Source organism: Chiloscyllium plagiosum, unplaced genomic scaffold, assembly GCF_037043375.1.
Source record: "Chiloscyllium plagiosum isolate Xiang-an unplaced genomic scaffold, Cpla_swu_hap1 HiC_scaffold_6, whole genome shotgun sequence".
Taxonomy (NCBI): Eukaryota; Metazoa; Chordata; class Chondrichthyes; order Orectolobiformes; family Hemiscylliidae; genus Chiloscyllium; species Chiloscyllium plagiosum.
This window is the reverse complement of record NW_028270144.1, coordinates 79,651,555-79,795,733: the sequence shown is the minus strand read 5'-3', so window position 1 is coordinate 79,795,733 and position 144,179 is coordinate 79,651,555. Positions and strand designations below refer to the sequence as shown.

General features: G+C 42.2%; 1 pseudogene; it reads left to right on the top strand.

The window, feature by feature from the left end:
• The first annotated feature begins 65,659 nt into the window (after positions 1 to 65,659).
• On the top strand, positions 65,660 to 121,639 carry LOC148149791 (uncharacterized; annotated as a pseudogene).
• Positions 121,640 to 144,179: the final 22,540 nt, after the last annotated feature.

Sequence of the window (144,179 nt, the reverse complement as noted above, 5' to 3'; positions counted from 1 at the left end):
CATGAATTGTGACAGGAGATCTTGGCTTTTTGGCAGTCCTGTCACAGTCCTAGGACATTGGTACCTACCCGATAGAGATTTTGGGAAGTCAAAATGAGCTTTTATATTGGCACTGCAATGTGATTCTTTGAAGGTATGGAATTTGTAATCCATTGTACTTTGTGAAGTGGTTTCATATTGGTTGTAACATCGAGTACCACTTGCTCAGGTATATGTCCTTCAGGCTGTGCAATGGTCATGTGTTGGAATTAGCTCATGTGTTGATTTTCTTAATTGTTGTTTTGCTTTTTTAAGACATATCACAATTATGGTTTCGAAAGCTTCTGGTCATCTTATACAGCAGCATGGTATGGAAGGTTAACAATATGGAAGGCATGATCATCCTCTGAAATTTAGCCAACACTTAGTTGACTCCAAACCACATTACTCATTGTTACTTTTGTGTTGTGCATCATCTGGAGATCTTCACTGCTGTGTGCTCTTATGATCCCAACTGTTGTTACTACAAGTTCCGAGGAGATTTACAAGGATGTTGTCAGGGTTGGAGGTTTTGAGCTTTAAGGAGAGGCTGAATGGGCTGGGGCTATTTTTTTGGAACATTGGAGGCTGAGGGGTGACCTTATAGAGGCCTATAACATCATGAGGGGCATGGATAGGGTAAATAGACAAGGTATTTTCCCCTGGATGGGGGAGTCCAGAACTAGTGGGTATATGTTTAATGTGAGAAGGGAAAGGTTTAAAAGGGACCTTTTAAATGTGCAGCATTTTCACACAGGGAGTGGTGTGTGTATGGAATGAGCTGCCAGAGGAAGTGGTGGAGGTTGGTACAATTACAACATTTAAAAAGCATCAGGATGGGTCCATGAATAGGAAGGGTTTAGAGGGATATGGGCCAAGTGCTGGCAAATGGGACTAGATTGGGTTGGGATATCTGGTCGACATGGACAAGTTGGACCAGAGGGTCACTTTCTGTGCTGTACATCTCTATGACTCTATGACTTTATGACTCTAGGTCCATTCAGATCCCAGTATGAAATCTGACTTGGTATGTCATATTATCTTTTCTTCTAATTTAAAATATAAAATATAAAAAGGCCAGGCTGCAGATTTGATTTGAATAATAAAGCAGAACTTCACAACACAAAAGGAATAAAAATAACTTCAACCAAGTTACTTAACCATAAGACAGTTTAAAATATTTCACATACCCAGTCAAAACAAAATCTACTCCTCAACATCATCACTTTACAGTTCATCAAAGTCCAGAAAAGAATTCCTTCCTGATCAAATCTGTAGCTTGACTTAATTACTTATTTTTAATTCCTGTGAGCTGCGAAAAACTTTCCTTGAATCCACACAGTAGACTTTCTTGACTCTCTGCTGTGCTCTTCCAGCACCACTGATCCAGAATCTGGTTTCTAGCATCTGCAGTCATTGTTTTTACCTCTCAATAACTAATGTAGATTTCTAACCAAAATCTCCTGATCTGGATACTTTGCACAAACTGAAATCTTTACATCAAGGTAACTTATTATTAGTCTCTCTGGACAAACTCCTTTTTCTAAGAGAAATTATTCTTGCAGATAACTTCAATCAGGTCTCTTTCAAACTGAAATCAGAAGCTAGTAATGAAATTTTTGAAAACTTTCTTGTCCTTTCTGCCGATCAGTTAAAGGTTTATTATTTTCTATCTTGTCATAAGCCCTACACTTTCATGTAAGTTTCAGTAACACTCCAGAAGGCCTTCAGTTATTTGTTTTTTGATACATACTGGTTCAAAATCATAGTTCTCAAAAAAACTGACCCAGTTAATTATTGATCCCTTTACACAAAGAGATGAAACCTATATGCCACTGGTTTAAAATCCAAACTCAGAAAAAGATCTTCATAAAATAGATATGATTATATCATATACCATTTATCACACATTTTTGTGACTTTGTAACATCTTGTTGATAATAATCTATGGCTTGTTCTGCAACTTGGTTTGTTCTTTGGAACCAAATTGGGCATGCATATGCAGGCAAAGTCCTTTTATGTTGCATGCTTTATCGATAATAAGAAAACCTGGAGGGCTTTCAGGTCAATGTAATAAGCTATATCTGTTACAAAGTGTATTTGTTTGGTGTGCTTTGCTGGCTGTATCTAAAATATGTCATCATTGTTGGCCTGTTGCTACGGTTTCATTCCACTGTCCATCTTTCAATAAATGTGTCAATGATACAGCCCTTCTTTTGTCTAAAGATACTTCCTGAAGGTTTAATTGGTGTGGAGGTGATGTCTAACTCAATGAGCGGCTCTGACTTTGTCTTCAGAAAAGACAACTCGTTTGTGGCGTTTTTTGGCAACCTCAAAAATGACTTGTATGATTGCTGTCTGTATGACATGAATCTCCTAATCTTGAACTTAATTCTTTTCATGAGCTGGTTTTTGATTGCCTTCCTGATCTTTTGGGATCTTTGTGATTACCTATGAAAAGACTGGATGTGTTGATTCTCAATTGTATTTTCTACCTGACACCCTGTTATCTTGATTTTTTATCTCCTTTTCCATCCAGAAATCTCGAGATTTGTTTGCCCTATCTTTCTCTTTTGAATGAATATCACCTTCACGGTTTTTGTATGATCTTTTCAGTGGAGATAACCCATTGTTCAACTACTGTTTTCTCTGCTGTCCTTTGATTCCAGTCTATGGATTAAGGGGGACAGGACAGTGTCAAGGTATGCAGAGATGAGTTTAGTGGGACAGGAGCAGGCTGAGGCAATGAGTTGACCGGGGAAGTCAGGTTTGTGAATCATCAGTAGGAGGTAGAATCAGGCAGTGCAGGGTTTGCTCAATTTCATGGTCTGCGAACCCTGCACTGCCCAAATTTTACCTCCTACCAAAGATTCACAAACCTGACTTCCCCGGTTGATCCATTGTCTCAGCCTGCTCCTGTCCCACAGAACTAATCTCTGTATACCTTGACACTGTCCTGTCCCCCTTAGTCTAGGAACTCCCCACCTATGTTTGGTATACCAACCATGCCCTTCACCTCCTCGAAGACTTTTGTTTCCCAGGTTTCCCCAGGTTTCCCACGCCACATATTCACCATGACATCTAGTCCCTGTACACATTTATCCACTGTGTTGAAGGCCTCCAAGCCCTCCATTGCTTCCTCTCACACCATTCCAACCAGTACCTTTCCACTGATATCCTCATCTGCCTGGCTGAACTGGCCCTCACCCTTAACAACTTCTCCTTCCAATCCTCCCACTTCCTTCAAACCAAAGGGATAGCCATGGGCACCTGCATGGGACCCAGTTATGCCTGCCTTTTTGTTGGGTATGTGGCACAGTCCATCTTCCGCAGCTAAAGTGGCACCATCCCCCAACTATTCCTCCGCTACATCGATGACTGCATTGGCGCCACCTCGTGCTCCCTCGAGGAGGTTGAACAGTTCATCAACTTCACTCACATCTTTCACTCCGACCTCAAGTTCACCTGGACCATCTTGGACACCTCTCTAACCTTTCTGGACCTCTACATCTCCATCTCCAGTGACCAAATAATCATGGCCACCTACTACAAACTCACTGACTCCCACAGCTACCTGGACTACACCTCCTCCCATTCTGCCTCCTGTAAAAGCACCAGTTCTTATTCCCAATTCCTCCGCCTCTGCCGCATCTATTCCTAGGATGACCATATCCATTCTTAGAAAATCGCAAATGGTCTCCTTCTCCAAAGATTGCAATTCCCCTCCTACGTGGTCGACGATGTCAGATCCATGCCCACCCCACCAGCCCACCCCCAACTCCCGGCACCTTTCTCTGCCACCATAGGAAGTGCAAAACCTGCACCCACACCTCCCCCCTCAGCTCCATCCAAGACCCCAAAAGGTCCTTCCACATCTGACAGAAATTTACCTGTACCTCCACCAATGTCATCTACTGTATCTGTTGCACCCGGTGTGGTCTCCTGTACATTGGGGAGACAGGACGCCAACTTGCAGATCGTATCAGAGAACATCTCAGGGACACCCTCACCAACCAACCCCACCACCCCGTGGCTGAGCACTTCAACTTGCCCCCCCCCACTCCACCAAGGATATGCAGGTCCTGGGCTTCCTCCACTGCCAAACCTTAACCACCCGACGCCTGGAGGAAGAATGCCTCATCTTCTGCCTTGAGACCCTCCAACCACACTGAATTAATGTAGATTTCACCATTTTCCTCATTTCCCCTCTTCCCACCTTATCCCAGTCCCAATCTTCTGACTTGACATACCCTCTTGACCTGTCCATTGCCTTTCCCATCTATCCGCTCCATCTTCCTCTCCGGCCTATCACCTTCTCCCTCACCTTCATCTACCTATCATATTCCCAGTGGCCTTCACCCCAGCCCTACCGCCTTTCTGACTTGAAACTATGTAGTTGTTTCTTCACTATCACTGGTTCAAACCTGAAACTTCTTTCCTAACAGCGCTAGGATGTAGCTGCAGCATATGGCCTGCAGTGGTTTAAGAAGGCAGTTGACCATTGCTCCCTTAGTGGCAACTAGCAATCGGTAATAAATGTTGGTCCAGCCAGTGATATCCACATTCCCAAGAGGGAAATAAAATAAAATTAGCAGGCGACAGCTGATGTCAGTTACTACTGAAAAATTATAATCTGGACAATGGTGACATAGAAACTGCTTAGCTTATAGGTTCTAATTCATATCTTTCATTTTCTGCAAATGACCCATGGGAATTGTTGCGAGAAGAAATGGAATTGGCCCTGCAAGAGATCATTCAGACTAAGGAAGCATCACCACTTAACCTTTGCATACTTGCCACTGGTTCAAATCGACACATTGCTTCATCATGCAGCAATCGTCATCAATGAGCAGGAGTTAGAATAGGGACAGCAGTGGAGAGCAGCTGAGTGCACATGACCTCCAAAGCTCTGCTCAGCTCTATACTGATGCTGTGCCTGAGGATTATTTGATGAAGAAGATTACTCTTGAGAAGGTGAGAGCACGTGTCATCCTATGCAAAGGCATTGCACACTGCTGCAGAGAAATTCAAGGAATCCATTTTCAGAATGGGTGCCATGTGTCACAGTTTTTACAATAATATCAAAATCCATGCAAAGTATAGTAAACTGTATGGAGCTTTCACTGCTTTCCCTGTGAGCAGACCTCAGTTGAAGCACCCTTGCAGCCTTCTGTCCTGAAGGTCATGTCTGCTGTGGCCAAGTGCATGTGAGTTGCTTTTGACTCTACAGCTTAAAGGACTTTGGCCGCAGGCACCTAACCAGCCAGCAGGGGAATGAGCAGCTTAGAGTAATGGAGTCACACAGCATGAAAACAGACCCTTCAGTGCAACTGCTCCACACCAACCACATTCCCAATTTAAACTAGTCCCTCTGCCTGGATTTGGCCCGTATCCCTCCAAACCTTTCCTCTTCATGTACTTATCCACATGTCCTTTAAACATTGTAACTATACCTGCTTCCATCACTTCCTATGGCAGTTCATTCCACACATTAACCACTCTTTGTGTAAAAAAAGTTGCCCTTAATATTCTTTTTAAATCTTCCTCCTCTCACTCAACACATGCTCCCTAATTTTGAATTTCCCACTGTAGGGAAGAGACCTTTGCAGTTCATCTTATCTATGCCCCTCATGATTTTATAAACTTCTGTAAGATCACCCCTGAATATCCTAGTTTCCAGTGAAAAAAGATTCCAGCCGATCCAGCCTATTTTTAGAACTCAAACCCTCCAGTCCTAACAACAGCCTGGTAAACCTTTCCTGAACCCTCTACAATTTAATAATATTCTTCCTATAACAGCGCAACTAAAACTGTATACAGTACTTCAGAAGAGGCCTCACCAACATCCTGTACAACCTCAATAACTCCAATACTCAAAGCTCTAAGCAATGAAGACTTGTGTGCTAAACACTTTCTTAACCACCCTGTCTACCTGTGATGCAAATTTCAAAGAATTATGTACCTGAACCCCGAGGTTTCTCTATTCTATAACATTACCTCGGGCCCTACCATTAATTGTATAAGTTGTGCCCTTTTACCAAAATGCAATACCTCACATTTATCCAAAGTAAACTCCATCTGCGACTCCTCAGCCCATTGACCCAATTATCAAGATCTCTTGCCCATGATACCACCAATTTGGTGTCATCTGCAAACTAACTAACCATGCCTCCTATACTCTCATCCAAAACATTTCTATAATTAACAAATAACGGTGGATGTCATATTGATCCTTGCCACATACCGCTGGTCATAGGCCTCCAGTCCGAAAAGCAACCCTCCACCACCACTCTCTGTCTCCTACCATTAAGCCAATTTTGTATTCAATTGGCAAGCTCACCCTGATCTAACTTGACTAATTAGTCTACCATGTGGAATCTTATCAAGGGCTTTATTAAAATTTGCCTCTAACTTTAGTGAAACCAAACGGAAAGAGGATGAAGTAGAGGGATTTGTGGTTGGATAAATCAATTGAGTATTTGACACTTTGTTTTGTTGCTTTTATTTTTAATATTTATGAACCATGGAACGTCAAAGATCCAAGGTCTCATCCTTCTCGTTGCTGCCTTCAAGGTAGCTATTAACTTTGAGGAGAATAGTATGAGAAGCATAGAAGCCAGGTAATAGGTGTTCGTGAGAGGGATGGATTGTAATTCATGAATCGCTTCTGCTGAGGACTGAGGAAGCAGTATTTTTAATATTCAAGTGAAAGTGGACCCAAATGCTGACAGTGGCTGGTATGGAATCAGTCACCAGGGAGGGGCACGTGCCCATTGTATGCTGTGAAATTCCACGTATATCATCAGCTGACCCCTGGAAAAAGAGAGAGGGGAAGAAATGCAGGACCTTTGTGACCTTGACCACCAGTAGTAATCTGTGCCACTCGGCAGGAACTCCAGGAAGCTGAAACTGTCAGCAATCAACTGACAGGAAGCCTCACGAGACACTAGTGTTCAATTGAATCCAGAAAGCTCATCCTCTGCCAAGGATATCACTTCAGTGAGCTATGGAGTGACAGGTAGTTCAGGAGAAAGCTGTTGCTGCTACTGCTGGTATTGCTTGTGATTTTCCTTCCGCTCCTTATCAGAAAGATACGGTACAATTGCAGAAATTGATTCCACACTGCTGAGCAACCAATAGCTGGGAAGTGTAGATCAAAAGCAAAAATTGCCAAGGTTGCTGCAATAACTTCAAAAATATTGAAGGTCACCTCCAAACAAGTGAAAGTACACTTTTAGCACCTCTCCTGCGGGCAGAAACTTTAGTTAGGCAAGTTGTTTATATCTCAATAGTTGAAGACGTTGCAGTTTGTTATTTGATCAGCCCTGTTAATATCAGCCATGTCTTCATCTTGTTTTATGCAGAAAACCCATGCATTTCGAGTGATTCTAGGGTTACAACCACAATTAACTAGATTCATGTCAGCCTTCCTGTCTCACTGAGATTTTCTCCATGCCAATACATTCAAGGTTAATGAAGGCAGCATTTTGGCTCAGTGGTTAGCACTGTTGCTTCACAGCACCAGGGACGGGGTTTGATTCCACCCTCAGGCAACTGTTTGTGTATAGATTGCAAATTCTCCCCGTGTCTGCGTGAGTTTCCTCCAGGTGCTTTAGTTTCCTCCCACAGTCCAAAGATGTGCAGGTTGGGTGGATTGGATTTGCTAAATTGCCGATAGTGTCCAGGGATTGCAGGCTTGCTGGGGTAGCGTTGGGAAATGCGGGGTTACTGGGATAGGGTAAGGGGGTAGATCTGGATAGGATGCTCTTCGAAGGTCAGTGTGGACTCGATGGGTCAAATGGCCTGCTTCCATACTGTAGTGATTCTATTCTATGCGTTTGGAATGTCAGTAAATCCCTAAGTTTATGTCTCTCTGTAAAAAACATGAATGTTTTTTTTCCAAGGAATGTGGGCATTACTGTAGAGCCCAGAATTTGTTGCCTGTCTCTAACTGCTCTTGAGTGACTGGGCAGCATGTTGGTCTTACTAAGAGGGCATTTATAAGTCAATCACGTGCAGGCCAGACCAAGTAAGGATGGTAGACTTTCTTCTCTAAAGGCCATTAGTTAATCAGATGGGTTTTTACAATTGATGATGATTTCATGGTCAACATTACTGAAACTAGCTTCTAATTTAAGATTTTTTAAAATGAATTTAATTTAGATTATTCTAGCTGCCATGGTGAGTTGTGAACTCATGTCTCCTGAGCATCTGGATGACCAGCCTGGTGACAATACCACTACACCGCCCTCCCCCACCTATCTGTGTTACTCTTAATTACAAAAAAATTCACTGAGGTCCACTACATGTAAAGTGCTGGTTGAAAGTGGAAACACTTGACAGTCTGTTCGAGATTCAATGTCAATAATTTGACAGTCAGCCAAACCGTTTCACCTTGGTGAGTTTGGCTGTTGTGTCCTAATCTGCCTGGCTACATAATAGTAGCAAAATATTTCATAAAGTTTATTTAAATTGGTAATAATCGCTGTCATTAACTGCTAGAGGAAGATACATTTCATACAGTCAAAACTGTTCTCACTAAAGTCGAATTTTGAACCCCGAAAAAGTATATATTGATTTATAATTATATTAGAATAATCTAAGCACCCCAGTATTAATGTACCAAAATGGCTCTTTAAAATATCTATTGTCATAAAGGTTGAAAAGGTTAAAGAGGTGTTAACATAATGTATCAGTTTGAATGATGATGATGTAAAGTTCAACACATAAGCACGTCAAAGCTCTATTAGATAATGTCCTTGAGTACTGAGGGTCATTATGTTTGACTGTTGTAAATTAGAAACAATTTAAAGCTGTTAGCCCTTAGCTTCTAATAACTGTGACAACTCAAACAAATTAGCCTTGTTAGGAAATAGCCTAAAATAAACTGGGAATTAGAAGGAATTTTATTGTCTCGAGTGAGAACCTCAATGCCTATGAAACATTCTATTTTGTTGAGGAAGGCACTATTTGAAGAGATAAGTGCATTCATCGATAAAAGGTGATTTGCTAATTTTGGTCATAACTCCTAAATTTCTCAGAATTTCAGTCACTCCAATATTGTCACCTCAGTGGGACTGCTATGGAAAGCCTATTCCCAAAATGTGATAGGAATTGAGTGCAGGAAAAAAATCAAGATTTGGGGAAGGTTATCAGAAGAGGGAAGCTGAGATGAAGATGGAGTTAAATATCAGAAGAGGAGTGAATGGGGTGGCTTTAACATGAAAGGATGCTTTTCTATCGTTGATGGTTTGTGTCGGGCATTAAATAAGGAATGATACTCATTCCCTTCTCATCTGGTCTGCATGGTCCCACCATACTAAAAAGGATACTTGCGTGGGCCTGGAAATATCAGGAGTAGTTATTTCACACATGTGGTGGAAAGCAGGACCATGCATGTTCAGTCTATACATGTTCTAATTACATGCAGCTCCCTGTGTGCCCAGTTGCACTGGGAACCCTCACTAGTACAATTGAAAAGGCATGCAATTTTCAGCTGAGGTTCTTTCAATCACTTCTGCTGTGGCTATATATATGGTAGCACTATGGCTGGTTTTGTTTTGGAGGTCTTTCTGTGAATTGGTGAATCTCCTGACAAGAGGATTTGCTCAGCTGTTGACAACAAAAGTCGACAAGAGGACTAAGCGTTTCATTTTCACTATTTCAGTGTCAGCAAGCTGAGTGAGAAATGGAGCAAAGTTGTAGAGGGGAAGCTCTGAAAAGACAGAAGGGGACTGTCCACTGAAAGCCTATCCAGTAATGGTACCCATTACTCATACCTCTAACTCATTTAGGAGCAATGCCAGAGGTCACTCACATTCAAATCAAATTAGTCACGGAATTGTACCACTTCTTTCAAGACGATCTGGAATCACAAGTCAAGGAAAGGAATGGTATTAATTGAGTTAATAGAGGTCACAATCATGTAAAGCTTCTATATATATGGATCATGCAAGCTCTGAGTGGTCAACCCAAGGACATCTATTGCATGATCATTCACTACATGTGTGAGGTGACATAGTCCTTAAGTGTAAGGAGAGGTGGTTCATCATGTTCATCTCTGCAGAGGAGAAGGACTAGCAGGCACATGGATTTGCTAGCATGGCAGAATTCCCAACAGTGCAAGGAACAAAAACTGCAAGCATATGGTTCTGCAGACTTTGTGTGTTAACAGAAGAAGTACATTTACAATAAGAGCCAACACTCCACAAATTTGGTGTGTGACTATGAGCAACAGTCATGGAGTGAATAGGTGATATTCTGGCAAATTCTACAATGCCACCAGCCTGAGGCTCTCTCTCACTCCCATTGTCTTTAGACCTCCAAGAACAACCAGAAGGTGATTGCTTAGTTCCAAATTTAATCTTTTATACTTCGCTGGGGAGCCACTCTAGTACCTGAACAGATGTATGTAATGGGAAACCTGCTGCTGCCAGCAACATCATGGAGCAGACCACTGAATTCCCAAGCGATAGCTCAGTGACCTCAGCAGAGTGTAACACCAAGATCACAAGTTTGATCTGCTCATTCCTTCACAAAATTTCCATTGTAAGGGTGTAGCCATTAGTCTTGGAAAGGGGAGCAGATGGAAAAAGATGAATGAGGAGGAAAGGCAAGATAAAAAGGCTGGGACGATGCCGTCAGACTCCCTCCTTTATCCTGTCTCTTTGTCCTGTGGTCACTGATAAGCCAGACAGTGGTGCTTGGGTACCAGAAAGAAGTAAATCAAAGTGAGAAGGTTGAACTGAGTTAAGGGATGGAGTGGAAAGCAAGATGTTTGTGGTTCATTATTATGGAGAGCAGAATGAGGCTGCACTAGGTGATGAGGAGGGGAATAAGGCAGACATTTATCATCACTCCCAATACTCTCAATAGTGCTGAATGTAATGAAGACTTTTGTAGCCAGCCACATGGTGTGGAGCATCTTCTCCTTTTCACGAACTAAGGATACAGATATGCCTGTCCTCAGTACTTTAGCTCTTCCCCTTTCCATTGTGTGCCAACTTGCCCTACGAAAATGAAAAATTACTTGTGAGAATGTTGCATGGTGTTCAGAAGATGTTTATACAGCAGCTGAACAGCTAGAGATATGTGGAGGCAGTGCAAGGTGGGAGCGTTGAGTAAGTATATGAAGATGACAGGTCTGGAAACTGTTCACTATGGAATGAAAGGTGAGTGATGGGGATGTGGTGGCTGTGAGATGTCATGTGAAAATCTATCTGCTGACCCTGACAACTCAGGTGACGTAATTGAACACTTATTAGGACAACTACAAGGTAATCAACATCAGTCACCTTGCATTGACCTTTTGAGTCTCTTGTGGACTATCTCTCTGCTGACCTTCTTGACTAATTATTTTACTGTGGAATCTATGAATGTGGGAGCCTCTGTATCTGGGCACTCTACATACTTGACTTCCAATGGTCGTCAGCAGCAATTTCCTTTCAACCAGGGCAGTTCCCCTTTAAAAGCGACAGATTGTCTTTAAGAACTGCTGGCTAGCTGAAACAAGTGTGATTCTTGCATTTTGCTAGACTTTATTAAGCATTCAGTCAGCTACAGTGTGGGTTGCACTCAACTGAATGCTACAATCAGGAGCATGAGGAAACAGCATGAGGTCTGGTGTTGGAACTGGGAAGGGGCAGATTGCGATTTGTGAATTCATGTGCCCATACCCACCAAGATTGCAAAGTAAAATTAATGAGAGCTTATGAAAATGATAAACATTGTACTGCTTTTCTCTGTTAAATTCCTGCACCATCTTAAAATAACAATCATAAGCAAATTATTAATGGATTTCAGAAACAAAAGTATAGACATTTTGATTTGATAAACATTGAACCACAAAGGAAATACATTATTTAAACATTTCTAAGCGATATCATAAAATCATATCACAACTATCTTTTTCGGAGAAATAAATACTTGTCTTGTGACAATATAAATCTTGCTTATGAAGCTGCATTTTTGTTACTCATGCTGATGAGGTCTTGTGCTGTGCATGCAGGTCTCAGTCTGGGTGGGTGATGTCACTCAATTGCTGATTCTGGGGCTTCTGACCTGTTGTCTTGTTTGACCTTGGCACATCAGCGACTTATAATTTGGAGCAGCTTGAGGTGCACCCACACAGATCATCAGTGGTCTGGAGATTGTGAACTGAGAGGCACAGAGTCCTGATCTGTTAGGAGAATGTTTTGGATATTCACGATGAATGATTCATCAGTAATTAAAGGAAACTAGCAAACATATCCCTCTCCCTAGCAGTATGAATCTTTATGGAGCATAAAGAATTATCTATCACAAAAGTGATAGCACAATAAGGCACTAGGAGCCAGCAGATTAAAGGGTTCATTTGGGTATTTACAGGGATATTCTGGCGTTAGGAGAGACAGTGCTATATTCCCAATTTGGCTGCTCCAATTATGATTGTTTGTTACGCCACGCATGACACTTACATCCAACACAGATGAGCTTGGAATCACTGATGGTTGCAGTTTACTGAGACCACTGTTTGAAGCGAGGGCAGATCTAATGGTTCCTAAAAAGATCACGAAAGGTAAAGGAGTATCTCATGTAACCCAGTCTGCATCAACACCTAAAATCAAAGCAAAATACAGGGATTGATGAAATTCTGCAACAAACATGGAGAAAGCTGAAGAAACTCGGCAGGTTTGGCAGCTGGTCTAGGATGGTAAAAGATTGGAGTTGTAAGGGACTGAACATACCAATGGCTGGTGAGCAGTATTCCGAACACAAATTCCAGATTGAAGAACTGCAGGGCTTTCTGTTTCCGAAGTGCTGTTCAGCTTAGATGGCAGCATTCCTAATCTTGTCAGACCGTTGAATTCCTTATTGATTTGGTTTGTTTAGCTGAGAGGAAAACAGGTGCTATTTGGTACCACTTTCACCTTTTTCTCCATAAGTCTGGTGTTGCCAGGAATGTTTTCCTGCGTATTCCCATCTGTTCCATCAACACCTCCAGGTCAGTATCAGAGAAAGTGTGAGCTCTATGCTGTACACCAGGAATTTGGCTAGGGATGTTCACACATTTGCTAAGGAAGCTGCCATGTAATCACTCAGGAATTAAAAAAATCTGTTGTCTCTTCGAAATATCATCTTGCAGAAGAACAAAACAAAATTTAGGCAAACATTTCCTGCAGTTAGATTATTGGCACATACTAGAAGAAAAATCACTTTCCCACTAACTTCCAAGAAACTGCTACCATTTTAAAAAATATATATATTTTAAGATTGCATTTTAGTTTGACAATTATATATTTTAACATTAACCATCAGGGCCACTACCACAACTCCACAGACAAAGCAAGTTCCATCTTACTGGTGTTATGAATCTCCCATAGTCATTGGGAAAATCAGGAGTCTATCAGTTTAAACTTGGATTGTGCAGATTTGCCAGGGCAAATTGGAGAATGGGAATAGTCTCTGCGACAAAATGGGAAATCCCAAGACACAAACACTTGGGTAACCGTTTTATAGGAGGAGACCCCAAAGCCACCTTAGTCATCTAGGGCAAGAATTGTAGATGTACCTAATCCTGGATGAGTAGATGAACACAACACAATCAGATGAAGCAACACCATGTTTATCTCGAGAGACCTTACTTAGTCTTTGATGAAGATGTGTTGCTGGAAAAGTGCAGCAGGTCAGGCAGCATCCAAGAAGCAGGAGAATCGACGTTTCGGGCATGAGCCCTTCTTCAGGAATGAGGAAAGTGTGCCAAGCAGGCTAAGATAAAAGGTAGGGAGGAGGGACTTGGGGGAGGGGTGTTGGAAATGCGGTAGGTGGAAGGAGGTTAAGGTGAGGGTGATAGGCCGGAGTGGGGGTGGGAGTGGAGAGGTCACGAAGTAGGTTGCAGGTTAGGAAGGTGGTGCTGAGTTCAGGGGGTGGGACTGAGACAAGGTGAGGGGAGGGGAAATGAGGAAACTGGAGAAGTCTGAGTTCATCCCTTGTGGTTGGAGGGTTCCTAGGCGGAAGATGAGGCGCTCTTCCTCCAGCCGTCATAAGAGCGCCTCATCTTCCGCCTAGGAACCCTCCAACCACAAGGGATGAACTCAGATTTCTCCAGTTTCCTCATTTCCCCTCCCCCCACCTTGTCTCAGTCCCAACCCTCGAACTCAGCACTACCTTCCAAACCTGCAATCTTCTTCCTGACCTCTCTGCGCCCACCCCCACTCCGTCCTATCACCCTCACCTTATCACCCTCACCTTAACCTCCTTCCACCTATCGCATTTCCAATGCCCCTCCCCCAAGTCCCTCCTCCCTACTTTTTATCTTAGCCTGCTTGGCACACTTTCCTCATTCCTGAAGAAGGGCTCATGCCCGAAACGTCGATTCTCCTGCTCCTTGGATGCTGCCTGACCTGCTGCACTTTTCCAGCAACACATTTTCAGCTCTGATCTCCAGCATCTGCAGTCCTCACTTTCTCCTAGTTTTTGGTGAATGTTGGTTCTAATAGTGCCAATGAATTACGTTTTGGTTTTATGTCCCATTGCTTTATGCATTAATTTTGAGCATACAATTCATCTTACTGTGCCAACTGCAATGTTCATACCCAGTCATCCTAATTCTGATGGATAATGAGTGTACAATTGGGATCCTCTTGGCTTTAACCATTTCTTGCCCTTAAATTGCTTTCTTTCAATGTTGCATTCTTTGCTTAAATAGAATCTTTATCATGTTTGTAAAGTTTTTGGGTGTATGAATGGTAATGAAGCAGCCATCTCTATTGCTGGACTTATTACATATTTTCTTCTGATCAGACTGGTATACTATCTCATCCCCATGCTTGGTTGCATCTATGGATTCTGTATCTTATGTCAGATCACTTCCTTTGAGAAAAGATATCTTGTTGCTTTAATTTAGTTTGTTCATCAATCACATTTCCTTTGGTGCTGAAATAGCAATGGAATTTTCCCATTACTCCCTAATGCTTTTTACCTCCATGGCTGTGTCAGGATGATTGACACAGGAATATCCTTTGCTTTCACACAGATGTGATAAATGGGTTTATTAATTTAGCTAATTTCCATCACATTTACACAAACCTTGTGTGATAAAAGATTGTTTCCAAATGATTGCCATTCCTCAGGGTTTGAAATATTGTTTGTTGCCGCAATACTCGATCTGGCATATCCAGTTTGCACAAAATCTCACTTCCAGCTTGTGAGCGATTTGGTGCTCAAATTGTTGTCAGCTTGTTTTCTTCTTAGTTGTCAACTGAGAATATTTCAACATCTTATTTTAACAGCTTCTGTTTGTATTCAATCAGTAATATTCGACTTCTGACACTGTGTAATGTTAGTAGATATTACTGACTCACACTCACTGATTGACACTGTCAACATGACATTGCAGCAAATGCCAATTTTGTTTGCAATCGATGAAGGTATAAGTACAGCTAATGGATCATGGAGAATCACATTCACATTGATGAGTGTCAGGATATTGATAGTTATCCATTTTAATCCATTGCAATAAGAAGCTAATTTCCAATTACTGGGTGATTGTCATCCTCTCTTTAGTTTTTAACTTCTCGTTAACTTGAGTGAAAGGTTCTCTTTCCTCTCTTGTCAATATTACACTGGGATCTCCTGTCATTTACTTATAAGCTCGAGGAGGGCAGCATGGTGGCTCAGTAGTTAGTACTGCTGCCTCAAAACGCCATGCACCGAGTTTCAATTCCAGCCTTGGGTGACTACCTGTGTGGAATTTGCACATTCTCCCTATGTCTGAATGTGTTTCCTCTAAGTGCTCCAAAGATGTCTATGATAGGTGGATTGGCAAAAAGAAATTGTCCATAATGTCCAGGGATATGTGGATTAGCTATGAGAAATATGGGAATAGGGTAGGGGTTGGGATGCCCATTGGAGGGTTGCGAGGGGCTGAATGGATACTGTAGGGATTCCATGAGGCTTATATACTACAAGAGCTTTTTCTTTTAATTTTGTGATAAAATTAAGACTCCTGGGCAGTCTAAGGAGGCAATTTTCAGCAACATCTTGAGGTACTAACAATTCTTCAACACCATTTAGGGTCAAAATTAAAATGCTGGTTTAGCCCCGAATAGTCAGAGGGAAATTGAGAAACAAACTTGTAAGGAGATCTCAGCAATCTGTAAGAATAATAGGGTAGTTATGGCAGGGGATTTTAACTTTCCAAACATCGACAGGGGCTGCCACAGTGTTAAAGGTTGAGATGGAGAGGAATTTCTTATGTGCGTACAAGACAATTTTCTGATTCAGTATGTGGATGTACCTAGTAGAGAAGGTGCAAAACTTGACCTACTCTTGGGAAATAAGGCAGGGCAGGTGACTGAGGTGTCAGTGGGGGAGCACTTTGGGGCCAGCGACCATAATTCTGTTCGTTTTAAAATAGTGATGGAAAAGGATAGACCAGATCTAAAAGTTGAAGTTCTAAATTGGAGAAAGGCCAATTTTGACGGTATTAGGCAAGAACGTTCGAAAGCTGATTGGAGGCAGATGTTCGCAGGTAAAGGGACGGCTGGAAAATGGGAAGCCTTCAGAAATGAGATAACAAGAATCCAGAGAAAGTATATTCCTGTCAGGGTGAAAGGGAAGGCTGGTAGGTACAGGGAATGCTGGATGACTAAAGAAATTGAGAGTTTGGTTAAGAAAAAAAAGGAAGCATATGTCAGGTATAGACAGGATAGATCGAGTGAATCCTCAGAAGAGTATAAAGGAAGTAAAAGTATACTTAAGAGGGAAATCAGGAGGGCAAAACGGGGACATGAGATAGTGTTGGCAAATAGAATTAAGGAGAAATCAAAGAGTTTTTACAAATATATTAAGGACAAAAGGGTAACTACGGAGAGAATAGGGCCCCTCAAAGATCAGCAAGGCGGCCTTTGTATGGAGCCACAGAAAATGGGGACATACTAAATGAATATTTTGCATCAGTATTTACTGTGGAAAAGGATATGGAAGATATAGACTGTAGGGAAATAGATGGTGACATCTTGCGAAATGTCCAGATTACAGAGGAGGAAGTGCTGGATGTCTTGAAACGGTTAAAGGTGGATAAATCCCCAGGACCTGATCAGGTGTACCCGAGAACTCTGTGGGAAGCTAGAGAAGTGATTGCTGGGCCTCTTGCTGAGATATTTCTATCATTGATAGTCACAGGTGAAGTGCTGGAAGACTGGAGGCTGGCAAATGTGGTGCCACTGTTTAAGAAGGTCGGTAAAGACAAGTCGGGGAACTATAGACCAGTGAGCCTGACCTCAGTGGTGGGCAAGATGTTGGAGGGAACCCTGAGGGACAGGATGTACATGTATTTGGAAAGGCAAGGACTGTTTAGGGATAGTCAACATGGCTTTGTGCATGGGAAATCTTGTCTCACAAACTTGATTGAGTTTTTTGAAGAAGTAACAAAGAAGATTGATGAGGGCAGAGCAGTAGATGTGATCTATATGGACTTCAGTAAGGCATTCGACAAGGTTCCCCATGGGAGACTGATTAGCAAGGTTAGATCTCATGGAATAAAGGGAGAACTAGCCATTTGGATACAGAACTGGCTCAAAGGTAGAAGACAGAGGGTGGTGGTGGAGGGTTGTTTTTCAGACTGGAGGCTTGTGACCAGTGAAGTGCCACAAGGATCAGTGCTGGGCCCTCTACTTTTTGTCATTTACATAAATGGTTTGGATGCGAGCATAAGAAGTACAGTTAGTAAGTTTGCAGATGACACCAAAATTGAAGGTGTAGTGGACAGCGAAGAGGGTTATCTCAGATTACAATAGAATCTGGACCAGATGGGCCAATGGGCTGAGAGGTGGCAGATGGAGTTTAATTCCGATAAACGCGAGGTGCTGCATTTTGGGAAAGCAAATCTTAGCAGGACTTATACGCTTAATGGTAAGGTCCTAGGGAGTGTTGCTGAACAAAGAGACCTTGGAGTGCAGGTTCATAGCTCCTTGAAAGTGGAGTCGCAGGTAGATAGGATAATGAAGAAGGTGTTTGGTATGCTTTCCTTTATTGGTCAGAGTATTGAGTACAGGAGTTGGTTAGGCCACTGTTGGAATATTGCATGCAATTCTGGTCGACTTCCTATCGGAAAGATGTTGTGAAACTTGAAAGGGTTCAGAAAAGATTGACAAGGATGTTGCCAGGGTTGGAGGATTTGAGCTACAGGGAGAGGCTGAACAGGCTGGGGCTGTTTTCCCTGGAGCGTTGGAGGCTGAGGGTGACCTTATAGAGCTTTACAAAATTATGAGGGGCATGGATAGGATAAATAGACAAAGTCTTTTCCCTGGGGTCAGGGAGTCCAGAACTAGAGGGCATAGTTTTAGGGTGAGAGGGGAAAGATATAAAAGAGACTTAAGGGGCAATGTTTTCACGCAGAGGGTGGTACGTGTATGGAATGAGCTGCCAGAGGATGTGGTGGAGGCTGGTACAATTGCAACATTTAAGAGGCATTTGGATGGGTATATGAATAGGAAGGGTTTGGAGGGATATGGGCCGGGTGCTGGCAGGTCGGACTAGATTAGGTTGGGATATCTGGTCGGTGTGGACAGGTTGGACCTAAAGTTCTGTTTCCATGCTGTACATCTCTATGACTCTATGTTTAGTACATGGGGCTGTTTAGTAAACAGATTGACATTTGTGTTAGGAACAACAGTTCAGAGGTTCATTAACAGGCTGATTGCCACCTAAAACGTCTATTGGTAGTCAATAAAGAGTCCTCACGGCATTCTAGTATTCAGTGCTCATCCTAACACTCTTCCAAATGTATACTCACTATTTCATAGTCAAGTGCTATGAACTTTGCTAAGCTGTGAAGAAGATCTGAAATTATGAGGACTCTTTCTGGGACACAAATCTAATAAGATTAAATGCTGTGCTACTCCACATTATAGGAGTCACCAGGGAGAAAGAGGGTAGTTGGCCATGGATATTTTCCTAATGGTACCACTTGGTCTGGATGAGGAATGGGAGAAGAGGTTGAGGCCAGGAACAGCAACACTTGCTGCTGCAGGAGAGAGGGGCAAGAGGAACAAGGAACAAGGAGGATGTGATGAAATGCATTGATGAAGGTAGAGCAATGGATTTTTAGCAAGGCGTTTGATAAAGTTCCCCAAGACAGGCTCATTCAGAAAGTAAGGAAGCATGGGATATAGGGAAAACTGGCCAACTGGCTACAGAATTGGCTGGCCCATAGAAGACAGAGAGTGGTGGCATATGGAAAGTATTCAGTCTGAAGCATAGTGACCAGTGGTGTTCTGCAGGGATCTGTTCTGGGACCTTTGCTCTTTGTAATTTTTCTAAATGACTTGGATGAGGAAGTGGAAGGGTGTGTTATTAAGTTTGCCAATGACACAAAGATTGGTGGAGTTGTGGATAGTTTGGAGGGCTGTTGTAGGTTGCAAAAAGACATTGACAGGATGCAGAGTTAATGAAGATCTTATGCTCAAACTATCGATTCTCTTGCTCCTCAGATACTGCCTGACTGGCTGTACTTTTCCAGCACCCCACTCTTCGACTCTGATCTCTAGCATCTGCAGTGTTCACTTTCTCCTGGGATGCAGAACTGGATTAATAAGTGATAGATGGAGTTCAGCTTGGTAAAAGTATGAAGTGATTCACTTTGGAAGGTCAAATTTGAATGCAGAATACAGGGTTAAAGGCAGGATTCTTGACAGTATGGAGCAACAGAGGGATCTTTTGGTCCATGTTCATAGATCCTCAAAGTTGCCACCCAAGTTGATGGGGTTGTTAAGAAGGGGTTTGGTTGTTGGCTTTCATTAGCAGGGGGATTGAGTTTATGAGCCACGAGGTTATGCTGAAGCCCTATAGAGCTCAGGTTCGACCACACTTCGAATACTGTGTTCAGTTCTGGTTGCCTCATTATAGGAAGGATGTGAAAGCTTTAGAGAAGGTCAGAGGAGACTGACCAGGATGTTGCCTGGACTAGAGGGCATTTCTTATGATGAAAAGTTGAGGGTACCAGGCCTTTTCTCATTGTAGTGAAGAAGGATGAGAGGTGACTTGATATAAGTGTACAAGATGATGAGAGGCATAGATAGATTGGATAGCCAGAGACTTGTTCCCAGGACAGGAATGCCTATCATGAAGGACCCTAATTTTAAGCTGATTGGAGGAAGGCTTAGGTGAGATGTCAGAGATCGGCTCTTTACACAGAGAATAGTGGTTATGTGCAATGCACTGCCAGCAGTGGTAGTAGTGTCAGAGATATTAGGGATGTTTAAGTGACTCTTGGATAGACATATATATGATAGGGTGTTAGGTTAGCCTGATCTTAGATTAGATTAGATTAGATTAGATTAGATTACAGTGTGGAAACAGGCTCTTCGGCCCACCAAGTCCACACCGACCCGCCGAAGCGAAACCCACCCATACCCCTACATTTACTCCTTACCTAACACTACGGGCAATTTAGTATGGCCAATTCACCTGACCCTGCACATCTTTGGACTGTGGGAGGAAACCGGAGCACCCGGAGGAAACCCACGCAGACACGGGGAGAACGTGCAAACTCCACACAGTCAGTCGCCTGAGGCGGGAATTGAACCCGGGTCTCTGGCGCTGTGAGGCAGCAGTGCTAACCACTGTGCCACCATGCCGCCCATTAGGAGAAAAGGTTGGCACAACAGCAAGGGCTGAAGGGCCTGTGCTTTGCTCTATTGTTCTATGTTCTATGTTCTATGTCATCACTTCTGGACCTGCTCCACCAGGCCATTCATTGCTGCTCAAGAGAATTGAACACCCTTTCACTTGTTCCTCACGCCTTTGTGCAACATCCTGCTGTGAAGCGGCTGCTGTGCCCTGAAAGCTACTCCTAATCAGTGTTTGCGTGATAAATCTAAAGATATTTGGCTTAACAGCTCCAACAAAATTTGAATTATAGCAATCAGTGACGAGGATTGAAATTAGGTGTTAAATCAGGATGTTATAAAAATAGGTATGTCTTATTAGCACAGTACCCATTTAAATCTGTTTATACCCATTTGTTTAAAATAACATCTACTTTAATTCATTATTTTCCAGAATTCATTCAGTATGTAGAATTGAGGGAAAATGCTGGCATGGATAGAGAACTGGTTAGTGGACTGAAAATGAAGATTAGGAGGAGAGGGTCATTTTCAGGTTGGCAAGCTGTGATTATTGGAGTATCACAAGGATTACTACCTTAGCCCCACTTATTCACAATCCAGGGCAATTAAAAGCAATGGACCAGATTTTCCAAGGAGTGGCAATCACACTTAGATCGTGTAGGGTAGTCGGAGGGAGGCAAAGCTTGCCCATTTCCCAGTAGGGTCAGTTGTCGTTTTCTGCATTTTAAATATCCAACAACACAGCCAGCCATTAGGACAGCTCCTGTGAAAGGATGGACGCTTAAGGTGAATGTAACATAATGGTGGTGGGAGGGCAGGTTGTCAGTGTGCCAGATAGGTAGAGTGCTAAGCGGGTATGGGGATATGGTGTGAGGTAAGTAGGGTACAAGATAATTAAGATTCAAGGCAACTGGGATGCCAGGTGGGTGGGGGTAGGAGGTCGGGGTGCCAGGTAATAGGAGATGGGATGCCAGGGTGCCAAGTAGGTAGGGTATCAGGTCACATGGTGGGAAAGGGAGTTGATAGAATGTTTAGAGTGTGGCTGGGTGGATCGAAAAAAATTGTCCAGTTGGGGTCAGGTAACAAGCACAAGAAAGTTGTTGTCAGATCCCCAGGGGGGTGAGAGGATCTGTTGGGAATCTGGTGCCACCTTGGGTCCCACAAGTATGGCAAGTCTGGCAGTGGGGAGGGGTGTAATATGTCAGGCAGAGGGATTGGGTCTAGCAATGGGGAAGAAGTTTTTGGGCCTCAGGGAGGTGTTGCTCCGGTAGTAGGAAGAGTTTGCCCCACAGGAGATCAGCTATCAGATCAGCATCAGATGTAAAGGGGGTGGATGAGGTGTATTTCTGGGTGTTTATGGTAATTTGGAGGAGATCTGTTTATTTATTCAGGAACTAAACTGGGTCTTTAATCGTCCAACTTCCCCTGAGTGATTAATTAACTAACTGCAATAGAACATTCCAAATTCTCCAATTAAACTGGCTACAATTGGAGAGATCCAGGTGCAGGAAAGTTACTAAGAGGAACGTTCAGTTTGAGAGATAAGGCTCTCAGAATCTGCTATGTTGGGGATTCAGCTAGGTCCTGACTCGCAATTCCTGTATTCCTGCAGAATCGACTATTTGGTCATTAAAAAATCCAGATTAATACTTCCAAATTTACACAAAACTAGGGAGAAATGAGAGTCATGAGTAAGGTACAAAGATACATCCAGAGGATTTGTGAGGGTGCGTGAATGGACGAAACATTTGGCAGTGGAATATGATGTGGAAGAAAGAAGAGGTCATCCACTTTGGTCAGATAAACAAAAATACAGTTTTTGCTTCAAATGGCAGAAAGTGGGGTTGTGTTGATTTTCAAAGGGACTTGGGTATTCCTGTTCATGAATCACTGAAAATTAACACATGCAGGTACAGCAACAATTAAAACAAGTGAAAAGTTGTCCTTTGTTTTGAGTGACAGCATGGGAATAAAGATGATATACTTCAATTATATCAAACCTCAATGAGACCTTACCTGGAGTTTGATGTGCAGGTTTAGTCTCTTTACCTGTAGAATGAGGCCAGAGAGGGAGTGCAACAAAGGTTCTCCAGTCCTAGAATAGAGGGACTGTTCTGTGAGGAAAAATTAAATAGACTGGGCCTGTGTTCTCTGGAAGCGAGGAAAATGAGTGGTGATCTAATTGAAGCACACAAAATTCCTACAAGGATTGCTTGGGTCGATGCAAGAAAGTTATTCCTCTGGCTGGGTGGTCTGGAGCCAGGAAACAGTCTCAGAAAAAGGGTGTACTATTTAGGTGTAAAATGAGGAGCAATTTCTTCACTTAGAGGGTGGTTTGGAATTCTCTGCCCCAGAGGGCTGTGGACACTCAGTCATTCAATGTGCTACAGACTGAAATAGATAAATCCAACTTATTAAAAGTATCAGGGGATTATGGTGAGCATGCTGGAAAATGGGTTGATGTGGAAGATTGATCGTGATCTCAGTAAGTGACAGAGCAGTCTCGAGGGACTGAACGGTCTACTCATGCTTCTAGTTTTTTGTGCTTTTATACCTCTTCCTGCCTTTCTGTTCTCGAAATATCTTCAACTTTTTGTGACAAAAGGTGAGTGTGACTTAACAATGGTTTTCAAATTTATCTTGTTTTTTTTCTTTTAATTCTTTCATTCATGGTGTCTTCCTGCAGTGTGAACTTTAGCTCTTAGTTTTGGTTTCTCAATGGAACAAGGCAGTAAAGCTTGAAGTTCTTAACACTATGATAGAAAATGTTTGGCTATTTTAATTCTGGGTATCCCTTCCTTGACATTATACCTGTGAAACATTAACCATGCAGTGAGGAAAACCAGTTCACAAAGGCTGCAGTTGAGCTTCATGAAAACAAAAATAATGAAAGGTTTATTTTCACACTCAGCCTTTTCCTTTCTGATACAATCAAGATGCAGGAAACTCTCATTCTACTTTTCTACAGTTACTATCAGGATGATTCTGCTATCATTAGTCAGGGTTTCATGACTGTTGAGATACAGCTGGTAACTAATATATGTTTCCAAAAGATGGCATATGTCCAAAAATCTTCAGAAGCAGTTGCGCAGCCCAAATGTATCATGCCGAGGCTGGCGTTTTCACCTTCAGTCAAAATAACCATGTACGAGAAAGCTCCACAAAGTCCAGTACCCCATCACCCTTTATTTACATGTGGAGAGTCCTTGACACTGATGAGCTTTCTCAGATCCAGCTCTCAGAACTTCTGACACTCCTGTTTATACCCTTCAGCCAGGGCTCCCTGATTGGACCAAATTAACAGCCCCAGTCAGGAACTCATATTCTGAGTTCCACCCGGCTGATCTCATTACAATCACTACAATGTGTAACAACTGTAAGGGAATCAATTCTCTCAGTCTGAAACATGAAGACTGTTTAAGGAGCAGTTGTTGTGAGTGATGCACAAATTTGTTCCTCTGAGACAGGCAAGAACGGGTAAGGTTAAGGAGCATTGGATGATGAGAACAGAGGAGCTTCTCATCAAAAGGAAGAAGGCAGCTTATGTAAGGTGGAGGAGGCAAGGATCTAGCACAGCTTCAGAGGATTACAGGCTTACTAGAGAGGAGCTCAGAAATGGACAGAGGAGAGCCAGGAGGAGGCATGACAAAGGCTTGGCAGGAAGAATTAGGGAGAACCCAAAGGCATTTTACTCATACATGAGGGACAAGAGAATGATCAGAGAAAGTAGGGCCAGTCAGGGATAGCATAAGGAACTTGTGTGTGGAGTCTGAGCAGATAGGGGAGCCTTAAATGTGTTTTTTGCTTTGGTTTTTACTAAGCAAAGGGACCTTGTTGTGAATGAGAACTTTGAGGAGCTGGGAAACAGACTTGAACACATCAAGATTGATGAAGTTGATATGCTGGAAATTTTGGAAAACATTAAGATTGATAAGTCCCCAGGGCCAGACCAGATTTATCCTAGATTGCTCCAGGAAGCAAGAAAGGAGGTTGCTAAGCCGTTGGCGAAGATCTTTGCTTCCTTACTCTCCACAGGACTCGTACCGGAGGATTGGAGGGAGGCGAATATTGTTCCTCTTTCCAAGAAGGGGAATGGGGAAATTCCTGGCAATTATAGACCAGTCTTACATCTGTGGTCAGCAAAGTTTTAGAAAGAATTCTGAGAGCTAGGATTTATGTCTATTTGGAAAAGCATAGCATGATTAAAGGCAGTCAGCATGGCTTTGTGAGGGGCGAGTCATGCTTCACAAATCTTATTGAGTTCTTTGAGGAGCTGACGAGACAGGTCGTCAAAGGTTGAGCAGTGGATGTGGTGGCTATGGACTTCAGCAAGGCATTTGATAAGGTTCCCCATGGTAGGCTCATTCATAATGTCAGGAGGTATGGGATACAGGGAGATTTGGCTATTTGGATTCAGAATTAGTTGGCTGACAAAAGGCAGAGAATGGTTGCAGATGGAAAGTATTCTGCCTGGAGGTCAGTGGTGAGTGGGATACTGCAGAGCTCTGTTTTTGGTCCTCCTCTCTTTGTAGATTTTATAAATGATTTGGATGAGGAGGTTGAGGTAAATTTGCCGATAACTCACAGATTGGAGGTACCATTGATTGTATCGAGGGCTATTGCAGACTGCAGTGCAACATAGACAGGATGCAAAGCTGGGCTGAGAAATGACATATGGAGTTCAACCTGGATAAATGCGAAGTAATGCATTTTGAAAAGTCGAACTTGAATGCTGAATATGGAATTAAAGACAGGATTCTTGACAGTGTGGAGAAACAGAGGGATCTTGGTGTTCAAGTGCATAGATCCCTCAAAGTTGCCACCCAAGTGGATAGGGTTGTAGAGAAAGCATATGGTGTTTTGGTTTTCATTATTAGGGGAATAGAGTTTAAGAGCTTTGAGATTTTGCTGCAGCACTACAAGTCCCTGGTGAGGCCACACTTGGAATATTGTGTCCAGTTCTGGTCGCCCTACTATAGGAAAAATACAGAGGCTTTGGAGAGGGTGCAAAGAATGTTTACCAGGATGCTGCCTGGACTGGAGGGCTTATCTTATGAAGAGAGGTTGACTAAGCTCAGACTTTTCTCTCTGGAGAGAAGGAGGAAGAGAGGACACATGATCGAGGTACAAAGGTAAAGAGAGGCATGAATAGACTCAATAGCCAGAGACTTTTCCCGAGGGCAGGATTGACTGGAACAAGGGGTCATAGTTTTAAGATATTAGGAGGAAGGTATAGAGGAGACATCAGAGGTAGGTTCTTTATGCAGAGAGTTGGTGAATGCATGAAATGCGTTGCCAGCAGTGGTGGTGGAAGCACAGTCATTAGGGATATTTAAATGACTGCTGGACATGCACACGACTTTGAGTGCGAGCAGCAGCTGAGTTTAAACGAACCCGGAAGGCTACAGCTAAGCGGGCAGCGGTGGGTTTTTTTCTCTTCACAGAAAGAGTGGGAGCAGCAGGGGGAAGTGACGACGACCAGAGGGGCAGCCGGGAAGGAAAGCAGTGAGTATATAAATCAGGAAGGCGGCTAAACCCGATACTCTACAAGCGTAGTGTCTCCCACCTGCCCTCCTCCTCTAACCCCCTTACTAAGTACTGTTTATCTATTAATTGGTTTTTTTTAAAAAAAAGACTATAGCAGAGAGGTATCAGGAAGTATTTTAACTCAAACCTGTACAAAGTAATAAAGTAATTAACTAAGCAGAGATGGCTGGGCAGGTGGTGTGCTGTAGCAGTATGATGTGGGAGATGGCTGATCACATTGTGAACGGCAGTGACCACATCTGCAGCAAGTGTTGGTTGCTGAAAGAATTCCGGATCAGAGTTGATGATCTGGAATCTGAGCTTCAAACACTGCGGCGCATCCGGGAGGGGGAGAGTTACCTGGACGCTTTGTTTCAGGAGGCAGTCATACCTAGGAGATTAAGTAATTCACATTCAGTTAGTGATCAGGGACATCAGAATGTGACTGTAAGTGAGGCAGGTAGGGGGAACCTGAGTTCAGGAGTGCAGGAGTCTCAGCCCTTGACTTTGTCCAACAGGTATGAGATTCTTGCTCCCTGTACGGATGAGGAAAAGGGCTCTGGACAGGATGAGCCAGCTGACCACGGCACCATGGTGCAGAAGGCCATTCAAGAGAGGGGAGCAAAAAGACAAGTAGTTGTTATAGGGGATTCTATAATTAGGGGGACAGATAGTATCCTTTGCAAGCCGGATCAGGAGTCTCGCATGGTGTGTTGCCTGCCCGGTGCCAGGGTGTGGGACATCTCTGACCAGCTTGAAAGGATATTGGAGCGGGAGGGGGAGGATCCAGTTGTTGTGGTCCACGTTGGGACTAACAACATAAGCAAAGCTAGGGTGGAGGACCTGTTTGGGGATTATCGAGCACTAGGAAGGAAATTGAAGTACAGGTCCTCAAGGGTCATAATCTCCGGATTACTGCCCGAGCCACGTGCCAATTGGCATAGGGATAAGAAAATTAGGGAAGTAAACACGTGGCTAAGGGATTGGTGTGGGAAAGAGGGATTCCACTTCATGGGGCATTGGCATCAGTTTTGGGGGGATCTGTACCGTTGGAACGGTCTCCACCTGAACTGATCAGGTACCAATGTTCTAGCGAAGAGGATAAATAGGGTGGTCAGTAGGACTTTAAACTTCTAAGTTGGGGGGAAGGGAAAGTGAAAGCGACAGGGAGCATGGAGTTAAATGGAAAGATAAGCGGCAGGATAGCATATGTGCAGGCAGATTTAAACTTGAGACAGACTGGGAATGCAGCAAAAAGGAAGGATAACTTAGGACATCTTATGACTTCCAATATCTCTAATGATAAGAAAGTTAACATTAAAGCACTTTACCTGAATGCTCGTAGCATTCATAACAAAGCAGACGAACTAATGGCACAGATCATCGTGAATGATATGATTATGATGTGGTAGGCATCACAGAGACGTGGTTACAGGGGGGTCAGGACTGGCAGTTAAACATCCAAGGGTTTTCAACTTATCGAAAAGACAGGGAGGTGGGCAGAGGGGACGGGGTTGCCTTGTTAGTTAAGAACAAAATTAAATCTATGGTGCTGAATGACATAGTGTTGGATGATGTGGAGTCTGTGTGGGTGGAATTGAGGAACCACAAAGGCAAAAAAACCATAGTGGGAGATATGTACAGACCTCCTAACAGTGGTCAGGACCAGGGGCGCAACATGTACCGGGAAATAGAAAAGGCATGTCAGAAAGGCAAGGTCACAGTGATCATGGGAGACTTCAATATGCAGGTGGACTGGGTAAATAATGTTGCCAGTGGATCCAAAGAAAGGGAATTCATGAAATGCTTACAGGATGGCTTTTTGGAACAGCTTGTCATGGAGCCCATAAGGGAGCAGGCTCTTCTGGACCTAGTGCTATGTAATGAACCAGACTTCATAAAAAATCTTAAAGTAAGGGAACACTTAGGAAGCAGCGATCATAATATGGTAGAGTTCAGTCTGCAGTTTGAAAGAGAGAGGCAAAATCGGATGTAATGGTGTTACAGTTAAATAAAGGTAATTATGAGGGCATGAGAGAGGAACTGACGAAAATAGACTGGAAGCCGAGCCTAGCAGGGAAGACAGTAGAGCAAAAATGGCCAGAGTTTGTGGGTAAAATTGAGGACACTGTACAGAAGTTCATTCCCAAGAAGAGAAAGATTATCCGGGGAGGAATTAGACAGCCATGGCTGACAAAGGAAGTCAGGAAATCTATCAAAGAAAAAGCGAGAGCCTATAAAGTGGCCAAGAGCACTGGGAAATCAGAAGATTTGGAAGGCTACAAAAACAAACAGAGCATAACAAAGAGAGAAATAAGGAAGGAGAGGATCAAATATGAAGGTAGGCTAGCCAGTAATATTAGAAATGATAGTAAAAGTTTCTTTTAATACATAAGAAACAAATGACAGACAAGAGTAGACATTGGGCCACTTCAAACTGATGCTGGAAGCCTAGTGATGGGAGATAAGGAAATAGCAGGAGAACTTAATAAGTACTTTGCGTCAGTCTTCACAGTGGAAGACATGAGTAATATCCCAACAATTAAAGGGAGTCAGGGGGCTGAGTTGAGTATGGTTGCCATTACAAAAGAGAAAGTGCTAGAAAAGCTAAAAGGTCTTAAAATTGATAAATCTCCTGGCCCTGATGGGTTACATCCTAGATTTCTGAGGGAGGTGGCTGAGGAAATAGCAGAAACGTTGGTTGAGATCTTTCAAAAGTCACTGGAGTCAGGGAAAGTCCCAGATGATTAGAAGATCGCTGTTGTAACCCCTTGTTCAAGAAAGGGTCAAAGCAAAAGATGGAAAATTATAGGCCAATTAGTCTAACCTCGGTTGTTGGTAAAATTCTAGAATCCATCATTAAGGATGAGGTTTCTAAATTCTTGGAAGAGCAGGGTCGGATTAGAACAAGTTAACATGGATTTAGTAAGGGGAGGTCGTGCCTGACAAACCTGTTGGAGTTCTTTGAAGAGGTGACAAGTAGGTTAGACCGGGGAAACCCAGTGGATGTGGTCTACCTAGACTTCCAAAAGGCCTTTGATAACGTGCCACATGGGAGGCTGCTGAGCAAGGTGAGGGCCCATGGTGTTCGAGGTGAGCTACTGGTATGGATTGAGGATTGGCTGTCTGACAGGAGGCAGAGAGTTGGGATAAAAGGTTCTTTTTCAGAATGGCAGCCGGTGACAAGCAGTGTCCCGCAGGGGTCAGTGTTGGGGCCGCAGCTGTTCACATTATATATTAATGATCTGGGTGAAGGGACTGGGGGCATTCTAGTGAATCTTACCGATGATACAAAGTTAGGTGGACAGGCAGGTAGTACTGAGGAAGTGGGGAGGCTGCAGAAGGATCCAGACAGTTTGGAGGAGTGGTCCAGGAAATGGTTGATGGAATTCAATGTGAGCAAATGTGAGGTCTTGCACTTTGGGAAAAAAAATAGAAGCATAGATTACTTTCTAAACAGTGAGAAAATTCGTAAAGCCAAAGTACAGAGGGATCTGGGAGTGCTAGTTGAGGATTGTCTAAAGGTAAACATGCAGGTTGAGTCCGTGATTAAGAAAGCGAATGCAATGTTGTCAATTATCTCAAGGGAGTTGGAATATAAAAGCACTGTTGTGCTACTGAGACTTTATAAAGCTCTGGTTAGGCCCCATTTGGAGTACTGTGTCCAGTTTTGGTCCCCACACCTCAGGAGGGACATACTGGCACTGGAGTGTGTCCAGCGGAGATTCACACGGATGATCCCTGGAATGGTAGGTCTAACATACGAGGAACGGCTGAGGATCCTGGGATTGTATTAATTGGAGTTTAGAAGATTAAGGGGAGATCTAATAGAAACTTACAAGATAATACATGGCTTGGAAAAGGTGGATGCTAGGAAATTGTTTCCGTTAGGCGAGGAGACTAGGACCCGTGGACACAGCCTTAGAATTAGAGGGGCTAAATTCAGAACAGAAATGCGGAGACATTTCTTCAGCCAGAGAGTGGTGGGCCTGTGGAATTCATTGCCACAGAGTGCAGTGGAGGCTGGGACGCTAAATGTCTTCAAGGCAGAAATTGATAAACTCTTGATGTCACAAGGAATTAAGGGCTACGGGGAGAATGCGGGTAAGTGGAGTTGAAATGCCCATCAGCCATGATTGAATGGTGGAGTGGACTCGATGGGCCGAATGGCCTTACTTCCGCTCCTATGTCTTATGGTCTTATGGTCTTATGAATAGCAGTGAATTGAAGGGTGCGCAGGTAAGGTTATTTTATTTTAGATTAGGAATAATCCTCGGCACAACATCGTGGGCCGAAGGGCGTGCTCTGTCCTGTACTTTTCTATGTTCTATGAATGCAGTGAAAAATATTTTCCTGCTGAGCACTTTCTTAAGGTTGACATATAATTCATTCATTAAATAGTGGAAAAACACTCTGTGCTATTAGAGTAAGATGACTTATTGCAAGACTTGCTTTTAGTAGACTATATGTCCCCACTGATATTACAGCTAAAAATAGCTGCCTAGATTTGCATCAGTCTGAAATTAGACACAGGAATTGATTCCTAGATTGAAATGGAGAGACACAAGGCACACCTGATATTCAACATCGGGCTTCAATTAATTCAAGGAGAATTTCTCAATCTGTGGTGTTACTTCATCAGCTTTTTGCAGGAAGGAAATAAGGAGGTGCTTAGAATTGAAGGGAACTTGAGAAGTAGGTGCTGTGGTTCTGTTCGCCGAGCTAGAAGTTTTTGTTGCAAACGTTTCGTCCCCTGTCTAGGTGACATCCTCAGTGATTGGGAGCCTCCTGTGAAGCGCTTCTGTGGTCTTTCCTCCAGCATTTATAGTGGCCTGTCCCTGCCGCTTCCGGTTGTCAGTTTCAGCTATCCGCTATAGTGGGCGGTATATTGGGTCCAGGTCTATGTGTTTGTTGATGGAGTTTGTGGATGAGCGCCAAGCTTCTAGGAATTCCCTGGCTGTTCTTTGTTTCGCTTGCCCTATAATGGTAGTGTTGTCCCAGTCAAATTCATGTTGCTTGTCGTCTGCGTGTGTGGCTACTAGGGATAGCTGGTCGTGTCGTTTCGTGGCTAGTTGATGTTCGTGGATGCGGATCGTTAGCTGTCTTCCTGTTTGTCCTATATAGTGTTTTGTGCAGTCCTTGCATGGGATTTTGTACACTACGTTAGTTTTGCTCATGAGTACACGTAGTGTACAAAATCCCATGCAAGGACTGCACAAAACACTATATAGGACAAACAGGAAGACAGCTAACGATCCGCATCCACGAACAGCAACTAGCCACGAAACGACACGACCAGCTATCCCTAGTAGCCACACACGCAGACGACAAGCAACATGAATTTGACTGGGACAACACTACCATTATAGGGCAAGCGAAACAAAGAACAGCCAGGGAATTCCTAGAAGCTTGGCACTCATCCACAAACTCCATCAACAAACACATAGACCTGGACCCAATATACCGGCCACTACAGCGGACAGCTGAAACTGACAACCGGAAGCGGCAGGGACAGGCCACTATAAATGCCGGAGGAAACACCACAGAAGCGCTTCACAGGAGGCTCCCAATCACTGAGGATGTCACCTAGACAGGGGACGAAACGTTTGCAACAAAAACTTCCAGCTCGGCGAACAGAACCACAGCAACGAGCACCCGAGCTACAAATCTTCTCACAAACTTTGAGAAGTAGGTGTAAACAACTGGCAAGAGATGAATGAGCAGGAACTGGCAATAACCTCCATTATTGCAGATGATGTTTTGCTCCACCTGCAAATGAGTTTTTCTTTGTTTAAAAACAAACTATTTTGGAACCATTGGTATCCCAGTACATTTCTCTGAATGTAGCCGGGCTTGCAAATGGCCTAACAGCGGCAGGTTAAAACACAAAATGCAAAATGTACAAACAGGAGAGGTGATGGTCTAGTAGTATTATCGCTGGACTGTTCATCCAGATAATGTTGGGAGTTGTAGGGTGGGGGAGTGGGGGAGAGCTGGGTTTGCATCCCACCATGGCAGATGGTGGAATTTGAATTCAAAAAGATCTGCAGGACGGTGTGTAAACATGACCATGAAACCATTGTTAATTGTTGAAAAAGTCCAATTTGTTTACTAATATCCTTTAGGGAAGGAAACTGCCATCTTTATCTGGTCTGGCCCACATGTGACTCCAGACCCACAGCAATGTGGTGGACTCTTAACTGCCGTCTGGACAATTAGGGATGGGCAATAAATGCTGGCCTAGCCAGTGATGCCTGCATCATGTCAATGATTAAACAAAAATCTTGGGAACAAAAACAAAATAAGCCAAATTATGAGAGTATTATCATGCCTTATTTTACAACTGGAAGTGAATTAATGTAAGACGCAGTGTCTTTTCTAACTTTCTTTAAGTGTGTCCAATCTGTTTGTTTGAACGTGCAGTAACTTTAAACTCATATGTGGCCACTCGTACATGGCACATTCAAGGGGGAAACTTGTCAATGCTGCCTACTATGTTGTTACACGGTTGCATGCACACACAACTTACAGAGAACATTGGTAAAAAGGTTGATATTAAATTGAGAATACTTGTTTGATGATGACATGATGCCTCCAAATCTCCTGTCACCTGTAACTCCCACACATTTATTGATAAAAAGGTCAAGGATACATCCTCGGAATGAAAAACCCATTTCAATTTGTATTGATTTCTGAGACAGGCGAGCAAATTGCTTATTGTTCAAAGGCTTGGGGAAAACAATGCCAAAGCTTGGTGTGTTCACTTTTTAACTACCTTGTATCTTGGTGTCTTTTCTAATTATTGTGAACTCACTGCTATAATACGCAACAATTATTTCAAATCATTTTATTGGAAAAATGGTAAAAAGTACTCCCAGACATGACATAATTAATCCCTGAAGCAAATGAACAGGAGACCAAATTTGTACCCATCAAAAATTATTTCATTAACTTAGATTGAGTTATGAATTCTATAAATCTTTTCTTTATCGCAATCCATTTAGTTGCTTTACTGGATTAAAAAATGCAATATTATACAAAAACATAAATAGAAACTTTTATCATATTTCTTTTCAGATGTATTGTACTTGGTGACAAATCAAATTCTTCATCTTTTTCTATTGCTACAGGACAATCAGTCGAGGATATGTCAAGTGCAACGTTTGATCAAAAAATCATAGAATAGCTACATAGCAACCCCTTAGTCAATTCGTCTGCCTATCTTGTCTGAGAAATAAGAGAACACAATTATAGAATTGTTATGGTGCAGACAGAGGCCACTCGGCCCATTTTGTCTGCACTAAGCAGTTGACTGCTCAGTTTACTGGATAGCCGACAGTATACTGGTCCTGCAACATCTCTGTGCCAATGATGGCCCAACTAATATGCAACCACATGCAAATAGAAATAGACTCTTCCCTAACTATTGTGTCCAATTCCTTCAATAATTTTATCACTATAGAAATAAATGGTCATTTACTACCAAATCTAGCAAATAATATAATGACTTATAAGAAAATTCACAAATGTTTTATTGACTGCTTGATAATTAGAGTCAGAGAGATGTACAGTACAGAAACAGACCCTTCAGTCAAACTCGTCCATGTCGACCAGATACCCTAACCTAATCTAGTCCCATTTGTCAGCATTTCGCCCATATTCCTCCAAACCCTTCCTATTCATATACCCATCCAGATGCCTTTTAAATGCTGTAATTGTACCAGCCTCCATCACTTTCTCTGGCAGCTTATTCCATAATGCAGCATACTCTCTGTGAAAAAGTTGACCCTTAAGTCCCATTTATATCTTTCCCCTCTCACCCTAAACCTATGCCTTCTAGTTCTGGACTCGCCCACCCAGGGAAAAAACTTTGCCTATTTACCCTATCCATGCCCCTCATGATTTTGTAAACCTCTATAAGGTCACTTCTCAGCCTCCGATGCTCCAAGGAAAACAGTCCCAGCCTACCCAGCCTCTCCCCATAGCTCAAATCCTCCAACCCTGTCAACATCCTTGTAAATCTTTGCTGAACCGTTTCAAGTTTCACAACATCTTTCCAATAGGAAGGAGACCAGAATTCCACACAATATTCCAAAAATGGCCTAACCAATGTCCAGTAGAGCAGCAACATGATCTCTTAACTCCTATAGTCAATGTCCTGACCAATAAAGGAAAGAACCCCAAATACCTTCTACCTACTTTCAAGGAATTATGAATCTACACTCCAAGGTCTCTTTGTTCAGCAATACTCCCCAGGACCTTAACATTAAGTGTATAAGTCCTGCTCTGATTTGCTTTCCCAAAATGCAGCACCTCGTTTTTATCTAAATTAAACTCCATCTGCCACTCCTCATCCCATTGGCCCATGTGATCAAGTTCCCATTGTAATCTAAGTTAACCTTCTTCGCCATCCACTAAACCTACAGTTTTGGTGCCATCTGTAAATGTATTAACAATACCTCCTATGTTCACATCCAAATCACTTATATAAATAATGGACCCAGCACCGATCCTTGTGGCACATCACTGGTTACAGGCCTCCAGTCTGAAAAACAACCCTCCACCACCACCCTCTGTCTTCTACCTTCGAGTCATTCCTGTATCCAAATGGCTAGTTTTCCTGTATTCCATGTGACCTCACTTTGCTAACTAGTCTCCCATGAGGAACCTTGTTGAACGCCTTGCTGAAGTCCACATAGATCACGTCCACCATCCTGCCCTCATCAATCCTCTTCATTACTTCTTCAAAAAACTCAATCAAGTTCATGAGACATGATTTCCCACACCTAAAGCCATGTTGATTATCCCTAATCAGTCCTTGCCTTTCCAAATACATGTAAATCCTGTCCCTCAGGATTCCCTCCAACAATTTGCTGACCACCGATGTCAGGCTCACCGGTCAATAGTTCCATGACTTGTCCTCACCACCTTTTTTAAATAGTGGCACCACATTAGCCACCCTTCAGTCTTTAGGCTCCTCACCTGTGACTATCAATGATCCAAATATCTCAGCAAGGGGCCACCAATCACTTCCTTAGTTTCCCACAGAGTTCTTGGGTACACCTGATCAGGTCCAGGGGACTTATCCACCTTAATGCTTTTCAAGACATTCAACACCTCCTCCACTGTAATATGGACTTTTTCAAGATGTCACCATCTATTTCCCTACATTCTATATCTTCCATGTCCTTCTCCACCGTAAACACTGATGCAAAATACTTGTTCAGTATCTCCCTCATCTCCTGCGGCTTCACACATAAGGCTGCATTCTCTCCCTAGTTATCCTTTTGTCCTTAATGTATTTATAAAAACTCTTTGGATTCTCCTTAACTCTATTTGCCAAAGCTATCTCATATCCCCATTTTGCTTCCTGATTTCCCTCTTAAGTATACTCCTACTGCGTTTATACTCTTCTAAGGATTCACTTGATCTTTCCTGTCTATACCTGATATATACTTCTTTCTTTTTCTTAACCAAATCCTCTATTTCTCTAGTCATCCAGCATTCCCTCCACTGACCAGCCTTTCTTTTTACCCTGACAAGAATATGCTTTCTCTGGACTCTTGTTATCAGACTCCCCTTTTTCTAGCCATCTCTTTTCCTCCGAACATCTGCCTCCAGTCAGCTTTTGAAAGTTATTGCACAATAGCATCAAAATTGGCCTTTCTCCAATTTAGAACTTCAACTTTTCCATCACTATTTTAAAACTAATAGAATTATGGTTGCTGTCCCCAAAGTGGTCCCCCACTGACAACTCAGTCATCTGCCCTGCCTTATTTTCCAAGAGTCAGTCAGGTTTTGCACCTTCTCTCGTAGGAACATCCATATACTGAATCGGAACATTTTCTTGTACACGCTTAGCAAAGACCAACTCCATCTAGTGGGTGGCATGGTGGCTCAGTGGTTAGCACTGCTGCCTCACAGAGCCAGGGACCTAGGTTTGATTCCAGCCTTGGGTGGCTGTCTGTGTGAGTTTGCACGTTCTCCCTTGGTCTGTGTGGGTTTCCTCTGGATGCTCTGATTTCCTTCCATGATCCAAAGATGTGCAGGTTAAACTGCCCTTAGCATTCAGTGATGTTTAGGTAAGGTGCATTAGCCAACGGAAAAATCGGGTAATGGGTCTCTTTGGAGAGTTAGTGTGGACTTGCTGTGTCGAAGGGCTTGTTTCCACACTGTAATAATTCTAATTCTAAACACTTAATGCAGTCTCAGTCTACATTTGAAAATTAAAATCTGTTACCATAACCACTTCTATTATTCTTACAGATAACTGAAATCTCCTTACAAATTTGTTGCTCAATTTCCCGCTGACAATTAGGAGGTCTGTAATACGATCCCAATAAGGTGATCATCCCTTTCTTATTTCTCAATTCCACCCAAATTACTTCCTTGATGTATTCCCAAGAATATCCTCCGTAAGTACAGTTGTGATGCTATCCCTTATCAAAAAAGCCACTCCTCCTCCTCTCGCGCCCCCTTTCTGTCCTTCCTATAACATTTGTATCCTGGAACATTAAGCCGCCAGTCCTGTCCATCCCTGAGCCTAATTTCTGTAATTGTTATGATATCCCACTCCCATGTTCCTCAACATGCTCTGAGTTCATCTGCCTTCCCTGTTAGGCCTCTTTAGAATTAGAAACCCCACAGTGTGGAAACAGCCTCTTCGGTCCAACACGTCCACACTGACCCTCCAAAGAGTAACCCACCCAGACCCACCCCCATCTACATTTACCCCTGACCAAGGCACCTAACCTACACATCCTGCAACACTATGGGCAATTTAGCATGGCCAATTCACCGAACATGCACATCTTTGGATTGTGGGAGGAAACCCAAGTAGACACGGGAAGGATGTGCAAACTCCACACAGACAGTTGCCTGAGGCTGGAATTGAACCCAGGTCCCTGGCGCTGTGCTAACCACTGAGCCACCGTGCCGCTCTCTTGCAATGAAGTAAATGCAGTTTAATTTATCAGTCCCACCTGGTTCTCTGCTTTGTCCCTGCCTGCCCTGACTGACATGCTCCCTTTCCAAACTGTACCAGTTTCAGATTGATATCTTTCCTCACCATTTCCCTGGGTCTCACCCACCCCCACCCCCCCTGACCTTGCTTGTTTAAATCCTCCCAAGCATTTCTAGCAAATCTCCCTGCCAGTATATTAGTCCCCTTCCAATTCAGGTGCAATGCATCCTTCTTGTACAAGTCACTTCTACATCAGAAGAGATTCTAATGATCCAAAAATGTGAATCCTTCTCCCATGCACCAGCTCTTCAACCATGCATTGATTTGCTCTATCTTCCTATTCCTACCCTCACTAGCTTGTAGCACCGGGAGTAGTCCAGATAATGCTACCCTCGAGGATCTCATTTTTAAATTCCTGCCTAACTTTCTATATTCTCCCCTCAGAGTCTCATCCTCTTCCCTTCCTATGTCATTAGTTCCAATGTGTACAGTGACCTCCTGCTGGTCCTTGTTCCATTTGAGAACATTCTGCACTCTCTCTGAGATATCCTTGATCCTGACACCAGGGAGGCAACACACCATTCTGATTTTTTGCTGCTAGCTACAGAAGTATCTGTCTGTGCCTCTGACTAGAGAGTCCATATCACAATTGATTGCTTGGAACCCAATGTACCAGTTTTGATACGAGATACTTGGCTGTTCGTGCTACATTCCCCTGAGATTCCATTGGCCCCTACATTTTCCAAAACAGCATAATTGGTTGAGATGGGGATAGCCACAGGAGACTCTTGCATTAACTACCTACTCCTCCTACCATTCATGGAGATAACCCATGTATCTGACTTTTCCTGTGACTTTTCTCCCTTCCTATAACTGCTACCCATCACACTCACTAGCTCTTGTAAATGCCTCATTGCCTCTAACTGTTGCTCCAACCAATCCATGCGATTGGTTAGGATTCACAACCAAAGACACTTCCTGCAGGCATAATCATTAGTAACATGAAAACTCTTCCTAAGCTCCCACATCCAACAGGAAGAGCACATCACTCTACTAAAGGCCATCTTTGCTTCTTCAAAATCTACAAATCCAGAAAATAGCATTGTTATTTTACTCTCCAAAAACAGTGCTCCAGGCTAACTTAGTACTTACGGTTTATATTTTTGAAATTTAATCAAGAGACACTTAAAAACTTTGCACTTATCAGGTCCTGTGCTGTGAGCTCTCCCAACAGGTTCCTCCAAGGTCAGCTATGAATTTCGCTATTGGTTAATTGTTCCTAGATGCACTCTGATGTCCAGGGATACATGAACTCAAACACAAAGACAGTAACTGCGCAGATTCATTGTCGTGTCAATTAACAGTGCAAGGTTTTTTCTATCTCACCCTCACTGACCATGTGGTCGCTGCCTTTTTTCTGTCTTTCTCCATTTTAAAAGTGCTGTTGTTTTGACTTTTTTTTCCCAAAGTTCCAAAACAATGCAACAGCATATAAAACAGTAATTGCTGCCCCTGGAATCTGAGAAAAATACATCAAACAAGGAGCAGCTCTTACAACCACAATTTTTTTCTATCCTCCTTCTTGGATTACCCAGAATCCTTGACATCTTGATTTCCTTTGTCCATTATTGGTGACTGCATCTTCTGGCCCTAAGTTTGAGAATTAATTTCCTAAAATCTCTTTTTCCCTTTCTCCCCTCCTTTAGGAAACACTCCAGAGCCTGTCTTTTGGCCAAGCTTTCAGTTAGTTTTCTGACTGTTTTCTCAACATCTCCACTGTTTCTGCCTTGTCATGGTTCAGTGCTGATTAAACAAATATTAGTGTCAACTAAATATTGAGTAAGTCTGAGATAAGAAGCTAAACTCAGAGCTAAATACACTGAGAAATACACTGGGTAGCTATCTGGTTTAGCCTCAGACACTGGCTGGAAGGTGATTGGAGCCAATAATCAAGGACTGGAGTTTGTGGCAAATATTGAATACAGTGTCTTCAGTGTCCTTAATATTTATTTAGAGGAAATTTCTGTACATTCAAAAATGAATGTTCTGTGTGCGAAACTGTGGTAAGACAGAGCAGGATGTTGTCAGCATAGGTTGGAATCAAACCATTATGTTATCAGATGATGCCACTGAGGGAAAAACATGTAGGTGAGAAACTTGGGAGATTATAGTGTTAACTGGTTGAAAACAGGAATGCAAATCATTGTGGGGATTTTATGGCTAATGCTGAATGGATAAGAATGGAACCTGATGAGTTTAGTGAAGCAAAGCGGGAAAATAGAGCAACGTCAATGGAAAAGGATGATAAGGTGAACTTTTTCAAAAGCAGCAAGCAAAAAGAGTACCGTGCAAGGACTGTAACAAACAGGCAGAAAACTAGCCACCAGGATACATGAACACCAACTAGCCACAAAAAGACATGACCCTCTCTCACTAGTATCCTTACATACAGATAAGGAAGGACACCACTTCAACTGGGACAACACATCCATTCTAAGACAAGCCAAACAGAGACACACACATGAGAATTCCTAGAAGCATGGCATTCCAACCAGAACCAAATCAACAAACACATTGAATTAGACCCCATCTACCACCCACTGAGAAAAGGAACAGGAAATAACATCACCACAGGAAATGACATCACCAATCCAAAGAAACCCAAACATATAAATAGAAAGCAGGAATTTTCAGCATTGATTCGCCTGAAGCCCACTGAAGATGTTACCTAGTAGGGTAAAAAATGTCTGGAAATGAACCTTCCTGCTCAGCGAGCAAACGTACATCCAAAACCCCAACCTGAGCTACAAATCTTCTCAAAACTCGCCAAGCAGCAAGTATGTTGATGAGGATGAGCTCACAATGTACTGTCATATGGCATACCACTTGTAACTTTGATGAGTGCTGTTTCAGAACAGTGCTGAAAATGTGTTGCTGGAAAAGCGCAGCAGGTCAGACAGCATCCAAGGAGCAGAAGAATCGATGTTTCGGGCATAAGTCCTTCTTCAGGAATGGATAAGAATGGAACCTGATGAGTTTAGTTAAGCAAAGTGGGAAAATATAGCAACGTCAATGGAAAAGGATGATAAGGTGAACTTTTTCAAAAGCAGCAAGCAAATAAAAGTACCGTGCAAGGACTGTTCTGAAACAGTCCTGTTTCAGAACAGTGGCAGGAACAAACATTTCGGTCCAATCCAAGCATGGCTTTGAGACAAAGTTGGAAGTGGCCTTCCAAGATGGCAACACATTCAAGGACTTGAGAAGAAAAGCAAGCTTTTCTAGGGTCAGTAAGGAAAGCAAATGTTGCAGCACACAGAAACATTTACAAACATCACCAAAGCAATGATTGACATTTTCCAGTGCCTCTGCAAAATGTGGTAGAGTGAAATGTCAACCCCTTGTGAAAACTGGTGAATGTGGAAGATACCCCATGATCTCTTGAGTGCTAACAGTTTTTGTGGGGAAAAAGTATTAAAAAGCAAATAGTGTTTGGAGGGATCATAAAAGAGTAGTCCAGTTTCAGTGCAGGTGATGTGGGCTAAACTGTTCGTTCCCAGACAATGGCCAGAAGATTGCGTATCAAAATGTGTTAATTATTGTCAGTAATTCTGAATTGCAATTTCATAAACTAATTTTGCTGTTTGCAAATCAATCCCTCCACAATAACATCCTTTTGTTTTTCACCCTCTTCTTGTGTGCTGCATCTCCATGGCTTTCATCTACTTCAGGATGATCATTTTCAATTTGTCTAGATGTTGGATTTATGTGCAATTGTGCTTTGATTGCAGTTGGAAAGAGGTCAGCCAGGTGGACCTCATAGACCTCCCTGATTGGGACTGTTAACCTGGTTCAATCAGTGAGCCCTGGCTGACAGATATAAACAGGAGTGTCAGGGACTCTGTTCACTCTAGGAGCTGGCTCTGAGCTAGCTGGTTGCATGTTATGTATGATGCATGTGTAAATAAAAGATGACTTAATGATGGGCTACTGGCTTTTGTGGAGCTAGTTCTGCAATCTACTCTGATGTGTATTATTTCAGAATTCTTAGCTTTTAATAGCACAAATCTGCTGCATCTCCCACAGTGATCTGTTACACAAAATTAGCTACCGCAGAACCTATGCAAGAAATGGTTGTAACTTTAACTGGATGACATTGTGCTGCTTGGTCTGGCCTGAAGCTTTAATTTTAGTTTAATTATTTTACACTTATCACAGTGAATCATTAATTCATTCATCTTAGAAGGGGTATGTGGCGTAACGACTGCTATATCACATCTACTCTTGACTGAAAGGTAAAGTGACAAATGGACTGATGATTGATTGAAGAGTCTAAGTCACTTAGGATTGGTGGTGAGTGTATTTTTGGTTTTAACTCACTTTTAAAAGCACAATCATTCTTTTACATTTTCCCTGAGGTATTGTGATTGTGACTGTTAGAGATAGTCCTCACAGTACATTTTCAAAGACTTGAGCCAAATGCTTCTCTGTTTTAATGATTAACTGTGGGCAGTCATACTTGACAGATTGTTTTAATTTTAATTTTTCCAGATTACCACTGTTGATCAACATAACTGCTCATCAGTGAAAGCAGAAGCTTTATGTATTCTTAAAGAATGCTGAAAAATGTAGGAAACATAGCAGGATCCAACAAAAGCTTTGCAATCATCATCAGATCATTATTATTCTTTAGTAATGTTTATTCAAAGATAAATAGGTCACTGAGGAAAGCCCTCCTGTTCCTCTCTGAACTATTGCCATGGGATCTTTGATGCAGTTTAATGTATTTTGTGAGTCGTAATCCCCTTCAGTGTTGCATTAAGAACTGCCAGCATAGATTACGTGCTCCAGTTTTGAGAATGAGACTTGAAGCTGCAGGTTCCTGACATTGAGATGAGACTGATCAATTTACAGTTATAAATAAAGCTTCTGAGTGCCCCCATCTGACATCCATAAAATGGACTATACTTTTCCAATCCTGGTTGAGGTTAGCTAACTCAATGACAGACAGGGATGGAATTCAGAATTGTATGAGTTGGTATCACATACTGACTTGATTTCTGAGTGTTTTTTCATAAGTTTATCTTCTGAACTTCTTCGCTCCTTTTAATTAATTCATATTTTGTTCAATGCTTAAATTTTTTTGGTGAGTGAACTTCTGAACCACTTTAATCAATATGAGATATGTACACTCACAGTGTTGTTAGGAAAAGATTGTTAAAGGATCCAATAGCTGAGCTGGAACATTGGGGGCAATGATGCTATTTGTTTTCTATGCCTACCTTTGTCAATAGGCTCTGAAGATATAAAAAATAGTCCATGTTTTCCAGGATCATGCCATTGCTCCTAAGTGATAGGGTGAAATCATGTGTTGTGGATTTGATTTGAAGATGACCTTACTTTTCTGGGTGTGTTATGAAAGGGCTATTTTTTCTTATGGTTTAGAAAAGGAGTTGACAATGACCTGGAGCTCAGCATCTGAGTGAGTACATGCCCACATGTCATTGACAACTGAAGATCAATGACTGATTTTGCTTTTGGACAGAAGATAATATTGGTTAATCAGTAGCCCAACCCCCCACAACTACCTTGTGAGCTCTGGTTAAAAAAAACCTAATGATATATTTTCTCTTTATTCTGCTCTGAATCTCCAAGGTTTCAATAGACATCAAGACAACATTTCTGTATTGCAATACATCACAAACATGTCACAGTCTGCTTCTATCTTGAAGAATGATCATTTTTCTTGCATCTTCAACTGATGGAAAAGATCTGGAAAACATAGTTCAACACCATTTTCAAATTTGGCTTCAACCTCTCAACCTCATGTTACTGCTCCAAACTACACTGTTTATACTGTAAAACACAATTTCTCTCTGTCTTGTTCCTCTTTGGTGACATTTAAATTATCATGGGTCAATTTACTGCCCTTCCCATCAAGGCCTCTTGCTGAGTCTGCACCTTATGATGGGTTTGATTGGCTATTTCGCTTCTGTTTGATCCTGGTCACAGTCACATGTATATGACATGCACAGTGTTATGGGTGGCATGGTGGCACAGTGGTTAGCACTGCTGCCTCATAGCGCCAGAGACCCGGGTTCAATTCCCGCCTCAGGCGAGAAGTTTGCACATTCTCCTCGTGTCTGTGTGGATTTCCTCCGGGTGCTCCGGTTTCCTCCCACAGCCCAAAAATGTGCAGGCTAGGTGAATTGGCCATGCTAAATTGCCCATAGTGTTAGGTGCAGGGGTAAATGTAGGGGAATGGGTCTGGGTGGGGTGCTTCGGCAGGTCGGTGTGGACTTGTTGGGCCGAAGGGCCTTTTCCACACTGTAAGTAATCTAATCTAAGACTATGCAAATGTCTGACAGCAAGATATAGCCTTGGAAGGATTTAAAAATCTCCCTAGCCTAAAACCCAGAAGACAACAAATTGATACTCCTCTGAAACTTCAATATCAAATCAGAGAGAATGTGGATTCTCTGGAAGGCTGTGACTGACAAGGGAGGAGTAGGGAAATCAAAATTTAACTGAATCCTTCACTTGATCAATTGTCCACAAATTGACTGTGCCATAACCAACACCACAATCTCAACCTCATGTTACTGCTCCAGGAGACACAAGACCGCATGGCAACACCCATGCTCCAAATGTGGCACTTGCTCACTGACATTACCATTCTAGCAAGAGGCTGCAGAGGTGTTCACACAGCCCACACCATTACAGGCCTTTACAACTACTGGACCCATCACTGCCTTACTCAATCTATCATTTCCATCAATCTGCTCCTCAGATGGTAGAGGCAAACAGAAGCAATGCTGCAGGAAAATTAACCTTTAAGGCCTCAAAGATCTCATCAGGCGAGTTCTCCTCAGTTGGTAGTACACTGATAACCTCTCAACCTGTAGCCTTCAGCACCCACTGTGCATAGACCAGTTTAAAGTCCATCAAAACCTGGAAAGTGGTCTTTCGCCTCTTTACCAGGAAATATCATGACTGATTTGATGAAACTGACCAAGTTATACTGGACCTAATTGGCTGTAAGTGCAAAATTTTCATGAACCATAAATTTGTCACCCTCTTCTACTGACTCCAAATTGTGAATGTCATCAATGAAAGCACCAAAATCCCTATCTTAGTTAAGGAAACCAGGCTGCATTATACTGACAACCATTGCACAAATTCTCTTCTCCATCCTCCTCACTACGAAATTGTACTTTCCTCCTGCACCAAATTACCCACAGAGATAACCAATAGAATAGATGGTTATTGTCTGGCATTTGTTTACTGTAAAAGTCATTGTCACCTCTCAGCCCAAGCCTGAATGTTATCCAGTTCTTGTTGCACATGAATGCACTCTGCTTCAAAACCTGAGGAGTTACAAATTCTGCTGAGCACTACACAATCAACAGCAAACATTCAGACTTTTTTGAATGGAGCAAAGTTAGTTGATAATGCAGATGAGTACTTTTGGGCCTGGGACAGAATACTGATCAACTCCTCCACTGATGTCCTTCAAATGAGATGATAGGGCTCTAACAACCACGACTATCTTCTTCTGTATTAGATATGATTCTAACCACTGGGGAGTTTTCACCCTGGTTTTCAATGACTTCAGATTGGCTTGTGTTCCTTGATGGTTAAAAACTGTCTTGATGACAAGGCTAGTCACTTGAACCTCACTTTTTGTACTTAGCCATTTTATCCATGTGTGGAGTAAGGCTATTATTTGGTCAGATACCAAGTGAAGCTGAAGATCAGCAAGCAGGTTAAGGCAGTGTAAGCGTTGCTTTCTCGCTTTGCCAAAGTTAATATGGCCTGCCTTTTATCGACAGTGGATTCATAAAAAAACTTCCACAATGTTGGGCAAATGCCAGTAGCCTGGCTGTACAGGAACAGATTGACAGGCAAAAACAAAATAAATTATAATGTGGGACAATTAATGGATGCTTTGGGCAGACTTCTGCCTTTGAGAATGAAGTCATTGTTTTCCTAATGTTTGAAAGTCAGCACACACATATGGAAAATTCATCTCCAAAGTTGGAAATAGGCTGGAATTAGGGTCAGAGTCAGGTGTACTATTTCATGAAATTAGCCCAAGGTGGGAACAGAGGTAGGTGGTTGCTGGTTATGCTGGCCTGGCAGGTTCATCTCCATTCACTGGAAATTGGCCTAAGTTTTAACATTGCTTTCAGGGTCCTATCACTCAATCTTGCCACCTCCTCCCAACCCCCCAAACCAATAATCTCTGTGCCCCTCCATTCCCCCATACATCCACAATACATCCTCCTTACTTATGCCTCTTCCATACCCCCAAAGCCCTCCACCTATTCTCTAATCCCACTCATTTAGTAACCACTTTGTACAATACTCGTGAGATTTTAATAATAATGGATAGGAATAAAAAACAGCCAGTCGAATAAATTCCACTTCACAAGTTGATAAAATTGCTAATCAAACATGAAACTATTGAAACTCCTCTTGAAAAATATCTCTTCGAGTGTTAATTAACAAGTAAAGATTTGAAAAAGTCTCTTCAAAGCATTTAATACTTTTATTGTCTCACGAAACTATTAATAAACTAAAACACACAGTCCCTTCCACAGATGAGTTAACAATCCCTGCCTAGCTAAAGCCAATAATGGGGGGGTTTTAAAATCAGCCAAGCATATACAACACAAGTAATTAAATAAACTCTACAAAACCCAGTCTTTGAAATATTCTGACCAAACATTAAGTTATCTGTTTCTTTTTTTTCAAATGCCCAATGGAGTTTCAGCAAAAGAAGTCTAGCATCTGTTCGTTTTTGTTGTAAAAGTATCAGCAGATCTCAGGATTTTTCTTCAACATAAAACTCAAAGTTTGGGTGTCCAATTGCAAATTTAAATCAAACAAAATTAAACTTTTACAGGGTGTGGAAATCTGAAATCACTCTCGACATCTGTTCCACTTTCTCCTCTTCTCCTCTAAAAAATATGACTTTCCAGCCCTTTACAGTTCTAAAAAATGAGTCATACTGGACTCAACAATATTGACTGTTCCTGTCTCCAAATATGCTGCCTGACCTGTTTTTTTCTATAGCTTTTTTGTTGTTTTTATTCCCATTTAAGTCAAATTCCTACAATTCTACAATGTACTGCAGTCTCTGGATAACATACTCTAATGCACTTGAACACTTTCACAATGCTGCTTCATTTGCTGATTACTTACTTCATAAAGTCAGAGTCCTATGATTAATCACTGGATTGAGGACACAGTTAGACCACAACATTATGACAGCTGCAGTTGGTAAAACTTTTAAAACTTACTTACTTGGCATTTTTCATAGACTTTAGGAAGCCATATTTCAGCATCTGTACCTATGCCAGGGAAAACTGTATTGGAAGAAGGCATTTAAATGGCAATCCTAACACCATTTTGCATGAGTATTAGTTCACAACCCAACAGGTTTCAAACCCTTTCATAAGGAGTAGCTTGGTAAGTTGAAAACATTTACACAAATATGTTTCATGATGGTAATGCAAAGAACAAACAACAATACAGCACAGGAACAGACCCTTCAGCCCTCTAAGCCTGTGTTCACACATTTTGCCCTTCCATAATAAAACTGACTTCACTTACAGGATCCGTATCCCTCTATTTCCTTCCTATTTATGTATTTGTCCAGGTGCTTCCTGAATGCTGCTATTGTGTCTGCTTCCACCACCTCCTCTGGCAACACATTCCAGGGGTACTTACCACTCTTTGTGTGAAAAACCTGCCTCACACATCTCTGTTAGACATCTCCCCTCGCACCTTGAATCTGTGTCTCCTCGTAATTGACTCTTCCACCCTGAGGAAAAGGTCTCAACTAATACATTCACTTCCCTTTTTCCACTAAATGGATAACCAAAGTCACACCCACCATTATCATTTACAATTTACATGTATTAGCAATATTTACAATTTGATACCTTATTTGGCCATGTTATGAATACACCTTCTTTGTTTATTGAGTCCTGGAGTAGGAGTTGAAGCTGGAGCTTCGGGTTCAGAGGTAGGTTAGCTACGCACTGCATCACAACCCCGATTGAAATGTAATAAACATAATTCTACTATTCAAAAATTGAGGGAGAGAAAAAAGTAAAAAATACACCAATTATCTTGTAATTAATGGTAGAAAAATGTTGAATCTATTGTAAGAGACACACTTAGTTATTTGTCATGATTTGGATATGCCAGTGTTGGATTGGGGTGTACAAAAGTTAAAAATCACACAACATCAGGTTATAGTCCAACAGGTTTATTTGGAAGCACTAGCTTTCAGAGCACTGCTCCTTCATCAGATGGTTGTGATGAAGGAGCGGTGCTCCGAAAGGTAGTGCTTCCAATTTAACCTGTTGGACTATAACCTGATGTTGTGTGATTTTTAACTTAATTATTTGTAATTAACATCAATAATTCTGATAAGGCAATTGTAATTCATTCAAGTACGCTGATGATACGAAGATCCTAAGTTCATACAATGAAGCTGCAAAGGAATATAGACAGTTGTTTGAGTGAGTAAGAACATTACAATAGGAATACAATATGGAGAAACAAGAAATTACCCTCTTTGGAAGAAAAATATGCAGCAGTTTTCCTTTAAATGGGGAAAAACTGGGAATTATTGGTATTTAGAAGGACCTGGTTATTCTTATATATACTTTAAAGGAGGTTAACATGCAATTAGGAAAGCAAATGGTATGTTAAACTTTCTTTAAAAAGCCTTTGGCTTTAAAATAAATTAGTTTTTCCTTAACTGTTGAAATATTCTTTGGAGTAATGTGTACCATGTTAGATCTTTGTCCCCAGTGAAGGTTAAACTTATTTTGGATGGAGTGCAACAACAGCTTTCTGAACTAAGTCTGGAATGAGTGGACTGTTCTTTGAAAAAAGGCAGAAGATTGAAGGTAGATTATCTTTCCTGGAATTTAGAAGAATGAATAATTATCTCTTTGAGATTGGCTGCAATGTCTTCATGGCAAAAGTGAGGACTGCGAATGCTGGAAACCAGAGTTTAGATCAGAGTGGTGCTGAAAAAGCACAGCAGGTCAGGCAGCATCCGAGGAGCAGGAAAATCGACATTTCGGCAAAAGCACTTCATCAGGAATCTTCATTCAGAGTGTTGTGATTCTTTGTAATCACAGAAGGCTGTGTATATTTTAACTGATGTTATGCAGTGTCTTGTGTGCGTTTAATGGTAAACATACAGAAGACAAATTTTTATAGACTGTTGCACACTGAGCAAATTAATTGCCAAAAGGATAGTATTGGATGTATAATTGAGGTGGAATAATAACAATTATTGCAATAAATGGGAGAGAAGACTTGAAAATATACTTGGAACGCCTGTGATCTGCTAATCTTGAATTGTTGCAGTACAGTCTGTAATTCAATACAGTGAAGTTTGATACAACTCAGTGCTTGTCATTAAGAAGGTGATTAAGACAATAATGATGTGAGACTACAGCCATACATTGGCCCAACTGAGCAAGGATTGGAGTCGTGGGTGTGGTGCTGGAAAAGCACAGCATGTCAGGCAGGATCAGAGGAACAGGAAAACAGACATTTCCGCTAAAGGCCCTTCATCAGGAATGAGGCTGGGAGCCTTGGGGGTGGAGAGATTAATGGGAGGGGTGTGAGGCTGGGGGAAGGTAGCTGAGAGTACAATAGGTGGATGGAGGTGGGGGTAAAGGTGATAGGTCGGAAAGGAGGATGGAGCAGATAGTTGGGATGGAAGATGGACAGGTAGGACAGGACATGAGGGTGGTGTTGAGCTGGAAGGTTAGAACTGGGATAAGGGTGGGGGAAGGGAAATGAGAAAACTGGTGAAATCCATATTGATGCTGTGGGGTTGGAGGGTCCCAAGGCATTCTTCCTCCAGGCGTCGAGTAGTAAGGGAATGGCGATGGAGGAGGCCCAGGGCCTGCATGTCCTTGGTGGAGTGGATGGGGGAGTTGAAGTGTTCGGCCACAGGTCAGTGGGGTTGGTTGGTGCAGGTGTCCAGAACACCACCTCCATGACCTGTCCCACCTGTCCATCTTCCTTCCCAACTATCTGCTCCACCCTCCCCTCCGACCTATCACCATTACCCCATCTCCATTTACCTATCGCACTCTCAGCTACCTTCCCCCCAGCCCCACCCCCTTCCCATTTATCCCTCCACCCAGGAGGCTCCCAGTCTCATTCTGACAAAGAACTTTTGCCCAAAACATCGATTTTCCTGCTCCTCGGATGCCGCCTGCCTGCTGTGCTTTTCGAACACTGCACTCTTGACTCTAATCTTCAGAATCCTCACTATCAGCTGAGCAATGATTGTAGTTTTCTTCTGAAATGACATTAGTGAACCAAACAACTTCTTTTTACAACATTTGAACAGCTTAATCATCATATCTACTGATATTAGGTTTTTAACTGAAGTCAAATGTCAACAAGCCGTTGTAGGATTTAAACTGATGTCACAGCAATATTAGTCCAGACCTTTGATTTACTGATCAGTAACGTAAAAATTCCTGACTCTACCCCTTAACTATCACAATGGTGAAATCTAAAAGGATGCTCATTTGAATTTTAAAATTTAGTGGAAACATATGCTTTAAAATTGTTGGTGCTTCCACAAAATCCAGTGTATGCAATTACTTGATGTGCAAATTTAATATTAAAACAATGGGCTAAAATGTCGCATGTGGCATTCAGTGTTTGATTATTTGAGGCTGTTTACTATTGATCTTCACTGTGTTTGAGTGGTTAAGCCCTAGGGTGGTCTCTGAGAAAAGTAAACAAACTGTAGAAAGAGCAGGAAACGAGGGATGCAGTATGAAGCAGACATATGAAAGAACTGTAAATAAATGTGTTATACATATAGGAATGAGTATCATCTCTGCATAGGTTCAAGATATAAAACATACACCACTGCTTAATATCACACCACATGATTTCATCCCTTCCCACAATAAATTAAGTTTATTCAAAGCCTTTCTTTGAGGGTATGTTTGACATTTTGACCTGTAGTGCAATTTAACATATGAGTGTGATATCATTATAGTAAGACTTCTGAGATTTAAAGCTCTGTTACAAGTATATAAGACACAAAGTATATAAGGCACAAAATAATCTGTGAGATTTGAACAGTTTATTGATCAAGAAAGGTTTATTTTAAGACAGTTCATGCCCTGCATTGTTTAAAGACATTGATAAATAAAAGTTGAGTGACCAATGAGTCAGAAAAAAGATAAATAATGAGGGTCTTCAGATTTACACCCTCCTCTTCAGTTTTCAGTCTGTTATTTTGCTTTGCTTCTACCTTATGAGACACTAACAGGAGCTCCTTGATAGTCATTTCCATGTAGCATTGAGCAGTAGCTGAAAATCTACTGAAAAGAGCTAAAAGAATTTGGATAATTTTCATATATTGGGACTGTTTTACATATTGTATTAGGCATGTGCTGCACTATTCGTTCCATTGTTTGATTTTCTACTTCTGTGTACTGTGTTATTTCAAAACAAATCTATCAGTTTTAGTTTGAATGTAATGGTTTAACTGTGTGATATATATCACCACTCAGAGGCACCAGGGTTTTGACAGACATTAAGTGTAGTCTTTGATACAGTATTCTATTATATTATACTTTTTAGAGCTTTTTACACTATAATGGATTGTGTGAGCACATGTCACCAAAGAAACATAATGAGGGAGGACTGCATGTTGGAAGAAAGGCTGCCAAATTTTATGGCCTTTAATATAAATCAGGCAGGTGATGACTGATCTGCAATCCTTACTTGCCCAAGTTCAGGATCAAGCAAATATATCCCTCAATATAATTTTCTGGGGAGTGCATGATAGAAGTGGTGAGAAAACACAAACCATGAGAGTGATATCCTTAACCAATGCATTTTTGGTTATTTTAGCAACAAACTTTTCCAACATATCTAGTGAAAGTGTCAGGAATTGAGTTGCAACTTTGCTACTCATAATTCTTTGAGTACACAGTTCTTAGGGCAAAAGAAATAAAGGATATAGGGAGAAAGTGGAACAAGGGCTGAGTTGGATGATCAGCCTTTATCATATTGAATGGCAAAGCAGGCTTGAAAGACCTAATGGACCAGTCCTCCTCCAATTTTCTATGTTTCTGAGTCTATAAGCACACAAGGTAAGTTCCTTTCTCTCTTGCTAATGAATGTTCGGGCTTCTTAGTTGATGGTTTTTTAATAGCTTTCAGTGACAATAAGCTGCTGTTTGGGACTCTTTATGGATGTAGTTTAGGACAATACTGCTAAGAGAGCATAGTTTTTATCGTAAAGTAAATGTCAAATGACAATCCAATCATCCTCATGGCAACCTCGCTGGAGGCTTATTTTACAGCTGTGAATCAAGCATTACTCTAACAATTCAAGCTTTGTGAACAGATTGATCTTAGCACTGACCACAATCTTTAAGTCTCCAGGGTGTTATTGCACTGCTCGCCTCACTAAAATTTTGAAAATACAGTGACAATAAAAAGACATGGAGTTATGAACATATAAAATACCCTTGATGCATTGTTTATAAAACCTTTCCCCTTTCAATCAGTTTCTATTTTCTTTCTATTCCGACTTAAATATTAGCAAAGAAAAATATAAATATCATTAAATATGCCTATACTTACTATAAAGTTTTAGCTCATGTTCTGTTGGTGCAGGGGTACACAGATTCCTGATAAGTAAATGTTATCGTGAGTAGGTAAGAATGTGGAGCAACCAGGTCAACCATGAGCTCATTGAATAACACAATGCTCAAGGGGATGAGTGGCCTTCTACTACTCCTGTTTCATATATCACTGAAATCATGTTTGATTAGTCTGATCATACTTAGCAGGGTAGGAAATAAAGGCAGGAGACCCCATCAATTTTGATACAGTCATTTTAAAATCATGACTTTGTCATTTTTAGTATAATAAATGACTAAAACTGCACACAGATAATTCACAGTATTTTTGATGGCAAGATAGGATAAGAAAGAAAGTACTCTGCACGTGTTTTAAACAGAATCAAAGTAAGGAATAAGTATCACAATTACCTCCAAAATATTTGTGTTCGGCTGAAAACACCTGACGGGCTCTTTAAGGTCTGATCAAAATGATTACAAGAAGGGACATGTATGTTAATATAAAGCAAATTTATTAATTTAATCTTATTTTGACATATGCAAATTGAAGAGTCAATCTATTAGCTTAAAATACTTTCAGACAGATTCAATAGGAACTATTGCACTAGGGACCCGGGTTCGATTCTACCCTTGGGTGACTGTCTGTGTGAAGTTTGCACATTGTCCTTGTGTCTGCACAGGTTTCCTTCAGGTGACCTGGTTTCCTCTCACAGTACAAAGATGTGCAGGTCATGTGAATTGTCCATGCTAATGTACCCATAGTGCTAGGTGCATTAGTCAGGGGTAAATATAAGTTAGGGGAATGGGTCTGGGTGGGTTACTCTTTGGACGGTCGGGGTGGACTTGATGGGCTGAAAGGCCTGTTTCAGGGACTCCTGTGCAACAGCAGGCACTTGCAGCTCGATCTCAAATTCCATGGTGGCAGTCTGATGGTGAAGACCCATAATCCTGGTCTCACAATCCCAGTCCAGTGGGGAAAGTCCTAGTCTCACAAACCTCAGTCTGGTGGAATAATTCCCAATCTCACAAACTCCAGTTATAGAATCCCTACAGTGTGGATCAGGCCATTTGGCCTATCAAGTCCGCACTGACCCTCTAAACAGCATTTCACTCAGACTCACTCACTACCATATCCCTGCATATTTCACCTAGCCTACATGTCGCTGGACATTGTGGGCAATTTAGCATGGCCAATTCACCTGACCTGCACATCTTTGTACTGTGAGAGGAAACCAGATCACCTGAAGGAAACCTATGCAGACACAAGGAGAATGTGCAAACTTCACACAGAGAGTCACTCAAGGGTAGAATTGAACCCAGGTCCCTAGTGCTGTGAGACAGCAGTGCTAACCACTGAGCCACCAAAGCCACTTTTCCAATGGAGAAAGTCCCAGCCTCATTAAACCCAGTCAAATGGGGAAAGTACAGGTCTCAGAAACCATAATCTGGTCGGGAAAGTCCCATGAGTAACACAGATCCCCTGATATTAATAATATTCTGGTTATGGGCTGTCTCACCATTTCATAGTATTTTCAATATTTTTCCAGACATTCTTTTGTGCAGAAAATAAGTTGAAATATCTCCAGGTGGCTCTGGGTTAACAATATAAGAAAATAGTTCCCAGACAGTCAAGGTTATGCAGTTACCTCCTAGCCAAAACAGGCTGTTTTTTTCACACCAGGCCTCTTTTTCATGTACTTATCCACTTTTTTTAATTACTCATTGTTATGTCCACCAGGGTTCAAGATGGCACCAACACTGTGCGACTCCTCGTGAGCTTCCTACGGCAGATCTAACTCTATCATTTCTTATAACCGTTTTACATTTTTAAAATTAACTTCTAAGTTTTTTTTTCACCTTATAATCTGTAAACTTACCAAACGTCTACTCTTGTAGACTATCTCACAATAAATTCAATTCACCCATTATCTTTTTGCGAACTGATCTATAATCATGTACCCTCCAATTTAAAATGTCTCATGTTCAAATCCCTTTATCATCTCACAGCTCACTCTCTCTTAAGCCACCCCTATTTCCATTACATTTAATGCAATTTAATATATTATTTCTAATCTATTGTTGATCAATGATTTTCAGGATATTAATTCACTCAGCATTAATCCTTAGAAATGTTGATGCACAAGTTCAATTCAGAAAGGATAAGCCACGCAAACACTTTGGTTACTGGAACATGTCAAATATCTCTGTGGACTCTGGCAAATGTCTCATCTCCTGACTTTCTACAGTATGTAAGGCACAAGTCAGCAATGTGTTGAAGTATTTTCCATTGGTATGGTTGAGTGTAGTAGGAGTAACATTCAGGGATTTCACATTATCCGGGATAGATTTCACTTGGCTTGCATTCATTCCACCAGTTTAAAGTTCAACTCTCTTCACCAGTGACATCCTACACTGGCAGTATGTTCTATCTTCAGAATCAACAGCAGAAACTGGGAAAGGTTTCTTCAACGCCTGCTGCCAAACCCACTACTTTCTCAAACTAGAATGACAAAGGAATAACATCACCTTCAAGTCACTCTCCATCCTAAGTGGATAGTTTTGACATTTTTTCATTATCACTATCCTGTAACTTCTTTGTTAATAGTAAAGTGGAACCACCTGCAAGACTGATTCAAGAAGAATTAGAATTAGAATTAGATTTATTGTCAGATGTACTCAAATGAGTGCAATAAAAAGTTTAAAAGTCATCACTTACAGTACCAACTTAGGTAAAAGGTACAGCTTCTTCAATTACAAGGTCATGGAAAATAGAGAAATCAACAACTTCAGCATTGCCAGCTACTATATTTTCAAGGAGAATAAGATAACAAGGTAAAACTAAAACCAAAGAGAAAGGCATAATCTAAGGAAACAAACAACAAATCATTAGATGACAAAAAGGAAAATAAAATGACTATTGAAGCCATCAGGAAAAAAAACAAAGGCAGAAACTAGAAATTAAAACTGTTGTAACTCTATCTAACTGACAATTTGTAGCTTGACAGCATCACACAGAGAGATTGAGTAGGTTGGGCCTATCCTCATTGCTTCTGTGTCTTATGATCTTATGATAAGATCAGAGAATCATAGCTTTCAGCCATCCTTGCCCAGCCTATCTTACATGTGATTCTAGGTGCACAGAAATGTGTTTTTTTCCCCTGTACTGTTCTCTGAAATAGCCTAGCAAGCCACTGAGTCAGGTCCATCTAGCAACGGTTAATGAATGCCAATCTTGCGAACAACATCTCATGCAAAAATTTTAAAAAGTCATCAGACTAGAAGAAGGACAGTAGAAAGAGCTATTAAACACAACATTAGAAGCTGTATTTCATAACCTGCTATGCACAGATGTAAAAACAGTGTTTGTAAGGATACAGAGCCAACCACCTCAGGCAGAGGGTATGTGTTGACACTCATAAGCCAGAGATTATTTATTGCAAAAAATATGTTTTATTCATATATTTTCCATAGCTAAATACAAAGGTCAAAAGCACTTTCATACAGGCACCACAAAAGGTACAATCCTATTAGAGCTGCAGTCCAGTTACAATAAAAAGGCATTGTCTAATCACGGAAATAACTATTTATCTTCTCATTAAGGCAACAAGGGGATCTCAAAACTTATTGGGTCCTTGTTATATTTTGGCAGAAAGCCCTTAGACTGTGGTTTTTCCCCACTGCGCCTTGGCAACAGCTGCCCCAATCTTCCGTGTGTTCCTCAGCATATTGTCCTGGACCTTGGAATGCGCCAGTCTGCAACACTTGGTCGAGGTGAACTCTTTGCATTGGAAGACTTACAAAGCACTGACAGGTGAAACCTCCAGGCTGGTGTGGATTTGACCTGTGTCCCAGCAGTCAAGCCAATGCCAGTATCAGCTGTTACTTTTAAGTGACACTTTCAAAATAACCAATATTGTGCTACAATTCCACCCCAAGCAGAACGAAAATATTACCCTGGCAATAAAAGGAAAAATCTAATTGAAAGTATGTGTGAAAAATGCAAAGCCACTAAAAGACTGCTTGCAATGTGAGGTCGTCTGGAAAGAATTCTCAATGCATCCTGAGGTTCTGACTAATTGGGTTGCTCCATTAATTGATTAGAAAGTTCCCTAAATTTCTTTGAGTCCAGCATCCAGGTTACTCTATTAGTTTGCAAGAACAGATTATATTGCATTTTGAAATATTTTCATTTAAGGATTTAAAAAAAGACACTGAGCAAATTTAAGCTAGAACATACTTATTGCATTACAACAAGCTTCAGTAATCCTGCACAAGACTGCTCGCCACATTTTACATCGAGTCCAATGTAAACAGTATGAATACTATTTATATTGACTATTATTGACTTGTCTAACAGTGGAAGCCTGAGGGTACTTTACATTCAACAGATCATTCACACGAAACATTCCCTTTTGGGATAGTCTAGAAATTCAGTCAGAAAACTAACTCATAATGAAAGAAAGCAATCATCCATTGAAGTCTCAAATCTTACTCCTTTGAAGTTTAAATGTACTTTTTATTTTTATAATTGGAGAAAATACTTTACTTTGGGATGAATGCTGGAACGAACAACCTAAGAATTGATTCCAGAACTGACCAAGCAAAGAAAAACAAAGTAGAAGGTGCAAAATCTTCCCATAGAGTGTCAGAAGAATTAAAATGAGAGTTAGGAATAGTTTCAGGTATATTCTGCAGGCCGTATTCTGGTAATACCCAAGGCATCAACCCAGCTGTATGCAAAGAAGATAGATAGAAATATAAGAGAAGGAAACATATTTATCGAGTTCGTCAAAGGAAAGCAAAAATATTTAATGTCAACCTACTAACAAAAGAAGGAACTACATTTGGTCAAGATCATAGGCTGAATTTTATATTTATGAAGCTAATGCTGTCAGGTTGTAAATACGACATCACACCAGCCCTGCATTAAATGGTAGAAGCTGGACTGTGAGATCAGCAATCAGCCGAGCTATTTTTAAAGCCTTATTACAAACAATTGACTGCAAAAAAAATTGACCGTGCCAGAATATGTATATTTTTCAAGTATTGTCATAAAGGCAGATATGAAGGTTACGCATGGGACTATGGTTGACTTTTTAGCAGAACACTGTGCTGCCAAAACTGAGTCTTAGGCAATGTTGCAAGTTTCGGTTTTCATACCATTTACATCACTAGTGAGGTAATTCCATAGACAGGGCAGCAAAATGAAAGAAAAAAACAAAAAGGTAAAAGAACAAAGACTAGGATATCTGTAGGTGACTAGAGGAATTCCACAGGGGTCATTTTGGGGACCACAACTAGTCATATTATACATTATTGACCTGGACCCTGACGGTATTACTGGTACGTTTGTAGATGAGCTGGAAATGTGTTGCTGGAAAAGCGCAGCAGGTCAGGCAGCATCCAGGGAACAGGAGAATCGACGTTTCGGGCATAAGCCCTTCTTCAGGAATGTAGATGACACAAACCTAAGTGGAGACACAGGTCATGATGAAGAGGCAGGGAAGCTGCAAAAGAACTTGGACAGGACAGGAGAATGAGCAAAGAAATGGCAGATGGACTACAGTGTGGGAAAGTATGAGGTTATGCACTTTGATCGGAAGAATAGAGTTTTATATTATTTCCTAAATGGAGAAAGGCTTCAGATACCTGAAGCACAAAGGGACTTAGGAGTCTTAGTCCAGGATTCTCTTAAGGTTAAGATGCAGGTTCAGTTGACAGTTTGGATAATCCTCAATACTGGTGCCCTGCAATTCTGAGTACTTAACCCCCTACTATACTCCATATACTCACGATTGTGTGACCAGATTCTGCCCAACACTGTTTATAAGTTTGTTGATGACACCACTGTTGTAATTTGGATCTCAAAAAATGATGAGACATAGTGCAGGAAAGTGTTTAGCAGCGTCATGTAAAGACAGCGATATCTCCATCAATGTCAGCAAAAAGGAAGGAGCCAGTCATTGACTTTAGGAAGCGGATGGGAGGGCACACCCCTGTCTGCATCAATGGTGCTGAGGTAGAGATGGTCAAGAGTGTCAATTTTCTGGGGGTAACTATCACCAACAATCTGTCCTGTTCCACCCACACTGATGTGATGGTCAAGAAAACATGACAACTTCTTCAGGAAGCTAAGGATTTTATCATGTTCACAAGGACTTTTACCAATATTTTTGGATGCACCAGAGAGACCATCCTCCCTCAATGCATTACAGTGTGCTTTGGCAACTGCTCTTCCCAAGACAGTAAGAAACTCCAGAGAGTTGTGAACACAGCCCTGACCATCACACAAACCAGCCTTCCATCCATTGGCTCCATCTATACTTCCTGCTGCTTCAGGAAAGCAACCAACATAATCAAAGACCCCTCCTACCCCGGTTATACTGTCTTCCACTCTCTTCGGTCAGGCATAAGATAAACAAATTTGAATACAAGTATGAACACAATCAAGACCTGCTTCTTCCCTGCTGTTATCAGAGTTTTGAATGGACCTCTCAAATGTTAATGTTGATCTCTCTCTTTCTCTCTCTTTCTCTTTCTCTCACTGCACCTGTACACTGCATTCTGTACGCTGTTCTGTCAACCTGATGAAATTTGTATGGTAAAATCTGCCCGTAGAGCATGCAAAAACAACACTTCTCACTGTATCTTGGTTCATGTGACAACAATAAACCAAACCCAAAATCAATGTTGACAGGCAGAAGGCTAGAAGAATACAGCAATCCAGGTAACATCAGGAGGTGGAGAATCAACGTTTTGGGTGTAACCCTTCTTCAGGACTGAGGTTGGGTGTAAGGAGAGCCACAGATAAATGGGGTAGGGTGCAAGGTGGTGAAGTGGGGATAGGTGAAGACAGGGAGAAAGTGAGGATTGTTGATGCTGGAGATCAGAGGCGAGAGAGTGGTGCAGGAAAAGCACAGCAGGTCAGGCAGCATCCAAGGAGCAGGAGCATCAATGTTTCGGGCATGATTCCTGGTGAAAGGCTTATGCCTGTTAAGTCAATTCCCCTGCTCCTCCGATGCTGCCTGACCTGCTGTGCTTTTCCAGCACCACACTCTGGATAGTTGAAGACATTTAGAGGGTATGACTTGGTTGGTTAATGGGAGGAATGAATCCGGTTGGTGGCTGGGAGGAGTGGAAGAGAGGGGGAGGAGCTGGGAAGGGAGTCAGGGGCTATGGAGGGAGGTTATTTAAAATTGAAGAACTCAATGTTGAGTCCTCCAGTCTGTAGGCTGCCCAGGCAGGAGATGAGGTGCTGTTCGTTCAATTTGCGGTCTGATTCACTGTGGCAGTGGAGGAGACCGAGAATGATCATGTTGGAAAGGGAGTGGGAAGGGTAATTGAAATGGGTGGTGACTGGGAGGTCTGCTTAGTTCCTGCGGGCCTGGCTAAGATGCTCGGTGAGGATTTATCAGCCTTTAATCATATCGATTTCCTCTACAGTGTTTCCCTACTAATATTCATTTCCTCAAATTTCTGCCTCTCACTAGACCCTAGTGTTGCCTAACATTTTTGGGACTTTACTTGTATTCTTTTTTGTGAAAACATAAACAAAATATGTATTTTTTAAAAATTTACCCTTGGGATTAATTAATTTGATTAATTGGTCAGCCATCTCTTTAGAACTTGCCCTGTTTCTATTCATAAGGGGCTTGCATTTGTCTTCACTCACCCTGTTCTTTTCACCTACCTCCAGAAGCTTTTCAAACCAGTTTATATGTTACCTACAAACTTACCCTGATACTCTGTTATCCCTCTCTTAATCAATCCTTTTGTCCTGAATTGCTGAATCCTAAACTTTGGTCTGCTGCTTTTTTTGGCCAATTTATGTGTCCCTTCCTTGAATCTAATACTATCCCTACTTTCCCTTGTTAGTCATTGCCATGCTACTTTACATCTTTTTAAAATTTTGTCCCAGACAGGAATAAACAATCATTGCAGTTTCTTCATGTTCTTTTGAAATGTTAGCCATTGCTTATCCATTGACATCCTTTTATGTAACTGTCTCCAGATTATTGTAGCTGGATCATGCCCCATAACCAATGTAATTTCCATTGTTTAGTCTTTGGTTGAAAGCCTAAAGTCTGTCTGAATATGAATGGCCATCGATAGACATATTGTTGGTCCGAATATAAAAGGTGCCTGTTTACATAACAATGTATTTCATTGCACAATAGCACTAAGTATGGTTTACATTAATTTGCTAAGCATAATTATTAAGGAATCACAGGTTCTGTACAGTATACATCTACTGTCTTCAGGTACACATGCAGATCCCCAATTGTCTCCACCCAAAGACTATATGGGTAATTAGATTGGTGGAGGTTAATACAAATCAACATTAACTCCTTCAGAACCATTACCTGATAAAACAAACACCATTAAGGCCCACAGCTTCTTTAATTGCCACATCATTAAACACTCACTCTCTCCATTACTGGCACAGAATAGCAGCATTCTAGGTCTAACCGACACCACATGGACTGTAGTTGTTCAAGAAGGAGAATCACCACCATCTTGTCCAGGGATGACCAATAAATTTTGATCTCATCATCAGCATCCATGAACATATACCTAAAACTTACATAGGAAGAAACAAAACTCCACAGAAGGCCATTTGATTTCAAATTTCAAATGATCACTATGCCTATTTCTGTTTCCAGTGGGAGCTCTGTTGAACTCAATCAAACTTTCAACTCAAAATCCAAATGAGTTGCCAATCACAAAATAGTTGATGTTCCATTTTTCACATGCTTTTTCATCTTCCCATTATAGTGGCCCCTGTGAATTGTTTTCTATCACGTCCCAGTGCTCATTCGAGTTAATACTTTTGGTTCTTACATAAACACTACATTTTATTTTAATTTATTTTTATCTTTCATCATTGTATCACTCAAGAAATAAATGTTTTGATTTTCAATGTTGTTTATCTACACACAACTTGAATATTAAGTTAAGCTGAATACTTGATCCACATCCAAAATTACATCCTCAATATTGCTTACTTCAACCACTCAGCTATGACCAAATCCTTTATCTATGCCTTTGATCCATTGGTTCATTATTTCCAACTCCACTATCCATGTACTGCCTACCATCCAAGAATTCTACTGCTAATTTAAAGTTCCACACCAAAGTCTATACTTCACTCACTCATCCTCATTAACTTCCAATTGTTTCATCAGAACCCAAGTTGAATTTAAAATCTGAACAATTGTACACAACAAATTTCCAAAGTCTCACTCCATCAGATCTTTTGAACCTATGTTCTTTCCTAGGTCACCTTGTTCTTCTCCTTAAGCCTCCTACATATAATCCTCTCCCATTGCTCCACTCTTGAGCAAATTTCAGTTGTTTTAGATTGTATTTTATGGAATCTTACTTGACAAATCTGTCTTTCTCCCTACATTCCTCCTCCTCTTTAAAGACATTCTCAGGATTGGATCACTCTTTCGGTCACCTCTTAACTTTTTTGTTAGGGTTTAGCACCTGCTCTTTTTCTCCTCTGTGAAGTTCCTTTGTGGATCCTCTATTTATTGTATGTGCTAATTAAATGTAAGTCATTAGTGTTTTGTCATGTTTATCAGCAGTTACCTCGCATCAAATACAATTTCAAATAGGTTTCCTTTTTATTATCACATGCTACTGTGTAATAATTGAATTCCTTTCTTGTCTAAAGACACGAGATTCTCAACTAAATTCCATACAACATTTTATTATGACACTCTTAGTCTGGTAAAATAATAAGCACTTGAGGGAACATATTAATAACATTAAGAAAATATTAATAGTTTGTAAGAAAAAAAGTTTCAGTTGTTACAACCCGACCATGAAGCAACTTGATTCTCATTTTTACTTATATAGTTGTCAGATTTGGAGCTTTAGTTAAAGATGTTGAAAGGTTAATTCAGTGGGCAAACATGTAGTAATTGAAGTATAGTGTGGAAAAATGTGAAGAAATTATCCATTTTGCAGGAAGAGTAAAAAAAGAAGCACAGAATCTAACAAGTGAGTGATTGCAGAGCTCTGAAATGCAAAAGGATCTGTGAGTCCTTGTGTATGAATTGCAAGATGTTAATATAGAGGTACAGCAATTAATTAGGAGACCTAATAGAATGCTAACATTTATTATAAGGGGAATTGAACATAAATGTAAGGATAGTATGCTTCAGTTGTACAAGGCAACTGTGAGACTACATCCAGAATATTTCATATAGTATTGGTCTCATTATTTATGAAAGGATTTAAATATGTTGGAAGCAGTTCAGAAAACATTTACGAGACTAATGCCTGGGGTAGATAAGTTGTTTGATGGGGAAAGGTTGGACAAGCTGGGCATGTATCCATTGGAGTTTAAACAAATGAAACAAACTTGTTGAAACATATGAAATCATGAAGGGTCTTAGCAGGGTGGATATGGACACGATGTTTCCTCCTGAGGGTGGACCGAGGACTAGGGGTCACTGTTTACAAATCAAGGTTTGCTCATTTAAGACAGAAATGAGGAGAATTTTTCCCTAGGAGGATTACGAGTGCTTGAATACACTTGGTCAAAAACCATTGGAAGCAGGGTTCTTCAATTTATTTTTAAGGCAGTAGTTCTTGAAAGGTTAGTGAATTTATATGGGAATATGAAGTTGGCTTGAGTATCAAATTGGCTTGAGGGATTGAGTAACCTATCTTTGCTCTTAATCTGTATGCTCATATGATCATTGCACAGATCTTCCCTTTTATTCTTTTTCCAACTTTTCCTTTACACCTGTTTAAAATCGTATATTTTGAATTCTTCCCAGTTTTGATAAAAGGTCTTCCATTTACAATGTTATTCCTGTTCCTCCTTTCACAGATGCTGCTGATTTGCTTTGCATTAGATTCCTGTTTAGCCAAGGGGTTAATGTTATCAGGGTGGACAGTGGGCATGGACGCTGGAGTAGGAAATAGTGAGTGTATGGATAAGTAAAGGCATAGATAAAGGATTTTATTAGAGTTGAGTGGTTGAGGTAAGCAATGTTGTGGATGCAATTTTGGTTGTGTATCAAGTATTAAGCTTAACAGAGATCAATGATAATATTCAAGTTGTGTGAATACACAACAGTGAAAATCAAAAAACATTTATTTCTGGAGTGGTACAATAACCTGAGGTTAAAATCAAATCAGCCATAAGGTCAAGCATCCTCATGGGTGCTAAATCTGCTCCTAATTCATATATTTGCATACATTTCAAAAAGTTTTTGAAATTAGTGATAGATAACGAAATGTGATTAAATAAGGGTGGCACAGTGGCTCAGCGGTTAGCATTTCTGCCTCACAGCTCCAGAGACCCAGGTTCGATCTCCACCTCAGGTGACTGTCTGAGTGGAGTTTGCACATTCTCCCTGTGTTTGTGTAGGTCTCCTCTGGTGCTCAGGTTTCCTTCCACAATCCTAGGATATGCAGTTTAGGTGAATTGGCCATGCTAAATTGCGTAGGTAAAAACAATGACTGCAAATTTTGGAAACCAGAGTCTAGATTAGAGTGGTGCTGGAAAAGCACAGCAGGTCAGGCAGCATCTGAGAAGCAGGAAAATCCAACACCGGCATCTCCAAATCAGTCACAAGCCACGCATCACTGAGAGTGATCATCAGATTCTTTTCCAGATACTCTCCAGATGTGCGCATTGTTTTGTCTTAAGCCTGGAAAATGATTCAGCTCCTTGCAGTTTACCTCTTGCTGGATATGCCTTCTTCTCCTTTACCTAATGCCCTCAACATTATTTACATCCTGCCCTTTGTTTGTAGCTGTGATGCCTCTTGGCATGGAGCACCTTCTAGCATGATGCAAGGTCTAGTCCATTCTGCCATGGTATTCTCAGTGTATGTTCATTGCTTCCCTAAGAGTAAGTTTCTCCTCTCTCAGTAGATGTGCTGTCACTGTGAGATCACTTATACCAAAAAGAGTTTTGTCTTTAATCAAATCATCTTTCAGTTGCGCAAATTCCCAGGGTTCTATGAGCTGAGTGGATAAAATCACACATTGACCAGAAGACACTTTTTCAACCTAAGTCTTAACGTTGAACATGTCCCGTCATAAATTACATTCACTTGGTGTTCAAAGATTGCTTTCAAGTGTTTCAAAATATGTACAGTCGTTATTTCTTTCTTCATGGAGGTTCAGGGTAGAGCACACTCTGAAACAATTTCTTCCCAATCGTGGTAAGAGCTCAGATAGTCTAAGCTGCTGTGTCTTGTTACAGATCTGTCACTATTTCATTATTTTGGCATTGCGTGTGGAAGAATTGCTTCATATAACCTTGCATTTTGAGCTGGGAGAGGAAAAGCTATAGCCATTGACCCTTACCCAGTGTATTAATGGTGGCAAGTTTCTTTGGTCTTCTTTTTTTTTATTTCTTTCAGGTGCTTGTGGCAGTTTGCAAAACCCTGAATGTTCATGTGTGTCTCTATTGTTAGCTGTGTTTTTGTTCGATAGCTCTTCAACACTCAATCTCAGCTTCACTTCTGACATGTCCTGAGTTCAGCAGACAGTATGCTCCTTTGATGTCCTCTTTCTGTTAGACAAAACAGTTTCTCTTCATCTATCTTACCGATTCCATTAATCATCTCAAATATCTCAATTAGATCACCTCTTATCATTAATCTTCAATATTCAAGGAAATACATGGATTGTCTACGTAACTCATAAATTACCTTTCCTTGCCCCGCCATACTTTCAGTGAATTTACATTGCACCCTCCTCAACAGCAATATAACTAAGGTATACTACTCGTAACTGAATGCCCTCTGTATTAAACCATCATAAGATAAAAGCTAATACATACTTTTTCAATTTTCTTTACATATTCACAAGCTTTTAGTGATTTCTGCACTTGGATTCTTAAATCTCTGCAGAGTTCTAGTTTTCTGCATTTAGAGGATATTTGATCTGTCTTTCTTGAGTCTGAAGTGACTGACCTAACAGGGTCTGATACAGAACTCAGTCTGCCAGTTTTGCTTATTTACTTAATCTGTCAAAGACCTTTAGCTACTTTCTCTTCTCATCTACACTACACACTATTCGATCTATCTAACTGTCATCAGGAACTTACATATGTCATCTGCTATTGTCATCCCCATTTCGAAATAGGTAATAGTGAAAATCTGAGGCCACACTGCTGATCCCTGGGGGCATCACTCATTATATCCAGACAATTTGGGCTACATGCACTTGCAAATTCTCCCAGTCGACTACCTTCGAACTACTTCTCTATCCAAGCTGATGTTTCGCATCCAAATCCATGATCTCACACTTTTGTTCCAATAGCCTCTGTGAAACTTTACTGAATGCAATTTGAAAATCCATATAAGTAATAGAATCACTACAGTGTGGAAACAGACCCTTTGGCCCAACATGCCCACACCGATCCACCAAAGAGTAACCCACCCAGACCCATTCCTCTACCCCATTATCCTATAGGTACCTCTAACAATGCACCTCACCTACATATCCCGAAACGCTAAATTTTCCACAGCGTTTTGCGATATGTAGGTGAGGTGCATTGGTAGAGGTACCTATAGGATAATAGGGTAGAGGAATGGGTCTGGGTGGGTTACCCTTTGGTGGATCGGTGTGGGCATGTTGGGCCAAAGGGTCTGTTTCCACACTGTAGTGATTCTATTACTTATATGGATTTTCAAATTGCATTCAGTAAAGTTTCACAGAGGCTATTGGAACAAAAGTGTGAGATCATGGATTTGGATGCGAAACATCAGCTTGGATAGAGAAGTAGTTCGAAGGTAGTCGACTGGGAGAATTTGCAAGTGCATGTAGCCCAAATTGTCTGGATATAATGAGTGATGCCCCCAGGGATCAGCAGTGTGGCCTCAGATTTTCACTATTACCTATTTCGAAATGGGGATGACAATAGCAGATGACATATGTAAGTTCCTGATGACAGTTAGATAGATCGAATAGTGTGTAGTGTAGATGAGAAGAGAAAGTAGCTAAAGGTCTTTGACAGATTAAGTAAATAAGCAAAACTGGCAGACTGAGTTCTGTATCAGACCCTGTTAGGTCAGTCACTTCAGACTCAAGAAAGACAGATCAAATATCTTCTAAATGCAGAAAACTAGAACTCTGCAGAGATTTAAGAATCCAAGCACAGAAATCACTAAAAGCTTGTGAATATGTAAAGAAAATTGAAAAAGTATGTATTGGCTTTTATCTTATGATGGTTTAATACAGAGGGCATTCAGTTACGAGTAGTATACCTTAGTTATATTGCTGTTGAGGAGGGTGCAATGTAAATTCACTGAAAGTATGGTGGGGCAAGGAAAGGTAATTTATGAGTTACGTAGACAATCCATGTATTTCCTTGAATATTGAAGATTAATGATAAGAGGTGATCTAATTGAGATATTTGAGATGATTAATGGAATCGGTAAGATAGATGAAGAGAAACTGTTTTGTCTAACAGAAAGAGGACATCAAAGGAGCATACTGTCTGCTGAGCTCAGGACATGTCAGAAGTGAAGCTGAGATTGAGTGTTGAAGAGCTATCGAACAAAAACACAGCTAACAATAGAGACACACATGAACATTCAGGGTTTTGCAAACTGCCACAAGCACCTGAAAGAAATGAAAAAAAGAAGACCAAAGAAACTTGCCACCATTAATACACTGGGTAAGGGTCAATGGCTATAGCCTTTCCTCTCCCAGCTCAAAATGCAAGGTTATATGAAGCAATTCTTCCACACACAATGCCAAAATAATGAAATAGTGACAGATCTGTAACAAGACACAGCAGCTTAGATTATCTGAGCTTTTACCACGATTGGGAAGAAATTGTTTCAGAGTGTGCTCTACCCTGAACCTCCATGAAGAAAGAAATAACGACTGTACATATTTTGAAACACTCGAAAGCAATCTTTGAACACCAAGTGAATGTAATTTATGACGGGACATGTTCAACGTTAAGACTTAGGTTGAAAAAGTGTCTTCTGGTCAATGTGTGATTTTATCCACTCAGCTCATAGAACCCTGTGAATTTGCGCGACTGAAAGATGATTTGATTAAAGACAAAACTCTTTTTGGTATAAGCCATCTCACAGTGACAGCACATCTACTGAGAGAGGAGAAACTTACTCTTAGGGAAGCAATGAACATACACTGAGAATACCATGGCAGAATGGACTAGACCTTGCATCATGCTAGAAGGTGCTCCATGCCAAGAGGGCATCACAGCTACAAACAAAGGGCAGGATGTAAGTAATGTTGAGGGCATTAGGTAAAGGAGAAGAAGGCATATCCAGCAAGAGGTAAACTGCAAGGAGCTGAATCATTTTCTAGACAAGTATCTGGCTTGAGACAAAACAGTGTGCACATCTGGAGAGTATCTGGAAAAGAATCTGATGATCACTCTCAGTCAGGTCAGTGATACGTGGCTTGTGACTGATTTGGAGATGCCGGTGTTGGACTGGGGAGTACAAAGTTAAAAATCACACAACACCAGGTTATAGTCCAACAGGTTTAATTGGAAGCACTAGCTTTCGGAGCGCCACTCCTTCATCAGGTGATTGTGGAGGTAACAGTTGTAAGGCTCAGAATTTATAGCAAAAGTTTACAGTGTGATGTAACTGAAATTATACACTGAAAAATACCTTGATTGTTTGTTGAGTCTTTCATCTGTTCGAATACCATGATAGTTTCACTTCTTTCATGTGTAAATCATAAAACTTTTTAAAAGTTGCATTCTCAGGTTAACTGTAACAATTGGTGTTAGCTAGATAATATGTTGAAGGTGTTAGCCCCCTGTGTTCTCTGTCTGTGCCATGATGTTTAGATTGATTCTAATCTAAAAAGTGAGATAACAGAGTTTTACATGAATTCATGCAGTTTTTAAGCAAAGTACAATGTAACTCTGCAAGTACAAATTCACCCCACAAACGTGTATATATGTGTGTGCATGTGTGCGTGTGTGTGTCTGTGTGCGTGTCTGGGTTGGGGGGTTGTGAGTGTGAGAAAGTGTATGTGTGTGTGTATGTGAGTGTAAAGTGTCTTAGGTCTGTGAGGGGGTGCATGCGTGAATGTGGGAGTGTGTGTATGTGTCTGGGGTGGGGGTTGTGAGTTTCTGAGAGTGGATCTCCAAGAAGATCGCACATATCGACACAGACATCAAGTTTCTACAGAAATGCATGCAAGCATGAAAGATCCCAAAAGGATTACGGATCACAAACTCACTCAAGTCAGCCTACAACACAGACTATGCAGAGAAACTTTGCCACTGCACCTCTGGCAAGCTCCTCAATCATCTCGTACACCAACTCTACAGCAACCTTAAAATTTATCCTGCGCTCCGGATACAGCTGTACAATTACGTGACATTGCCAAACAGACAAGGCGACAAAATTACACCACTTACATGCACACCAAGAACAAAAAACTGGAGAAAGTTGGCATTCTCACCAGCAATGGCAAAGCCCACCCTGACACCACAGTAGAGAACATTATCATTGCGGGAAAGTCGATTATCAACTTATCGGACCACACTCTTCGACCTGAAGAGATTGAAGTCCTGAGCAGGGGTCTCAACTTCTGCCCCAACACCAAAATGGACCCATTTGGTTCTTGCAGCAGACACGGAGGAGTTCATCAGATGAATAAGACTCCGGGAGTTCTTTCAAGGTGCCAGCAGTAATTCCAATGAGCCCATTGATGAACTGAAACAGTCATCACAGGGATCTGTAGAGGAGCGACCAAAGATTATGTCAACTTGGACCCCACTGGAGGGCTGCTGCCCTGGGCTTGACATGTATGCTCAAACCGTCAGGAAATATATAAATGCCAGATTCATCAGCCGTACCCACAAGATAGAGCAAAACATAACCCGTTTCACAACTCAACACCATCCAGGTTCTCAAAACCAATCACAACATTGTCATCAAACCAGCAGATAAAGGAGGAGCCATTGTCATTCAGAATAGAACAGATTACTGCAAGGAAGTGTACCGACAACTGAACAACCAGGAACACTACAGGCAACTACCAGCTGATCCGACCAAAGAACACACCCATGAATTAAACACATTGATCAGGACTTTGGATCCAGTCCTTCAGAGTTCCCTACGTGCCCTCATCCCACGTATTTCTTGCATAGGTGACTTCTACTGCCTTCCAAAGATACGCAAAGCCAATACACCAGGACGTGCCATCGTATCAGGCAATGGGACCCTCTGTGAGAATCTTTCTGGCTATGTTGAAAGCATCTTGAAACCTATTGTACAGGGCCGCGACACGATGGATTTCTTACAGAAACCTAGCATCCACAGACCAGTCGAACCGGTAACATTCCTTGTCACAATGGATGTTTCAGCACTCTACACCAGCATCCCCCACAATGATGGCATCGTGGCAACAGCCTCAGTACTCAACACCAACAACTGCCAATCTCCAAACACCGTCCTACAACTCATCCGCTTTATCCTCGATTACAACGTCTTCACCTTTGACAACCAGTTCTTCATCCAGACATATGGAACAGCCATGGGGACCAAATTTGCACCCCAATATGCCAACATCTTCATGCACAGGTTCGAACAAGACTTCTTCTCTATGCAGGATCTCAAACCAACATTATACACCAGGTACATTGATGACATTTTCTTCCTCTGGACCCATGGCGAGGAGTCACTGATAAAACTACGCAGTGATATCAACAAGTTTCATCCCACCATCAAACTCACCATGGACTACTCTTGACTATCTGTCTCATTCTTGGACACATGCATCTCCATCAAGGATAGACACCTCAGCACCACACTCTACCGCAAGCCCACAGACAACCTCACAATGCTACACTTCTCCAGCTTCCACCCAAAATATATTAAAACAGCCATCCTCCATGGACAAGCCCTACGTGTACACTGGATCTGCTCAGATGAGGAGGAACGTGACGGACACCTGGAAGTACTCAGGGATACCCTCATAAGAATGGGGTACGATGCCCAACTCATCGACCGCCAGTTCCGACGTGCTACAGCAAGGAACCGTAATGACCTCCTCAGGAGACAGACACGTGCTGCAACTGACAGGGTACCCTACGTTGTTCAGTACTCCCCAGGAGCTGAAAACCTACGCCATGTTCTTCGTGACCTGCAACACCTTATCAATGAGGATGAGCACCTCACTAAGACCTTCCCCACACCTCCACTGCTTGCCTTTAAACAACCGCCAAACCTCACACAGATTATTGTTCGTAGCAAGCTGCCCGACTTTCAGGACAACTCCGTACAACCCTGTCATGGTAGGTGCTGCAAGACGTGTCAGAGTGTGGACATGGATACCACTATTACACGTGGGCACACCTCACACCATGTACATGGCAGGTACTCATGTGACTCAGCCAATGTTGTCTATCTTATATGTTGCAGGCTAGGATGCCCTGAGCCATGGTACATGGCGGAAACCGAGCAAAGGTTACAGCAATTGATGAATGGGCACCACACAACAATCAATAGACAGGAGTGTTCCCTCCCAGTTGGGGAACACTTCAGCGGTCCAGAACAATCGACCTTGGACCTTTGGGTGACCATCCTCCAAGGTGGACTTTGGGACAGGCAGCAGCGAAAAGTGGCCAAGCAGAGGCTGATAGCTAAGTTCGGCACCCATAGGGAGGGCCTCAACCGGGACCTTGGGTTCATGTCACACTACAGGACACACATATACACAGACACGCACACAGACACTCACTCACAGATGCACCCCCTCACAGACTTAAGACACTCTACACTCACATATTTTGGAGATGCCGGTGTTGGACCAGGGTGTACAAAGTTAAAAATCACACAACACCAGGTTATAGTCCAACAGGTTTAATTGGAAGCACGCTAGCTTTCGGAGTGTCACTAGTTCATCAGGTGATAGTGGAGGGCTCAATCCTAACACTCAGAATTTATAGCAAAAATGTGTGATGTAACTGAAATTATACATTGAAAAATTGATTGTCTGTTGAGTCTTTCATCTGTTTGAATACCATGTTAGTTTCACTTCTTTCATGTGTAAATCACAAGGTGGGCTTTGGGATAGGCAGCAGCGAAAAGTGGCCAAGTAGAGGCTGATAGCTAAGTTCGTACCCACAGGGAGGGCCTTAACCGGGACCTTGGGTTCATGTCACATTACAGGTGACCACCATTGCACTATACACACACACAGATACTCCTACACACACTCACTCACACACACACACACACACACAGAGGCACTCCTATATACACATATACACGGACACACATTTACACAGATGCGCACACAGACACCCATACACACCCTCACAGACACACACACTCCCACACTTACACATGCACCCCGTCACAGACTTAAGACACTCTGCACTCACTACACACACACATACACTTTCTCACACTCACAAGCCCCAACCCAGACAGACACACGCACACTGATAGACAAAGACCCACATGCACACATATATTTTGTGGGGTGAATCTGTACCTGCAGAGTTACATTGTACTTTGCTCAAAAACTGCATGAATTCATGTAAAACTCTGAGCGCAAAAACTGCATAGATTCATGTAAAACTCTGTTATCTCACTTTTTAGAATAGAATCAATCTAAACACCATGGCATAGACAGAGAACACAGGGGGCTAACACCTTCAACATATTGTATAAAAGCAAATTACTGTGTATGCTGGATTCTGAAACCAAAAGAGAAAATGCTGGAAAATCTCAGCAGGTCTGGCAGCATCTGTAAGGAGAGAAAAGAGCTGACGTTTCCAGTCTAACTGACCCTTTGTCAAAGCTTTACAGATGCTGCCAGACCTGCTGAGATTTTCCAGCATTTTCTCTTTTGATCTCTTTTACCTTCAACATATTGTCTCGCTATCACCCATTGTTAACAGCTAACCTGAGAATGCAACTTTTAAAAAAAAGCTTTTGTGATTTACGCATGAACGAAGTGAAACTATCATGGTATTCAAACAGATGAAAGACTCAACAGACAGTCAATTTTTCAATGTATAATTTCAGTTACATCACACTGTAAACTTTTGCTATAAATTCTGTGCCTTACAATTGTGTCCTCCACAACCACCTGATGAAGGAGCGGCGCTCCGAAAGCTAGTGCTTCCAATTAAATCTGTTGGACTATAACCTGGTGTTGTGTGATTTTTAACTTTGTACTCCCCAGTCCAATACCGGCATCTCCAAATCATGACTTCTCATTATTAGTACTGTTAAAAGCAGTGTGGCTGTCAGCACAGCTTTCAAGTTGTCAAAAGAACTTTGTCATTTGGTGTTCATTCAAAATTTCTTCTTTTTTTAAATAAATTTGCCACAGAAGCCATTAGGCCCATGGGTTGTAGTAGCTTTCCAATAAAATCCACTCATGCAATACATCACAAAATTTTGTATTTGTGCTAGGCATGGGATGATCCAACATTGTCTTTACTTTCATTTCTTAAGATGCTATGTGGCCTTGTCCCACAGCATGCACTCGCCCAAAATCAAAATCACTTTTGCCTTTGATAATGTCCTTCTAACCAGATGTAAAACCAAAATGGTTCTATGCAACCAAACAGTTCAGATAAATAACATAAACGTTTTTCCAAAGTCTGGTTGAGTACAACTAAGTTATCGATATGAACCAGGAGAAAGTGAAGATGCAGATGCTGGAAAGTCAGTGTCAAAAAGGGTGGCGCTTTTGAGCCATCAAAAAGCATCCGAGGAGCAATAGAGTCAATGTTTTGGGCATAAGCCCTCCACCCTGACTTCCAAATAAACCTGTTGGACTCTAACCTAGTACCGTGTAAAGTGTGAAGGGAAGGGCAGAAAATATAAGCAGAAGAGTGCAGCAGAAATTAGAAACAGAGACAGTATTAATGGTATAACATTCAAGCTTAAGGTTCTTTATCTGAATGTGCACAGTATTCATGACAAGATAGATGAGATGATTGCATAGACAAAACTTGGAGGGCCCGATGTTGGACTGGGGTTGACAAAGTTAAAAATCACACAACACCAGGTTATAGTCCAACAGGTTTATTTGGAAGCACTAGCTTTTGGAGCACCACTCCTTCATCAGGTGGTTGTGGAGAGTAAGATCATGCTCACAGAATTTATAGCCAAAAGAGTCCAGGGTCATGGAGATGTGATACATTAAACAATTTTAGATTAAATCTTTCATCTTTTAGCATGAACAAAAATAAGTGAATATGACTTGATTGCTATTAGAGAAATGTGGCTGCAGGGTGAGTCAGTTAGGAACTCCATATTAAAGGCTATTCAATAGTCTGAAAAAATAGGTTAGAAGGAAAATGAGATGGGGTAGCTTTAAATAAGAAAAGAAGCATCAATGTGATGGTGAGTCATAAATCACTACAGTGTGGAAGCAGGCCATTCAGCCCATACTAACCCTACAAAAAGCATCCCACCCAATCTCTGTAACCCTGCATTTCCTGTGGCCAATCTACAGCTTTGGACTGTTGGAACAAACCAGAGCATTCAGAGGAAACCCATGCAGACACGGAGTGAATGTGTAAACTGCACACAGACAGTCACCCAAGGCTGGAAGCAAATTCAAGCCTGTGGTGCTGTGAGGCAGCAGTGCTAATCACTGAGTCAGTGTACTGCCCTCCTGGAGTTTGTAAATAAATAACAGAAGATCCTAGAGGAATACTGACAACAGTGTAAGACTTGGAAAAGATCCATCTATTCAAGTTAGTGAGGAGTTAAAAACTAGAGAGAAGATGGCAATTATCCAGTAGTTGGAAGCCTTTTTATTATTGTAATGGATAAAAATGGATAGCTATTAATTTCACAGCAGTCGTCAATGTGAAGGTGACTCTCCATGTCTGGAGGCTAGGTCTTTGGAAGTATTTAAAGATGAGACAGATTTTTGAAATATAAGGAATTGGGGGCTATGAGGAGCTATGAGAGAGGACCTGAGGCCTGGGACAGATCAGGCATGATCTTATAGAATGGTGGAGTAGATTCGAGGGGCCTGAATGGCCTATTCTTGCTCCTATGTTTTATGTTCTCTGACTGTTTGGATTGGCACCATCACCATAGGCAAACTCTAATCACAACAGCTTGGTTCAATAATACCATTGTCCAGCATGAATTTAGTCTCTTCCTTCATCTGAGCTAATTTCACTGGATTGAGTTGGAAGCTTGCATCCCCACCATTAATTTCATAAATAGTCGAAGATGTTTTTTTCTGATCTATTCACACCAATAAATTCACGGGTCTGTAATAGTCTTTGTAAGTCACTTTGATCATTTTCTGGAAGATAAAACATCACTCTATCTAATCTTTCAAGCAGTTCCATACCATCCAATTTGGTTTCTGTAGGTTTTAACTTCTGATTTTGCAATCTCAGATTCATTCTCCAATTATAGTGATATTTTCATTTCACTCCTTATTTCTTTCATTACTTTTTTTGCAATAATTTTCCTAAAGGCACAGCTCTCAAAAATCTTGCTGAAGCATCCATAACTGTTTAAAGAAAGAAAAACAGAAATAGCTGAAAAAGCTAAACAGGTCTGACAGCATTTGTGGAGAGAAATCAGAGTTAATGTTTCGGGAGCAGTGATCCTTCTTCAGAACACGGTTAAATGTTGACTCTGCTTTCTTTCCAAACACGCTGCCAGACATGTTTTATTTTTCCAGAAATTTCTGTTTTGTTTCTGATTTCCAGCGTCACAGTTCTTTGGATTTTTTGTTTAATCGTTAAAAGATACTGATTCCCATTCCTGATTTTAGTTAGGGATCCCACACAATTGATATCAGAATCAAAATTGCAGTTTACTTAAAGGCTTAGATTTTCCCACTGCCTGACACCAAGTCTGGAACGTTTGACCACATCTTTACATAATCTGGGACGAATAAAAATGGCGCCATATTTGAGCCTGCATTTTCCTCATACCTGAGTGACCAGCCATTGGAATTCCTTGACTCTTTCATAAAATTTAATTGTTGTCCTCAAATGAATAACCATGTGATGGATCACTGGCCAATCCTCATCAGTTGGAATTTATGGCGATCTCCATTTCTTCATTTGTAGTTAACCTTTCAAATAATAACATTCAGCCATTGATTCTGATCATCTTCTGAATAGACTGTTTGGTATAACTCTTTCAATTCAAGATCCATTCGTGCTTTTTCTATTAAAGAAGATGGACTAAACACATCAGCCTTATTCCCTTTACCTTCACCCTTTCTATTCACATTTTCAAAAACATATCCAATAGCTCTATTTTCAAGTTTTTTTTCGAAGGCTCCTCTTCATCCTGCCTAATCTTATGAGCTTGAGATCTAGTCACAACACAGTCAGGAACAATCCAGGATGTTCTTTCTGAAGTACAGTATTTCAGTTTCTTTTACCATCACTGGCTGTTATTTCTCAAGATAAAATCAATTCCTTCTATAAAGGCCTTTTATAGTATGTCTCTGCCTACTCCAACTTCAATCTATCTATTTACTAAGTCACTCTTTAATCCAATGTTTTACAATGACACTAATTTTAAACCTCTATGTTTGCTTTCAGTTAATATTTTCTCCTTTATTAAGCCCTGTGGAAGATAAATGATATCAACTAGCATCAGCGACAGACTTGCTCCAATATCTCTTAGTAACTTGATTGGTTTACCTCCCTGATTGCACCATAAGGAAACAGCTTTCCTTTTGAAATGAAATATTCAGAATCTCCTATGATCTGATTCTGTTTATCATTAATCATGGAAGAGTTTATTGCATGTCTGGTGTTAGGTTTCCCTTCTCAGTACATTCTAAGGAAGCACTTTCTTTTTATACTACTGCCACAGTTTCAAAAACCCATTTCCTTGCCTGATGTCTCTTTTTCTGAGGATTCCTTTCGATCTTTGCCATTACAGATTCATGTAATTGCCCTTGAGAAACCTTACATCTCTCATCATTAGAGCCTGTGAGTTCAGACAGAAAAGACAACACTTACTCTATCCATGCCAGTTGTCTGTGCAGCCATTTTAACAGTCAGTGGTGGGAAAAGAAACTAAAATATTTCAGAGGGAACATCTTGGTTTGTTTCCTGACTGTGTTGTGACTAGATCTCAAGCTCACAGAATTAGACAAGATGAAGATGATCTGTTAAAAAAAGATAACTTGAAAATGCAGTTATTCCCCGTGCTCATTTAAGAGTCACACAAGTATGGAAAAAAATTGGGATTGGCGTCATGAATTGCAAGTTTACCTGGTAGTCAAAAACACCCCTCCACCACTGCCAATCTCCATGTTCCTTTCTTCCTTGTATTCTTTGTCGAATCCAACTGAACTTCCAAATGTGACCCACACAGTCTTTTGAATTCTGACTTCATCTCTCAACATTACATTCTGAGCCTTGGTTCTGTAACTTTGACATGTGAACTGAAATGTTGCATTGTGCTTTTGTTGAAAGTAAAGTGGTCGCGATCACTGATGACCCCCTTTCCCATAGTAACTCATGTCCCCCAATGCACTACCACCTCTACCCTTCCCAATTTTCTATTTCCTGACTTCACAATTATTGTCCCCTCTGTGTCCCGGAATGCTGCCTCCAATCCTAGAAATGACACTCAACTTCCCCACCACAGCAGTGGCCCAAACAGCTCACCCTTGACTTCCAATGAGCTGACCCCCGCACCCCAGGAATGACCATGGATCATATTCCTAACTAACTTGGATGGGATGTCCAGACTGATGACTGACAAGGCCCTGAATGATATCTGTGTAGCTCCCTGACTGACCTACTGCTACTATTTCTCCTGGACGACTAACACTGACTGCAGCCCACTTTACGGACTGAAATGATCTGGACTATTTGAGCATCCCAAGTGGCCAGCTGACCAAGTCTAATCCCCTAACCTAATGTTAGACACTGCCCTTGACTGAAGGCTGACTCCTTTAAAATGACTGAGGAACATCTCGACGTAGATCCATAACCATTAGATTAAAGCACCTGCCGTGTATTTGGTACATTCACTGGTGTCACGTGGGCAAGTGTGTGAGACTGATATAGCACGGTGTTGCACAGCAACATCTTCACCTCCTTGACTGATGACTCTTGACTCTTGACAAGCATGACAAGCTGCCTGACTCTGTGTCTGTGCTAAGGGACAAGGCAAGACAAAAAGCAAAGCATGAGCCTTTAAGCTCTGGCTGAGGGAAAAAGTGCAAAAAGGCAAGGCAGAAAGGTTGTGAGCATCCATGGAGATGCAAAGTGAGTGAATGTCAAAAGTGTAAGTGAGGAGACCTGTGATGTATTATTTTCCGATTCATGGATGAATGTTTGTCCTGGACACAAAGTGTTCTGGCAACAGTACTTTAATAAAAGGTTTTAGCTTTGAAGGGCACAACTGTGTTGTAAGTAGGTCAGAGATGTGCCATGAGGGTGTGAGATATGTCTTCCATGCATGAAAGAGTGTGGGTGATCACTACTCATGGAGTGTACCCTATGATGTTGGTGACTGCAGTCTAAGGCCCAGAGGAGCAAGTGGCGAGAGGTACCCTCTCTGTCTTTTATGTCGGGAATTGTTTCTGTCTGCTGGTTGGGGAGATAGGAAACATTGAAGCCTATAGTAAAGCACTATGCTAACGATTGTGAATGGATGCAAATAGATCTCGCATTGGTCACTAGTGAGATTCTCAACTTACTGTTCAAAACTTGCTTGGAGAATTGGATAACATTTTTTCTCAATGACAAGAGCTTCCTCTGATTTCACCCAATTTACTAAACTTCATCCAAAGCGCAGGTCATTCTGGGGGATGACAAGATTCTGCCCTATTTGTGGAATGCATATGCAGAGATTGATGAGAAAAATGAATTATTCATGCATGACAAGAGCTCAGTTCATATTAGATAACTTTGGCAACTCAGTTACACATGGTGCATGCAAATTTGATTATTTTGTTTGTGAAAAAGGGAATGCTTGGACTGAGTGTTAATCACGTACAAATGTCCTTTCATATCTCTGTTGTCATCTGATCTCTCCCATGCAGTATACACAGTAAAAGTGACCCTTTTGCTGAGACGTCAATAAAGATACTGTAAAGACATGTTTGCAGTCTGTTGAGCATAGAACACATTATAACCTTAATGTGGAGTTAGACTCATCAAGAATGATGCTGGAAATCAATAATTCATATTAAAAAGCTTAAAATATAGAATTCTTTTCACTAAAATGGTACAGAGGCTGGGTCAATGGATAACTATAAATTTGAGGTTAATAGATATTTGAAAGGCAATACTATGAAGAGCATAGTGTATACACCAGACATGAAAACACTGAATGGTCTATTTCTGTTCCAAAGGCTCTAACTTAAATCTGAATAGACACAGTTGAAACAAATTAGATATATATGTAAAGCTGTAAACATCAAATATTTTGTTTGTCAGCTTTCACAAATCTTTGAATCATAAAATATCAATACTTTCTAACACAACTAACAGTTTTTTGATTGAAACTATCAAGTAATCAATGTTGATCAAATGCCAGGCTGAAATGGCTAATGCAGCAATTTCCATCTCATTCCAGTATTTTAAATCTATTTGCAATCTCTTTTAGTCATTAACTTCTTTTTTTAAAGTTGCTATCATCTTGGAACACTGGGCACTTTTCTGTTATGTATCCAACTCTATTTCACCCAGTCCTACCAGACAACTTGTCTACTTTGGTTTTACCAGCACGATTGAAGTGTGTTCTTCTCTCCAAGATGTTGATCAATCTTTATTTTTGTTGTGGTTCTGTTCTCCGAGCTGGGAATTTGTGTTGCAGACATTTCATCCCCTGTCTAGGTGACATCCTCAGTGCTTGGGAGCCTCCTGCGAAGAGCTTCTGTGATCTTTCCTCTGGCATTTGTAGTGGTTTGAATCTGTCGCTTCCGGTTGTCAGTTCCAGCTGTCCGCTGCAGTGGTCGGTATATTGGATCCAGGTCGATGTGCTTATTGATTGAATCTGTGGATGAGTGCCATGCATCTAGGAATTCCCTGGCTGTTCTCTGTTTGGCTTGTCCTATAATAGTAGTGTTGTCCCAGTCGAATTCATGTTGCTTGTCATCTGCATGTGTGGTTACTAAGGATAGATGGTCATGTCGTTTCGTGGCTAGTTGGTGTTCATGGATGCGGATCGTTAGCTGTCTTCCTGTTTGTCCTATATAGTGTTTTGTGCAGTCCTTGCATGGGATTTTATACACTATATTGGTTTTACTCATGCTGGGTATCGGGTCCTTCGTTCTGGTGAGTTGTTGTCTGAGAGTGGCTGTTGGTTTGTGTGCTGTTATGAGTCCTAGTGGTCGCAGTAGTCTGGCTGTCAGTTCGGAAATGCTCTTGATGTATGGTAGTGTGGTTAGTCCTTTGGATTGCGGCATGTCCTCATTCCGTTGTCTTTCCCTTAGGCATCTGTTGATGAAATTGCACAGGTATCCATTTTTGGCGAATACATTGTATAGGTGTTCCTCTTCCTCTTTTTGCAGTTCTGGTGTACTGCAGTGTGTTGTGGCCCTTTTGAATAGTGTCTTGATGCAACTTCTTTTGTGTGTGTTGGGGTGGTTGCTTTCGTAGTTTAGGACTTGGTCTGTGAGAGTGGCTTTCCTGTATACCTTTGTGGTGAATTCTCCGTTCGGTGTTCTCTGTACCATCACGTCTAGGAATGGGAGTTGGTTATCCTTTTCTTCCTCTCTAGTGAATCGGATTCCTGTGAGTGTGGCGTTGATGATCCATGTGTGTTCTCTATTTCAGTGTTTTTAATGATTACAAAGGTGTCATCCACATATCTGACCCAGAGTTTGGGTTGAATTTGCGGTAAGACAGTTTGTTCTAATCTTTGCATTACCGCTTCTGCTATGAGTCCAGAGATGGGTGTGCCGTTGATTTGTTCATATATTTGGTTGTTGAATGTGAAGTGTGTTGTGAGGCACAGGTCCAGTAGTTTGAGTATGCCGTCTTTGTTGATAGGTTCAATGTCCTGTTGTCTGTTCTGTATGTCCAGCAGGTTGGCTATTGTTTCTCTGGCTAGGGTTTTGTCGATAGAGGTGAACAGTGCCGTTACATCGAATGAGACCATGGTTTCTTCCTTGTCTATGTGTATATTTCTGATGATGTCCAAGAATTCCTGTGTTGACTGTATAGTGTGTCTGGATCCGCAGATCAGGTGTTTCAGTTTCTGCTGTAGTTCTTTAGCCAGTTTGTGTGATGGTGTCCCTGGTAGTGATACTATGGGTCTGAGTGGGATGTCTGGTTTGTGCACTTTAGGTAGTCCATAGAATCTGGGAGTGTTGTTGCTTTCAGGTTTTATTCTTTGTAGGTCCGACCTGGTTATCTGTCCGTTTTTTTGTAGGTTCCTCAGTGTGTTGTTTATCCTATTGGTGAGCTGTGGGGTGGGGGCAAACTCCCTTTTTTGGTAGGTGTTGGTATCTGCAAGTAGTTGTTGCCCTTTTTGGATGTAGTCTGCTTTGTCCAGGATGACTGTCATTCTGCCTTTGTCTGCTGGTAGTATGATTATGTTCTTATCGTTTCTTAGTGATTTTAGTGCTTCCCTCTCCTTGGTGTTGAGGTTATGTGTTTGTCTTTTCCTTGTTATCAGAGGTACGATACTTTGTCTCATTGCTTGTTGTGTCTCTTCTGTCAGTCCATTGTTCCTGAGTGTGCATTCTAGTGCTGCTAGGAAGTCTGCTGTCTTGGCATCCCTGTGGTTGTAGTTGAGTCCCTTGGCCAGTATTGTTCTTTCCGTGTCTATGAGCTGTCTGTGGGAGAGGTTTCTATCCCAGATGTGTGTTGTGGAGTCCTCTCTGTTGTGTGTTAGTTTGGCCACTTTTTCTTTTAGTGCCGTTTTTTTGCAGTGTGTGGTCCTGTTCTATCCTATGGTGACGGCCTGTTCTATGGTCCGGGTCCATTCCTGATTGGTGGTTTTTGAAATTAACGATTTTTGGCGCGCAATTTCTTGTCTGTATTTGTGAAGTCTGTTGTGAGCGTCTGTAATCGCTACCTGGATCATCCTGAATCCGTTCTGCCTGGCTGTGTCCCTGGCTTGTGGATTGTTGACTGGTGGTCTGTATTTGACACATGGTGGAAAGATTCGATTCTTTCGGCAATCATGCAGGAACCGGAATTGTTTGTATGTGACGCTTAGGCGGTTAGCACAGGATTCCTATTTCCTGGCTTGTCTTAGCATCTCTCGCCCGTAGGTGTTCAAAGGTTGTGAGAAGATTTGTAGCTCGGGTGCTCGTTGTTGTGGTGCTGTTCGCCGAGCTGGGAATTTGTGTTGCAGACGTTTCGTCCCCTGTCTAGGTGACATCCTCAGTGCTTGGGAGCCTCCTGTAAAGCGCTTCTGTGATCTTTCCTCTGGCATTTATAGTGGTTTGAATCTGCCGCTTCCGCTGCAGCTGGCCAAACTAACACACAACAGAGAGGACACCACAACACACACCTGGGATAGAAACCTCTCCCACAGACAGCTCATAGACACGGAAAGAACAATACTGGCCAAGGGACTCAACTACAACCACAGGGATGCCAAGACAGCAGACTTCCTAGCAGCACTAGAATGCACACTCAGGAACAATGGACTGACAGAAGAGACACAACAAACAATGAGACAAAGTATCGTACCTCTGATAACAAGGAAAAGACAAACATATAACCTCAACACCAAGGAGAGGGAAGCACTAAAATCACTAAGAAACGATAAGAACATAATCATACTACCAGCAGACAAAGGCAGAATGACGGTCATCCTGGACAAAGCAGAGTACATCCAAAAAGCGCATCAACTACTTGCAGATACCAACACCTACCAAAAGAGGGAGTTTGACCCCACCCCACAGCTCACCAATAGGATAAACAACACAATGAGGAACCTACAAAAAAATGGACAAATAACCAGGTTTGACCTACAGAGAATGAAACCTGAAAGCAACAACACCCCCAGATTCTATGAACTACCTAAAGTGCACAAACCAGACATCCCACTCAGACCCATAGTATCACTACCAGGGACACCATCACACAAACTGGCTAAAGAACTACAGCAGAAACTGAAACACCTAATCTGCGGATCCAGACACTTTATACAATCAACACAGGAATTCTTGGACGTCATCAAAAATATACACATAGACAAGGAAGAAACCATGGTCTCATTCGATGTAACGGCACTGTTCACCTCTATTGACAAAACCCTAGCCAGAGAAACAATAGCCAACCTGCTGGACATACAGAACAGACAACAGGACATTGAACCTATCAACAAAGACGGCATACTCAAACTACTGGATCTGTGCCTCACAACACACTTCACATTCAACAACCAAATATATGAACAAATCAACGGCACACCCATGGGCTCACCGATCTCGGGACTCATAGCAGAAGCGGTAATGCAAAGGTTAGAACAAACTGTCTTACCGCAAATTCAACCCAAACTCTGGGTCAGATATGTGGATGACACCTTTGTAATCATTAAAAACACGGAAATAGAGAACATACACCGGATCATCAACGCCACACTCACAGGAATCCGATTCACTAGAGAGGAAGAAAAGGACAACCAACTCCTATTCCTAGACGCGATGGTACAGAGAACACCGAACGGAGAATTCACCAGAAGGGTATACAGGAAAGCCACTCACACAGACCAAGTCCTAAACTACGAAAGCAACCACCCCAACACACACAAAAGAAGTTGCATCAAGACACTATTCAAAAGGGCCACAACACATTGCAGCACACCGGAACTGCAAAAAGAGGAAGGAGAACACCTATACAATGTATTCGCCAAAAACGGATACCTGCGCAATTTCATCAACAGATGCCTAAGAGAAAGACAATGGAATGAGGACATGCCGCAACCCAAAGGACTAGCCACACTACCATACATCAAGAACATTTCCGAACTGACAGCCAGACTACTGCGACCACTAGGACTCATAACAGCACACAAACCAACAGCTACCCTCAGACAACAACTCACCAGAATGAAGGACCCAATACCCAGCATGAGCAAAACCAATGTAGTGTACAAAATCCCATGCAAGGACTGCACAAAACACTACATAGGACAAACAGGAAGACAGCTAACGATCCGCATCCATGAACACCAACTAGCCACGAAACGACACGACCAGCTATCCTTAGTAGCCACACATGCAGATGACAAGCAACATGAATTCGACTGGGACAACACTACTATTATAGGACAAGCCAAACAGAGAACAGCCAGGGAATTCCTAGATGCATGGCACTCATCCACAGATTCAATCAATAAGTACATCGACGTGGACGCAATATACCGACCACTGCAACGGACAGCTGGAACTGACAACCGGAAGTGGCAGATTCAAACCACTACAAATGCCGGAGGAAAGATCACAGAAGCTCTTCACGGGAGGCTCCCAAGCACTGAGGATGTCACCTAGACAGGGGATGAAATGTCTGCAATACAAATTCCCAGCTCGGCGAACAGAACCACAACAACGAGCACCCGAGCTACAAATCTTCTCACAAACTTTGAATCTTTATTTTAACGTGAACCCAGTCATGCAATAATTGAGTTGAAATAAATGTTGACATTTTAGAATAGAATCAATATAAAATAATCAGTATAAATTAAACTGAGAATTCTGAAGACACTTTTCTCCCCAGGGAATGGTAAGAGTGTGGAAATCACTACAGCAAGGAGTGGCTGAAGGTAATAGTATAAAATTTCAGGGAAGCAAGGCATGTATCTGTGGGTGACTGGAATAAAGCGTTAAACAAATAGAATTTGACGAAATAAAAACAGAAAGTGCTGCAAAAACTCAGCTGGTCTTACAGCATTCAAGGAAAGAGAAGCAGAGTTATGTTTTAAGTTCAATATGACTCTCCTTCAGAACTGAAACAAGAAGGAACTGTGATGGGTTTTATACTGTTGAATAATGGAGAAGGGCAAGTGGAACAAGAGGGAAGGTCAGGTTAATGGGCAAGGCAGAATAGAGATCATAGAACAGAAAGCAAAGGAAGTGGTAATAGATATCAAGAAGGAACTAAATAAAGATCCAAAATAGGGGTTAAAATCCAAGAAAAATATAAATTCTGACTAAAAGCAGAAGCAAGAAAATAATAGCTGTAGACACTGAGGCAAAAAAGCAGTATCAACATGAAAGACAGAGTTCATAAGATCAGAAGTAAGACATGGGGCTTTGTGGAGTTTGCACATTTTCCCTGTGACTGTGTGAGTTTCCTCCAGGTGCAGCAGTTTCCTCCCATAGTCCAAAGATGCACAGGTTAGGTGGATTGGCCGTGCTAAATTGCCCCGTAATGTTCAGAAATGAGCATGCTAGGTGGATTAGCCTCGGTAACTGCGGGATTGGAGGGATAGGGTTGAGGGCTGGGTCAGGATGAGACACTTTTTGGAGGGTTGGTGTTGACTCAATGGGCTGGATGGTCTCTTTCTGCACTGTCGGGATTCTATGATTTTACAAGAAACAGGAGCAACAATGGGCTGTTTGGCCCTCTGAACCCATACTGTTCTGCAATGATCATGGCTGACCTAGTTCAATATCATGTATTTTTGAACAGAAGGTCTTTAAGATACTCAGTGTCTGAGTCTCTACAGACCTTTCAGGCAGTGACTTCCAAAGACTGAGCACTCTCTGACTGAACAAATTCCTCTTCACCCCAAACTGAAATGATTAACTCTTATTCTGAATCTAAAGGCCAACCTTTAAAGGAAAACAGTGGTACAATACTAATGTCACCAGTACCAGTAATCTCAATGCCTTTGCTAATGTCATGGTATGTGCGTTAAAATTCCACCGAAGGAGGTGGTGTAATTTCATCCGGTGAATATTTCTATATTTGAAATCCAGTCTCAGTAACTGTGACCATGAAGTATCCACTAATTATTATTTTTTAAAAATTCTACTTCACTAATGTACCTTCGGGAAGGAAATGCATCATCCTTACCTGTTCTGCTCTAAATGTGATGGAACAACGCTTGCATCCAATTAAAGAATAAAGACAAATAAAATATACCATGTCCCTTCATTAATTGTTTGCTGTAACTGTATGCGAACTTTCAGTGGCTTGTCAAGGACAACCAAAACTCTCTGAAGGTCAACACTTCCCTGAGACACCTCTGTGGGCTGATATTTCCCGTTTACAGACAGGATACTTTCTGAGTGGGACCTATGCGTCCAGACAGCCATAGTTCACAGTGACATTGCTCATGTCGTCTTCTACTTTTCACCTCATTAACTATGCATCTGGACTCAATAGTGCCCTTCTCATTCGACTGTGGAGCAAAAGAGGTGGAAATGCTTCTTACTACCAGAACCTTGTGTTGTGGATAACAATGGCTTCATGTTTAAACCCGAGCTGCACACTACTTCAGATGCTGCAAGCCAGGAATTGTTGTCCACACTGTGGTGCTCAAGACTCTCCAAGTTTAAGTCCATGCCAGGATATTACTACTAAACACATGAGCTGTGATTTAGTTAAAAAAACCTCCTGTGTAGGGCTTTATCAAAGCATTCTTATTCTATAAGAAAGTCCAGTGTTTTCTCTACTACTGATGTTAGCCTAGCCAGTTTATAACTTGTGGTTTTCTCCCTCCATCATTTTTAAACAACAAGGTTACATTTGCCATCCTTCAATCTACAAGGACTATTCCAGAGCTATGTAATTTTGACAGATGATAAAAAGTGCATCCATTATTTTTATGTTCACCTCCTATAGGACCTTGGCATGGAGATTATCAGGCCTTGGGGATTTATTTGCTTTGAGCACAATTAACTTATTTAGCACTATTTTGTTAGTCATACTAATTTCCTTTAATGATTCCCTCACAGTAGACCAATGCTTCCCTTGGACTTCTGGGAAATTATTTGCATCTTCCATGGAAACTGAAGTTGATAGTTGTTTAACTGTTCAGTCATTTCCCTGATCTCCATTATGAATTCCTTCATTTCATAATGCAAGGGATTACATTTTCCCTTCTTTAAGCGTTTTTCTTCTTTTCATAAATTTCTAGAAGTCCTTACAATCTGTTTTCATGTTGCTTACAAAGTTGCTCTCATACTTTACTTATCCCTTCTTAATCAACCCCTTTATACTTTTTTAGCTGAATCCAAAACTTCCTCAGGCTTGCTATCTTTTTCTAGTAAATTCCTATGATGTCTTTTTAGATTGAACACTATCCTAATTTCTTTTGTTTACCATGGTTGGGCCACTTTTCCTGTTGTATTCTTTCACCTGAAAAGAATGTATAATTATTGCAATATCTGAATTTGTTCCTTAACAAATAACCATTGCCTATTCGCTATTCAATGATGGAAGATCGAAACGAGGTACCTATGATTCTTCCCAATCTGCTGGCTATTACAAGAGACCTCACTATATACAACTTAGGTAGGATACGTTGACAGATATCTTAAGAGCTACTTATCCTGGTGCCATTTGAAGCTAGCATCCTGTTTCACTGACCACTGTTATTTTTGCAAACAGTTGGTAGGGCAAATCATTTGTAAGTTCTTGAAAATGGGATCACTCAGAGGTAATAGTGAATATTTAGATGGACAATAAAATACTTAGCAGTTGAAAAGGATAGGATTGCAAAAATAACCAGGTCTACATGTCCATTGCCTGAAACAGATGCTGCTTGCCACCTAACCAACAGAAAGTTACACTATTAAAGGAAATCCAAACTCAGGTTGATTCATATTGGAAGTGGGCTTAAATTAGTTTCTCCTGGTTTCTCAACCTTCTGAATCTCATCCCCAGAAGGTTGCTGCCAATTCCTAATTTCCTTTGCACCCAGAACATCCCCACTTTGTCGGCTCCAGTTGAAAAGGGCCATTATTTCTACAGAACCAGTTCTTCACAAAGATGAAGGCTGCATTTCCTTATTTACAGGAGTCCCTAGATTCTTCAGCATTTTTATGTCTGAAGTTGTTGAACTCAATGTTGAGGATAGAAAGCTGTAATATGCTAATCGGCAAAGGAGGTGCTGTTCCTCCAGCTTGGTTTGGACTTCTTTGAAACACTGCAGCAGGCTTAAGAGATAAAGGTTGGGGTCATACTTGAAGAGGATCTGAGTTTCATGAGTCATTCTTTGCAATCTGGAAGTCCTTCATTGATTACAACCTTATATGAGACAACATCTCAAGTAATGAAATCAAACAAAAAATCCAAATAATCTAACGTGACATGCAATTTATATCAAGAACATTAATAGTGATGATGAAGGAAGAGCTGAAATACATGGTATAAACCAACCATCTTCAGGGTTAGATTGTTTATACCAATGTGTTATAGTATACTCAGAAATTATTCCATAAGGAGATAGCTGTACAAACCAAACTGCTTATTACTTTCTCACGTTAACCAAATAGTTGAGACCAAAACCGTGATTTTGGTGAAAATGAAAGAACAGATTAATCCCAAACAAACATTGATATGAAAACAGTGTTCATCTGTTGCATGTATCCTTCCTAACGGATCCTAACACAATTTGCATGGCTTTCTCCCAGTTTGGACTGCATTTAATATCTTCAACACCAGATGACCATAATTAACACAGCAGAAAATGAGTGCATTATAAAACTGCGCTTTGCTTGGGAAAGCATGGAGCAGAAATTCTGAGATTTCAGTAAAGATGACTACATTCATTATTGAACAATAGCTATTTTATTCCACTAATAAGATATACAGGAAACTCCCATGATATTTTTATAATGCTGCATTTTATGACATCCATGTTATTTAATCCTGAAACAATGAACAGCTGGCAGTTTGGAAATGTGGGCTGCTACTGCAGTCATTGTTGATAATCCCATTTGGTAGCTCCTGCTGAGCAGTAAAATGATGAGATCGATCCCATTACCTGAATTACTATTGAACAGCCTAGGAGGAAATTAAAGCAATAATTCCATTGCTTGGATTCCTCAGGTGGGACATTACTGTATATTTTACCTAAACTCTCCAAAATAATTGCCATCATCTGAATGCATCATAAAGTAGCACTTAACAAAGACTAAACCAGTGCTAGGATAAAGAGGCTTATACATTGCATGACCCACAGAAAGAAAGGTGTGAATGAGGAAGACGAGAAGGATTGATGTTCATCTTGGAAGATTGGCATTGTAATTTACAATACAAATTGCAGCTACTTCCATTAAATCATGCATCAAGCCCCCTCACTACATTGTTGTTGCCATAAAATTACACAACTAAGCTATTGTGTCCCAAAGAACACACGCCATGTTACTTTGTGTTAAAGCTGAGTATCCACTTAGTCCTTTCCCATCACTTGTTACCTTTCCTTTATCCTTCCAACAAACATCAGTCAAATGTTACTCAACGTAGTGAACTAATCATCATTATTTTGAGTCATTTATATTATTAAATTACAACCACTGTTTCCCTTTGTGACTGTAAGATTTGCTTCATTCTGCTACATTATCAGTTCTTCAAATGGGTGCAGGAAACTGTTGGATATTATGTCCTTGATGGGCTGAGAGTGATATCAAATCTCTATATACGACATCGGGATGTGCCATTCAGAGCAAGAGGTACGTAAGTGACTGTCAGAGTCTTTCCTTTCTCTAGCACTTCATCAACAATTTAGAGTCAGGATCTGAGGGCATTTGGAAGTACCAGGAGAGCAAGCTCCCTTATGCCTCTTCTGCTGTATCATAGGTGCTAGTCTGACCAGCAGGTTTGGACAGCAATTTGGTTGAGATCAATTCGAATTGCCTTACCAATGGACATGAAATGTATCACAGGTACACCCCTGTACATGGTTAACCACTGCCTCAGCTGAGCCAGTTGAGGGAAATATTCATCATTTCCTTGGTAGTTCCTCCAAATGGCTGTGAACATATCACTCCCTCCATTTCACTCTGCATTCAAGTAAGCCTTTTTATGTGTAACTGTAGCGATGTTGATGGTACACCACAGTTGCTGCAAACTGCTCACAGACAGTTCAAAGGATTTCATTCAACACTTTTGCTTTTCCATTAAGTCCTACTAAAATAGCAACCAACTGGATTCAAGCTCTCATCATGTGACTGAAATATTTTGGTACCATCAACCTGATTAGCTGATTTCTGTTTCTCATATTGTAGGGCTATCTTCAATCTTGCATATAAAACAAAGCAAAGTGATTTTTCAAATATATTTTCATTTAAGCTGCGGCCCCTTTAAAGACGAGAAACATATTGGCTTTCAGTCTTCATAGATAAGGTAAGGCCATTCTGACATCTTAAACTAACACTTCTGATATGGAACTCCATATGCTTGGAACCAGTTAGGAATTTTGGCATTATCTGTTAACGTTAACATTAACAAATGGAAGGTCGGGGGAGCATGTTGCTGAATTCTTCATATGTACTTCTAATATGCAAATCACTATGCCAGGAATGCAAATATGTAAAATACATGCTTTCATTTTGTGGGGATCTTTAGCTTCATGAGAAAAGTCAAGAGTAAAGTACTTAATTAACTTCGTCCACTTCCTGCCTCTCAAATGGAGGCCATTAGACCCCTGCACAGATTGGTCTTTTTCTATGATCCTTCAACCAGTTGATGAGCACAACTTGCAGCTCACCCCTTTTTAGTTGTTCATGAATGTGGGTCTCACTAACTGTGTCAATACTTATTGCTGATCTCTAATTACTCTTGGGAAATTGGTGGTGAGCTGTCTTCTTGCATTACTGCAGTCAGCAGAGTGTGACAGTGTGAAGGAAGGGTGATAGAGATCCAAATCAGGATGGTGTGTGACTTGAAGGGGAGTTTGTGAGTGGGCCAGATATTGATTGGGCCGTGAATGGAGCAGTGCGAGGCAGTTCATGTGGTAGTTTTAGGTAAGTTAGCGGCCAACCGGAATGTCTGTGTGAGTTCTGAAGGTGTAGTCCTGCTCCTCATTTCCCCAGCAAGAAATGCATTGCCTGTTACAAATGGTCAGAATGTGCAGGAGGAAATTCTCAAAACAAGGAGGCATGTAGCCATAAATGGATACAAACACTTGGGTGAGAACTTTAAATTGGAGATGTTGGGGCTTGGAATTGACACAGGTCAGCAAGGTTAGGGTTGATTGGTGAGTGAGATTAAGTGAGATAAAGAATAAGGTAGAAGTGGTTTGATTAAAACTTATGGAGCGTCAAGGATGAGAGGCTGATCAATCTAGGCTTGGAACAGTTAAGGTTGAATGTGACAGAGATATGGGTGAGGTCTTCAGCCATAGACAGTTTGGAGAATTCAGTGAGGTGTAAGTGGCTGGTTCTTGTGATTGAATAAATAGAGGTGGCAGTTCAACAGAGGAACAAAAAAGAATGTTGATCAGTTTTGTGATTATACTATGGCTTTAAGAGATAAATTTTGTTTGGATTTCTTTCATGGAGAAAAATTGAGACACAGGGTTATGAGCAGTCTGCTCAAAGCAAATAACGCAAACAGCTTGTGTGGCTTTGGGGATTTCTTAAAACAATAGAAGCAGCCTAAATGGTTGTGGTCAACTTCACACAGAACCAAAAGTTTTAGTTTTGAATCTTTCTGAAATTAAAATAAAACACTACAGGGAGCTACATATGGTTAAGACCTTAAAAGAGAGAAGATTTTGCAGAAACTAAAGGAATTCAACAATTGCTAGCTATTATTGATAAGACCATTTGGAATTGGACAAGTTTCACAAAAACAATTCCAAATAAGGGAATCGGAATGCCAAGTTGGCAGCTCGGGAATCCCTGACTTTAACAGGACTGAGAATAACACTGCAAGAGTTACCCTACGTCAGGAGGTGTGGTGAAGACATCGAGAAGAGTTCCCTTCTGGCCAGCTGCCGAGTCTCCCAGGTAATAACCTTTAGGGTTAGTTACAGAATCCAGACGAGTGAAGGACAGTGATTGAGATATCTCTGATAGTTAAAAGCATGTATTATTTCCTTCAGTACCTATTTAATTGAGTCTTATAGACCTCTAAGTGGCTCTCCTGTATCTTCATCTGTTGTCTCACAGAGACAGCGAACAAATCTATGACTCTTTGAAAGGACAGGAAGTATAGTTGCCAATGACACAAACATTGACAGAGAATTAAATTGTGAAGAGTGCTGCTTTCTCACAGCGCCAGAGACCCAGGTTCAATTCCTGCCTCAGGCGACTCTCTGTGTGGAGTTTGCACATTATCCCTGTGTCTGCATGGGTTTCCTCCGGGTGCTCCGGTTTCCTCCCACAGTTGAAAAATGTGCAGGTTAGGTGAATTGGCCATTCTAAATTGCCCGTAGCGATAGGTGTAGGGGAATGGGTTTGGGTGGGTTGCGCTTCAGCAGGTCGGTGTGGACTTGTTGGGCTGAAGGGCCAGTTTCCATACTGTGAGTAATCTAATCTAATCTAAAAAATGACAGGAATTTCATACAAAAGTAGAGCAGTTATGCTTTATTATAGGAACATAAGAACAGGAATAGGCATTCAGCTTCTTAAACCTGTTCCATCATTCAATAAGATCATATCTGATCACTGGCCTCATGCCATACACCTGCCTTTAGCCCATATCCCTTAACACATTGCTTAACAACAGAGTATCTATTTCAGATTTAAAGTTAACAATTGATCTAGCATCCACTGCTATTTGCGGAAGAGGGTTCCAAACATCTCCCACCATTTGTGTGTAGCAGTGCTTCTTAGCTTTATTCATGAATGGTCTGGCCCTAATTCTCAGACTATGCCCCTAGTTCTAGAATTCCCAATGAGTGGAATACTTTATCTTTATCTTCCCTGTCTTTTCCTGTTAATATCTTGAAGACTTTGTTCAGATCACTCCTTAACCTTCTAAAATCTAGAGAAGACAAGCCTAATTTATATTACCTCTTCTCACAATGTAACCTCTAATATCCAGGTATTGTTCATGTAAACCTATATTGTACTACCTCCAGGACCAATATATCCCTCCTAAGTGTGGTGTCCATTTCTGTTCATAGTACTCCAGGTAGGGTCTAACAAGGGATTTGTATAACTGCAACATAACGACTACATCCATGTACCCCAGTCCTATCAATATAAAGGCGAGCATTCCATGACCTTTCTTGATTAGTTTCTGCAGCTATTCATGGTATTTTAAGAATCCATGCACCTGAAGCCCCAAGCCTTTTTGACATCCACTTTATTTAACTTCATAACAACTAGAAAGTGCCCTGATCTATCCTTTCTCAGTCCAAAATAGATAACCTCACACTTGCTTACATTAAACTCCATCTACCACAATTTTTCACTTTCATTTAATCTATCAATAACCCTTTGTAATTTAATGCTATCAACTATTCTTCTACAATGCTGCCTAAGTTTGGATCATCAGCATTTTTGGATGTACAGGATGCTAGTGATAGCATATCTGACATTCACTGGCTGTGACATTAGACTGCACTGAAATTTGGAAATTCAATTGCTAAAGAAGCAGAAGCTAATTGGAAGAAAAATCAGACTGGATGATTGAAACAACCTTGTACAATGAGTTGGTAGTAGTGGGAGTGAGTGCTTATGGTGGTGATTTGAATGTGAGTCAAGCAGCCTGCTTTGCTCTGGATGGTGGCAAAGTTTCTTGAGTGGAGGCAATTGGAGAGAATTCAGTTGCACTCCTGATTTCTGCCTTGTGGACGTAGACTGGCACTGGAGAGTCACAAGTTTGGTTACATGGCTCAGAATTCCCAGTCTCTGAGGTGTTGTTAATACAACAGTAAGATAATAGGAAATAGGAACAGGAGTAGCCATGAAGCCCCTTGAGCTTGCTCCACCACTCGTTAGGATCATAGTTGATTTGACATTCCTCATGTCCACTTTTCTACATTTTCATCATAACTCTTGAAAACATATTAGCCTTGCTGATTAATGACTATACTTGTGTGTTAGCTTTCCATGTTTCATAAACAAGTGTACCCAAGGCACTTTGAATGTCAAAGTTTGTGAGAAGATTTGTAGCTCGGGTGCTCGTTGTTGTGGTTCTGTTCGCCGAGCTGGGAATTTGTGTTGCAGACATTTCATCCCCTGTCTAGGTGACATCCTCAGTGCTTGGGAGCCTCCTGTGACCACTATAAATGCCGGAGGAAACAACACAAAGCGCTTCACAGGAGGCTTCTAAGCTCTGAGGATGTCACCTAGACAGGGGACGAAATGTCGAGGTAAAAACAATGACTGCAGATGCTGGAAACCAGATTCTGGATCAGTGGTGCTGGAAGAGCACAGCAATTCAGGCAGCATCCGAGGACAGACAAAATCGACGTTTCGGGCAAAAGCCGTTCATCAGGAATAAAGGCAGAGAGCCTGAAGCATGGAGAGATAAGCTAGAGGAGGGTGGGAGTGGGGAGAGAGTAGCATAGAGTACAATAGGTCAGTGGGGAAGGAGATGAAGGTGATAGGTCAGGGAAGAGAGGGTGGAGTGGATAGGTGGAAAAGGAGCTGGGCAGGTCGGACAAGTCCGGACAAGTCGAGTTGCTGGAGGTTAGAAACTAGGATGAGGTGGGGGAAGGGGAAATGAGGAAACTGTTGAAATCCACATTGATGCCCTGGGGTTGAAGTGTTCCGAGGCGGAAGATGAGGCGTTCTTCCTCCAGGCGTCTGGTGGTGAGGGAGCGGAGGTGGAGGAGGCCCAGCACCTCCATATCCTCGGCAGAGTGGGAGGGGGAGTTGAAATGTTGAGCCACTGGGCGATTTGGTTAATTGGTGCGGGTGTCTTGGAGATGTTCCCTAAAGCGCTCTGCGAGGAGGCGCCCAGTCTCCCCAATGTAGAGGAGACCGCATCGGGAGCAACGGATACAATAGATGATATTAGTGGATGTGCAGGTAAAACTTTGATGGATGTGGAAAGCTCCTTTGGGGCCTTGGATGGAGGTGAGGGAGGAGGTGTGGGCGCAGGTTTTACAGTTCCTGCGGTGGCAGGGGAAAGTGCCAGGATGGGAGGGTGGGTCGTAGGGGGGCGTGGACCTGACCAGGTAGTCACGGAGGGAACGGTCTTTGCGGAAGGCGGAGAGGGGTGGGGAGGGAAATATATCCCTGGTGGTGGGGTCTGTTTGGAGGTGGCGGAAATGTCGGCGGATGATTTGGTTTATGCGAAGGTTGGTAGGGTGGAAGGTGAGCACCAGGGGCGTTCTGTCCTTGTTGCGGTTGGAGGGGTTGGGTCTGAGGGCGGAGGTGCGGGATGTGGATGAGATGCGTTGGAGGGCATCTTTAACCACGTGGGAAGGGAAATTGCGGTCTCTAAAGAAGGAGGCCATCTGGTGTGTTCTATGGTGGAACCGCTCCTCCTGGGAGCAGATACGGCGGAGGCGGAGGAATTGGGAATACGGGATGGCATTTTTGCAAGAGGTAGGGTGGGAAGAGGTGTAATCCAGGTAGCTGTGGGAGTCGGTGGGTTTGTAGAAGATGTCAGTGTCAAGTCGGTCGTCACTGATGGAGATGGAGAGGTCCAGGAAGGGGAGGGAGGTGTCAGAGATGGTCCAGGTAAATTTAAGGTCAGGGTGGAATGTGTTGGTGAAGTTGATGAATTGCTCAACCTCCTCGCGGGAGCACGAGGTGGCGCCAATGCAGTCATCAATGTAGCGGAGGAAGAGGTGGGGAGTGGTGCCGGTGTAATTACGGAAGATCAACTGTTCTACGTAGCCAACAAAGAGACAGGCATAGCTGGGGCCCATACGTGTGCCCATGGCTACCCCTTTCGTCTGGAGGAAGTGGGAGGATTCAAAGGAGAAATTGTTAAGGGTGAGGACCAGTTCGGCCAAACGAATGAGAGTGTCGGTGGAGGGGTACTGTTGGGAACGTCTGGAGAGGAAAAAACGGAGGGCTTGGAGCCCCTGGTCATGGCGGATGGAGGTGTAGAGGGATTGGATATCCATGGTGAAGATGAGGCGTTGGGGGCTGGGGAAACGGAAGTCTTGGAGGAGGTGGAGGGCATGGGTGGTGTCTCGAACGTATGTGGGGAGTTCCTGGACTAGGGGGGATAGGACAGTGTCGAGGTAGGTAGAGATGAGTTCAGTGGGGCAGGAGCATGCTGAGACAATGGGTCGGCCAGGGTGGTCAGGCTTGTGGATCTTGGGAAGGAGGTAGAACCGGGCAGTGCGGGGTTCCCGGACTATGAGGTTGGAAGCTGTGGGTGGGAGATCTCCTGAGGTGATGAGGTTCTGTATGGTCTGGGAGATGATGGTTTGGTGATGTGGGGATGAGACCGCAATTTCCCTTCCCACGTGGTTAAAGATGCCCTCCAACGCATCTCATCCACATCCCGCACCTCCGCCCTCAGACCCAACCCCTCCAACCGCAACAAGGACAGAACGCCCCTGGTGCTCACCTTCCACCCTACCAACCTTCGCATAAACCAAATCATCCGCCGACATTTCCGCCACCTCCAAACAGACCCCACCACCAGGGATATATTTCCCTCCCCACCCCTCTCCGCCTTCCGCAAAGACTGTTCCCTCCGTGACTACCTGGTCAGGTCCAAGCCCCCCTACGACCCACCCTCCCATCCTGGCACTTTCCCCTGCCACCGCAGGAACTGTAAAACCTGCGCCCACACCTCCTCCCTCACCTCTATCCAAGGCCCCAAAGGAGCTTTCCACATCCATCAAAGTTTTACCTGCACATCCACTAATATCATTTATTGTATCCGTTGCTCCCAATGCGGTCTCCTCTACATTGGGGAGACTGGGCGCCTCCTAGCAGAGCGCTTTAGGGAACATCTCCGAGACACCCGCACCAATCAACCAAATCGCCCAGTGGCTCAACATTTCAACTCCCCCTCCCACTCTGCCGAGGATATGGAGGTGCTGGGCCTCCTCCACCACCGCTCCCTCACCACCAGACGCCTGGAGGAAGAACGCCTCATCTTCCGCCTCGGAACACTTCAACCCCAGGGCATCAATGTGGATTTCAACAGTTTCCTCATTTCCCCTTCCCCCACCTCATCCTAGCTTCTAACCTCCAGCAACTCGATCCCCTGACCTGTCCGGACTTGTCCGACCTGCCCAGCTCCTTTTCCACCTATCCACTCCACCCTCTCCTCCCTGACCTATCACCTTCATCTCCTTCCACACTGACCTATTGTACTCTATGCCACTCTCTCCCCACCCCCACCCTCCTCTAGCTTATCTCTCCACGCTTCAGGCTCTCTGCCTTTATTCCTGATGAAGGGCTTTTGCCCGAAACGTCGATTTTGCCTGTCCTCGGATGCTGCCTGAATTGCTGTGCTCTTCCAGCACCACTGATCCAGGGGACGAAATGTCTGCAACACAAATTCCCAGCTTGGCGAACAGAACCACAACAACTTTGAATGGCAGCTTTCTGCAGTTTTTTTCTCCATTTAAATCATACCCTGTTATTCTGTGCTCCCTTCCAAACTGAACAACTTCATATTTTCCCACAGTTGACTCCATTTGCCAACATTTTGCCCATTTAACATGTAAACTTTGTAGCCCTGTCATAACTCACCTTTCCACCTACTTTGATATTATTTGCAAATTTGGCTACAGTACGTTGGCTTCTTTTTTCTGAGTCATTAATTATATTGTAAAGGATTGCAGTCCAGCATCGACCCCAATGGAACCCTATTGGTCACAGGTTGCCAACCTGAAAAAGAATCCAAACAGAAAAGTTTCTGGTATTGAAACTAGCTCCAATGTATTGAGGGGTACATCGGATTCCAAGAGATCAATTGTGTTAGGGGACTGTCCAGTCCGAGGTACAGACAGACGTTTCTGTGGCCAGCAGTGAAAAATCAGAATGGTGTGTTGCTTCCTTGGTGCCAGGATCAAGGATGTCTCAGAGAGGGTGTAGAATGTTCTCAAGGGGGAGGGGGCCAGCAGGAGGACACTGTACACATTGGAACCAACAACATAGGAAGGGAAAAGGTTGAGTCTCTGAAGGGAGATTACAGAGAGTTAGGCAGGAATTTAAAAAGGAGGTCTTCGAGAGTAGTAAAATCTGGGCTACTCTTGGTGCTATGAGCTAACGAGGGGCAGGAATGGAAGGATAGAGCAGATGAATGCATGGCTGAGGAGCTGGTGTATGGGAGAAGGATTCACAATTTTGGATCATTGGAATCTTTTTTGGGGTAGAAGTGACCTGTATAAGAAGGATGCATTGCACCTAAATTGGAAGGGGACTAATATACTGGCAGGGAGATTTGCTAGAGCTGCTCAGGAGGATTTAAACTAATAAGGTTGGGGGCCGGGGAGTGGTGCTGGTGGGGGGATGCGGTAAATGGTGATGAAAGAGATCAATCTGAGACTGATAAAGCTGAGGACAGAAGCGAATCAAACAGTCAGGGCACCAGGGACAAGGTAGGACGAATAAATTAAACTGCATTTATTTCAATGCAAGAGGCCGAACAGGGAAGGCAGATGAATTCAGGGCATGGTTAGGAACATGGGACGGGGATATCAGAGCAATTACAGAAACATGGCTCAGGGATGGGCAGGACTGGCAGCTTAATGTTCCAGAATACAAATGCTACAGGAAGGACAGAAAGGGAGGCAAGAGAGGAGGGGGAGTGGCATTTTTGATCAGGGATAGCATTACAGCTGTACTGAGGGAGGATATTCCAGAAATACATCCAGGGAAGTTATTTGAGTGGAACTGAGAAATAAGAAAGGGATGATCATCTTATTGGGATTATATTATAGACCTCCTAATAGTCAGAGGGAAATTGAGAAACAAATTTGTAAGGAGATCTCGGTTACATGTAAGATTACTATAGAGTGGTTGTGGTAGGGGATTTTAACTTTACAAACATAGACTGGGACTGCCATTGTGTTAAGGGTTTAGATGGAAAGGAACTTGTTAAGTGTGTACAAGAACATTTTCTGATTCAGTATGTGGATGTACCTACTAGAGAAGGTGCAAAACTTGACCTACTCTTGGGGAATTAGGCAGGGCAAGTGACTGAGGTGTCAGTGGGAGAGCACTTTCGGCCAGCAACCATAATTCTATTAGTTTTAAAATAGTGATGGAAAAAGACAGACCAGATGTAAAAGTCGAAGTTCTAAATTGGAGAAAGGCCAATTTTGATGGTATCAGGCAAGAACTTTCAAAAGCTGATTGAAGCAGATATTTGCAGGTAAAGCATGGCTGGAAAATGGAAATACTTCAGAAATGAGATAATGAGAGTCCAGAGACAGTATATTCCTGTAAGGGTGAAATAAAGGCAGGTAGGTGGGAGGAATGAGGTTTTGGTCAAGAAAAAGATGGAAGCATATGTCAGGTATATACAGGATAGATCAAGTGAACCCTTAGAAGAGTATCAAGTAGGAATATACTTAAGAGGGAAATCAGGAGGGCAAAAAGTGGACATGAGATAGCTTTGGCAACTAGAGTTAAGGAGAATCCAAAGGACTTTTGCAAATACATTAAGGACAAAAGGGTAACTAGGGAGAGAATAGGGCCCCTGAAAGATCAGCAAGGCCGCCTTTGTGTGGAACCGCAGAAAATGGGGGAGATATTAAATGAATACTTTGCATCAGTATTTACTGTGGGAAGGACATGGAAGATATAGAATGTAGGGAAATACATGGTGACATCTTGAAAAATATCCAGATTACAGACGATGAAGTGCTGGATTTCTTCAAATTCATAAAAGTGGATAAATCCCCAGGACCTGATCAGGTGTACGCTAGAACTTTGTGGGAAGCTAGGGAAGTGATTGCTGGGCCTCTTGCTAAGATATTTGTATCATCGATAGTCATAGCTGAGGTGCCGTAAGACTAGAGGTTAGCTAACGTAGTTCCGCTGTTTTAAAAAGGTGGTAAGGACAAGCCAGGGAACTATAGTCCAGTGAGCCCGACGTCGGTGGTGGGCAAGGTGTTGGAGGGAATCCTGAGGGACAGGAAATCATGTCTCACAAACTTGATTGAGTTTTTTGAAGAAGTAACAAAGAGGATTGATGAGGGCAGAGCAGTAGATGTGATCTGTATGGACTTCAGTAAGGCATTTAAAAAGGTTCCCCATAGGAGACTGGTTAACAAGGTCATATCTCATGGAACACAGGGAGAACTTAGTGGGCGGCACGGTGGCACAGTGGTTAGCACTGCTGCCTCACAGCGCCAAAGACCCGGGTTCAATTCCCAACTCAGGCGACTGACTGTGTGGAGTTTGCACATTCTCCCCGTGGGTTTCCTCCGGGTGCTCCGGTTTCCTCCCACAGTTGAAAAATGTGCAGGTTAGGTGAATTGGCCACGCTAAATTGCCTGTAGTGTAAGGTGTAGGGGTAAATGTAGGGGAATGGGTCTGGATGGGTGTGCTTTGGCGGGTCGGTGTGGACTTGTTGGGCCGAAGGGCCTGTTTCCACACTGTAAGTAATCTAATCTAATCTAAAACTAGCCACTTTGAGCCAGTTCTGTATCCAAGGTAGAAGACAGTGGGTGGTGGGGGAGGGTTGTTTTTCAGACTAGAGGCCTGTGACCAGTGGAATGCCACAAGGATCAGTGCTCGGTCCACTACGTTGCATCATTTATATAAATGATTTGGATGCGAGCATAAGAGGTATAGTTAGTAAGTTTGCAGATGACACTAAAATTAGAGGTGTAGTGGACAGCAAAGAAGGTCACCTCAGATTACAACAGGATCTTGACCAGATGGGCTAATGGGCTGAGAAGTGGCAGATGGAGTTTAATTCAGATAAATGCGAGGTGCTGCAATTTGGGAAAGCAAATCTTAGCATGACTTATACACTTAATGGTAAGGTCCTAGGGAGTGTTGCTGAACAAAGAGACCATGGAGTGCAGGTTCATAGCTCCTTGAAAATGGAGTCGCAGGTAGATAGGATAGTGAACAAGGCGTTTGGTATGCTTTCCTTTATTGGTCAGAGTATTGAGTACAGGAGTTGGGAGGTCATGTTGCGGCTGTACAGGACATTGGTTAGGCCACTGTTGGAATATTGCGTGCAATTCTGGTCGACTTCCTATCGGAAAGATGTTGTGAATCTTGGAAGGATTCAGAAAAGATTGACAAGGATGTTGCCAGGGTTGGAGGATTTGAGCTATAGGGAGAGGCTGAACAGGCTGGGGCTGTTTTCCCTGGAGCGTCGGAGGCTGAGGGGTGATCTTATAGAGGTTTGCAAAATTATTAGGAGCATGTACAGGGTAAATAGACAAAGTCTTTTCTCTGAGGTGGGGTAGTCTAGAATTAGTTGGCATGCTTTAGGGTGAGAAGGAAAAGATATAAAAGGGACCTGACGGGTAACTTTTTCACACAGAGGGTGGTACATCTGTGGAATGAGTTGTCAGAAGTGGTGGAGGCTAGTACAATTGCAACATTTAAAAAGCATCTGGATGGGTATATGAAAAGAATGGGTTTGGAGGGATATGGGCCAGGTGCTGACAGGTGGGACTAGATTGGGTTGGGATATGTGGTTGGCATGGACAAGTTGGACCGAACGGTCTATGTTTCTATGACCCCTTCTCTCCACTTGCTGTTTCCTGCTTATTAGCTGTGGAATCATAGAATCCCTATTTTGCAAATACAGGCCATTCAGCCCATCAAGTCTGTACTCACCCTCTGTCCAGCATGCCACCCTATCCTTGTAATCCTGCATTTACCACAGTTAACCCACCGTGCCTGCACATCGCTGAACTTTACAGAGCAATTTAGCATGACCAATCCACATAATCTGTACATCTTTGGACTCTTAACCAATTCTCTATGCGCACTATTATACTGCCTTCAGCATCATCAATTTTTATCCACAATACTTTTGTGGCTGGTGTAGTCTAGGTTACGGTCAATGAAACTCCCAAGATGTTGAAAGTGGGAAATTCAGGGAGAATAATGCCATTAAATGTCAGAGAAAGGTGGTTTGATTCTGTTTTGTGGGAGATGCTTGTAGTCTGACACTGAATGTTATTTGCTGTATCAGACAAAGCCTGTATTTTGCCAAGGTCTTACTACATAAGGACATGGACTGCTTCAATTCTGAAGAGCCGTAAGTAAACGTACAAACATAGTGAATCCACCTCTGATGCTATTACGGAAGGAAGGATGCCTCATTGAACATGTTTGGGCCTCCGGCACTAACCTGAGGAACTCCTGTAGACATGTCCTGGAGCTGAAATGATGGACCTCCAACAACCCATAACTATTTTCATTTTTGCTCAGTATGACTCCAAACCACAGTCAGAACCTCTTAGATCCTGGAGAAACTCAGCAAGTCTGGCAGCATCTGTGAAGAGAGAAAGACAGTTAATGTTTTGAGACTGGTATGACTTCTTCAGAATATTTTCATGACTCAAAACATTAACTCTGTTTCTCTCTCCACAGATTCTGCCAGACCCACTGAGTTCCTCCAGCATTCTGTGTTTTTATTTTAGGTTTCCAGCATTTGTAACATTTTGTCTTTATTCCTCTGTATCTGGTTGCTTCTGTGTCTCTAGGGCTTCTTGATGCCGCATTCAATCAAATACTGCTGTCATGTCAAGGTCAGTCACTTCCACTCCCCTCTTGAGGTCAGCTGTTTAGTTGATGTTTGGATCAGAGTTTTATGAGGTCAGGAACTGAGTGGTCCTGGCATCTCTGAGCAGGTTGTTTCTGGGGAATGCTGCTTGATACCAGTGTTGACAACACCTCCCATCAATTTACTGGTGATTGAGATTAAACTGTTGGAAGGTAATTGGCCAAGTTGGATTTCTCTGTTTTTACTATGTGCAGGACATACCTGGGCCCTTTTCAACATTGTTGGGAATGTGAGAGTGTTATACCTGTACTGGGATTTGACTGGTTCAGAAGCGCAAGAGCTGAAAATGTGTTGCTGGAAAAGCGCAGCAGGTCAGGCAGCATCCAAGGAGCAGGAGAATCGACGTTTCGGGCATGAGCCCTTCTTCAGGAGTGAGGAAGGTGTACCAAGCAGGCCAAGATAAAAAATAGGGAGGAGGGACTTGCATTGGAAATGCGATAGGTGGAAGGAGGTTAAGGTGAGGGCGATAAGGTGAGGGTGATAGGCCGGAGTGGGGGTGGGGGCGGAGAGGTCAGGAAGAAGATTGCAGGTTAGGAAGGTGGTGCTGAGTTCGAGGGTTGGGACTGAGACAAGATGGTGAGAGGGGAAATGAGGAAACTGGAGAAATCTGAGTTCATCCCTTGTGGTTGGAGGGTTCCTAGATGGAAGATGAGGTGCTCTTCCTCCAGCCGTCGTGTTGCTATGGTCTGGCGATGGAGGAGTCCAAGGACCTGCATGTCCTTGGTGGAGTGGGAGGGGGAGTTGAAGTGTTGAGCCATGGGGTGGTTGGGTTGGTTGGTTCGGGTGTCCCAGAGGTGTTCTCTGAAAGAGGTGTTCTGCAAGTAGGCAGCCTGTCTCCCCAATATAGAGGAGGCCACATTGGGTGCAGCGGATGCAGTAAATGATATGTGTGGAGGTGCAGGTGAATTTGTGGCGGATATGGAAGGATCTTTGGGGCCTTGGAGGGAAGTAAGGGGGGACTTGCACCCACACATCCCATCATTGAAGCTACATCCAGAGGCTCACTGATGATGTTACCTCCTATGGTGACGAAACGTTGAAAACTGAACCTTCCAGATCAGCGAGCAAACCTACATCCAGAAGCTCAAACAGAGCTACAAACCTTCTCAAAACTCAAGAAAGATGTGTCTTTAAGCTATAGCTTTCCATTTTCTCTTATTCTTAAACTATCAAAATGCTTTTGGATTATGGCAAAAAATAGTTTATCATTATATTTTATTGCATTTCCCTGTACAATACTCATGACAATCAATCATTATTCATTAATTCATTAAAAATGTTCAGTACTATTTCTGGAATTTTGTCAGGGTCAATAGCTATTAGAATATCCAGTATCTTCAAATATTTATTGATTTGATGTTGAATGAATCAAACCAGTCGAAGACTGATTGATGCTGGGGCCATCAGGGGGAGGGTGAGATGGACTATTTACTTGGCACTTCTAGCTGAAGATCATTGCAAGTCCTCCAATTTTGTCTTTTGCACCAATATGCTGGGCTATCTCTTCACTGAGAATAGGGATATTTATATAGCCTCATCCTCCAGCTAGTTACTTATGAACTATTATTCACAATTCGATGTGGTAGGACTGCACAGCTTTGATCCAATCTGTTGGCTGTAGGACGGCTTTGCATTGTCTATTGCAAGCTGCTTCCTGGAGAAGGGTTACACCTGAAACGTTGACTTCTCCACCTACTGATACTGCCTAGCTTGCTGTGTTCTTCCAGCCTCCTTTTTGTTTACCATGCTTCCACTGTTTGACATAAAAGTAATTCTGTGTCCAGTTTCAGCAGTTCAATGCTTCATGTTTATGTACACCTGGTGCTGCTCATAACACATCCTTTTCATATTTCATTGAACCAGGGTTGATCACCCCCTGCTTGATGGTAGCGGTAGAGTTGGCTTTATGTTGGTCCATAAGGTTACAGATCGTGATTGGATATAATTCTGCTTCTACTAATGGTCCACAGCGCCTAATGGATGCCCAGTCTTGAATTGTTAGTTCGGGTTGATATCCATACCATTGGGCACATTGGTAGTGCTCCACAAGATGGAGGTTATCTTCAATGTGAAGATAGGATTTTACATGCACAAAGACTGAGCCGTGGTCACTTCTGCCATACTGTCAAGGACAGATGCATCTATGATAGGTGGATTGGTGAGAACAAGGCACGTTTTCCCTGTTATTGGTTCCATCAACACATCACACACCTCCAGTTCAGCTGCTTTGCCCTTTAGAATTCAGCAATTTTGCTTGTACTACTAAACCTCTCTTAATGATGGATATCGAAGTCCCCCTTCGAAAGTCTATTTCAGACCCTTGCCACCTCTTACCAGTTGGTGCTTTCTCCAATTTTGTTTTGTCAGTTGAGGTATGGGGCTTCATATAAGTGGGAAGATTTCCTTGTTCATGTGTGTTTTGTTGCCATGAGAATTCATGGGGTCTCAAGACAAAGCTGAGGCCTCTCACAAAAGCTCCCTTTGGCAGGATAACATTGTTCTGGTGGTTCTATCATGTTGGTGACAAAAAGACTTTTGCAGATATGGTGATAATGGTGACTTTCTGTAAGGTATGATTCTGTCAAGTCGACAGTGGAAACTAATGTTAACTTGCAAAAACAGTGGACCGAGAGTAGTAGCAGAATTATAATGAAGTTGCAGTATCAGAAGACAAACAGCTCTGAGGAAATTCAAGAATGGTTGAAATTGCATTTTACAATGTACCTGGCACATAACTCTGATGTACTTCTTGGTACTGTATCTCCTTGCTTGTTGTGAGTTTCTGTGCTATTATTAAATCCTCCTTTAGCCGAGTATCAGCCAACTCAAATAAAGAGCTGCAAGTAATACAGACGCTCGCTACCTCTAATGACTACTATTGAAGGACCTGCTGAAGTCCAAAGGGAATAGCAAAATTCAGAAGCAGCAGATCTAGAAATTCTGCCAATTCATAATTAAAGAACAGGCCATCCAACCTTGCAGAATGGCAGAAGAGTATCACACCATAGTATAGAATCAGTGGTGACATGAATGCCAACATAAAATATAACAGTACAAAAATAAATCATTTGGTTCATTGGGGATAGTTTTCACTGTCAACTGTGATGTAAAACACAGTTGGTGCTTTCTCCAATTTTGTTTCCTCCCAGAATGACACCTTAGAAGGTAGGCTGTCAAATATACAGCACATCTGAATTTTTATTTTCCAATGTCTTAAGGAATGCTAGCAATACAGGTCAACACTAAATAAGTTAGTATTCAAGTTCAGGAAGCAGGGTCATTGAATATTTTTAAGGCAGAAATAAATAGATTCTTGTTAGAGAAAAGATAAAAAGTTATTGGGGATAGATGGGAATGTGGAATTTGGAACACAAACAGATCAGCGATGTTATTATTGAATGGAATAGCAGGCTTGTGCTGAATAACCTAATTCTGCCCATAATTTGTATGTTTGTTTATACTTCAGTGACAAAGATGTCATCACATAGATGTTAAATGGAGGCCTTGTTTGCCTATTAAAGTGGACATAATTGATCTCTGGGGCACTGTTAAATTAAAAGAGATAGCCTTCCTTTAAGAAACACAATCATAATCAGATTAGCTTATTAATTACAATTGGCTGAGGTTTGTGTTTTATCTGGCTAAATCCGACTTGAGTTTCTTTTGGAGGTTTGCTGTCCATATCTGATCAAGCTCACCTCATTAACTCACAACATTAACTCAATGCATTCTTCATGTCTGAGTTCAACCACATCTTACCACATGCAATTCCCAGATCAACTCACCATGGAGCGGATATCCCAGAATTCGCTGGCATGCTTTGAGTCCACCTTTGAAAGCGTTATCAATCAGGTGCCAGCCAGCATGGTTCCTGACACTTTCCCGCCACTGGCCATGTCAGACATCCAGCACCCGCTGGGCAGGCAGGGACTTTGAGGTTCTGCCACACATGGCAGTGCAGAGGTGGGGGTTTCTAACAGTCTGCCCCCATCATAGACCGAACAGGCCATGTCACCAGAGCAGGTCAGCCTGCTCTGAGGTTCCCACCTGGGTCAGTGCAGTCTCAGCCATCTGCAAGAGTGTACAGCAAAGTAGGAAGAAGGTCAATGACCCTGTCCACACTGCCAGTGGTCGGTGCCCTCATTGCCTCTTACACGCCCTCACCCACTGTGACCCCTGCCTGCACTAAGACCTCTCCTGACTCACTCAGGACACCTCCCAGCCTGTGCCATCCACTTTCACCTTCCTTAATACTTGCCCGTCTCATTCTGGGAGGAAACCAGTCCACAACTGGGCAGAAAGCGTGAGAGGTTATGCAATATGTGGCTTCTCAGCATCCTGTCTCTGACTGGCCATGTCCACGTCACTGGACTGATAAAGGAGGCAGCCATTGGTAGAGGTGGGCATGATAGCGTCATTTAAGATGTATCTAGACAGATACAAGAATGGGCAGGGAGCAGAGGCACACAGATCCTTAGAAAATAGGTGACAGGTTTAGTTCAAGGATTTGGATCGACACAGGCTTGAGGACTAAAGGGCCTGTTCCTGTGCTGCAATTTTCTTTGTTCTTTGTATTGCATTCAGGTGGCATCAGCTCATGGGAGAGGATAAAACGGGAGCATATGGGGGTAGCACCTAGATTGAGTTGAGTCAGAATGGGAGAGGATTGAGCAGAGTCATAGGCAGGATAAGGCATATGGGAGATCCAGAAAGCTAAACTGTATCTGTTTTAATGAAAGGAGTGAATGAACTTAAGAGCATTGATTAGCACATGGGAATATGATATTGTAGCAATCACTGAAACACGCTTAAAGGAAGGACAGGACTGGCAGCTCAACATTCCAGGGTATAGAAGTTTCAGACATGATAAGGAGGGGAATGTAACAGAGGTGGGGCTTTGCATGATTGATAAAGGAAACCATCACTGCAGTAATGAGGGAGGGTGTCCTAGAAGGAAGGCCTACCTGGGTAGAGCTTAGAAATAAAAAAAGGGTAATTATCTTTGCTGGAATTACACTATAGGCCTCCCAACAATAGAGGGAAATAAAGGAGTAGATATGCAAGCAAATCACAGAAAGGTATGAGATAAACAGAATTTTATTAGTAGGCCATCACAACTTTGCTAACATTAGCTGGGATCACCTCAGTGTGAAAGAATTAGACAGGGTGGAATTTTTAAAGTCCATCCAGGAGAGATTTTTGTAGCAGTATGTAGGTAGTCACGCCAGAGATGGAGTAGTGCTAGACTTAGTCATAGGAAGGGAAGCTGGTCAAGTGGTTGAAGTTTCACTGGGTGAGCATTTTGGAGATAGTGACCATTACTTTGTAAGTTTCTAAGTCATGATGGAAAGCGATAACTACAGGGCAGATATTAACTGTCTTTATTGAGAGAAGGCCAATTTCAATATCACCAGTGTGGATCTGGCAAACATAGACTGGGAGCAGCTTCTTGCAGGTAATTCTACATTTAGAAAGTGGGAGACTTTTAAAAGTAATGTAATGAGAATTTAGGGCCAGCACATTCCTCTAAGAATAAAGGGTAAGGGCAGCAAGTCCAGGTAACCCTGGATGTCAAGGGATATCAAAGGTTTATTGAAGGAAAGAAAGGAGCATGTGTGAGGTACAGTGCATTAAAAAAAGGGTAGGCCCTTCAGGAATAAAGAAAGTGGAGGGAGGTGCTTGAAAGTGAAATTAGGAGGGCAAAGAGGGACCGCAAAATGTGTTTGGAAGATAGGATCAAGGAAAACCCAAGGCTTGCTATAAATACAGTAAGAATATTCATCATTTGTCTTCATAGAGAAAGACATTATAGCTGGGGATTTCAGTTGGGATGGTGAGGCTCTAGAGCATGTTATGATTAATAAGGAGGAGGTAACAGATATTTTTGTGGGCATCAACATGCATAAATCCTCAGGACCTGATGAGATGTATCCCAGGTTGTTATTGGGAGCAAGAGAGGAGATTGCTAAGACTCTGGCAGAGATATTTAATACTTCACTGTCCACAGGTGAAGTTCCAGATGGTTGGAGGATAGCCAATATGATTCCTTTGTTCAAGAAGGTCAGCAGGAATAGGCCAAGTATTTACAGACCGGTTAGTCTGACATCAGTGGGAGAGAAATAATAGGAAAAAAGTTCTGAAGAACAGCATTAATCAACACTTGGAAAGGCAGGGATTGATCAGGAATAGACAGCAAGGATTTATTAGCAGGAGATCCTGTCTGACTAATTTAATTGAGTTTTTTGAAAAATTGACTAAATATATTAATGACAGTAGTGTAGTTGATGTGGTTTACATGGACTTCAGTAAGGCTTTTGACAACGTCCCACATAGAAAGCTAATCCAAAAGGTAAGAGCCCATGGGATTCAACACAAGTTGACAAACTGGATTCAAAATTGGCTTCCAAATAGGAGGTAAAGAGTGATGGTGGAGGATTGTTTTTGTGATTAGAAGCCTGGGACTAGTAGTGTATCACATGGTTTGATGCTGGGACCTTTGCTGTTTGTACATTAACAACTTAGATGTGAATGTAGAAGATATAATCAGTACATTTGCAGATGATATGAAAGTTGGTTGATAGTGAGGGGGATGGCGTCAGGTTACAGTCTGATATTGATCAGCTGGTAAATTGTGCAGAGCAATGGTTGATGGAATTTAACCCTGATAAGTGTGAGGTGGTTTATTGTGGGAGGTCTAATGAGGGAAAGACATATACAGTGAATAGTAGGTGTGTAGAGAGTACTGAGAAACAAAGGGACCTTAGTATAAATTCATAGATTCCTGAAGATGTCAGCACAGGTAGACAGGTGGTAAAGAAAGTACATAGGATGTTTGCCTTCATTAGCTCAGGCTTTGAACATAGGAACAAGGAAGTCTTGTTACAATGTTATAAAACATTAGTTAGGCACAGATTAAATAAACACCGTGTGTAATTCTGGGTGTCACACTATCGGAAGGATGTGATTACACTGGAGAGGGTGCAGAGACCTTTACCAAGATGTTGCCTGGGATGTAAATTCTCAGTTATGAAGAGTGTCTGGATAGGCTAGGTTTGTTTTCCCTGCAGCAGAGGAGGTGGGGTGGGGGTGGGGGGGGTGGGGTGGTGGTGAGGGGAGGTGGGATCTGATTGAGGTGTACAAAATTCTGAGAGGCACAGACAGATTAGATCATAAAGGTCTTTCTCCCCATGGCAGACATGTCTAAGACCAGAGAACATAAGTTTAAGGTGAGGATGAGATCGGAGAAAATATTTTTCATTCAGAGGGTAGTAAAATACGGAACGTGCTGCCTGAGAGGGTAGTGGAGGCAGGTACTCTTGCAATATTTAAGAAGTATCTGGATGAGCACTCTAAAATGCTAGGGCATAGTAGGCAATCCACTCTAATCTTGACTCTGATCTCCAGCGTCAGCTGTACTCACTTTCACACAGTAGGCAATGGACTAAGAGCAGTTCAATGGGATTAGTGTAGTTTGGTGTTTGTTGGTTGGCATAGATATGGTGCACAGAAGGGTTATATAATTTTTTGACCCTGTAGGTTCAGAGTGAGTGACGAAAAGCCTGAAGATGCACCCTGCTCCAATACATGAGCTAGATGTATGTCCCTGATTGCACAGTGGCCTTGTTGCACCATTACAAAGAGTTGCCACTGCAGTCCAAGGCGCGACATTGAAGTGCAGATGCATTGTGTAAGATTTTTTAAAAAATGTTATTCATTTCACTCATGGAACATGGGCATTGCTGACTGGCCAGCATTTATTGCCTGTCCCTAGTTGCCATTGATAAGATAGTGGTGAGCTCCGTTCTTGAACCATTGCAGTCCATGTGCAGTGTGTTGACCCACAATGCCCTGAGTCAGGGAATTCCATGATTTTGACCCAGTGACAGCGAAGGAACAGAGATATATTTCCAAGTCAGGATGGTGAGTGGCTTGAAATGGAACACACAGGTGGTGGTGTTCCTATCTATCTGCTGCCCTTGTCCTTCTAGACAGAAGTGATCATTGGTTTGGAAGGGGCAGTCTGAGGAGATTTGGTGAATTTCTGCAATGTTTCTTGTAGATAGTACAAACTGCTGCTACTGAGCATTGGTGGTGAAGGGAGTGGATGCTGGTGGATGTAGTGCCAATCAATTGGGCTGCTTTGTCCTAGGTGATGTCAAGCTTCTTCAATATTGTTGGATTTGCACCCATCTAGGCAAGTGGAGAGTATTTCTTCACAATTCTGACTTGAGCCTTGTAAAAGGTGGACAGGATCTGGGGAGTAAGATACTTGTCACAGTGCTCCTTGTCTCTGACCTACTCTTGCAGCCACTGTGTTTATTGAGAGTGGGGGATTCAGTGATGGTATTCAGGAGCCATGGTTAATTTGTCTCCTATCAGAGATCGTTTTGCCTGGTATTTGTGTGGTGTGAATGTTTCATGTCACTTTTCAGCCTAAGCCTGGATATTGTCCAGATCTTGTGGCTTTTGAACATAGACTGCTTCAGCATCTGAGGAGTCACGAATAGTGCTGACCATTATGTAATCATCGGTGAACATTTCCACTTCTGACCTTATGATGGAGGGAAGGTCATTGAAGAGGATGTTGAAGATGGTTGGACCAATGTCACTATCCTGAGGCACTCCTGCAGAGATGTCCTGGAGATCTAAAAGTTGAAGCTCTAAATTGGAGGAAGGCTAATTTTCATGGTATGAGGCAAAAACTTTCAAAAGCTGATTGGGGCAGATGTTCGCAGGTAAAGGGACAGCTGGAAAATGGGAAGACTTCAGAAATGAAATAACGAGAATCCAGAGACTGAATATTCCTGTCAGGGTGAAAGGAAAGGCTGGTAGGTGTAGGGAATGCTGGATGACTAAAGAAATTGAGGTTCTGGCTAAGAAAAAGAAGGAAGCAAACATCCGGTATAGACAGGAGAGATCGAGTGAATCCTTGGAAGCGTATAAAGACAGTAGGAGTATACTTTAGAGGGAAATCAGGAGGGCAAAACAGGGACATGAGATAGCTTTTGCAAATAGGGTTAAGAAGAATCCAAAGGGATTTTAATAATACATTAAGGACAAAAGGGTATCAAGAGAGAGAGTAGGGCCCCTCAAAGATCAGCAAGGCAGCCTCTGTGTGTAACTGCAGGAGATGGGAGAGACACTAAATAAGTATTTTGCATCAGTGTTTACTGTGGAGAAGGACATGGAAGATATAGAATGTAGAGAAATAGATGGTGACGTTTTGAAAAATGTCCATATTACAGAGGAGGAGGTGCAGGATGTCTTGAAATGTATAGAAGTGGATAAATCCCCAGGACCTGATCAGGTGTACCCTAGAACTCTGTGGGAAGTAAAGGAAGTGATTGCTGGGCCCCTTGTTGAGATATTTGTATCATCAATAGTCACAGGTGAGGTGTCGGAAGACTGGAGGTTGGCTCACGTGATACCACAATTTAAGAAAGGTGGTAGAGACAAGCCAGGGAACGATAAACCGGTGAGCCTGACTTCGATGGTGGGCAAGTTGTTGGAGGGATTCCTTAAGGACAGGATTTACACGTATTTGGAAAGGCAAGGACTGATTAAGGAGAGTCAACATGGCTTTGTGCGTGGGAAATCATGTCTCATGAACTTGATTGAGTTTTTTGAAAAAGTAACAAAGAGGATTGATGAGGGCAGAGCGGTGCATGTGATCTATATGGACTTCAGTAAGGCATTCAACAAGGTTTCCAAAGGGTGACTGATTAGCAAGGTTAGATCTCATGGAATACAGGGAGAACTAGCCATTTGGAAACAGAACTAGCTCAAACATTGAAGGGTGGCGATGAAGGGTTGTTTTTAGACTACAGCCCTGTGACCAGTGGTGTGCCACAAGGATCTGTGCTGGGTCCACTGCTTTTCATCATTTATATAAATGATTTGGGTGTGAGCATAGGAGGTAGAGTTAGTAAGTTTGCAGATGCCGCCAAAATTGGAGGTGTAGTGGACGATGAAAAAGGTTATCTCAGGTTATAACAGGATCTTGGTCAGATGGGCCAATGGGCTGAGGAGTGGCAGATGGAGTTTAATTCAGATAAATGCGAGGTGCTGCATTTTGGGAAAGCAAGTCAGAGCAGGACTTATACACTTAATGGTAAGGTCCTAGGGAGTGTTGCTGAACAAAGAGACCTGGGAGTGCAGATTCATAGCTCCTTGAAAGTGGAGTCGCAGGTAGATAGGATAGTGAAGAAGGTGTTTGGTATGTTTTCCTTTATTGGTCAGAGTATTGAGTACAGGAGTTGGGAGGTCATGTTGCAGCTGTACAGGACATTACTTAGGCCACTTTTAGAATATTGCGTGCAATTCTGGTCTCCTTCCTATCAGAAAGATGTTGTGAAACTTGAAAGGGTTTAGAAAATATTTATAAGCAAGTTGCCAGGGTTGGAGGATTTGAGCTATAGGGAGAGGCTGAATAGGCTGGGGCTGTTTTTCCTGGAGCATCTGAGGCTGAGGGGAGGTTTATAAAATCATGAAGGGCATGGATAGGGTAAATAGACAAGGTCTTCTCCCTGGGGTGGGGGAATCCAGAACTAGAGGGCATAGGTTTAGGGTGAGAGGGGAAAGATGTAAAAGGGACCTAAGGGGCAACGTTTTCACACAGAGGGCGATGTGTGTGAGGAATCAGCTGAAAGAGGAAATGGTGGAGGCTAGTACAATTGCAACATTTAAAAGGCATCTGGATGGGCATATGAGTAGGAAGGGTTCAGATGCTTAGCGGCCAAATGCTGACAAATGGGACTAGATTAGGTTGATATATTTGGTCAGCATGGATGAGTTGCACTGAAGGATCTGTTTCTGTGCTGTACATCTCTATGATTCTATGAGATAAGATGACTGACCTACAACAACCACAACCATCTTCCTATATCGTGAGTGTGGTGCTGGAAAAGCACAGCAGGTCAGGCAGCATCCAATAAGCAGGAGAATCGACGTTTCGGGCATAAGCCCTTTATCACAAATGAGATGTCATTCCTGATGAAGAGGTTATGCCTGAAACATCGATGCTCCTGCTTCTCAGATGCTGTCTGACCTGTTGTGTTTTTCTAGCACCACACTCTCGAATCTGATCTCCAGCATCTGCAGTATTCACTTTCTCCATCTTCCTATGTGCCAGGTATGACTCCAACTTGTGGAGGTTTTGCGCCTTGATATCCATTGATTCCAGTTGTGTGAGGGTTCCTTGATGCCACACCCAGTCAAATGTAACCTTGATGTCAAGGGCTGTCACTTTCACCTCACCTCTGGAATACAGCTCTTTTGTCCACATTTAAACCAATGCAGAAATATAGTCAGAAGATGAATGGACCTGAATGGACCTGAGCAGATTATTGCTGAGCAGGTTATTGCTGAGCAGATGCTGCTTAATTGCACAGTTGATGACATCTTCCATCACTTTACTGATGATTGAGAGTAGACTTATGTGCGGCAATTGGCTGGGTTGGTTTTGTTCTACTCTTTCTGTATAGGACATACCTGGGCAATTTGCCACATTATCAAATGATGCCAGTATTGTAACTGTACTGGATGAACTTAGCTGGGGGGGGGTGGCAAGTTCTGGAGCACAAGTCTTCAGGACTATTGCTAGAATGTTGTCAGAGCCTATAGTCTCACGGTATCCAAGGCCTCCAACCATATCTTGATATCACACAGAGTGAATTGAATCAGCTGAAGACCACCCGCAGTGATACTGGGGACCACTGAAGGAGGTCAAAATGAATCATCCACATGGCACTTCTGGCTGATGATTGCTGTGAATGCTTCAGCCTTATCTTTTGCACTGATGTGTTGGCTCTTCTGTAATTAAGGATGGGTATATTTGAGGAGACTCCTCCTCCAGTGAGTTATTTAATTGTCCACTCCCATTCACAACTGGAATTGGCAGGATTGCAGAGCTTGCATATGATCTGATGGTTGTGAGATCCCTTAGCTCTGTCTATCATTTGTTGCTTATGCTGCTTGTCATGCAAATAGACCTGTTTGATCGATTCAGCAGGTTGACACCTCATTTTTAGGTATGTCTGCTATTGTTCTGCATGCCCTCTGGCACTCGACATTGAACTAGGGTTGATCCTTTGACCTGATGGTAATGGTTGAGTGGGGGATATGCCAGGCCATGAGTTTGCAGTTTGTGCAGGAGTACTATTCTGCTGCTGTTGATGGCGCATAATGTATTGGAGCTCTTCCAGGTGCTATATAGCTGATGCCAATGCCCATGGATATGGAGTATCCATTGTCCATGGAATGTGTCCTGAGAAGTCGGTGCCCAGTGTCTAATATAGAAGTCCTTCGGAGTAAGCCGTGACCTGAATTAACCTTAATTAGATTTAGTTTCTCTGTTGAGTTTCCTCAACATCTAACTTGTTTGGTGAGTTTAGAAAGATAGAAAGGTGAATATTTATGCAAAATGTGTCATTAACAAAGTATTTAACTGTATTTATCTCTCTTAATTGAAGTTGCTAAATTGCTTGTGAAAAGCATAAAATATGGTCATGTTCCTACCTTTGATTCTAAGATACGATTCTAAGGGGACGTCATTAACGAGATGTGGGTGCCACTGCCCATTAATGAATAACTTTAAACTGTCCCTTGTTGTAGATTTTCCCACAAGGGAGATCATCTTCTCAGCATCCACCTTGTCAAGTAGGTGGCACGGAGGCTCAGTGGTTAGCACTGCCGCCTCACAAGCCAGGAACACAGGGTCGATTCCAGCTTTGGGTGATTGTCTGTGTGAAATTTGCACATTCTCCTCATCCTCTGTGTGGGTTTCGTCCGAGTGATCCAGTTTCCTCCTACAATTCAAAAATGTACAGTTTAGGTGAATTGGCCACGGTAAATTGCCCCTAGTATTCAGGGATGCGTATGCTAGGTGCATTGGTCAAGGGTAAATGTAGAGTAATGGAGTAGGGGATTGGGTTAGGGAGGGTCAGTTACTCTTCGGAGTGTCAGTGTGAACCTGTTGGGCCTGTTTCCATACTATAGAGATTCTTTGATTGAAGTGTCCTTGGAATCTTCAATGTTTTAATAAGGTCACCTCACATTCTTCTAAATTTCAATGGAAAAAAACACAACCTCCTTTCCCTTTCTTCATAAGTTAACCCATTCATCCCAGGAACTATTGGAATGAACTTTCTCTGAATTCCTTCCAATATAAATATATACTTTCTTAATAAGGAGACAAAATCTGTACACAACACCCTTGGTTCAGTCTCTATAAGACCCTGCACAGCTAAGTAATATTCGCTATTTCTGTATATTGTAATCACCCTATTCAGCGATGTCATTACACATTTCTGAAGCAGGTGGGACTTGAACCTGGGCCTATTTATAAATTTGATTCCTCTTGCAAAGTACAGCAACATTCTCTCTGCCTGGCTAATCATTTCTGTTCCTGCATGCTAACTTTCCATGTTCTTGAGAGCTCTTTCTACCTGAAGAGTTCTATAGTCTCCCTCCATTTCAATAATGTACTGTTTTTGGATTCTTCCAACCAAAGTGGACAAGCTCACATTTTTCTACATTATGTTCCTACTGCCAAATTTTTGCCTACCCGTTCAAACAATCTGAATCTTTATGTCTGTTATGTCTCTTAATGATTCTTAGAGTCATAAAGTCATAGAGATGTGCAGCATGGAAACAGACCCTTCAGTCCAACCTGTCCATGTTGACCAGCCATCCCAACCCAATCTAGTCCCACCTGCCAGCACCTGGCCCATATCCCTCAAAATCCTTCCTATTCATATAGCCATCCAGATGCCTTTCAATTCAGATGCATGGTGGCTCAGTGACTAGTATTGCTGTCTCACAGCACCAGGAACCTGGGTTCGATTCCAGCCTCGGGCGACTGTCTGTGTGGAGTTTGCACATTCTCCCTGTCTCTGCCTTAGTTTCCTCCAGGTGCTCTGTTTTCCTCTCACAGTCCAAAGATGTGCAGGTCAGGTGAGTTGGTCATGCTAAATTGCCCTTAGTGTTAGGTGCATTAGCCACGGGTAAATACAGGGTAGGGAAATGGGTCTGGGTGGGTTACTCTTCGGAGGGTCGGTGTGGACTTGTTGGGCTAAAGGGCCTGTTTCAATATTGTAGGGCATCTAATCTAAATGTCGCAATTGTACCAGCCTCCACCACTTCCTCTGGCAGCTCATTCCATACACACACCACTCTCTGTGTGAAAACATTGCTCCTTAGGTCCCTTTTATATCTTTCCCCGCTCACGCTAAACTTATGTCCTCTAGTTCTGGACTCCCCCACCACCGGGGAAAGACCTTGTCTATTTACCCTCTCCATGCATCTCATGATTTTATAAACCTGTATAAGGTCACCCCACAACTTCCGACGCTCCAGGGAAAACAGCCCCAGCATGTTCAGCCTCTCCCTATCGCTCAAATCCTTCAACCCTGGCAACATCCTTGTAAATCTGTTCTGAACCCTTTCAAGTTTCACAGCTTCCTTCCGATGGCAAGGAGATCAGAATTTGATGCTATATTCCAAAAGTGGCCAAACCAATGTACTGTTCAGCCGCAACATGATCTCCCAATTCAATGCTCTGACCAATAAAGGAAAGCATACCAAACGCTTTCTTCACTATCCTATTTATCTGCGACTCTACTTTCAAAGAGCTATGAACCTGCATTCTAAGGTCTCTTTGTTCAGCAACACTCCCTCGGACCTTACCATCGTGCTCTGATTTGCTTTTCCAAAATGCAGCACCTCACATTTATCTAAAAAAATCTTCATCTGCCAATCCTCAGCCCATTGGTCCATCTGATCAAAATCCCGTTAAACTCTGATGTAACCTTCTTTGCTGTCCACTATACCTCCAATTTTGGTGTCATCTGCAAACGAACTAACTGGACCTCCTATGTTCATATTCAAATCATTTATATAAATGACAAAAAGCAGTGGACCCAGCACCGATCCTTGTGGCACACCACTGGTCAAAGGCCTCCAGTCTGAAAAACAACCCTCCGCCACCACCTTCTGTCTTCAACGTTTGAGCCAGTTCTGTATCCAAATGGCTAGTTTTCCCAGAATTCCATGAGATCTATTCTTATGTCCTCTCAACAAATTACCTTTTTATCTGTTTTGTGACATAAGTAAATTTAGCAACTACTCATTTGGTACCTTCTTTCAAGTCATTTATATAAACTGCAAATCCTTGAGGCTCCAGCATTGATTCCTGTGGCACTCCATCAGTTACAGCTTCTATAATTGATCCAATTATCCCTACTTTCTGCTTCCTGAGAACAAAATAAAGCATTAACCGTGCGAATATAGTACATCTGACCCTAAGAGCTCTTGTCTTTTATCATAATCTTTGAGGTGCCATCTTATCAAAAGTATTTTGGAAATCTGAGTAAACCACAAGTACGTGTGTCTCTTAATCTCTCTTGCCTGTTACTCCCTCAAATAACTTCAATAACTTTATGATTTTCTAAATGTCCTGCCATCAATTCCTTAATAAGGGATTCTAGCATTTTCCCAATGACATTTTAGACTGTCTGGACTACAGTTCTTGTTTTCTGTGTCCATTTTCACTTAAATGAAGGTGATACATTTTAATTTTTTCAGTCTTTTGGAATGTTTCCAGAATCCAGGGAATGTTGTGAGATTAGAACTAGTGTACCCACAGTTTGTGAAAGACTCTGGGACACTCTCAGCATATGCCAAACAATTGCCATAATTTTAGTGCTTGATCTATTGCATCCAAGAAGGCTTTATATCATTTATCTAGCATCACACCTTTGCTCAAAATTTACATCTAACGTTTTCATACTCCACCTACTCTACAAACATTTACCAACGCTGCCAGCATCAGTTACAACTAGTCCTATCTATACATAGGGAGAGAAGTTATGATGAAGCTGTATAAGCTCTTAATTAGGCCACAGATAGAATACAGAGGAACTTCAGTTGTCTGACATTTGATTATCCGAATTTTGGATTATCGGACAAAATCGCAAGGTCCCAATGCTTGGCTAAACTGTGTTATCCGGCATTTGATTATCCAAACAAAATACTCCCCGCCCGTGTCGTTTGGATAATCGAAATTCCTCAGTACTATGTATAGGTCTGGTCAGCACACGATAGGAAGCATGTGACTGCCTACAGAGGAGATTCAAGATTGTGATTCCTGGGATGGAGCATTTCAACTATGAAGAGAGATCAGATAGGCTGGAAGTGTTTCCCTTCGACCAGAGAAGGTCAGTGAATACCTTATTGAAGTGTACCAAATACAAGGAGCATAGATAGGAAGAAACCTTTTCCCTTTAGTAGAGGGATCAATAATCAGGGGACATAGATTTCAGGTAAATAGCAGAGGTTTAGAAGGGATTTGAAGAAGAATTGTTTCACCCAGAATGTGAAGGGTATCGCAAATTCACCGTCTGAAAGGACGGTAGAGGCAGCAACTTTCACAACATTTTAATATTTAGACAATTGCTTGAAGTGACATAGATCACAAGCCAAGTGCTGAAAAATCAGACTGGAATAGATACGTACTTCATTACTAGCATGGGCATGATGGGTTGAAGGTCCTCTTTGCGTGTTCTAAAATTTTATGGTTCTATAATTCTAACTAATCAGCTACAACATGCACATTGTTCAAGCACAGTATCTCACAATTACAGTATCCTACAACCTGCCTTCTCTCTTCTATAGTACCATCAAGAAGCCAATAAGGATGGTCTGGGTGTGGGTGAAGGTGGGGGCTCTACAATATGATGCCATTAGCCCTCTGGAGAAGTTGGTGCATTTCATCATGAGTCAGAGGTGTTGTAACTTATACCAGCAGGTGGAACAAAGACTTTCCCATCAGTCTTCCCACACAACAGTAATACTCAGCGTTGAGACACTCAGTCCCAGGAGCCCAACGGGATGATCAAACAGAGCAGTAGCTCAACACTGAAGGAGAAAGCTCATCACTTGAGTAGCCACCAGTTCAGAAACTCACACTGGATGTGCCTCAGAGACTGATCTACAGTTCAGGTCATCAATGGTGAGATACCTGAATATGAATGGCATTTGTACTGGCCAGAGGTGCTTTTGGGTGCGGCACAATGTCTCAGTGGTCAGCACTTTGCCTCACAGCACCTGGGACCCGGGTTCGAACTTACCCTTAGGCAATTGTCTGTGTGGAGTTTGCACATTCTCCCTGTGTCTGCGTGGGTTTCCTCCAGGTGCTCTGGTTTCCTCCCACAATCCAAAGATGTGCAGGTTAGTGTTCAGAGATGTGTAGATTAGGTGCATTAGTCAGGGGTAAATATAGGGTAGGGGAATGGGTTTGGGTGGGTTAGTTTTCAGAGGGTCAGTGTGGACTTGTTGGGCCAAAAGGCCTGTTTCCACAGTGTAGGGATTCTATTCTATTCTAAAAGAGGTGAAAGTGTGCTTGTTTGTCAAACCATAGAGGGTGAGATAGCAGACAGGTTCTGCTGCAGAAGGCTCAGAGGAGGACATTGATTGGCTGGCATACAGGAGACTGTTGAATGTACACGCGCATAGACAATCTGGGTGCTTGTATGGCGTTCCTGTTATAATGAAGGAACACTAACGAATCTGGCCCCATTTGTCAGAAAGCACTGTGACAGGCTTCCTCTCCCCACAGCCTCTGGTGGCTCAGTGGTTAGCACTGCGGCCTCACAGCGTGAGGGACCTTGGTTCAATTCCGCCCTTGGGACACTGTCTGTGTGGAGTTTGCATTATCCGTCATGTCTGTGCGGGTTTCCTCCGGTGCTCTGATTTCCTTCTACATTCCAAAGATGGATTGGCCACACTAGATTGCCAATAATGTGCAAGGAAATGCTGAGTGGGTGGTTTAGCCATGGGAAATATAAGGTTATAGGGTTGGCCTGGATGGAATGCTCTTCTGAGGGGTTAGTGTGGACGCAATGGGTTAAATGACCTGCTTCCAAACAACTCTGATTCTATAACTACTTAGTGTGTTCTTGACCCAGAGGCAATGCCTCTGCTGTCTCCATACCTGTTGCAGCCGTTGTGTGCCCAGGTCACTAATTCACAATTTACCCAAACATTCCAGCACTTCCAGAACCCTTCGCAATAGAAAATAGTTCCAATGTTTTGCCTCAATTTGACGTCTGGGGTCCCTATAAAAAAGGTTATTGCTGTTCCTATCTTACAGATTCGTGATTCCTTTCTTTAAAGTGAGTGAACAATTAATTGAATGCTTGCATATTCATTGTCCAAATATAGGCTTCTGTTTTAAAGTCAGCCAGTTGGATTGTGTGACGTCAGGATAGGGTCAAATCAGAGCCTCCTGTTCCACAAAAGTGCCAGCCTGTGCTGTTAACATCACCCATGGACTGTGAAGGAATTAGGCAGTTGTGCCACCCACACAGAGGGGTGCAAGATTTCGTACAGTGAGTGAGCCACAGAGGTGGATCAAGTAAATAGCAAAGATTCAAGAGCAAAGACAGCTATCAGTTAAATCACAGTTACATTAGAGCAAATCATGGTTTAGATTATCTTACTCCAAGATGGCAAAGCAGTGATCTCTGTCAGCTCTGTGTACAATATACATTGTTCAATAAACAGTTCTGGATATCAAGACCAGCTCCACTTTCACCTTTGAGCAACCAACATGAAGGGACTAAACCACTAGGGGAAACATTTAAAATTCAGTGCATTTGGCAATTGAATGTCATAGTCAAGGACAGATATATAGGTATTGGGTGGCGGGACTTGATGCAGGATGAGGGTATTGGAGGGTCAGCACTGATTACAGCTGGTGCTCCTGATCTGACTGACATATTTCTGTGGATTTTCTCTTCCAAATAGCAAGCCTGAGCATTCTGCAGGGAAATCCATCAACACTAGTGAGGCTCTGGGGAAAGGAAAGGAACAACAGTACAATTACTAAAAAGCCTCATAAAATTCTGAATTGAAGGAGCAAAACAACAAAGTGATAATGGTTTAGAGTTTGATTAATTAGTATGTTCAGAGCTACTACTGTACAATAATATTATTGCCTTTCCTCCGTCTTGTTATTGAATGTAGTCTTTTCTGGGCCTCCCACTAACTTCTTAGAGTTGTAGGCACACACGTTATATTGCCTCTGACATATTGCTGGACTTATTGCCTTAGTGTTGTGTTTTAGGTAGTTTTTTGTGCACTAAAATATAGTCGTATTTCTTTCTTTCATTCTCACAAATACACCCAGAAACAGGTTGTTAATTCTGATCTCTTTCATAAACGCATTTGCAGCCCACAGTATGGCCCTGTAACTTTGTTGCACATTATAGGTTAAACCCTTGCATCATTTGAAGTTGGGCGACAGAAATCAGTTTCTAAGTAAGTATAGTGTTCAGTCATTTAGAACTAAATAGCCCGCAGTCAAATGTCATACTGCAAATTTAAATGCAGATTTCCTAATGTGGTGGGAGGTTATATTTGAATATGTATTGTACCTATAATTTCAATTGTGAAAATCTAGTCCCCACAAGCAGGTACAATATTGCTCTCATATCCTTCATCATTTTAAAGTGTGTCAATGGCATGTCTACCAGGAGAGAAAATGTTTGACCTGCTCCCAGGTCTCTGGCAATGCTCTATAATTCTCATCTGCTGAGCTATGTGAGAGCAGTCTGGTGTAACTGCTCTCTGATTATCCATCCTTCCCTGTGAACATACCTATTCATCACCTCCCTGACAGCCTGACAGTGATGACAAATAATTGATGTGAGAATTCTAGGTAGGGCAGTACTAGACTTTGGGTGACTTTAGGGAGCTGCTTATGATTTGTTATGGAGTTGTTGTACAATAACAAAATTCATGGGGGTGTTATTACTTGAAGGAGAGTGTGGGTTTGAAGGCATCTGCATGGAGGGGTTGTGATAAATCAGGCAAAAATGCAAGTGTTGGGAAGTTGCAATTCATTCACGTGTTTGTCTACTCCAGCTCACCTTTAACTTTTGTGGGGCACCCACAGATTTCTCAAACTTTCTGGAACTCATCAGTGAAAACAAGACTTGAACACAATGGCAGTTGTAGAAACTGAATCAAATCATTGGAAATACTGTAATCTATACTCTTCCTCTCAGTTGCCTTCCTCGATAGATTCCACAGCATAATTTATCATTCTACTTTAAGATGTTTGCAACTGTGGTATTCCTGAAGACAGGGGTGGGAAAGTAACATTTTTTTTATCTGCAGGATACATAACTGTAGAAATCTGCAGTATATGTATATAGAGTCTTGATATGGGTAAATGTTTGCCAGTTTTGAAAACTCTAGCTGGACCACAATCAGAGTCACAAGCTTTGCTGTTTATCATCTGTTTGATTGCTTGTTGCAGCTGTTCCATTGATCTGGGCTCCCCTGCAGTATTGTGGGCCAGCCTGGAGGATATCACTTCCTGGTGTGGATTCACAATTGAGAAATGTTAAATATGCTGTTTCCAGCATTTGATGGATAGCATGTTCATTGTTAAAGGAAACACCATCCTGCGAGTGATGGGAATTTTGCCCATTTAACCTTAGTCAGTAAATGGCCTTGGTGACTTCAGAAATGTTTTGCATATCATGATGGTCACTATATTGTTGAATATCTGAGGCTTTCTCTCCCCTACACCTGCCTTTTATTTTCTGGATTTGTCTTTGAGCATCAGCCTTGAGCTGCCATGCAAGGCTTGAATCGCAACCTTGGGTTACCCTCACAGGCACTGAAAACTGCTGATTTTGGTTCCAGGGGATCATATATTTTGGCATTATTAAGTGAACCAATACTAATTGCATTCATGCTCAAACCCAATGGTCTGGAAAGGTCACTCTACCCAAAATGTGCACTCTGATTTCTCTCCACAGATGCTGCCAGACGTGCTGAGCACTTTCAGCAATTTCTGGAAACAATTTCTGGGTCTGGACACAACTGTGTAGCACAGCTGACTTTATTTGATGCCAGTATCCTGAAACTGAGTTGAGTGTATGAACAAATTTCAAATTACTAGTGAGCTGCTTTGGAATTCACCTCATTGATCTGGTTACTTTAATGCTGAGATATTGATTTTTTTCCTCCTGGATAGTTGGTTCTTATGATGCTTTTGCACAAGGTGGAAAGTTGATGATCTTTCCAGAAGGCCTGAATCCCTGATATAGATATCGCTTGCATCTTTGACTCCAGATGCATTGCCATGGAGAATGAATGAGTTAGATGGCTGACATTTAATGGTGTGATGCTAGTTATGTAGGCTATATATCTGAAGGACTGGCTGATTGTAATAAACAGTATATCCTTTTTTTTGTAAATATATTTATTAGCAATTTTTTTAACTTTACAAACATATACAATTATTGAAAAATACAATCAATAACAAATATCAGTATAGTAAAAAGAAAAAAACCACAAATTACAACACACCTACTGTCTACTAACTACTAACTACCCTATAATACAAAACAAACCCTAACACTGTGCAAAGCAACACCAATAAATAAGTAAATAATCAATAGATCAAAAAAGGCTCCCAAACAGAGGAACAGGAGCATTGTATACATACCCCTATTAACTCAGGAGACACCCCTCCAGGGCCCAGGGCTCGAGAAACCTAACCATCCTGGTTAAACAAACACCCTAGTTAAGATAATCAACATCCAAATAACTCAAATAGGGCTGCATTGTCTTATAGAAATGGTTTGCTGTGTGGTGCACCGTGTTTGTAAAAAGATCCAAGGGAATGTGCTCCATAATTAATTTTTGCCATCCCAGCAAGCCCAGCGGGTTCTCAGACACCCAATTCATCAGAATATTCTTCCGCGCACAGTGTGCAAGAATATTAAATAGTTTTTTCCCATGCCCGTCTAAAGATTGTAAATTCAGTAGACCTAAGAGGAGAGATATCAGGTCTACTTTGACTTCGGTCCTCTCCTGCCTCAGTGCTCCAATAAACACAGAGCCTCTGGCATGGCCAGAAGCAATGGGTAAGAGTGCCTACACTTGTTTTACATTTGGGGCACACTGAAGATGCCCCTTTTTTAAACTTCACCAGATGGTCCGATGCTAGATTAACTCTGTGCAGAACTTTTAACTGTGTAGTGCATGTCCTATTATAGATTGAGATCTTTCATGCATTCTCCCATGTGTTCTCCCATGTTTCAGCAGAGATCTCCACTCCTAGCTCTGGCTCCCAGACCTCACATAACTGGTTAATATCCTGCCAGGCTCTGCCACCCAGCAGACGATAGAGGGCACTAACCGAAAGGGTACTTGTGGAACATAGCAACAAGCTCTCTGTATCGGGCTTATAGGGCTTAGTGAGCAGCGTAGTCTTCTTCTGGATGAAATTCCTAACCTGAAAAAATGGAAAAGATCACTGCTGGGCAACTCGTATTTGCAGCTCAGTTGCTCAAAAGACATCATAACCTCCCCCTCAAACAAGTCTCCAAAACTAGAAACTCCTCTCGCTGCCCGTAGTGTGAGCCCTGAGTCCATCATCTCTGGTCGGAACCCTGGAATGCCAACTATAGGTGTAAGTGGTGAAGACTTCGATAAACAACCCTAACTCTGACGCATCACCCTCCATGCCTTGACTGTACTAATGATATTGGGGTTCTGGCAGTGGTCCATAACTGTCCTCATCTTATCCATGAACAACAGGTTAATAAGAGGGCTCTTTGCCTGGGAGGCCTCAATATCCTGCCATATTGAGTTCGGATCGTTATCTACCCAATCACAGGCAAAGGACAGCAGGGAACTCAATTGATACCTTCTGATGTCTGGGAAATCAACTCCTCCCTCTCCTTGAGGCAACTGCAATTTGATGTAAGTTTGATGAGGGGCCACCCACAATGCCAGAGAAAAGAACCAACCATCCCATAAGCTTCTGCAACATTGACCTGGGAAACATTATAGGGAGCATACGCATGGGATAAAGCAAGCGAGGAAGAACATTCGTCTTAATGAGAGATATTCAGCCCAGCCATGAAATTGGAAGAGCCTCCCAGCTCTAGAGATCTCGCCTAATATTGTTGAGCAAGTGAGCAAAGTTAGTCCGAAATAACAGATCAAACTTGGGGGTAATAAAAATGCCTAAGTATCAGAACCCTGCCTGATATCTGGTCGGCATGGACAGGTTGGACCAAAGGGTCTGTTTCCATGCTGTACATCTCTATGACTCTATGACCACTTAAAAGGGAACTTAGGGCCACCTTCAATCTCTGCACATCCTTAAGGTTCCCCAAAGGCATAGCCTCCGATTTTGCAAAGTTAATCTTATACCCTGAAATAGCCCCAAATGAATTGATACATTGTATCAAGTGGGGTACGGAGGTCATTGGGTTCGATAAAAACAGAAGGACCTCATCCGCATACAGTATAATCTTGTGTGCCCTCAGTTATATGGATGTTCTGATGAATGGCCTCTGCCAGTAGTTCTATCACCAACGTAAACAACAACGGTGAGAGGGGACAGCCTGCCGATTACCCCTACCAATCCTAAAATTCCCAAACTTCACCCTGTTGGTGATGACCGCGGCCAGAGGGTGGCGATATAAAACCTCCACCCACCTCGCAAACACTCCACCCAACCCAAACTGTTCTAAAATATAAAAAAGATATGGCCATTCCACCCAGTCAGATGTTTTCTCTGCATCTAAGGAAATCACCAATCCCTGAATTGATTATTGCTGACAAACTTGGACCATATTCAGCAACCTTCTAATATTATTAGAGGACCTATGACCCCTTATAAAGCCTGTCTAGTCCTCTTTAACAATTTGGGGCAACACCTTTTCCAATCTCAGCGCCAGGATCTTAGACAGAATCTTGAAATCTGAATTTAATAGAGAGATGGGCTGCATGAGGCACAATCCTCAGGAACCTTCCCCTTCTTAAGAATTAAGGAAATATTAGCTTCTCTCAAAGATGGTGGTAGGGATTCATGCATATAGGAGTGATTGTACATCTCCAACATTGGCTCTGACAGAATCCCTATACACTCCTTATAAAACTCACCTGGAAGACCATCAGGGTCAGGCGCTTTCCCACTCTAAAGTTGCCTAGTTGCCTCCTGTATTTCCTGAACTGTCAAGGGGGCATTAAGGAGAGAGACCTGTTCCAATGTTACCCCTGGGAGGTCCAGGTTCTTAAAAAGGCCTCCATTTGAGCCCTCCTGTCCTCGCAACCTTCAGACTGATACAATTCAGAGTAAAAATTCTGAAAAGCCTCATTAATCTTTGTAGCATCGTATGTAAGGACCCCGGCGCTGTCTCTGTTTGCAGTAATGGATTGGGGAGCATGCTTTTTCCCAATCAGGTACGCTAAATACTTCCCTGGCCTATCCCCATACTCAAACAACCTTTATCTAGCAAAAGCAAGTTCTTTCTTTGCGGTTTTTGTCAGTATTAAATTCAAGACAGCCCAGATGGCCATGATCCGCTGTAGCTTAGCCACCAAAGGCCACGCAAAATGTGCCACCTCAGTGGCTTTCAACCACCTCTCAAGTAGATGCTGCTGTTCCGGCTAGCCGTATAAAAAATAGCTAATCCCCTAGCAAAGGCCTTCGCGGTCTCCCATAGCATAGATGGACTACTAGCCGTGCCTGAGTTGATAGTCAAGAATTCCTCAAACTCCTTCAAAAAGTGTTCTACAAATTTGGAATCCTTAAAGAGAAAAGGGTCCAAACGCCAGTGCCGTAAACCTAGCCCTTTAATCGTGGCCTTAACTTCCAAATATCACGCCGCGTGATCAGAGATAGCTATATTCTCAATTTTACAACCCATAATCGAATCCAGAAGGGACGAGGGAGACAGGAAGAGATCAATCCTTGTGTGACATTTATATGGGTTTGAAAAAATGTTGAAGTCCTTGCCGGTAGGGTGAAGACATCTCCAAATGTCTATAGCCCCAACTCCTCGCAAAAGTCAACCACCTGCTTGGCCTGCGAAGAAATAGTTGGGGGTCCATGAGGTATCCTGTCCACTGTCGGATCCAAGACAATTAAAACTCCCCCCCTCCACCGTGTTCCAAAAGCACTCAGCTTAGAGAAAGCACTAATCAAACATTTGAGAGGATGCGCCAGAGGACAGTAGACATTTAAAATGCCATATTCCTCTCCATGTATCAGGGCTTTAAGTATCACAAACCATCCCTGCTCAACTTTCACCTGCTCAAATAATGTGAACGGAAGATTTTTCTGAATAAGTACCACAACTCCTCTACTTTTAGTAGTAAAGGATGAAAAGAATACCCAGTCATAGCCCCCCTGTTGTAACTTCAGGTATTACCCATCAAGATAGGTTTCCTGCAACAAAGCAATATCAAACCTTTCACTCTTAAGGCTAGAAAGCACTTTTTTCATTTTAATAGGCGAGTGGCTTCCCTCGATGTTCCAGGTGCACCATTTGATAAGACACTTAGCCATATTCCCTTTCAGAGATCCTTGAACCCCTGAGAGGGAGGACCCTGCTTACAAAGTGCTGAGCACAAGTAAATGAAGACTCATAGAATCGAAGAATTATATATACAAAAACTACTCTATCAAAACTATAAACAACTATTACTACCAAAAACCTACAAAGAATACCAACTATAAAACTTTGAATGGAAGACTCTTCCCCCTGCCCATAAGGGGGCACTCACCTTACCCATTCCCTTCTTCACAGCTCCTTCAAACACAGACTGTGCCCCAGCCTTAGGCTAGAAAAATAAAACAAGGAGATGATCCTTAAATAAACAGAAAAAAGACGAAGTCAGGATGAGCACTCCACCCATCCCTGCTTTCGTGTCACCCCTACTTGTGACTAAAAGAGAAACAGAACAAACAACAAAAAGGAGGAGACAACAAAGAACATCCACAAAATTTCTCATCAGAAAATCCAGATTTTCCAAGTATTTTTCTCCCTTTCCAAAAAAAGAAATTATTAGGGAGAAAGAAAGGAATAAAAAAAGGAACGGAAAAATGGGGAAAGAAGGAAAAGAGAACAAACATTAACTGTATTCTTCAGGCCAGTCCAACTATTTTAAAGTGTCTACAAAGTTTTTAGCTTTATCCGCTGGTCAAATGTATAAACTTAGTCTTCATGGCTGAAACGTAGCACTGCGGGGTACCTCATGGAATACTGGATACCCAGGTTCCTCAGCCACTTTTTCACTTCATCAAAGGACTTCCTCTTTTGAATTAAAGCTGCCAAGAAATTCTGGAAAAACATGATTTTGAGCCCTTGTACAGCAGTGCCCTGAGGATCATTTCCCAGTAATCTAGAAGATTCTATCACTTTATGCTTGTCTTTATATGAGTGGAAGTGCACGAGGACCGGGAGGGGGTGCTGTGCTGTCCCTGACCTGTGCACTGTAACCCGATAAGCCCTTTCAATCTGCAGCCTGCTGGACTCCATGTGAAGGCCCAAAAACTTTGGCAGCCAGTTTTCAAAGAAGCTGACTGGCTGCTCACCTTCCTCACCTTCAGGGAGCCTGACAATTCGGAGATTTATCCTCTGACCTCAACTTTCGAGGTTGTCAATATGGTTCCACAAGGCCCTGACCTCTAGCTCCAGCACCTGGATCCGACTGGATGAGGACTCCATCGCAGCTTCCGAGGCCTTAGTTCGTCCCTCCACCTCCTCCAGCCGCTCTATGAGGCCCTGGATCTCCTGCTCATGCTTCTGCAATATGGGTGCGGTAGATTGGACCTGGGCATGAACCTCCCCACGGATCTCCTCAATCGCAGCCCCAACTTTCAAGGTAAGTCTCTCCATCGTCGCAGCCAATTCCTGTGAGTCTGTCAGGTCCCCGGGGGGTTCAGGAGAGGCTGCTGATGCTGCTGTCTCTGGTATGCCTGGTGCTGCAGGGGAGTGTCCTCCCTGCTGCTGCTTGCTCACTCCTTTTCCCTTTCGCATTCTTCCCACTCCCAAATACTAACAAATATGTGTTCTGTAAGGTTATAAACTAATAATTCCACCATTTAAGATGGCCAGGGATGGCAAAAAACACCAGTATGCCTTGGCTGTTAGGCAGAGCTGTCCACAGCAGTTCTACAGAATTGCTGCCATCTTGCTGAGTCCCGGTATAGCCTTTTAACTTTTTATAGCAACAAGGCATTGACCACACTTAACAAGCCCACGCTTACAAACCTCAAAAGTGTCCAACATTATATATGATTCTACAACTGGACAACATTTTAAAAATAATCCTGACTTTGTGAAGGATTACATTGACAACCAAGTCAGGTTGTCAGCTAGGCTCACAATGGGGCAGTGCCTTCATCAATCTGAGTCTACTTGTAGCTAGCCAGCACTACTTGCTCATACAGTATATTTTTTTATATTATTGTGAATTACCCTCATGCGTGCAAGATAACAAAGTGCATCTTTTACCAACAACACTCAAATTCTGTACTACCAAACAACTATTTATTTTTCTGAAAATCCTTTTTTTGCTATTTCAGCAGATGTGTAATATTAGAAAAAAGAAACAAATTCAGCTAAAAGTGTTCAGCTTTTGTATGCCAACCTTTTACAGTGTAATTTCAGATCCAGTATTATTTCTTCACATCATCATTTACTTTTTGTACTTTTTAAGCCCAACATTCGACATATATAAACTAGTTTTCAACTGGAACAATGGCACTAGTGCAAAATGATCTGGAGCAAATCAACAACATGCTTTTGACGCTGCTTGGTTTGTCATGAAGAATGTTGGAATGGAAGATCAGATAGGGTGTAAATGAGTTGACAACTCATTAATGCGTATTTCAAGTTGATGTTAGAAGTAAATTTCAACTCATATTTTCTACTTTGGTTTTTTGGTATAATGCATGTTGCTCAATTTCTTGAAATAACAGATAATTAGATAACCTCCAATTTACATTGGCATTGTTATCTCTCATCTAATTGTGCCATGATACGGAAATCCAATCTGTCACTACTCATCCTTCTCCTCCATCCATGCTCATCGCTCTTCAAATTAATAATAGCTTTCTATTTTCAATCGGCTGATCTTCTCATTCAGTAACTTATACATCAGAATTCAAGAATCTGGCAGTGATGAGTAATTCAATCGCAATCATTTCCTGTCATTTCTTTTTAACATCTGTTCCCTTTGTTTATGCCACTTAAGCTGTTGGTATTTTGTATTATTTCAATTCTAATTCAATTCTGATCTCAATTTTTGTTATTTCTTCCACTTTTTGCCAGCACAAGCTCTCATTTAGCTAATTGCTTCAGACTTTTCTACTGCTTCAAGAACCAACTCAGCAAAGGAGACATTGCCTGACATTTGATCCTGGCCTTTCCCCAACATGTCAGTTTTCACTGACCTGTTATTGTGTTCACATTTAACTTCAGTCAGCTGATCCATTTGAAAGTACCAAGTCTTTCAGATTCAATTCCAATCAGCATCAGATGCATATTTCAGACAGCTGATCATTTCACCACAGATCATTTGTCTTTCATTCCTTTTAACTTCTGAGAGCAAAAGGCAGGTACTCGGTGAGCTCTTGTCTGAACTGACAGACTGCATTGATTTTCTGTAACTGTTCTGCTTGCAGGCATTGCATTTGGAAATATTTTAACATCTCAAAAATTCCAGTAATTTATTAATGAAAGCTCAGAAAAGTCACAAATCTGTTGCGTGAAGTGTTGCACTCCATCAGATGCACCTTCCAACTAATAATGATAGTAGTGCTAGCTCATGCTTTGCGAGGGAACATCACTGTCCTGTTTAGCGATGTTGTATTCAATTGTTTGGTACTCGATTATGTGAGCCTGCTGACTGTGCTGTGTGTTGTTAGTCAGGCCTTGGACTGGTTACGTAGAAATAGAAACTAAATTGAAAGTGAGAAGGAGTAAGTGTGAGAATAGACATTTTCAAGCATGGAATAAAGTCCTGTTCAGATTATAACTGGTGTCATCTCTTCATATCCCCGAGGTTTAAGATGCACAAATTGGTGAGGAGATAGAGATTTTTTTTTGTCCCCAGCCTCTATCTTTTCTTCACTGACATATCCATCCATGTCATGAGATTGATGGGTTTTGGGGTTCAAAACCTGATTGCTTGTTGGGGATGGGCAGTCCCATTGTAGCACAGGATGACAGTACATGTAGAACAGAGGGACCTAGGGGTGCAGGACATAATGTTTGTGTCACATAAAGATAGGGTAGTTAAAAAGGTGTTTGGCATGCTCAGTCCTTTGAGTATAGGATTTAGGAAGACATTTTGAGGTTGTACAGGACATTGGTCTTTCTCTTCTGGAATAGTGTCCAGTTCTGGCCGCCCAGTTAAAGGAAGGATATTATCAAGCTGGAGAGGGTTCAGAAGAGATTTACCAGGATGTTGTTGGGTATGGAAGGTCTGAGTTATGAAGAAAGGTTGGATGAGCTGGAACATTTTTCACAGGAGTGTAGAAGAATAAGAGGCAATCTGATAGAAGTTTATAAAATAATGAGGGGTATAGACAGAGTTACTGGTTATTGTCTTTCCCTAGAAAGGGGGATTTCAAGACAAGGGGGCACGTTTTAAGGTGAGAAGAGAGAGATTTAAAAAAGACATGAGGGACAGTTCTTTTAGACTGAGGGTGGTTCGCATATGGAAAGAACTTCCTGAGGAAGTGGTAAATGTAGGTACAATCACAACATTTAAAAGACATTTGGATAAATACAAATACATGAATAAGAAATGTTTGGAGGGATATGGGCCAGGAGCAGGCAAATGGGACTTCTTTAGTTTGGGATTATGTTTGGCATGAACTGGTTGGACCGAAGGGTCTGTTTCTGGGCTGTATGACTCTATGACTCTAAGAACATTGTTTTGGAAGGCTAGTGAATATTTGAGCAAGTCACTGACGACAGGTCTACAGCGGTAAGTGGTCCTAGAGAGCACCTTAAGCCAAAGTATGATTATCAAATGCTGTATATTTCACCAGAGGTGAAGTCAGGAACACACTAAATATGTGGCAGCATTGTAGCAATTGGTTGCTGCATTTACGTTTGGCACAATTTATTCATGGCCAATTAATTGAAAAAGTATCATTTCAATTAGCTAAAAGGCTAATGATTTAACCGTAGAAAAAAGCCGTGACTTGGCAGTCCAGATTCAGGGTTGCAGGCACAGCTTGACCAACCTGCTGAAGTGCACAAGTTACAAAGTGACTTCAGCAATCTCAACAATCGCCTCCATCGTAATCCCATTAGCTTTGAACACTGTATAATGGCAAAATAGTATGGATGCTGGAAATCTGAAACCAGCATGGAGAAACTCAGCAGGTTTGGCAGCATGTATGGCAAAATAAATAATTAACATTTTGATTTTGGTATGACTTTTTTCTTCTCAACACCATGTACAGCTCAAGAAAAATACTGTAACTCCTTTTTAAACTGGAATTATTGCCTGAAGAAATGGAGGGCATTGAAGGAGAAGATTCAGGTGCTGGTGATAGGTCAGAGTGGAGGGTGGAGCAGATAGGTGGGACGGAAGATGGACAGGTAAGTCAGTTCAAGAGAGCAGTGTCGAGTTGGAGGGTTGGATCTGAGATAAGGTAGGGCAGGAGAGATAAGGAAACTGGTGAAATCAACATTGATGTGTAGTTGGGTCAAAAAGATGATCAGGTCTGGTAGGACCTAATCACAGAGTTAAACCAGATATTAGCCAGTGTAATATTTCCTTGTGAGTACCCTTGTGAATACCACCATGTTCACAGCCCAAACCTAGTAATCTGAGCTCAATGTTGGAAACTTTTGCACGGTGTTCAGGCCAATGCAAATTGATGGTGAAGCTTACTGGGTAATTTCAGCCCATATTCACCACCAGAACTTCCAATGCACAAACAAGCTGAAGTCCAGATTTTATTTTTATCAGAGATTAAAGCATTGATTAAAATTCTGTTTAGACATACAAAGTGGGGTCAACTCTGCATTTCTCTGAGGTAAAGGAAACAGTAGACTGTGCAAGTGTTGAGCTTGATACTTTAGAACGGAAAAGCCAACGATGGTCCTTGTTGTCTCCTGGGCCATTGCCCACAGTACCTGAGAATAACAAGTTGCAGGAAGGTAATTTTCTGCGTGTAACTTGACCATGAATTGTCCAATTGGGAGGGACAACACATGTTTGAATTACGTGTCAGATGAACACAGAAAATCTGAAATTGACCCTTGCACATTACAGGTAATGTCACATACCCCTCACTGTTCCTACTCTACTATATGGGTGTGTGAAAGAAAAGTTGTTGTCTGACTAGTGACTTGTATTGTTTTAGAAATATATTCCTACTCTTATACTCCATTGCCTTTGAAATAAAGGCCAGCATTCAATTTGCCTTACCAATTACCTGTTGAATTTATATGCTAGTTTTTATGATTTATTCACCAGAACCCCAAATCCTTCTGCACTGCAGCTTTCTGCAATCTTTCTTAATTTAAACAAATATCAACTCCTCTTCATCTTGTCAATGCACAACCTCTCATTTCCCATATTATATTCCATCTGTCATGTTTGCTCATTAACTTAACCTGTTTACATCCCTCCTCAGACATAATACCTTCACTTCCCTCATCCAAGTTATTAATATGTGCTACTTATTGTTGCCTTAGAACTGATATCATTAACATTCCACTAGTTACAGCTTATCATTTTAAAAATATCCCCTTATCCAAAATCTGTATTAGTTAGCCAATCTTCTATCCATACTATTCCAAACCTAACACCATAGGCTGTCAAATTATTAAGTTGCCTTATGTGCATTGCCTTGTTAGATGCCTTTTCAAATCCAAATATGCAACATCTATTGGTTCTCTTTTATCAATCCTGTTCGTTACCTCCTCAAAGTAATTTAGTACATTTATCAGGTATAACGTCGCTTTTGTGAAGCCATGCTGACTCTGTTTGGTTATATTATGTATGTATAAATTCTCTACTATTGCATTCTTTATAGTAGACTCTAACTTTTTCCGAATGACAAATGTAAAGCAAACTGGTCTTGACATACTTACTTTTGCCTCCCTCTTTTTGCGAGTAAAGCAGTTTTCCAATGCTCTGGATTTTTCCTGGTTGTATGGATTCTCCACTATGCCTGTAGCTACTTTAATAAATTCTACTGTGAAAACTGATGCAAAGTATGTATTCCATTCTGCTGTCACTTCCTTGTTCCCCAATATCATTTCCCCAGTCTTATTTTCAAAGGGTCTGTCTTCACTTTGGCTTCTTTCTTCCTTTTTATACACTTAATACACTTTGTTTTATTGGCTTGTGAGATGTGGACATTGCTGACTGGGTTAGCATTTATTGTCCATCCCTAGTTGCCCTTCAGAAGGTGGTGATGAGTTGCTTTCTTAAACCGCTCTTGTCCTTATGTTGTAGGTAGACCAAAACGTCCTTAGGGAGGGAATTCCAAAATTTTAACCTGGCGACAGTGGTGATATATTTCTAAGCCTGAATGCTGAGTGGCTTGGAGGGGAACTTGCAGGTGGTGGTGTTCTCATGTATGTGCTGCTGGTGTCCTTCTTGACTATAATAGTCATTGGCTTGGATGCTATTGTCTGAGGATTTTGGTGAATTTCTGCACTGCATCTTGTAGATGATACACGCTGCTGCTACTGAGCATCAATAGTGGAGAGAGTGCTTGTTTGCAGATGCAGTAGGAATCAAGTATCCTGGATGGTATCAAGCTTCTTGAGATTTGTGAAGCTGCTCTCATGCCAACAAATGGATCACATTCCTGATTTGTTGATGGTGGACAAGCTTTAAGGAGCTTAGTTACTTGTAGCTATGTTCCTAATCCATCACCTACTCTTGTAGCTACTGAGTTTATACGGCTAATCCAGTCTAGTTTTTAGTCAATTTTTAAAAATATTTCAAAAATATACTTTATTCATAAATACTTTGACCTATACAACTGGACATGCCATACATATGTAAACATTCCATTTCTTTGCGTATCAAAACAGAGTAATCATTCCTATTTATAGGTTGGTACGATTACATTTTGAGCTGAGGCGCCAGCAGAGCCCAAATGACTGCGCGGGCCCCCTGTTCTTCTTAGGCAGGCAGATGTTACACGGTTGTCTTTCCCCACCGCGCCTTGGCGGCAGCTGCCCTAAGCTTCAGCGCGTCCCTCAACACGTAGTCCTGGACCTTGGAATGTGCCAGTCTGCAACACTCAGTCGGGGTCAACTCCTTCAGCTGGAAGATCAACAGGTTTTGGACCGCCCAGAGAGTGTCCTTCACCGAGTTGATGATCCTCCAGGCACAGTTGATGTTCGTCTCGGTGTGCGTCCCAGGGAACAGGCCGTAGAGCACGGAGTCCCGCGTCACAGCGCTGCTCGGGACGAACCTCGACAAACACCACTGCATTCCTCTCCAGACTTCCTCTGCATAGGCACATTCCAGAAGGAGGAGTGTGACAGTCTCGTCCCCCCCGCAGCCGCTTCGAGGGCAGCGTGCAGTGCAGCAGAGAGTCCGGGCGTGCATAAAGGATCTCACAGGCAGAGCCCTTCTCACCACCAGCCAAGCCATGTCTTGGTGCTTGTTGGAAAGTTCTGGTGATGAGGCATTCTGCCAAATGGCTTTGACAGTCTGCTCAGGGAACCGCTCGACAGGATCTGCCCTCTCCTTTTCCCGAAGGGTCTCAAGGACACTACGTGCTGACCACTTCCTGATGGACTTGTGGTCAAAGGTGTTTTTCTTCATAAATTTCTCCACGAAGGACAAGTGGTACGGAACGGTCCAACTACTCGGAGCGTTCCGCGGCAGCGAGGCAAGGCCCATCCTTTGCAACACCGGGGACAGGTAGAACCTCAGTACATAGTGACACTTGGTGTTTGCGTACCGGGATTCCACACAAGCTTGATGCAACCACACACAAAGGTGGCCATCAGGGTGAGGGTGGCAGTGGGCGTGTTTTCTCCCCCATTGCACCGGTCTTTGTCCATTGTGTCTCTTCGGACCCGGTCCATCTTTGATCTCCACATGAAGTGGAAGATGGCCCGGGTGACTGCGGCGGTACAGGTTCTGGGGATAGGCCAGACCTGTGCCACATATAACAACACTGAGAGTACCTCACACCTGATGACCAGGTTTTTCCCGGCGATGGAGAGCGACCGTTGCTCCCACCTGCCTAGTTTCTGTCTCATCTTCCTGATCCGCTCCTCCCAGGTCTTGGCGCACACCCCAGCCCCACCGAACCAAATACCCAGCACCTTCAGGTGGTCAGTCCTGACAGTGAAGGGGATAGAGGATTGGTCGGCCCAGTTCCCGAAGAGCATGGCCTCGCTCTTGCCTCGGTTTACCTTGGCCCCCGAGGCCTGCTCGAACTGGTCACAGATGCACATGAGTCTGTGCACGGACAGTGGATCCGAGCAGAAAACGGCGACGTCATCCATGTACAGGGAGGCCTTAACCTGCAGGCCCCTGCTGCCAGGAATAGTCACCCCTCTCAGGCTCGTATCCTTCCTGATGGACTCGGCAAATGGCTCTATGCAGCACACAAACAAGGCAGGAGAGAGAGGGCAGCCCTGCCTGACTCCAAATCTGACTGGGAAGCTATCTGATTCTCACCCATTGATTGAGACTGCACTGACAATGTTGGTGTAGAGCAGTCTGATCCAATTACCGATTCCCTCCCCGAAGCCCATTTTGGAGAGGACATCCCTCATATATGTATGTGATATCCTGTCAAAGGCTTTCTCCTGGTCCAGGCTGATGAGGCAGGTGTCCACCCCCACTGTCCTGCACGTAGGTGATCGTATCTCTGAGGAGTGCGAGACTCTCAGCGATCTTCCTGCCCGGTACAGCACAGGTTTGGTCAGGGTGAATTACCGACCCCAGAGCAGACCTGACCCGTATGGCGATGACCTTTGACAAGATTTTGTAGTCTGTGTTTAACAGTGAGATTGGTCTTCAATTTCTAATTTCCTCCCTCTCCCCCTTCTGCTTGTAGATGAGGGTGATGATGCCTTTCCTCATGGATTCACTTATGGTACCTGCCTGAAGCATACAGACATACACCTCCAGCAGGTCCTGGCCAATCAAGTCCCAAAGAGCAGAATAGATCTCGACTGGTAAGCCGTCGCTTCCGGGAGTTTTATTCTTTTCGAAGGACTCGAGGGCGTTGGTCAGCTCGTCCAGATATAGCGGCTGGTCCAGCCTCTCTCGTGTTCCGTTGTCTAGGACCTCCGTGATAGAGGACAGGAACGACTGGGAGGCCACGCTGTTAGTTGGATTCACATCATACAGACTGGCATAGAAGGATTTGCTGATCCTCATGACGTCAGCCTGAGATGACATTACCAAGCCATCTTCTTCCTTCAGGCTACTGAGCACGGAGCTCTCTTTGCGCACCTTCTGGAAGAAGAAACGTGAGCACATCTTGTCCTGCTCCATGGAGCGGACTCTGGACCGGAAGATTATCTTGGAGGCCTCCAAGGCAAAGAACAAGGCTTGCTGGCCCTTTATTTCCTGGAGGTCCTCTGTGACATCGACCCCCAACGTCTGCAGCGGGAGCAGGTTCTGCATACTTTCCTGGAGTTGGTACAGTTTTCCCTGCCTCTATCTCACCTCCTGAACACCTTTGAGGATGAAGAACCTCTTGATGTTCCCTTTTACTGTTTCCCACCAGTCCGCTGGGGACTCAAAGAGGGGCTTCGCGGTTCTCCAACCTGCGTAATTCCTCTTGAGCTCCTCAATGTTTCCCGGGGTCAACAGCTTTGTGTTCAGCTTCCATGTTCCCTTACCAGCCCGCTGCTCATCCTGTAGGTGACAGTCAGCCAGCAGGAGGCAGTGGTCAGAGAAGAACCCCGGCTTGACGTCGGTGGTTCTGACCGAGTGTGTTTGGGACACAAGCAGGTAATCTATCCTTGAGCGGATAGACCCGTCTGCCCGTGACCAGGTGTATCTACGCTGCGCTCTGTCAGGAGGGGTGCTGAAGACGTCGTGCAGCTTGGCATCTTTGACCGTTTCCATCAGGGCTCTGGACGTGGCATCCAGTTTACTGTCCCCCCTGCCGGATCGTCCATCTGCATCAATGATACAGTTGAAGTCTCCGGCCAGAATGACTGGCCTGGACGTAGCCAGCAACAGTGGAAGCTGCTGCAGGACGGCCAACCGTTCACTCTTACCCGCTGGGGCGTACATGTTGATTAGTCTCACGGGAGCGTTTCTGTACGTAACATTCATGACGAGAAGGCACCTGCCCACCACCTCCTTAACCTCGGAGATGGTGAAGTTGCCTCCCCGCAACAGGATACCCAGGCCTGAGGAGCGGTTATTGTTGCCCCCCGACCACACTGACGTTTTTAGTCAATGGTAACCCCCAGGATGTTGGTAATGGGGGTCCACTGATGGTAATGCAGTTGATTGTGTAGGGATGATGGTTACGTTGTTTCTTATTGGAGATGGTTACTGCCTTCCAGTCCATTTTTATATTACTTCCTAGTTTACCCTCAAAGTTCATTTTTGTCTATTAATATTTTAGTCATCTTTTGCTGTCCCAATCCTTTAGCTTATCACTAATATTTACCATGTGTTTTCTTTCAATTTGATACCAATTCATGATTGGTTTATCTCTATCCTCCAATCCTTCTTCCTCACAGAGATACATCTTTCTTGTGGAATCTAAAGACGTTTCTATAAAGATTGCAACTAAAAGCATAAATGGCATTAATTGAGTTTCTCCTGCTGATAATCCAAATATAGGAGGTAAAAGAATGCAAATTATTACAGTAACTTATAGAACTCAATGCAGGTGATAGAATTATTGTTGCAGTCCAGTAGGAAATAGACACGCATTGCTTGCTGTCCCAACTCTTCAGACCATTGTGTGGCTTTCTCCCAGCACACAACAGTACAACATTTATCCTATTATCTTGAGGCAGTCTCCAGCAACTGAACACACCAGTTGCACTAAATTCCAGAAGTGTTACTTATAATCCAATATTCTTACCATATTTATCCAAATAGCCACCTCGCTCAGGTCTACTGCCATTGCAACAAAAAATCAAAATTGTAAAAGTCTGAGAGACCGCATATATGAGAGAGAATGACTCATCAATGTGGACTCATGTACTGGTAGCCTGCCAGTCAAATGTTGTGCTACTGTTTATCAAGTTATAATTTGTTTGTCCCACCCATCTCCCATAGCTTACTTTTCTTTGGCAGATTCTTCCATAGCCTTTTGCATTCTAACAATCAATTCAACCATCTGGGTCCCTTATGACTGCAACTTGTATTTCTGTAGCATTGTGATTCACCATTTTTATAAAATAAATGACCACAATCTGAATTTAGACAACACTTTATCCGACTGAATAACTTCAAATTGTTATTGGCTACTTGAGAAATTGGCATGCCATTCATTCACCATTTGCTAAACAGCCTTGAGCAGACTTCTCACATTTTTCAATCACACCTGGAACTCCTTCATTCATCCCTAAAACCTTATGTAGCATTTCTGGTAAGGAACTAGTCCATTGCAGTATAGACATCTAATACATTAGTCAGAGGTAAATGGGTCTGGGTGGGTTACTCTTTGGAGGGTTGGTGTGGACTTGTTGGGCCAAAGGGCCTGTTTCCACACTGCAGGGAATCTAATCTAATGCATCTGAATGTTAATACTTGGTTAATTTTGCAAAATGTAACCAAGTGTTTATGCAAGTGTTAAGTGTTCTTTGTTTATTAATATTTTGTTCCTTATTCTGTTCTGCAGCCCATTTAATTGCCTTCATAACAAATATTGATAATTGCAATGGCTAAATGTTATGGAAAAAAATGCTTCAGTGTTTTGATTGGACAATACACACATGGAACTGAAGTTATGTTTGATTAAAACAGCATTGCCATAAAATTTCTGAACTGCTTGTCATGAGAAACTAAATAATGTTGATGAAGTAAACAACACAAAATGCTGAAAATGGCAAGAACAGTTTAATAAAAGCAATTTGTACCAAGTTGCAAAAATTCAGGTATTATTTGCACAATTATTCTGGCGCAGGACAAAGTGACATCTAAAACCTCCAGCCACCAATTCGAACCACCAAAAGAAATTGCAACAAGTATGGTCCTTACACTAAGTACAGACCAGACCAAGCAGCTAGACATGGTAACATGGACATTCAGAAAAATGAAGAACTCCAGAAGCTGTAATTCATAGTCATTTAACTTAGTTATTAATCCAAAGAGAGGTAAAGTGAATTTGATGTAATCCTCAAAAACTTAATTGATAAAATATGATACTCAAGGTGAACACCAGGAAGAACTTATAGTTGTGTAATCCAGTTGCATGCTTCCTAATAGTATAAGGTTTCAGCATTCATACGACCAATGACTTACTTGATCTTGTATGACTGGAGCACAGAGAGGAGAAGTTACTTTCTGTGAAAAGTTACTCATCACTTTCACCCAGTTTCCCATCTCTTCACTACCATCATCACACTCACTGCAGTATCCAGTAGGGAACGTGAATGATATTTCACACGTAACTTTAAGAATGTTGATTTTCACTGTTGTTCAAAAGAAACTCTGAAGGTAAGAGCAATGTAGATTAAATATTTATAACACTTCTGTCACCTGTCAGAATGACAGATAGTTTTCACACTTCGATACTATTCAAGTCATTACAAAATTGAGCTTTTTTTAAATCCTACGTTAATCAAGCGTATCACCTCTATCTAATGTTGTAGCAAAATATATTTCTATAATGGTAAAATGTCAATATTAATTTAAATGAGATGAGGTGCATTTCAGCTTCCATTCATGGACACAGAAATGTTTCTAAAACATTCTAAAATTGGAGAGGATAACCTGTTAAAATGTAACATTATAAAATTTGCCTTCTCAAGATAATTGTCATTGATTGTACAGATGAGGATGGTCATCCATAGAGAAGTCCTAACATTTCCCCTTCCAGTAAAATTAGCCAATTGTTTCTGACATTCTGAAATGCCTTCTGATCTACCTCAAATATTATTTTACATATGATCATTCCTTGAGCCTATTCTTTTGTCATGTGGTTTTATGCACACCTCCAAGAGTTTGGGTTCAAGACAGGTTGGTTAAGGAGAAAGAAGGTCAAGAACTGAGTTCAGGCTTAGGCCTATTCTAAATGCTAGGCGAAAGTAAGTACTGCAGATGCAGGAGATTAGAGTCAAGAATGTGGTGCTGGAGAAGCACAGCAGGTCAGGTAGCATCCGAGGAGCAGGAGAATCGATGTTTTGGGCAAAAACCCTTCATCAGGAATCTATTGGCCTGATGAAGGGCTTTTGTCCGAAAAGTCAATTCTCCTACTACTCAGATCTGCCTGACCTGCTGTGCTTCTCCAGCACCACACTCTCGACTCAATTTCAAACACTGTTTATTTGATACTCATTATTACCAAATGGAGTAATCTGAGATATGACAGGCTCTAATCTCGCAATTAAATTATCGAAAGACGGTTCTCTACATTTTTTTCTACTTTTCATCTCATTTTACTGCTCCACTCTAATTAACCCAGCCTACACTGTGTTATTTATGCCCAGTGGGGTGCATCTTTACTGTTCCAACCTAATTAACTCTGCCTACACTGAAAATTCAAAAACATTAAGCAATTCCGTCTCGAATGCATCAATTAAACTTGCCTCCACCATATTTCCAGGCAATGCATTCCATACCCTAATTGCTCACTGCAGCCAGCCCACTCACAGTTTTGCAAATGACTATCAATTCTCTCCAAGGAGAGCAGCCCCAACTTCTTCAACCTATCCTTATAACTGAACTTTCTCAACCCAGAAATCATTCTTATCAGTCACTTTTCAATGTCTCTAGTGTGTTCATATCCTTCCTTTAATGTGGCGCCCAGAACTGAATACATTACTCCAACTGAGGTCTAGTGAGTGTCATGTACAAGTTTAACATCACCAGTTTGCTCTTGTACTCTGTGCCTCTATTAATAAAGCTAAGCACACTACATACTCAATTAACTGCTCTCTCCACCTGTCCTGCCACCTTCAATGATTTATGCAAGTATCTCTGCTCCTGCACTCACCTTTTGAATTGCCTGTATTTTACATTGTCTTTCAATGTTCTTCCTACCAAAGTTCATCACCTCACACTTCTCTGCATTGAATCTCAACTGCCATTTTTCTGCCCACTCCACCAATTTTTCAATGTACTTTTGGAGTTCTGTTTTGTCCTCCTCACAGATTACAATTCTTCCAAGTTTCAAGTCATCGACTCTGATGTCTAACTAACATTCATGAGCTGCCCATTGACACAAATGTTTGCATGCCAAAGTGCTTGATCTGGATTATTTATTTCCCTGGAAAGCTTGGGTCTATGTTCTGCTGGAAACTGTTCTGTCTCATTTATCTCATTGTACTCTCTGTGATTGGTTCTATGTACCACATCATAGGAAGGATGTGAACATGTTAGAGAGAGTGCAAAAGTGATTTACAAGGATGGTTGCACAAATGACAAACATCAGTTCTGAGAATAGATTGAAGAAGGTGATATTGCTTGGACAGACAATAAGGCTAAGAAGAGTTCTGTCAGAGACTTCCCAAATTATGAGGAAAAGAGAAGCAGTTCCCGCTCATAAAAGGATCAAGAACTAAAGGGCACAAATTTAAAGTGATCCACAAAAGAAGAAAATTCAAAGTGAGAAAATATTCTTTTACACAGCGAGTAGTTAGGGAATGGAATGCACTGTCTGTGTGCATGGTGGAGATACAGAGGAAACTTTATTGTCTGAAGGACACAGGCGGGGAATATTTCATTTGGTTAATTGAATTCTGGATAACTGAATGCCAGATAACACAGTTTAGCCAAGCATCGGGAACTTGTGATCTTGCCGGATAATGTGATAGTCAGATAATTGAATGCCGGACAATCGAGGTTCTTCTGTATTTCAATGTGATTGGAAGACTAATTGGCTAGAAATAATGCACAAGGTTATGGGGACACTAGGAGATTGGCACAAGTAGTGATGTTCATTTGAAGAGACTGTATCAAAGAGCGTCCTTCTGTGCTGTACCACTGCTGGGATTCTGTGACCTACAGATGCAATGCAGATATTTACCACCAGCACCTTCCAATTTCACAACCACTGCTAACAAGAAGGACAAGAGCAGCAGACCACCTTCATGTTCCCCTCCTAGTCACACACCATCTTGTTATGGAGATAGATCACCATTCCTTCTGTGTCTCTGAGTCAAAATCCTTGAACTCACTGCCTATCGGTAATGCGGGATACCTACACCAAGTGGACTGCAATGGTTGAGGAAGGCAATTTTTTTTTAATGTTGACTTTTTTTTTCTTGAAGAGGAGTTACTGTACTGGATGAATGGTTTCCCAGTAAATCCAAACAGAAAGAGCAGAAATGTGAAGGCACTCTGATCGTGTGACGTATGGCTGAGCCCAATCTTTGGTAGCAACTGTTTCAAAAGCAAGGGCAAGGCGATAATGAAAATACCGCTGCCAGTCAAGAAGGCAGTTCACCACCACCTTCACAAGGGGAACTAAAGATAGACAACAACTGCTGTCTCAGCCAAGCAAAGCTGACATCCCCTGAATTAATAACCAAAATCAAAAAGCTGGATATCTTCATCCATGCTGGGTCACTTCAGATTTGAAGGAACTCTCACACAACATCTCTTCTCACATCCCACTCTCATCTCATGCTACATTTAGTTCTGATATTCAGATAATGCATGCAAGGATTTCTTGCTTTCCTGCTCTTCCCTCAATGTCAGCCTGAGTGACTGCCTTTCTCTTATCAGGTGCAATTACAGGAGTTGTGGCCAGGCAGTGTTGCAGGAACAACAAGTGGAAGAGGAGGACCAGAATATGGTGAAGAATACTTGCTCTTGTTCTGTCTTGCTAATAGTTGAAACTTTATTGCTGGAACAGCACAGCAGGTCAGGCAACATCCAGGGAACAGGAGATTCGACGTTTCGGGCACAGGCCCTTCTTCAGGAAGGGCCTGTGCCCGAAACGTCGAATCTCCTGTTCCCTGGATGCTGCCTGACCTGCTGTGCTGTTCCAGCAATAAAGTTTCAACTTTGATCTCCAGCATCTGCAGACCTCACTTTCTCCTGTCTTGCTAATAGCCACCAACACAGAAGTTGACACTGTACACATTTTAGAGGGTAACTAAAGTGATATCTATAAGTGTTCATTGGAGTTTTACAAATCCTGAAAGGGTAGGGCAGGTGTCAGCAACACAGTGAAAAATCAGAAATGCATCCACACAGGCAGTATCCCAACATCGTGACGTTTCTTTCAGATTTTATGAGCATTGTAAAAAATAGACAGAAAGCTTTCTGCCACAACACAACGTGATGGAAATTGAGCTTTCTAAGGAGGCAATAAACCTGAATTTGCCTTTTAATGAACCTGGCGGGACTGACGGTGTGAAATGAATTTAGTTTAATGCGAGAAGTAAGTTAGGTAAAGCAGATGAACTTAGATCTTGGATTACCTCATGTAACTATGATATTGTAACTATTACAGAAACTTGACTGCGAGAGGGAGAAGGGAAAAGATTGTTGCCAAGATTGGAGGATTTGAGCTATAGGGAGAAGATGAATAGGCTGGGACTGTTTTCCCTGGAGCGTCGGAGGCTGAGGTGTGACCTTATAGAGGTTTACAAAATTATGAGGGGCATGGATAGGATAAATAGACAAAGTCTTTTCCCTGGGGTGGGGGAGTCCAGAACTAGAGGGCATAGGTTTAGGGTGAGGGGGTATAGATATAAAAGAGACCTCAGGGGCAACTTTTTCACACAGAGGGTGGTACGTGTATGGAATGAGCTGCCAGAGGAAATGGTGGAGGCTGGTACAATTGCAACATTTAAAAAGCATCTGGATAGGGATATGGATAAGAAGGGTTACAATGGATATGGGCCGGATGCTGGCAGGTGGGACAAGATTGGGTTGGGATATCTGGTCGACATGGACGAGTTGGACCAAAGGGTCTGTTTCCGTGCTGTACATCAGTATGACTCTATGACTGGCAGCAGAAAGTTCCAAGAT